The sequence below is a fragment of the Homarus americanus genome, unplaced genomic scaffold (genome assembly GCF_018991925.1).
Source record: "Homarus americanus isolate GMGI-L3 unplaced genomic scaffold, GMGI_Hamer_2.0 scaffold37032, whole genome shotgun sequence".
Taxonomy (NCBI): Eukaryota; Metazoa; Arthropoda; class Malacostraca; order Decapoda; family Nephropidae; genus Homarus; species Homarus americanus.
In genome coordinates this window covers 9176666-9320844 of record NW_024731852.1, presented here as the reverse complement: position 1 = coordinate 9320844, position 144179 = coordinate 9176666, and the positions used below count along the sequence as shown (strand labels likewise).

At 41.8% G+C, this 144179-nt stretch overlaps 1 protein-coding gene across 3 annotated transcripts; it reads left to right on the top strand.

The window, feature by feature from the left end:
* The first annotated feature begins 42373 nt into the window (after positions 1-42373).
* LOC121868039 (cAMP-dependent protein kinase type II regulatory subunit-like) lies at positions 42374-142413 on the top strand. Of its 3 annotated transcripts, none has more exons than XM_042368297.1 (9): positions 55377-55494; positions 78954-79333; positions 107661-107747; positions 117103-117186; positions 131995-132101; positions 132724-132985; positions 133652-133810; positions 134848-134950; positions 135878-142413. In XM_042368297.1, the coding sequence occupies exons 2-9, from the start codon at positions 79253-79255 to the stop codon at positions 136006-136008; spliced, it is 1014 nt and encodes a 337-aa protein (XP_042224231.1). In that variant the 5' UTR covers positions 55377-55494; positions 78954-79252; the 3' UTR covers positions 136009-142413. The 3 variants fall into 3 exon arrangements, with proteins under 3 accessions (XP_042224229.1, XP_042224231.1, XP_042224230.1); XM_042368296.1 differs by lacking the exon at positions 55377-55494 and adding an exon at positions 71276-71359; XM_042368295.1 differs by lacking the exons at positions 55377-55494; positions 78954-79333 and adding an exon at positions 42374-43173.
* The last annotated feature ends 1766 nt before the right edge of the window (positions 142414-144179 follow it).

Genomic DNA, 144179 nt, shown 5'->3' with positions numbered 1-144179 from the left:
GGGGCAGCCGTGTTGAAGTTTTCACGTGTTTTGAATTATGGGCTTTGGTGACCCTGTTGGTGTGACTTTTGAAGTTTCATAACTTAACCAAGGACCTGGGGTTGTGAGCCGACAGTTGATTAAGAAAAGTCAGGCAGGGGTTGTGAGCTGTCAGTTGATCAAGGAAAGTCAGGCAGGGGTTGTGAGCTGTCAGTTGATCAAGGAAAGTCAGGCAGGGGTTGTGAGCCGACAGTTGATTAAGAAAAGTCAGGCAGGGGTTGTGAGCTGTCAGTTGATCAAGGAAAGTCAGGCAGGGGTTGTGAGCAGTCAGTTGATCAAGGAAAGTCAGGCAGGGGTTGTGAGCTGTCAGTTGATCAAGGAAAGTCAGGCAGTGGTTGTGAGCTGTCAGTTGATCAAGGAAAGTCAGGCAGTGGTTGTGAGCTGTCAGTTGATCAAGTGTATTCATCTCATCACTAAAACTCACTGTTAGATAGATAGACAGATATATAGATAGATATTATAATTAGATTGATAGAGAAGTGAACATTACTGATTCCTTGGATGTACTGACCAGGATCCTCGACGAGACACAGAAACACACAGACAAAGTAAAATCAATAGTGGTCTTCCCTGGAGGGTCACGGTGCCTCGGCAGTATAGTTGTGGTCCCAAATGTCAGCGAGATGAAGAATACCTGTGGGAGTGAGGGAGTATAAGAGTGAGAGGCAATCATATGAGGGAGAACGTAAGGGAATTGATGTCTGGGTGTAAAGTTATGAGATGTTATTGATGAAATATAGGTAAATAGGGATCACCTGAAGATTAGACACTCTAGCTTATTTCACCTGATGATGAAACACCTAGCTCACCTAACCCACCCAGGTAGCGTTAGTGTGTTTAATATTGGTTGACAAAATCTGGGTGTCTAATCTTCAAGTGATTCAGTAAATATTGAATTTTGCTTATGAGTACGAACTTGTGGGACACCCTGTAGAGTACGTGTTGGCACTGAGTCCATGCACTCAAGACGAGGTGCTCTGGTGCGCCTGGTGGTCACTGCAGGCCTTGGACCATCATCAGGCGCCAGGTGGGTGCCACTTAGGTGCCATATGAGGGCCATAATTAAAATGACATGGTTCACTTAACTCCACCATGACATACAGCCAGAGCCCAGCCAAACTTCGGGGAAAATACCTTCATTTGGGAAGTAATTATCAGTAAGTCAATTGAGAAAGGCGGCCAACACAGAATTGTTTCTAACCTAACCTAACCTTGCCTAACTTAACCTAACCTAACCCTAACGCAAACCACACACATACACACACACCCTCGTTTAATTTAACCCAATTAGCGTTACGGTGTTTAATCATCAGGTGAAATAAGCTGTTGGTTGGGGGAGCTAATCTTCACATGATCCAAAACAACGTATTTTATTGTTTATTTGTTCCTCCTTTATTATGTACACAATAGTTACTGACATATTCCCAAACCATTTAAAACAATTTGTTATGCGTAAATTAAAATGAACGATAATTAAAACAATGATGACGTGAGCGAAAATTAATGATTCAATTCAGTCATTATATCGTTTATACAGTTTTATTTATTTATTTTATTTTTTTACATATGTTTAGTCAAATTTTTCGCTCTTCTTGACTTAACTGGTGGAAGATTTTTATTTAGGCGTGTGGGTTGTTATTTTGTCCGTTAATAAACTGATTATATTTTATCCGGTGAGAAACTGGTAGGATTTTAGTCCGTTAAGAAAGTAGTGGGATTTTTTCCGGTAAGAAAGTGGTGGGATTTTGTCCGGTAATTAAGTGGTGATATTTTGTTCGGTAAGAAACAGTTGGGATTTTGTCCGAGCACTGCCATTCTGAAGGTTCTTTACACCGGGAAATGATGAACACTTACGCCATAGTGACTTCTAAAGTAAACATTGTTCACGAATCAGCCGTCAGCGAAGAGGTGGATGAAATGGGTGGGGATGGGTGAAATGGGTGGGAATGGGGTGAGGTTAGGTGATGGAGAGGGTGGGGTTGAATGAAGTAGTTGGGGTGGATGGGGATGGGTGGAGGTGTGGGTGAGGGGATGTGGTGGGTGTATAGGTGAGGCGTGGTTGGGTGAAGGGGTGTGGCGAGGTGAGGGGATTCATTAGATATTCAAAAACATACTCCCTCCCCTTCCCTCCCACCTTGTAAACAATGGCCCAGATCTCCCTCCCTCCCTCCCGCCCCTTCCTTCCATCCCACCCTCCCCCCTTCCTTCCTTCACTTCTATCCCACCCTCACTCACCCCTTCCCTCACCCCCTACCAATTCCCTCACATCTCCTCCCCTATCTTTCCCTCCTACTCTATCCACACGCCTCCCAGTTCTTCGTGTTTCCCTCCTTCACCCCTTCTTACTCTCTGCTCGCCCACTCTCTCTTTCTCCTTCTTTATCTTCTTCCCTCACTCCCTCATTCGTACGGCTTCTCTTGGGTCAGTTGCTGAGTGGCCGCGAGAGATCAATCTTTACATAGTCAGTCAATTATGCGCGATACGTCACCACCTCCCCCTACACTACACCCTGCAGGCAACACCACACCGTCCAGGCAATAACCACACCTACACTACACTACATCCTGCAAGCAACACCACACCTTCCAGGCAATTACCACACCTACACTACACCCTGCAGGCAACACCACACCTTCCCGGCAATAACCACACCTACACTACACTACATCCTGCAGGCAACACCACACCTTTCCGGCAATAACCACACCTACACTACACTACATCCTGCAGGCAATAACCACACCTACACTACACCCTGCAGGCAACACCACACTTTCCAGGCAATAACCACACCTACACTACACTACATCCTGCAGGCAACACCACACCTTCCAGGCAATAACCACATCTACACTACACCCTGCAGGCAACATCACACCTACACAGAACACTACACTCTTGCAGGAAACGCTTGAGCCAGTTGCAGGCCAAACGGACCCCAGTCATAATAAATCCTGTCCTACCCTAACCTAACTTGACTTAGCGCTACTCGACCTAACCTAACCTTACTTGACCTAACCTAACCTTACTTAACCAAGCCAAACGAAGGCTGAATCTTTGACCTAATCATTCTAATGATATAACAGCTCCAGGGGCAATTACAGTAACAAGTATGAACACAGTAAGTCATATAGTTCTTGAATTATTAGTAAAGACAACTGACGGACCATTTCACGCGACTCTGCTGGCCCGAGAAACCAGAACACTAAATTCTCACAAACATCAAACTGTATAAAACAGCCATCAACAGCGAGTGGCGTCCTGCTGCCATTATTACGCTGCACTGTTTATAATTTTTACAAACATTTACAAAAAAAAAAAAAAACTCCGGTGCGAGGGAACAGGGTCCAGCCAGCCAGTACAGTTTACCTATTTTACTCAGTACTTTTCCTTACATTGGGAAGAAATGTTTGAAGAGAGTACAGTATTTCCAGAAACAAGACAGTATCTCCACTATTAATTTACCACTTTTCATTACAACAACGGTACAACACAAAGCCGACAAGGTATTATAGTATTTATTTTCCTCAAAGCTTATATGTCTACTGTTACCAATAATAACTTTCCTGGTAATGACTCCCACACGCATCATGTAGCCGATAAGTGATCGTGTATAGAAGGGTGGGCCACATTGACGTCACGGCTAGCAGCACGTGCGGTTTGTTTACAGGATAATTTTGGACGGCATCACCCCTCACACGCCCACACAGGTGAGAAATAAGTCAAACATCACGTCACGTACACCTGTGTGAGTATTGTAAACACAACACGTGGTTTAACATCTTTACTTAGAAGAGGTCAGTTTTTTAGGGAGCATAGATCAATGGTAAAGCATCCTTGTACCGACGAGTCATCTCCCAGGTAAAGCATCCTTGTACCGACGAGTAATCTCCCAGAACAGACAGTCTCGTATTTCCACGAACAAAATCCCACCAGACTGTTACCCGCTACACAAAATCCTTCTACCAGCATAATTTTCACTCCCCGTTGCTAGGAGCACTGTGTCACAATGTCTCTATAAGCTGTCAAAGCAAAACGGATGAAATTGTGGTTATAGCTGTACCTCTGTTGATACTTTGTTAGTTAGGAAATGTTAGATTACGTAGACTAGGTTTAGGTTAAGGTTAGGTTTAGAATACGTAGGCTAGGTTTAGGTTAGATTAGGTTTAGAATACGTAGGGTAGGTTTAGGTTAGGTTAGGTTCGTTGACATTAGACTAAGTTAGGTTATATTTTATTAGTTTAAGTTAGGTTAAGTTGGTGGGGCGTGATATGATCCTACAAACTTTCTCTGCCTTGAGTAATCTCTAAAGTTTGTACAGACCAAACACTGCCGCCACACCAGAGTTTAGAGGACTCCCAACACCGAAGTGATATATTATGTTAATTACGGCCTGGCCACACCTGTCCTGATGAGGGGAGGTCGGTAATTACAGTGAAGATGCTATTATTAGATTAACGTGACTGTGGTCTTGTGGAGAGTACATCACCTCGTGTTTGTCCGATAGTTCGTGCGAATGCCCCCCCCCCCTCCTCCTCAGCTCAGCATTATAGATTTCGCTGGGGTGGAGGTGTAGGCAGTCAATAATGAAGGGGTCGAGCCTGACGTGAACATTCCTCCTGGGTGCCGCTGTGTGGGGGGGAGGGGGGGTGGGATCTCGCAAACTTGGGCTATATTATGCAGGTGGAGGCGTGTGTGGTGTGTTGTCAACCTACACTAACACCAATAATGTGTGTGTGTGTGTGTGTGTGTGTGTAGTTAAAGGTGTGTTCTCGTTCACCTTTTGTTGTACACTGTAGAGCAGGGGTGAGGAAACTGTGGCCCCGGCCCATTTTTGTCCTGCCGAGGGTCTCAGGGTGGCCCGTGACCATACTAGAGTGTTCAGTAGGGTTTCTTTTCTCCTTAAAGGGGAGACTCAGGAGGGTATAGAATTTGTCGATAGATTTGGATGAAATTTAGATGATATAATATACACCAAAAAAGTTTCCCCACCCCAGCTGTAGAGGATAGATAGATCAACAACTGCTGGCACGTAAGTGGAATTAACAAAAGCCTCCCCTACCGCACACCCCCCATTTTTTTCTTTAAGGAGAAGGGTGGGGGCTAATGACCCCCCCACCCCAGCCCACACACCTATTTTTCCATCCATCCCACTCATCCTACCCCACTCCACCCCACTCCATCCCACCCCACTTCACCCCACTCCACCCCACCTGTTACACCCCACCGCTTCCATCCATCCACCCACCCGAATCACCTTACACGACACTGTGTGTGTGGTGTGTCGTCAGCTCACCCTACTTAGGAGCATAATGAGTGTGTTGTGTGGTATATTAGTTCACATTACCTGCCGCCACTGACTCATTCGCTCTCTCTTCTCGCTTTTCTTTCGCTCTCTTTCTTTCTCTTTCTCCGACTTTGAAATCGTCTCTCTCTTCGCTGTGTTTGTGTGAGGGGATCAGTCACACACACACACACACACACACAGAGGTGACCCCCGCTGACTCATCATCTTGGCCCTCCCCTTTGACCCTTAACCCATTTTCTTTACCTTAGAGCTTCATTGTCCTCTCTCCATCCTCTCGTTGTCTTCATTTCATCAACTTTTATCCTTTGCACTTATTGTTCTTATAAACTCTGCGCGCATATTCGTTCAAGTAGAGACACAGTTATAGACTGATAGAGACAGGTATAAGAATGACTGAAACATAAGGAGTGTTGTTGTTATCAGTACAAGTATAAATAAATCATATGCTGTTGTAGTTCATATTCTTCTTGTTCTTTTTGTTGTTGTTATCGTTGTTCTTTTTTGTTGTTTTTGTTATTATTATTATTCCTCAAAAGTTTGCCCACTGACTTGTGAAAGAGACCTAGGGGTACGTGTAAGCCCGGACCTACGGCCTAGAAAACAGTGCGTTAATGTTCGAAATAAGGCAAACAGAGTATTGGGTTTTATATCTAAAAGTGTAAGTAATAAGAGTGCAGAGGTCTTATTGCAACTATATCTTGCGCTAGTCAGGCCGCACCTCGATTATGCGGTTCAGTTATAGAATGGATATAAATTCACTAGAGTCGGTGCAGCGAAGAATGACAAAAATGATTCCGGGACTTAGAAACCTTCCATATCAGGATAGGTTAAAGAAACTTAACTTGCATTCCCTAGAAAGACGAAGAGTGCGGGGAGATATGATAGAAGTATTTAAGTGGGTGAAAGGAATCAATGAAGGGGATATAGATAAAGTTCTTATAATATCCGAGCAGGATAGGACTCGGAGCAACGGATTCAAGTTGGATAAGTTTAGGTTTAGGAGGGAGATAGGAAGAAACTGGTTCAAAAATAGGGTGGTGGACGAGTGGAACAAGCTTAGCAACTTTGTAGTAAGTGCTGGAACTCTGGAAAGTTTCAAAAGGAGGCTGGATACATTCATGGATGATAGAGAGTGATAGTAACTCTCGACAGGAGCTGCCATGCACAGGCCAACCGGCCTATTGCAGACTCGTTATTTTCTTATGTTCTTATGTTCTCTGTGTTACATAATTGAACAATAATATAATACAATATATGATAATTAAGACTATAACAGTATATATATACACACCTATAGCTATACAGATCTATACATATATAGAACTATAGGACCTCGATTAGTGGTGGATATAGAGGTTCCTGATTTAATTCTGTTCGTAAGTTAATTTCTTCTCGTTAGGGAAGATGTAAAAGTGTACTTATATGGTTGACTTAATGGTAAAATGTTAAAGGTGTTTTAAAATGGCGTTGATGTTACTTTGGAACTCTCAAAGACAAGGGGATGCTGATGGTCTGGGTGTATTTTGGGTGAGGCTGGTGACACGATATCCAGACATTAGCGGTTTGGAGGTGACCTGACCTGACCTGATTAACTTGATGTAACTGACCAATCCTAACTTACCTGACCTAATTGATAAAGTTAGTCTCATTTTAATAGCCTAAGATAATCTAACTAGTCAAAATTAAATTACTAACTGAATTCACTTAATCCAACCTAATTTAACCAAACCTAACTTTAACCCACAGGAGATAAGGTCTCATTATCGGAACAATAACTCCTTCATTTATTCTTGTTATCGTGTTATTATTTATCAGTTATTCCATCTCTCCTTTCATCATCGACCCTCGGCTTTCTCTCCCCGTTCTTTTCTCTTCCATGTCTTTCTTCTTCACCTTCTTACCTATTTTCTATAATTATCTTTCTTTCTTTCTGATTCTGTCTGTCTCATTTTCTCTTCTTTCTTACTCAATTTTATCTCTTTTCTTTCTTGTCTTTCACACGTCGTTTCTCTTATTGTCTCGCTTTTCTCTTTCTCTCTTGTTCTGTCTTTTTGTTCTGTTTTATTCATTCCGTCTTTCTGTCTTTCCATTATTCTCTTATTTATTCTCACTTTAACTTTATCTCTCTCTCTCTCTCTCTCTCTCTCTCTCTCTCTCTCTCTCTCTCTCTCTCTCTCTCTCTCTCTCTCTCTCTCTCTCTCTCTCTCTCTCTCTCTCACGTGAGGTACACCCGGTAGTGAGGGTGTTGATGTTGTTGTTACAGGTAGTCGTTTAAGTGGGGTTCAACTGGAAGCTCTTGGGAGTGCGGGTGAGAGAAGCGTCAATACTGTGCCCACGTTGTTGAGGGAGGCATTGCACAACCTGTCCCACTAAACCGAGGTGTTGCTGTTAACGGGGTGATGTGCGATGATGAGGGCGGGAGTGTGGAAGGGGAGGTAAGGAGGAAGAAGGAAAGGGGAGGGGGTGGAAGGAGAGGAGGTGAGGGACGAAGGGGAAAGGAAGGTGGGAAGGGCGGGAGGGAGGGGCTGGGGTTAGAGGGATGAGGGGAAAGAGAAGAGAGGGAGGGAGTGAGGAGAGGTATGAGGAAGGAGGAGGAGGGAGGGGAGGAAGAAGGATGAGGGAATAATGAGCAGAAAGAGAGGGAAAGGTGTAGGATGGTGAAGGAATGGAAGAATTAGAGGGAAGGGAGAGAGGGTGGTATGGATGAAGGGGTGAGGGTCAGAGGGGAGGGGGAGGGAAGGAGATAGAGAAAGGGGAAGGAGAAGGAGAGAATCAGGTGGGGACGGAGATGAGGGTAAGGAAAGGGGATGAGGATCAGAAGGAGGGAGGGGAAAAAGATCGAACCAACGAGAGGTGACGTCATATGGTTCACCTCCCCTTATGACCAGTGGCAGCGGGTCCTCTGTGAGAGAGAGCACTTACCTCTCCTTACCAGCAGCTGATGTAACAAACAGAGAACTGAGTCAGCTGGTCACGTATTGCTTGTTTGTGTCTCATCTTAGCCACTTATGTCTCATCCTAGCCACTTATATCTCATCCTAGCCACTTGTGCCTCATCCTTGCTACTTGTGTCTCATCCTAGCTACTTGTGTCTCATCCTAGCCACTTATATCTCATCCTAGCCACTTGTGCCTCATCCTTGCTACTTGTGTCTCATCCTAGCTACTTGTGTCCCATCCTACCCACTTGTGCCTCATCCTAGCTACTTTTGTCTCATCCTAGCCACTTGAGTCTCATCCTAGCTACTTGTGTCTCATCCTAGCCGCGTGTATCTCATCCTAGCTACTTTTGTCTCATCCCAGCTACTTGTGTCTCATCCTAGCTACTTGTGTCTCATCCTAGCCGCGTGTATCTCATCCTAGCTACTTTTGTCTCATCCCAGCTACTTGTGTCTCATCCTAGCTACTTGTGTCTCATCCTAGCCATCCTAGCTACTTGTGTCTCATCCTAGCCACTTGTGTCCTCATCCTAGCTATCTTGTGTCCATCTTGTGTCCCATCCTAGCCACTTGTGTCTCATCCTCGCTGCTTGTATCTCACCCTAGCTACTTGTGTCTCACATTAGCTACTTGTCTCTCCATCGCTTTGTGCTCTCTCGTGTCTCATCCTCGCTACTTGTGTCTCACCCTAGCTACTTGTGTCTCTCTCTTATCTTGTGTCTCACTCTCATCCCAGCTACTTGTGTCTCATCTTTGCTACTTGTGTCTCATCCTCGCTACTTGTGTCTCATCTTTGCCACTCGCGTCTCATCCTCGCTACTTGTGTCTCATCCTCGCTACTTGTGTCTCACCCTAGCTACTTGTGTCTCATCCTAGCCACTTGTGTCTCATCCTTGTCACTCGTGTCTCCTCCTCGCTACTTGTGTCTCATCCTCGCTACTCGTGTCTCACCCTAGCTACTTGTGTCTCATCCTTGCCATTCATGTCTTATCCTGGCCAGTTTTATCTTCATCGTAGCCAGTTGTATCCTTATGCTAACCGTTATCTCCGCAATAAATGTTAACAAAGTACAAATATATTTCTCCATAGGAATATCTTTTTGTCGTAGAAAATTTTCCCGCCATTTAGGGACAAAATTTACTATCTAATTTATATTTGTTTTTTTTTTAGTAAATTTACAGACTTGGAGTTTATGCAGCGTATTAATATTTATTCCGCTCTCCACAAGTGAAGGACGACATGCGCAGCCTCGCTAAGATTTTTATTACGTATTAAGTCTAGGGAAAAATTACTGCCGGGTCCATTAAAAGCATAAATAGACTCTACCTAAGTTGATAGGTTCACATCTTACCACCCAGGAGACAAATTTATGGCAGGGAAATTGGGAGAGATTCTGTGCTTTATTTTATTTTACGTTTATGTTGAGATTCAGGTTAAACTCGACCAGTAAGGTAAATTATCTCTTATTAATCGTATAAGCTTGTGAGACTCTGGACCTCTGGCTAGGTAACAGCATGAGTTAAAAAGAATGCTAAGTGCACTTTACATCTTGCACACTGACGAATATCTGACATACCAACCACAGGAAGTTTGAGTCGATCGTCATGTTATTGATGGGACCTGAACTATGACGTCACACGTAAACAAATGGGTCAGCCAATCAATAGATGGGAAGGATCAGCGCACATGCGTGACGTCACATGTAGTTGTTGGCCAGCCTGTCTCAGGACAATGGGTGTTGACGGTCACTGGGTACACCCAGCCCACAGTTGTTACCAGTATTACAGAACTTTGGAGAATTGTTGTAGCGTGTTAACATCTGACAACCTGGCCGTGACCACTGCCAAGATCATGGCGCTGAATCATGGGGAATATGAGGCCAAGTTGCTGATTAAGACTGTGTTGGAGAGACTACTGTAAGGGGAGCCAGGTGTTCTCTCTCTCTCTCTCTCTCTCTCTCTCTCTCTCTCTCTCTCTCTCTCTCTCTCTCTCAGATAATTAAGATTATGTAAGGGGCTACTGTTAGAGAACTAGGTGCTCGCTCTCTCTCTGGTACCAACATGTAACTATATTCCACGTCTTACGTTTCCTCAAGATTAAACACTGTAACCTTGACTGTGGTCACAGTCCACATCCTCAAAGGTTCGTACGGTAAATGTTCACATAACTAAAGACATAAGAACGCCTCTAATTGGCTCTCAGAGCTGATTCACATACAAAAGAAAAATAACGTCTATTTTAGCTGTACTGTATAATTAATCCGGGTCTACGTTCTCTTTGTCCTTAATTAAATCCCCAAAATGGACGTAAGGAGCCTTGGGACCTTGGAGTCTGGATTCACAAACATTTCCTAAGTTAATTTCGTCTTCCCTTACCTGGTGCTAAATGACATAATATCAAATTAAGCTAAAGTCTCATGTGTGAGAGGGGTGGGGGGAAGGTCGCTCTACACAATACTTACGTGAAGGAGAAGAATCACCGTCTGACTTGTCTCTCAGAATCTGGAGACCACAGACTCGGTAGCTCGACCACAGAAACAATAACAATGGAGCTGATATTATCCTACAGTGGCCTCCTGGGGGTATTAATGGGGGCTGTGGTGGGTCTTGGGTACACAAATCATCTTTCACTTCCCTTCCTTCGTCCAAACTTTGAGGAGCTGCTACAACTGCTGCTGCTGTTGGGAGCCTCTGTGAGAAGTTACCGAATGTTCTAAACACACACACACACACACACACACACACACACACACACACACACACACACAGCACAGGGTTTAAGTCAAAGGGTTGTAAGAATAAAGGAATGTAAATAAAGAGGTGTAAATAAGGGGTGTAAAAATAATGGAAAATAAGATACAAAGGGTGTAAGGGAGAATAAGATTCAAAGACTATAAGGGAGAATAAGATTAAGGGAGTGTAAGGATTATCACCCTCAGCCGATAATGTTACACTGGGTTTAGTCCAAATCAAAAACCACAGCGCCGTAAAATGAACCAAAGTCTGTGTGAGCTTGAGGCGAGGCAGCTGTTACTTGAGTGCAAACGTGTGGGTAGTGGTGGTGGGAGAACCGGACACCTGGGTCAGTTATACGGACACAGACCAGTTATTCGGACATTTAGGTCAGTTATTCGGACATCTAGGACAGTTATTTGGACACCTAGGCCAGTTAATTCGGAAAATTTAGGCCAGTTGTTCGGACATTTAGGCCAGTTATTCGGACACCTAGGCTAGTTAATTCGGACACCTAAGCCAGTTATCCATACACATAGGCCAGTCCGGATACAGAGGTCAATTATCCAGACACCTAGGCCAGTTATTCGGCCTAGGTTAAGAACGAATAAGTTATAGGCAGCTAGAATTGAGGCAGCTGGATTTAGGTACAGTACAGGTAGATTCAGGGCAGGTAAGCTTAATTTAGGTACAGCACAGGTAGATTCAGGGCAGGTAAGCTTAATTTAGGTACAGTACAGGTAGATTCAGGGCAGGTAAGTTTAATACAGCAATACTAAGAACAGCTGGCCAGTTCCACTCTTTCGCTTTCCGTATTGACCATAATACTCGATATATCAGGTCTGAGGCCCACTACTGGATTCACATACCCATAATCCCCCCTACATCTCGAACCCGCATCTGAACACCGAACCAATCGAATCCGAACCCCAAACCCCTATATCCGTACCCTGAACCCCCATCCCTAAATTCAATCCCAGAAACCCTGAGTTCAAACCCCGATCCCCTGAATTCAAACCCCGATCCCCTGAATTCAAACCCCGAACCACGGAATTCAAACCCCGAACCACGGAATTAAAACCCCAAACCTTTAAATTCAAACCCCGAATCCAGTCACCTTTAATCCCGAAGCTTCACGAGATAATTGGTATTAGGTAGTGGGATTTATACGTGACCTATTGGGGATGGCGTAGCGTGGGAGTGTCAGCCAGCCTCTATCAGCAGTAGCAGCCAGGAGTGAAATACGCAATGGTGAGATTAAAGTATGTCTTTTCAGAGTCATATTAGGGTGAATTAGGTTAAAACCACACACACACACACACACACACACACACACACACACACACACACACACACACACACACACACACACACACACACACACACACACACACACACACACACACACACACACACACACACACACACACACACACTAATGATACAGAGGAGATTATTGACGTGTTTTTGTTATGAACTGAGAGAGACATTGTCGAAAAATAATTGAGAAACTTTGTTTTTAATATGACAACAATGAGCCCAATAAGTCCTTTGTGTACATTGAAAAACAAAAACAAAAAACAAACCCCTGAAGGATGAGACTTTCTTCAATGAGGTGACAAAGGCTGGTGTTGATCTGGGTGTAGTGTGTAGCAAAGATGTTCGCCACAATACCCTGTAAGGAGCAGATAGATAGCGAGGTATATATGCAGTTTCTATATATATATATACACAGTACAGATATACAACTTATATATATAGACAGTGTGGGTATACAAACAATGTACCTAGACAAGTATACAATGTACCAAGACAGAGCTGGTACACAATACAAGCAATGGTAAACAGTAGGGGCCTTTCACCCTTCGTGGAATTTTGCAAGTTTAGCCCAACGGAGGATAAAGAATATGGTTTTATTTATGGCAGAGGTTCTGGGAAAATGATGGCCAGGTTCCAGACTCACAGAGACTTATCCTACGATGAATATTTCTCTCGTAACTGAAGATCCAAGAATAATACACCAAATTCCCCAAGTTCCATATATTCACTAGTACAGTTATAAATTTTTCGTAACTGTAGACGTAAGAATTATGCGTCTAACACGAGAATAAAAATCATCACCATAGCATCAAGATTGTACCGAGACTCTGCCTTAGACCCGCCCAGATAGCACCAGGTTAGGGATTTAATTAAGGTACCGTTTACAGGTTGCTTACTTCCGAAAGGTCGTGTGTCTTGATTAATGTACGGCAGGCACACCTCTCATGACCCCCTAGAACTACTTTACACCTTTCATTATGATTTGAAGACTTCCATTACTACCTCACTACTCCTGTGATGACACCCTCCAAAAACCGAGCCCACGACTCCCGAAACAACCTCTCCCAAAACCTTCCCTACGACTCCCTCCCCCCCTATGTGACGTCAAGAACCGGGAGTAAACAGAGGCGGCCGGACTGATCCCTAACCTAAATATTGAAACATGGTGCTGCTGCCTTCACTGTACCTGCTGCTGCTGCCTTCACTGTACCTGCTACTGCCTTCACTGTACTTTCTGCTGCCTTCACTGTACCTGCTGCTGCCTTCACTGTACCTGCTGCTGCCTTCACTGTACCTGCTGCTGCCTTCACTGTACCTGCTGCTGCCTCCACTTTACCTGCTGCTGTCCCCACTGTACCTGCTGCTGTCCACACTGTACCTGCTGTTGCCCCCACTGTACCTCCTGCAGTCTCCACTGTACCTGCTGTTAACATAAGAACATAAGAAATTAAGGAGTCTGCAATAGGCCGGTTGGCCTGTGCATGGCAGCTCCTGTCGAGAGTTACTATCACTCTCTATCATCCATGAATCTATCCAGCCTCCCTTTGAAACTTTCCAGAGTTCCCGCACTTACTACAAAGTTGCTAAGCTTGTTCCACTCGTCCACCACCCTATTTGTGAACCAGTTTCTTCCTATCTCCCTCCTAAACCTAAACTTATCCAACTTGAATCCGTTGCTCCGAGTCCTATCCTGCTCGGATATTATAAGAACTTTATATATATCCCCTTTATTGATTCCTTTCACCCACTTAAATACTTCTATCATATCTCCCCGCACTCTTCGTCTTTCTAGGGAATGTAAGTTAAGTTTCTTTAACCTATCCTGATATGGAAGGTTTCTAAGTCCCGGAATCATTTTCGTCATTCTTCACTGCACCGACTCTAGTGAATTTATATCCATTCTATAATAAGGGCACCAGAACTGAACTGCATAATCGAGGTGCGGCCTGACTAGCGCAAGATATAGTTGCAATAAGACCTCTGCACTCTTATTACTTAAACTTCTAGATATAAAACCCAAGTTCTAGATATAAAACCCCACTGCACCTGCTGTTGTCTCCACTGTACCTGCTGTTGCCCCCACTGTACCTGCTGTTGCCTCCACTGTACCTGATGTTGCCCCCACTGTACCTGCTGTTGCCCCCACTGTACCTGCTGTTGCCCCCACTGTACCTGCTGTTGCCCCCACTGTGCCGCCTGCTGTTGTCTCCACTGTACCTGCTGTTGCCCCCACTGTACCTGCTGTTGCCTCCACTGTACCTGATGTTGCCCCCACTGTACCTGCTGTTGCCCCCACTGTACCTGCTGTTGCCCCCACTGTACCTGCTGTTGCCCCCACTGTAAGTTGTCTCCACTGTACCTGCTGTTGCCTTCACTGTACCCTGTTGCCCCCACTGTACCTGTACCTGCTGTTGCTACCTGCCCCACCTGCTGTTGCCTCCACTGCACCTGCTGTTGCCCCTGTACCTGCTGTTGCTCCACTGTACCTGCTGTTGCCTCCACTGTACCTGATGTTGCCCCCACTGTACCTCCTGCAGTCCCCACTGTACCTGCCCACTGTACCTGCTGCTGCCCCCCACTGTACCTGCTGTTGCCTCCACTGCTGCTGCTGCCCCCACTGTACCTGCTGTTGCCTCCCACTGTACCTGATGTTGCCCACTGTACCTGCTGTTGCTGTTGCCCCCACTGTACCTGCTGTTGCCCCCACTGGTACCTGCTGTTGCCTCCACTGTACCTGCTGCTGCCCCCACTGCACCTGTCCCCACTGCACCTGCTGTTGCCTCCACTGTACCTGCTGTTGCCCCACTGTACCTGCTGTTGCTCCACTGTACCTGCCCACTGTACCTCCTGCAGTCCCCACTGTACCTGCTGCTGCCTCCACTGTACCTGCTGTTGCCCCCACTGTACCTGCTGTTGCCTCCACTGTACCTGCTGTTGCCCCCACTGTACCTCCTGTGTACCTGCTGTTGCCTCCACTGTACCTGCTGTTCCCCACTGTACCTGCTGCCTCCACTGTACCTGCTGTTGCCCCCACTGCTGCTCCCCACTGTACCTGCTGTTGCCTCCACTGTACCTGCTGTTGCCTCCACTGTACCTGCTGTTGCCTCCACTGTACCTGCTGCTGCTCCACTCCTGCCTCCACTTCCTGCACCTCATCTATCTATCTATCTATCTATCTATCTATCTGTGTCTCTCTCCTCGCCTTTCTCTCTCTCTTTCGACCCTTCACCTTCCTCTCCCCCTCCCACCCTGTCTCCCACACAGTCACCTTCCTGTCTCTGTGACCTCACCTGGTATTTGACCTTTGACCTGAGACTCAAGAGTGACATTAGCTACCAGATATTGATTGCAGTCCTGAGGCCTCTCTCTCTCTCTCTCTCTGTTCTCAGTATGTCTCCCTTTTCATATCTCTCGTTTAATCTTTCCCTTTATGTCTCTGTCGTTATCTCTTCTGGCTCGTTGTCTGTCTTGTATCTCTCTCTTTATCTTTCTCTAACAATCTAGTTGAGTAATAACAATGCTAATAGTCTAGCTAGAACTCCTGGGTGATAACAATGATAACACAACCATAATTAGAACCTTGAGTGATAACAACGATAACACACCATAATTAGAACCCTTGAGTGATAACAACGATAACACACCATATTAGAACCCTTGAGTGATAACAATGATAACACAGCCTCGTTAGAACCCTTGAGTGATAACAACGATAACACAACCATAATTAGAACCCTTGAGTGATAACAATGATACACAGCCTCGTTAGAACCTTGAGTGATAACAATAACACAGCCTCGTTAGAACCCTTGAGTGATAACAATGATAACACAGCCTCGTTAGAACCTTGAGTGATAACACACCATAATTAGAACCCTTGAGTGATAACAACGATAACACCATAATTAGAACCCTTGAGTGATAACAATGAGAACACAGCCTTGTTAGAACCCTTGAGTGATAACAATGATAACACAGCCTTGTTAGAACCCTTGAGTGATAACAACGATAACACACCATATTAGAACCTTGGGTGATAACAGCGATAACACACCATAGTTAGAACCTTGGGTGATAACAACGATAACACACCATAGTTAGAACCCTTGAGTGATAACAACGATAACACACCATAGTTAGAACCTTGGGTGATAACAATAACAGCATACAACCAAAGACTGAGACGTCATTGACAGTCGTGATTGTCCTCCCCCTCCCCCCTCTTGAGTAATAGTCGATGTCCCTGATATAGATAGATAGATAGATAGATAGATAGATACTTTTAATTTGTCCACTGATACACACACACACACACACACACACGCGCGCGCGCGCGCGCGCACTTTAATTGCTCTGTTTCTCCAATCTTTACTTCACCTTTTACTGTAACTTACCTTGTAATTTTCTCATCCACACTTGCTTATTACTATTGTCACACACACACACACACACACACACACACACACACACACACACACACACACACACACACATACATTTCCCCTCTCATATTTTCTCATCTTTATCCCCCCTTTACCTCGTCATTATATCATTCAATCTTTTATAATACTGTTGACATTCTCCCTCGAGACCTGGGGGAAAGGAGGGAAGAAGGTGGGAGAGGAGTAGGGGAAAGGGAGAGGCTAGAGAAGAGAGGGGAGTAGAAAAAGTGGAGGGAGTAGGGGGGGGAAACGAGTAGGAGAAAGGAAGGGAGGAGAGTAAAGGAAGTGGAGGGAAGAAGGGTACATTAACCTTTGACCCCTCACGAGGAGGCAATCAGGCGTAAGTAGGGCAGTTTGAGCACGAGCTGGTGATTAAGTGGAGTTTAACAAGTCTTGATCACCTGAAGAATCTCCATCCACGTTCATTTCACCCAAAGATTAATCCACCCAAACGCTAACCTAACATAATTTATCCGAACCTAACCTAACCTAACTTAACCTAATCCAATCTATCATAACCTAACCCTATCTATTCTAACCTAAGCTAAGCTAACCTAACTTAATCTAATATAAAGTGCGCATTCGATTTACTGCGAATTCGACTTAACGCGAACGTATATATTATGATGTGGGTAGGGTTAATTAACAGTTAATTATAATTCTTTAACTTAATAAATATTTATTCTAAAATTAAAACAAGGCTCGTGAATTAACAGACGTTTAATTATGGAAGGAAAAAATAATTAAAAGTCCAGTAGTTTTCAAAATATGGTGGCGGGTCACACGAAAGGGGACAAAGTTTTAGTGGACTTCAGACCTGCCGTGGTTTGGTTTGGTTTGGTTAGGTTAGAAAAAGTTAGGTTAACTGGGGTCTAAAGGGTCTATTAGAGCTAAGGGGCTTATTAGTAAAATGACTTATTAAGACTAGGACCTAAGTGGATTGGAACCTTTTAAAACTGGAGCCCATTTCAACAGCAGATTAACACATAATACTCCAGCGTCACGAGATCCCTACAGTACTTCCGGTGGCCTCATTAAGTCCTGGTAAAGGTTGTACTGCAGAAGGTCCAGCCACGCCATACCAGGTAGTGCAATTATTATCACCCGGGTGTGGGTAAATAACACTCACCTCACCTCACTGTTGGAACCCGATATTTTAATAATTTACACCGTCTGGCAACTGAGTATCGGGTTTGGGATAGGGGTAGGGGAGTGATGTCATGTTGGGGGTATTCATTGGTGAGGAAATTATTAAGTTAAAATCCCGCCTGGAAAATAATGATGATCATAACTTTTGTGTATTAATTATTATTATTATTATTATTATTATTATTATTATTATTATTATTGTTATTATTATTATTATTATTATGACGGTATTAGTATATTATTGTCATCGTTAATATTATTATTATTATTATTATCATCTACAGTTAATGGGAAAACATTAACATGAAGCTGTGTAAACGTGAATCGAGGTCAGGAAGTGAGTGACCTCAGCTGACCTAAACTAAATTCAGCGTGTTATCTCTCGGGAAATGGAAAATGTTAACCAACGAAATGTCTGGGAAATCGGGCCCTGACGTGGTGGATTTCATGGACCCAGGGTTCGAACCCCACTTGATTGACAGGGTGTTGATGTTGCTGTTTTGGTGTGAGGGGGTACTAGGTTATGTTGATTCACTTGTTTCGTTGGGAAGTAGAGGTGAAGGTGGAATTGGAGGAGGAGAGGGAGATTGTGGTGGTGGTGGGAGGAAGAGCAACAGGAGGAGGAAGAAGGAATAGCAACAACAGTAGGAGGTGGAGGAGGTGTTATGGTGATGTGAGAGAGTAAACATTAGAGCGTCTGGGTTTCAGTTTACCTCAACTTCCTCCTTCCCTCCTTGTCTTCCTGTCTTATTCCGTCTCCCTCCCTGTCTATATGCTTCCTCACCACGGCACCATTATCTCCCTCCCCCCGTCTCACTACTACATTCCTCCTTCCCTAACCACCTACACATCACTCCCTCTTTTATGGCCAAGCACTACTCTTCCTCTCTCCGTTACTACCTCTCCCTCTCTCTCACCTCTCTCCCTCACCGCCACACCTCTCCCTCCCTTCCCCGACACCTTACCTTCCCTCCCTCCTCCACCATCCCCCCCCCCCTGGCTGCCACGCCCACACGTCGCCAGAGAGGATGGTCAAAAAATTTGCCCTCGGGTAGGCAATCTTATTTCTGTGACGTCACCAGTGTTGGTATTGATCACATGTAAACACTGCGTGACGTCACCAGTCGCCATGGCCCCTCGGGGACTGCAGGACACTTACCCGAAAATAATGACCAGTTATGTAAATAATTAGTAGCTCAGTCGCATTATAGTATAATTAACTGATAATAGATGATATTAACACGAACGATTATTCTCCTATATTATTTTTTATTAATATTTGATGTTAAAAAGAAATAATGTTAATTTATATTCGACATTTTTTTTATTGATACGCTTGGTGTAAAAACGCAGAGCTACACCTGGTGTAATGTATGTAAACAGACTCATGACAGGTGTAATGTATGTAAACAGACTCATGACAGGTGTAATGTATGTAAACAGACTCCTGACAGGTGTAATGTATGTAAACAGACTCCTGACAGGTGTAATGTATGTAAACAGACTCATGCCAGGTGTAATGTATGTAAACACACTCATGACAGGTGTAATGTATGTAAACACACTAATGACAGGTGTAATGTATGTAAACAGATTCCTGACAGGTGTAATGTATGTAAACAGACTCCTGACAGGTGTAATGTATGTAAACAGACTAATGACAGGTGTAATGTATGTAAACAGACTCATGCCAGGTGTAATGTATGTAAACAGACTAATGACAGGTGTAATGTATATATAAAGTTTTAAAAGATGTCATCTATTGAGCACAGGACCATATAAATGCGCGATACTATTGAGCACAGAGCTTAAAAGAGTACCACTTGTTGACCAAAGACCATAGAAATATTTGTTACTGAGTACAGAGTTATGTTTATTGTGATCAAACAACAAAAAAGTACCCTTTATAGGGGGTCGGGCAGGTAATGTTTTTATTCTGCAGTCAGTTGTTGTCCGAGGGGGGTCGTAAGTCAATATTCCCGCCACCAGTGTCAATATTTGTTCCATGCTGAGCTGGTTCCCGCCAAATTATTACCGCCAACTGAGTCAATATTTAGTTACTACCGAGGTGATTCCCGCCAAAATATTCCCACCGAGTTTATTTTTAATGCTCTGCTGACCTGGTCCCCGCCAAAATATTCCCGATAGCTGACTCTACTTATTCCACACTGAGTTGGTTCCCGCCAAAATAGTTAAGTTGAATCATGATTTATTCCGTATTAAATTGGATGCCGTCAAACTACTCCCCTGAGTAGTGTCACTTTACACGGTGGCGGAGCTGGAAAACGTTGCCATTTAAGGAGAGAATATTATCCCATATCATCTCATCTTCATTGATAACTTCCCGTAATAATTTTGCTTTTAGATACAGTAGTCAAATGCCCATCTTTCGTTAATGATTTATTGACTGATGATATTTTTCCACTCGGGGGAGTTTTATCTTGCACAGGTCATGGTATTTATTGCCAGATGAACGACTTGCCTTTCACTACGGCAGATGTGACCCTTCTTTTTTTTTTAACTACGTCAGTTATTCTCTGAATACCAATCCTAACTGACAGACTGCCTGACTCACTGGAGGAACAGCATCTCAGGCACGCACCCACCACTCCTCGCTCACACAGCCTCTGGCAATAATAATAATAATAATAATAATAATAATAATAATAATAATAATAATAATAATAATAATAATAATCTTACATACATAAGACATCACAAACAAACAACAACAACCACAATAACAATTCTTTGAAGAAAATCCACACCTTGTGGCAGACATGGGAGGCAACAGCAGCAGTAAGAGAGGCGTATACAAAGTAAACATACCAACATCTTTAATACGAAAATATCTACACGTCATCAGGTGAGTTATGGTACCTGATGGAGTGAAGGTATTGGAGCGAAGTAATATTTTTAAGAGGGAATACTGACGTGCCATTGAACCTGTGTACAGTAACGTATGTTGACTTATATGTTTGTTTACTCTTGTTTACATACGATTTTATTTCATTAGGGATAATATTTCCAAGACCTTGATAGTATTTCTGATTTGTGTTTGTTTTGTACTTTGAATGTGTTGTTTTTTGTTTTATTTATAATGTTTATATTATTATTTCCTCGTGTTTAAAATGTCACTTGTTCGATTATACCCCGAGATGATCCTCAGGGCCTCATTCTACATGTTTTGAAGATATCAGTACAGTATTTAAGGCCAGCAGAGGTGCAGCACAGGCTCTTGAGGGTTCTAATATAAGCCCAGTAATGGCGATACTATTTTGGGCAGCAGAGTTTGGGTTCTAACCAACAACAGCTCTAAGTGTACTAACCCTCTCTATATTAGGGAGTAATTGCATTGCGGTACCTCAAAGTGGAGGTATTTGGCTCCCCTAATTTAATTGAAGGAGGTAACACTGCATGAACTGGACCTGTACCTGGGATGTTGTCTGCTGAAGTACCAAGTATTCTGACCCGAAATGACTGGACCAAGATCAGAACATATATTATTCTCTGGACGTGATCAAGAATAAACTAGATATTCATTAATCCTCGTGAATTGATCAAGATGTCATCTACATAGCTGACGGTCACAAGGCTCGGTTACTTTGGCTTAGCCTGCAGGAAGACATTAATCAGTGCATTAAACAGGGTGGGGCTCAGGACGCCTGCTTGTGGTGTGCCAGGAGTCATCATGATCCTAGTTTCAGTGTTGTACTTTTGAAACAACACAGATGACTTCCTCTCAGTTAGACATCCCAAATTACACCATAAAATACATCCCCCGCTTGCATTTTTGTCAGTTCATAAAGTCCTTGCATAATCTGTCTGTTGGCAACGTCAGAGACAGCTTTGAGGTCAAGGAATGTGCTGCACCTGCTCTCACTCTCCGTGGTGGTGCTATTGTTGTGTATCAGTTTAAGGTTGTGTGTTATACCGTCCCCACCAGCAGCAGTGAGAGCAGCATCAAGTGAAAAGTACATCACACCCTCATGTTTTTAACGTACATTAAATTTACAAACAATGTGATCTGTCTGGTGAGGTACCGTAGTGGTGAGCCACCTTCTGGACATGAGTGACAAGGTATCATAACACGACACTTTCGCCCATCTGGTAATGAACTCGTTTGCCTTGTGCTGCAGGGGAGGGGGTGGGGGGAGGGCTAGTTTTCTTCCTGTAATTTAGTTAATATCCCTCCAAGCTGTGTTGCGTTGTGTGTAGCAGTTTGACCCGTTCGTGATATGAACCCAGTCATTTTACCTGAGTTGTATCATCAATCAGGTCCGTGTACTGACGGGGTCAAGGTAGGTCAGTGACAGTCTAGGCTAGACTTGCTCATGGTAGAAAGTTTTTGTCTAGGAAACAACTTCAGTTACGTAGCTGTCATCAGATGGCTCTGTGATGGGTGGGCTGGGCTTATGCGTATTCCGACCGAATATTTTGTACTGGAATCATATTGGAAATTTCTTCTTCGAGTCGCTGGTGTAGTGGAAGGCCAGGATTCCTGAGTTACAGAAATGTCATCACGAATGGCTATGCATTCCTTCGCTGTCTAGTGGTTGACGGACGCTTGTTTACTGTGATCTGATAAACGGTGTCCTGTTTTTTGCTCTCTGATCCTCAATCCGGGTTCCCATGTTCTATAACCTTGAATCAGATTTCTGGTTCAGAGTACTAGCTTATTTAATCTGAAGATTAACCACCCTAACACTATCCTAACTTAGTAACCTAGCCTATCCCACTGGTAGCGTTAAGAGTGTTTAATCCTGAGGTGAAAGACGCTGGGGTGCCTTATCTTCACGTGATCGACTATTTCTATTACAAGCGTTTTAGCCCCACACTCGCAGAGGTTCCTGCGATATTTCCTCGTGGCTGAAGATGGTTATCAGGATGCATCTGACTGGTTGACTTACTCTAATGTACAAAAATAACTGAGGCGTTACTCAATGCTCACTTATTACCAGTTGGCTTACAGGATTAACAGTTAGATGAGGAGTGTATAATTATGAACATTAACAAATAAATGAATCACTGGGTGAATAGATAGACTAAAAGGGACCCGTAAATAACAAAAGGTTAACAAAATACAAAACTAAATTAACTCAATATGAATGAGAAGATAAACACGTGAATTATAATTTTAAATCCACAACTACACGAATAATTGAATAAATAAAGATACAAGAACAAGCATGACAAGTACTTCAAGTTTCAGTTCTTACCTGGGGACAAGATAGGTTAACTGAGTCGACACAACTTACTTTTTACCTGTGTGTGTGTGTGTGTGTGTGTGTGTGTGTGTGTATTTTTTGTACCCTCGGTAGGTATTAATCAAGCCGGCCGGGCCTTGTTAGACAGGTAATTCTCCTTCAATACCCGTGCGGAGAGGAATCAATTCTCGGAGTTATTTATATCTGGTCTGAATTCTAAAAGAGATCTTACGTTAATATTTTTCTCTTAACACACGAGACAGTAGACATCAGGTTGGTGTATGATAATGAACATGGCGGCGGATGGAATGTAGCTTTTCCGGTGATAATTACATTGACTAACGAGATATATTTTGCTCATTATTTTTGTAATATGACTGATAAAAGCTACATATACATAGAACTTTGAGCTATTTTATACATAAGAACCCGTGATATATTCGTGATATATTTAGATTTTTTTTAACTTATGTATAAATTATATTTGGGTATATTATTCAGTGTCCCTAAGTTGTGTATATAATTAACTTCTTGTGTGACGCGTGAGATAATTTTGTAACGTTTCGTCTCACTGAGGACACAAGTTAGGGTGATGAGGTCCATGCACACAGCCTGCATCTGACACATCTGTAGCTTACTGATAGACCAACATCACTGCCCCCCCCCCCCTCTCTGCTCATATAAGTTTTTTTAAATTAATACCAAAGTGAATACCTGAAGATTGATTCCTCAGCTTATATCATCTTAAGATTAACCATCCCAATGCAGATATAACACCAACCTAATCCCCCCAGATAGCATTAGGGTGGTCAATCTTCAAGTGAAATAAGCTGTAGGGGTGAATCTTCAGGTAATATAATAGCATTACGAGATTATCTGCAGCAACAATCAAAGCTTCAAAGTCATCTGGAATTATTTATTATACATTCTGCAGATAGTGAACATAGCTTGAGGACTGATGTATGTTCACGCGATCACCCTGGCCCTGATGATTAGTAGTTTTGTACAGGTAAGACCCCCCAGCACCGTACAGCAACACCTTGTTTATGAGTTGTGTCTGACACAATCCATGACACACACACCCAGCAACACGACACCACCTGCACCAAGTGACACAGTGGATGACACACCCAACAACACGACACAACCACCACCAGGTGACACAGTGGATGACACCCAGCAACACTACATCCACCAGGTGACACAGTGGATGACACCCAGCAACACAACATCCACCAGGTGACACAGTGGATGACACCCAGCAACACAACATCCACCAGGTGACACAGTGGATGACACCCAGCAACACAACATCCACCAGGTGACACAGTGGATGACACCCAGCAACACAACATCCACCAGGTGACACAGTGGATGACACTCCAGCAACACAACATCCACCAGGTGACACAGATGACACACCCAACAACACGACACCACCTGCACCAAGTGACACAGTGGATGACACACCCAGCAACACGACATCCACCAGATGACACAGTGGATGACACACCCAACAACCTGACACAACCACCACCAGGTGACACAGTGGATGACACCCAGCAACACAACATCCACCAGGTGACACAGTGGATGACACACCCAGCAACACAACATCCACCAGGTGACACAGTGGATTACACACCAGCAACACAACATCCACCAGGTGACACAGTGGATGACACACCCAACAACACGACACAACCACCACCAGGTGACACAGTGGATGACACCCAGCAACACAGCATCCACCAGGTGACAAAGTGGATGACACCCAGCAACACAACATCCACCAGGTGACACAGTGGATGACACACCCAGCAACACAACATCCACCAATGTGACACAGTGGATGACACCCAGCAACACGACACCACCTGCACCAAGTGACACAGTGGATGACACACCCAGCAACACAACATCCACCAGGTGACACAGTGGATGACACCCAGCAACACAACATCCACCAGGTGACACAGTGGATGACACCCAGCAACACAACATCCACCAGGTGACACAGTGGATGACACCCAGCAACACAACATCCACCAGGTGACACAGTGGATGACACACCCAGCAACACAACATCCACCAGGTGACACAGTGGATGACACACCCAGCAACACAACATCCACCAGGTGACACACTGGATGACACCCAGCAACACGACACTACCTCGAGGCTCACACTGGACAATCATCTTAACGTTATGTGTATATCTTTTACCTTTACACCCGTGGAGGTTATTAAAACTTATCTTATAAAATCTGAGACCTGAATTCACACTTACCTGAGGCGCTGAGCTTATAAGAACACAGGTGTTAGGTGTGATTTACAAGTTCAGAACACGCCAACACTTCAGTAATTGTTCGCCAAATATTATGAGACACCAATACAATAAGAGGGTGTTTTGTGCCTCTTAAATTGACTAACATCCTAAACCTGTGGCCACTTACTGCTTCAGGCTCTCTCTCTCTCTCTCTCTCTCTCTCTCTCTCTCTCTCTCTCTCTCTCTCTCTCTCTCTCTCTCTCTCAATAAGAAGAATAAAAAGACAAACATGGTTGATTTCCTCCAGTATTTGCGCAATAGAGTCTACAGCCTTCTTGGCCATCATGACGAGTTAGTAACAGACAGACAGACAGACAGACAGGCATATAGATAGATGGATAGATAGATAGACATACTGATAGATAGACAGATAGAATGTTACATATATAGATATTCACCAAAAAACGTCTTCCCGTGTGTACCGCTTATAAGGCGATCTCCCAAGATGGTTTTGCACTCCACCCATTGCTCTCTCTGCCGTGTGGAATATTATCATCTGTATGTTGTTGTTGTCGTTTTTCTTGGTCTTGTTGTTGTTGTTAGTAGTGTTCCTGCCTTCCTAGAGCTGACACACAGGGAGGTGCCGTGTATCCTGACGTATGTTTCTGTTCAAAAGTATGGTTGTGAGTATGGAAATCAGTGTGAATGAACAAGAATATGAAGGAGTAAGACTATGAGTGTGAACATGAGTGAAAGTAAATGAACAAGAGAATGAATAAGACTGTGAGGTGAATATGAGTGAAAGCTATTGAACAATAAAATGAATAAGTGAGACCGAGTGTGAATATGAGTGCAGGTAAATGAACAAGAATATGACGGAGTAAGACTATGAGTGTGAACATGAGTGATAGTAAACGAACAAGAAAATTAATAAGTGAGACTGAGTGCGAATATGAGTGAAGTTAATGTTCTTTTGGAAATGCGTATAAGAAAATGAGTATGAATGAATGAATATGGATTTAACTAGGACTATGAATACAGTATGAGTCAACAGTGAAAATTCCCCTTCCCACCCTCCGGCGCTATAAACAAACAAAAGAAAACAAAACAAAAAACAGGTGTGTATGTGTGTATGTTGTCAGCTGGTAGTGTTTACAAACAAGACAACAAACAGCGATGTAAACAACCGTGTCTCTACTACTGATAACATGACTGTAAACACTGTGTTGTAAACATTCTGCTCTAACAGTCCTGTAATTTGTACCTTTTGTATTATTATTATTAAAGATTATATCGTGAATATTAGTTAGTTTAGAGACAACAGTACAGGTGTAGGAACAGGTGTTGGCACAGGTGTAGGGGGTTCAAAAGAATAGCTATTTTTTCTTTCTTTCTTTTTCTTCTTAGGATATGTTGTTGTTGTTATTATTTTTATTATTATTACTGGTATTGATACTAGTACTAATATTATTCTCCAAGGTGAAGCTTAATAGAATTGCCTCAAGAGTTCACTTCCCGTCTGTCTCTCGATCAATAGCCTTTGTCGGTGGGGAAAGCCAATTTATAAGATTGTGGGCAAGATAAAGAGACTCTCTGAATCAATACCCTTGTCCCTGAGTGTATTCCACTTCCGGACGACAAGGAATACACGCTGTTGGAAAGTTACCGCGAACGGGGACCCCTCTGTTATTATGTTGGGGGGTGAAATACCAAGAACGGGGCGGGCGATAGCTACTGTAACTCTTTGCTATGTTGGGAAAGTTACCTCGAACGGAACCGCTAAGTCATTGTTATGTTTGTATTTTTTTAGGCAAACCGTTGCAAGCAAAGCATACGAAATCTATCTACCTTTTACTCTTAACACATTCCCTCTTCATTCCCCTTAATTATTCCCCTTCCTTCCCCCCTTCCTATCCCATTCTCTTCTTCCCCTCCTAACCGCTCCCCTCCCCTTTCTTCCCACCTCCCTCATACCCATCTCCCTTCCCCCTTCTCCCCACCTCCTCCCCAACCCCCTACCCTATACCTCCTCACACACACACACACACAAAGGTTATCAACGTGTGCCGTAAGTGTAGCGTATAAGAAGCTGGGCCGTGTAAGGCGAGCCGTCAGCTTCCGTCCCCGTATAAGGCTCACCCAACGTCGCCTCCCAATTGGAAAAAAAAAACTCGCCCTGGCCAATTTGGTCAAATCCACGTGTGTGAGGGCCAGGCGTTGCGGTGATTGGTGGTTGTCTCTCCCTCCCTTCGTCCACTCCTACATGTACAGTTCCGTTCTAATCTGGTTTGTGAGATAGATAGATAGATAGATAGATAGATAGATAGATAGATAGATAGGAAAAGTAAACAAAAGAAAAAATAGTTGAAATAAACTAATAAAAGGAGATTAACAGCAAAATAATAGTCCCCAAAATATGTTTAAATTAAAGTCAAAAGAGCGATACCGATAAAATAGCAAAAAATAGTAATAGAAAAAAAAAGAACTTAATTGGTGAGATAAATAAAAGAGAAATAAACATTTAAGACAAGATTTTTATATAAAATTACATAAAAGTGGGGAAAAATAATCGACAAAAAGTATTTATTGGGATATTTAATTACAAAAACAACGGAAAAAATGAAGACAAAAATTAACTAAGATGAGGGAAAGCTAATTGGTAAAATAATATGGTATTAAAGGTAGGAAAATTAATTGGAAAAAGTTACAAAAAAGCGAAGAAAAGTAATTATAGAAATAGAAAAATAATGATAATAGTAACAAAAGTATTTAGAGGAAAAGCTAAATAATAGTAATAGTAAACAAAAACTAAATTAAGAAAAAAAAATAGAAGGAAAACAAAATATATAAATAATAGTAAATGACTAATAAGCTAAAAAGAAAATAAATGTAATAGGGGAAAACAAAACTAATTAACTAAAAAACCTCCAAGAGAGAGAGAGAGAGAGAAGTAGTTTAGTGTTTAATTAAGCAACATAGGGTGTAGTTGTAGACACACTAGGTTAAACTGGTTTTTGCTGCAGTAGGTTTAAAATCTACGAATAAGGTGGGAGATAATTGTTGTGCTGTACATGAATGTCTGAGCGAGTCACCCCTTGTGTGTGGGGGGCGGAGGTGTGGGGAGCCGTATAAGGGAGGTGGAGCGACATGAGGAGGGGGTGTGGGGAATTGTATATGAGAGGTGGAGGGTGTTTGGAGTAGAAGGACGTGGGGTGATGGGGAGGTGTGGAGAGCTGTGAAGGGTGGGATGAAAGGAGGGAGAAAGACACACACACACATTGAGTGAGGCTTTGGAAAACATTGTTGCCATCATTCAGATTCTGGGAACCACAACAATACATGACTACCCTCCCTCCCTCTTCCTCTCTCTCTTACCTCATTGATTGAGCGCCAGCCGTACGCTCTAATTAAGCCCTTGGCATTTAAAGCACATTTTGTGGTCCATGGCCCAACAGCTGAAATAGAGGCCCCAAAAATTTACTTTTGAAATAACGAAAAACAAACAAAGGTGTGTTGTTGTTGGCCGCCATTTTTTTACCTAAACAAATGACTCCCTGAGAACTTTTTTTGTTTTTTAATTTCCCACCAAATTCTAAAACCATTTTTCGTTTGTTTTAGAGCGGCGTTCATTATTATCCACTGAAGTGGAAATAAAACAACGGTAAAAAAATAAAGAACACAAAAGCGCTCGTTTGTTGCCACTCGTCACCTTTACCAAATTTAATGATAACTGGAAAACTCTTTTAATTTCCCACGAATTTCTGGCGCCATTTTATCTTTTAAAGCTGCGTTCAATATTATCCGCTGAAGAAGTAAAAAAAAAAAAAACGAAAGAAATTATATAAAATAAAGATGTCTTCTATCCGCTGAATTAGGTGTTAAAAATCCTTTAAAAGGTACAGACGCCTTGTTGCTGTTTGCCCGTTGCCATTTTTGCCTTACAGTCTGGGAACTTTAATTTACCGCGCCATTTTTTATTTCTTTGTTTGTTTAAGCAGCCTTTGTAGTTATCCTCTCAAGTAGATAAGAAAACACAGTCCAGAAAATACGAGAAACAAAGGTGTGCCGTTCTGGTGCCGCACTTCACCCTTGCCGGAATAGCTGACATCCGGAGAACGCCACAATTTCCCTCCAATTTCTCGCTCTATTTTTCACTTTTAAAGCCGCCGGCGTTATTACCTTCCATATCTTGACGCTCTGTGGCGCCTTATTGCTTGGTGGTTGAGTTTAGGTTACATTTAATATTACTGAAGGTTAATTATAGCCGTATTTTGATATTCTTGTTGTATTCTGTCCCTTAAGACCAATCAACATGGATTATCAGTGTCTCGGAAGTTAGATTTTTCTCTTAACTGGAAATGTGAGGATGTATCTAGCTGGCTTCCTTATGTTGTCATCAAATTGGATTCTCTAAGATTCTCCAGTTAAGTTTTTTACCTACTGGAGATAAGAAAACGTATCTGTCTAACTGGCTATCTTAAGCTGCGACATATAGGTGGATTCTCAATTATTCGTAAGTTAAATTTTGTCCTTGACTTAAGATTACGAAAATGAATCATATTGACTTATACCACCCATGTAACCTGGTGTGTAATAACAATAATAATAATTAACGGTTTATTGAAAGAGCTTGGCAGCCAGAAGGCTGAAAATATACAGTTACATATTTGGGGAATGGGTTTCGAATTACAAATAATATACGAGTAACATAAGTGATACAAATAAGATATATAATAACTAGATGGGGAAAAGCTCAAACTACAGTGCATTTCAACATAGTGACAGTGCAAGAAGTAGTATTTGCTGGGAGTGAATACACTGGTTTATTACAAGTTATTGATAATTTTTACAATGGTTGGGACTGGGCTGTTCTTATAGCGATCAGTTCGTGCACGTATGGGCTGGATGCGGTTGTGGTGTCGAACAGCAATTCTCGGGCTAGGGATCCCAGGTGGTAGTAGGAGCCGGTGTCGAGGATGGTGTAGAAGCTTCTTACCAAATTTGCAGATGAGGTCGTGGTGATGGTCAGTGAGAGTCGAAAGGATCAGTGTGTTGAGCGCTTCTTGATATGTGGAGTAGGAAGGGGAGGTGTGTGTGTGTGTGTGTGCGTGTGCTAACTTACAACCTTAACAACACTGACTTGCTCAACGTTGATATAAGCCTTTAACCTGTTTTATATGTATACATTAAAGTTTATTAGGCTATGTTGTTCATCCCTATATCCGCCTTTCTTGATCTTACTAATAGATGTTACTCTCGCATAAGATATTTTGTATTCTGACGTGACTTTACGCAGCCAAACACCAACTCCCTTCCCTCCTTACTTTTTATTTTTATGTAATTTGTCGAAATGCAACCTTTGTAGTCTGGTAGGTAAGGCGTGTTTCCTCCGCGTGTTTGGGTCGGTTAGGTAAGGTAAGGTAAGGTAAGGTAAGGTAAGGTAAGGTAAGGTAAGGTAATTTAGGTGAAGGAAGGTTAGTTAAGATCGTTGAGGTAAGGATAGGTCAGGTATTTGAAGGCGTGTGTATCAAGCAGCCCGCACCTGCCTCTCCCACGATCCTGGTAAATGCCGAGAAGCCAGGTGTGGAGGCTGGCCCAAGCAGGTGTGTGGTGCAGTTATGTGGCTACAGACACACACACAAATGCATACCTTGAAAAATAAATATATGGACAGAGAGAGAGAGAGAGAGAATATAATCCCATACGAGTTACGGAAGTTGTAATTGATTAAGTTGACTGATGGAATAAGTTAATAAACGGGTTGATTGAGAGAACCAACCAGCTGGCTTCTGAGGGATCGTTGAGTCCATAGTGATGTTATTATTGTTGTTTTCATTTATTGTTTTATTATTATTGTTGGTATTATTATTATTATTTTTATTGCTGTGGCTATTGTTGTTTTTGTTGTTGTTATCTTTGATGTTGTCCTTACTATCACTACTATTAATGCTCGTCCTCGGAATGCAATAATGACCTCACCCTTCCTTACTCCCTCTCGTTCACATCCAAGAAAAACAAACCTTGGTGTTCCTGCTTACGTCTACAAGATGGCCAGTGTTTAAGAAATACCATGAATAAGACCTCTAAAGAAATATTTCCGTGGTCGAGTTTGTGGTAGTCTTTATCACAATGACCACTTTGTTTGCCTTGCACGTACTGCCGTCAAACTAAAGTCTTGCCACATGAGGGTTTTTTCATTATAATTCATAATTTCCCATTAAGACCTAAACAGCTCACCAATCTTCTTAGCTTAAATTTAGCTTTACTGTCGTTTATAAGGTTGTGATTACTCGCTTTTCATTGACTTTTACCCCTCAAGCGTGTGGTGCTGTAGGTAAGGAGGGTGTGTAGCAGTTATCACATCTACTGTACAACTTTAACCGCTAGTCTCGTCGTGCCAGACGCGCCCGACCCTACCTGAAGTGCTCCTTTTATGGCAGTTGATCCTCACGTGTCCTGTTTTTATCTTTGGAGGTGATTTATTTAAACTTTGCCAAGAGGGTTTTAAATCTGACATATTTGTACGTCATTTTTATTGTCATGCGCTTGGTTCATCATAATCATGTAGAATTTATCATAGGACAATTACCCCCTAAAAAAGCAAAAACTGGCCAGTATTCCCAATTTGGCGACGGTCAAACAAGGTTAATGTATATATTTTCGTTTGCTAATGTATATACATTTTGTACATCCCTTGTAAGCAGAAGAAATTTCCCGTGAATGAATCCGCTGGAAATCACAAGTTAGGTGAAAACCGGCAGCCGACGTCCCTTCAACCACCTGATGCTATTCGATCAATACTAAGGCTGCGAGTTGCCGGCTTTGAATTTTACTCACCCGATTTTTACATAAACTTCCCTGTCAGGTAAAGTCCATTTACTACAACATAAACATGGAAAATCCAATAATCCAATAACTAAATACGATAACTCGATAACAAATTAGCATATAGAGGTAAAATGAACCAATATATTGTAGCCAGTGTCTCAATGGACCTTGAGGTGCTGGCGCCTTATTTTACTAACCAAATATTTACAAACGCTTTCCAGTAAGGCAGATTCTTTCCCTACAGTAAAAAAAATACCCATACAGTATAACAATGATAAAACACAATAATACAGAAATAAATTTATGTATAAAGGTAAAATTGAGGAAAATATTGGGCGGCGTCTCAATGGAGTCCTCGGCAGGTGGTGAGTTGCTAGTTAGTCCCGTATTTAATCAACTTAAGGACAACTACCAACTTCCATTCACAGCACCGCCCGCCTCCTTCTACAACACACACATAAGAACATAAGAACATAAGAAAATTAGGAGTCTGCAATAGGCCGGTTGGCCTGTGCATGGCAGCTCCTGTCGAGAGTTACTACCACTCTCTATCATCCATGAATCTATCTAGCCTCCTTTTGAAACTTTCCAGAGTTCCCGCACTTATTACAAAGTTGCTAAGCTTGTTCCACTCGTCCACCACCCTATTTGTGAACCAGTTTCTTCCTATCTCCCTCCTAAACCTAAACTTATCCAACTTGAATCCGTTGCTCCGAGTCCTATCCTGCTCGGATATTATAAGAACTTTATCTATATCCCCTTTATTGATTCCTTTCACCCACTTAAATACTTATATCATATCTCCCCGCACTCTTCGTCTTTCTAGGGAATGCAAGTTAAGTTTCTTTAGCCTATCCTGATATGGAAGGTTTCTAAGTCCCGGAATTATTTTTGTCATTCTTCGCTGCACCAACTCTAGTGAATTTATATCCATTCTATAATAGGGGCACCAGAACTGAACCGCATAATCGAGGTGCGGCCTGACTAGCGCAAGATATAGTTGCAATAAGACCGCTGCACTCTTGTTACTTACACTTCTAGATATAAAACCCAATACTCTGTTTGCTTTATTTCGAACATTAACGCACTGTTTTCTAGGCCGTAGGTCCGGGCTTACAAGTACCCATAGGTCTCTTTCACAAGTCGACTTCTCTCGGTTGATGTTGTTAAGGCTATATACATTATAAGTATTTGTTCTTCCAATATTAAGTACGCTGCACTTGCTGGTGTTGAATTTCATTTGCCGTTTTTCAAACCACCCCTGCAATTTATTTAGATCCTCCTGTAATGCATTTGTATCCTGCCCTGAATTAATTTGCCTCCCTATTTTGGTGTCATCCGCAAACTTGCTTATGTCACTGCTGATCCCAGTATCTAGATCGTTTATGTAGATTATGAACAAGAGTGGGCCTAGTACTGACCCCTGGGGAACCCCACTGGTTACACGGCCCCACTCAGATTTAACACCATCTACGCTGACCCTCTGCGTTCTATCGGTGAGCCATGATTTTATCCAATTTATAACTTTCCCCTCGATACCATGAGCCTTAATTTTTCTCAGAAGCCTCTGATGCGGTACTTTGTACACACACACACAGATAAAGGCAGTAACAGGAGAAGAGGAAGGAAGAAGGGGAGACAAGGAAATACCAAGAAAGTAAAGGAGGCAAATAAGAGAATGAGATGAAGTGATAACGAGGGAGAAAGATAGTGAGATGAGGAGCTGAAAGAAGGAGGGAGAGGAGACATAGGAATGCCAAAGGAGGAGGGAAGCCAGGTAAGAAAATGGGAGAGATAGATTGATAAATGGAGAGAGAGAGAGAGAGAGAGAGAGAGAGAGAGAGAGAGAGAGAGATAATAATGAGGAAGCAGCGTATAACGTGACCCCTCCCACCTCTTCCTGCCTTCTACCTCACTTCCTCACCCTTCCATACTCTCACCCACTCTCCTGAACATTCACTTTCTCCCCCACTCTCTCACTGTCCCTCACTTTCACTGCTAACCTCTCTCACTAACGGTAAATAATTTATTAACTGAATTTTGAGGATATATTCTCCATGATATGTATATAAATATATTCATACACGCTTATACTAATATGTACACTACATAATGTTCTCAATATATACATTACATATGTGCTTTATACAGTACACATGTGGTTATTATGTACAGCACATGTCTTTTATACAGTACATAAGTGGTGAGGCGACGTGAGTGTACTTGCTCTGTGTAGTTGACTGTAGCGCCTATCTCATTAGCTAAGCACACACCTGATACACAAGGTCACCTTTGTCTCTGTCTGTCGGTCGGTATCTGTCTTTGTGAGCGTGTGTGTGTTTGCCTCACACACACACACACACACACATCAAGGTGTATGGGTCAGGGGAAATATGACTCACTGACACAGGTGGGGGTGTTGTGCAGGTGTATAAGAACACCTGTGTGAGTTGGTGCCTGGATACTAACACACATTGAGAGAGAGAGCGAGAAAGGTCGTTCGCAGCCCCTTCAGTTGAAGTAATTGAGAGACCCAGACTATAGTCACAAACTGAAAGAGTTAAAAACTCTTTTTATCAATTAAAGTGAACAAAAGATTCGGCTTTTATCTAACTTGCATTGAAAATTTAACTGAAAAACACCTTTTTAGGAGTTTCGTGACGTTTATTCAACCAACCATAGACTTTCTTGATGTTATTCAGCCAATCACAGCGTTTCTTCAGATTATTCAACCAATCAAAGCGTCTCTTGATATTTATCACCAATCATAGTAGCTCTCTCTCTCTCTCTCTCTGTCTCTCTCTCTCTCTCTCTCTCTCTCTCTCTCTCTCTCAGTACCGTCCATCACAACATCTTACTGAGAGGGGAACAAGACATTTAATTTACACTCTAATAGAAATGACATTCCACTTTTTCCATTCTTGGTGGTGGAGATGTCTGGAGGCTGTCAAAAGTACTTATCAACACCTCCTTGTGCATTCAGGTGAAGTAATTGACTGAGAGAGAGAGAGAGAGAGAGAGAGAGAGAGAGAGAGAGAGAGAGAGAGGAATATTAGAATTACTTATCAACACGTTTTTGTGTTTTCAGGTAAAGGGAAATAAGAGAGAGAAAGAAAGAAGGAAAGAGAGAGAGAGAGAGTCATAAAGTAAGAGGGAGAGAGAGAGAGAGAGAGCACTTTACTATCAAATATGAAGACTTTCGTATGTGTAAATCCCGTAGACTTTACATGCCAGTCTCCTCACTGTTGTCAGGCCAGGTGGATATGTGGATTGGATAGACGTTTCTTGTATTTCACGATGATTCAGATTGTACGTAAACAGTATAGGTATTGAATGTACAGTATATAGACCGTTCAGATGTACGATATACATAGTGCAGGTATACGATTTGCATAGACTGTAGGTATATAAACAGTTTACATAGATAGTGGAGATATACACACCAATGTTCATAGACAGTGCAGTATATAGTGTAAATACAATAATGTTAATAAAAGAAACTAAAATTGCAAATAAATAAAGCAATTGAATACAAAATAAGATTAATAGATGGATAATTGTAACTTAATGTTACTGTATTGTCACTTTAATTGTGTTCTTAAGTGAATTATTTAACACTATGGATGGATATATTATCGAGGCTTGTCATTACTTTTTTACTTACACACAGGTGTTGTACGTCAATTTTAATACCTGTTTATTAAGTGACTCAGCTGTGATGATGATGAGGGGAAAATGTTAAAAGGTAATTGGTTCTTTTTGTCAGTGTGTGTGTGTGTGTGTGTGTGTGTGTGTCTTGGGTATGTCAACATCCGGCCTGGCTATGCTAGGTGGGCCGCTGGCCGCCCCAGGCCACCACGCCCTAAATTCCTGGTGACCGGTCTCGGGGGCGGCAGGTGACCGCCTTCACATGCAGCTCTGCCACACCACTCGTTAGTGTTAATCTATGGACCCAGGATTGTTCTAGGATTACCTTTGAAGTATATTAACTGATCATTGGTACACATTATATATCTGTGGAGCTTTGGTTGGTTTTGGACCCGAATTTTTAGTGATTTTTAAGTAGATTAACTAATCATCGTGTAAATATTACACGGAACTTTGATTATCTTGGACTCAGACCTTTACAACTAGCAGATTGTGTTGCATGGAGATACATTGATAATTGCATCATATTACTCGACGGGTTTTAAAATGTAATCCTTGAAGGAGCTTTAATTAATTTACGGCTCAAGCTATTGCCCTACCTCATACACGGAATCGGACTATATACCCGTAGATATGTGTGTGTGTGTGTGTGTGTGTGTGTGTGTGTGTGTGTGTGTGTTCTTTGTGCATTTGAAGATGAGCTAATATTTGGTAGGAGGTGCGGGTGACCTGGTGGATGGTCGTACACTATTTCCTGTCCTTCCCGGAGGGTCGACCACGATCCTCCTTCTACGGGTCGATAGTATTGAAGCCCGGTAACTCATTAAACACCCTAACCTAACCTAACTAACCTAACCTCCTCTAACTTCCTCCACCATCCCAGGTTAGCGTTAGGGTGTTAAATTATCTGGTGAAATAAGGTGGGGCTAATCTGCGCGTGATCCTGGAGCAACGTCACAAGTGGAGTTCCCCAAGGCTCAGTACTTGGACCATTATTATTTATTATATACATAAACGACATAGATATCGGCATAGACAGCAACATAAGTAAATTTGCTGATGACACTAAAATAGGACGTGTTATCAAATCTGACGAGGACTCGGCAAAACTACAGGAAGATCTAAACAAATTTTTCGAATGGTCTGAAAAATGGCAGATGAAATTCAACGTAGACAAATGTAAAGTACTCAGTATAGGAGATGTAAACAGGGAAACCAGATACCAGATGAACAACGATGCCATAGAGAAATCCGACTGCGAGAGAGATTTAGGAGTAATGATAAGTAGGAACCTTAAGCCAAGTAAACAATGTGTTTTTGCTCGTAACAAGGCTAATAAAGTACTTGGGTTCATACAAAGGAGTGTTAGTTACAAGACTAGCGAGGTCATCCTAAAACTGTATCTTGCTCTTGTGAGACCACACCTGGATTACGCAGTTCAGTTCTGGTCACCGTATTACAGAATGGATATAGAATCCTTGGAAAGAATTCAGAGGAGAATGACAAGACTAATCCCGGGCATTAGGAACCTTGAGTATAGAGACAGGTTAAAGCATCTTAATTTGCACTCCCTTGAGAGACGTAGAGCGAGGGGCGACCTCATAGAGGTGTATAAGTGGAAGGCAGGGCTAAACAAAGGGGACATTACAAAGGTACTCAAATTATCCAACCAGGAGCGAACTCGTAACAATGGTTTTAAATTAGACAAATTTAGATTTAGGCGTGAAATAGGTAAACACTGGTTTGGGAACAGAGTAGTGGATGAATGGAACAAGTTACCAAATATCATCATTAACTCGAATACGCTGAATTGCTTCAAACATAGGTTGGATGCTCATATGAGCAATAGGGGTTGGGTGTAAACGGGACTGCCCAGTATGGGCCAATAGGCCCGCTGCAGTTTCCTCCATTCTTATGTTCTTATGTTCTTATGTTCTGTTCTCGGGTAGAGTGTATCTTGTTTTCGCCGTGTTAACAGGTATCAGAGGCGTGATAATAGACGTGCCACCTGATAGATAACGCTTGTCAAGTGTACTGTACAGCCGCGTCCGATTAATAGGTTTTCCCTGTTCGTATAACCGTTTGAGTATACTGTGTGACCTTTGTCTAATCATGTGCATTTCACGTTTCCTTTCTTTACCTGCACTTGAATAATATCTTAACCTGGGCATCACCACTACTTAACTTGCACTTGTGTATTTGACCAGTCATCGACTTGTACATGACTTGTAACTGACTTGTTTATACTCTATCAACCAGTATTTAATCTTTGACTTATGACTAAGCTGTCAGTGGTTATCCAACTTTGCAGTTGGGGAAGTAAAGTTGGTCCAGTGCAGTGCCTGTCATACTGTCTTCTTGTGTACAAAAACAAAACAAAACAAAAACGTACGATATACCGTAACCACGCTGTTCCTACGGCCATCCAGGTCTACGGGACCCACTTTCACGTTGTTGCGAATTGCTGGTTATATTCTTGTATGCGTGTGTGTGTGTGAAAGTCTCCAAGCGGGTAGCTAAGCCACTTCTCATTTATAATTGATCTCTGAATAACTCTGAATTCAACAAGCCCCTGAGCAACAAGGCCAGGGTTGTCGGCCACCCTGGCGTAGTGGTGACCCCTGGGGAGCCCTGAAACTCGAGTACCTGAGGTCGACCTCTCGAGTCGCCATGTTGACACGACTCTTCAAGAGTTTGTTTACTTCTCGAAATCCAAGATGGCTGCCAATGCCTGGGGGACTACTAGCATAAACAAATTAGCGCTTTTTCACTTACGACTGTAGTCCTGCTGAAGATAGATAGATAATCAGAAAGATGTACTGATTGGCAAAGAGATGGACAGGTAGCTGAACTAATTACAGTATACTTAGAGAGACCGTCACCGTATACACTTTACACCCCAACACACTCTCCCGGTAGTAGCCGGGTCATCAGCAATATTTCACCCACTTGAAGGACCGTCCAGACTTGTTAGAAACATATTATCTCTAAGATTTTGATAAATATTTTTTCTACTGGTCTCGGTTAGTAGAGGTAAAGACGCATTACTTAAGTCAATTGATAGAGAACTGGGTCGCACCTGTTGGTACTGAGTGAAGGGTCTACTTGAGGTGTACCAACATTATTGTATAAAGAACATGAGAATGTAATTTAGTGAGAGACCCTCATTTAATAATATTGACAATAATAATAATAATATCATCATCATCATCATCATCATCATCATCATCATCATCATCATCATATTTTTCTTAATACTCATTTGTTAATTTTATCGTAGGTATTTTTTTTATTGTTAATACATACGTGTTAATTTACGTCAAAGTTATAACCAGTGTCTCGTTTTTGCAGGTATGTGACAATTAAGGGTGGATTTGGCAGGTGTGTAGAGGTAAGTGTTCCCTTGTGTTGACAGGTGTGTGTGTGTGTGTGCGTACGTCTCAGAGCCACATAGGATCTATAATGGGAAGTCTATATAATTAGTTCAGCTTATTCCATTGAATCCTATAAACTTACACAAGAATTCACATACATATATAGGAGTGGTTTATATATGTTTATAGTATATATAATTTCATCTGTTTTTTTTTCCTGTACTAGACCTTCCGTATCCTATAATCGTTTTGGCCTATAATGTGAAATCTCTATCCAGTACTTTACCAATATCTTTTAATTATACCTCCGATGGTTCCTTTAAAACTGCCTAAAATCTGGACTGTCTATAATTAAGCTTCTTATAATAGAGCCCCTAGGTTCCTATAATTGGACGTGTATTAATAGATGGTCCTCGGCTTAACGATCGTGGTGCCGCTGGTCAGGTGTGCATTGATTGATTCACTCTACCTGTTGGGGCCCTCCTTCCCTTCCTCTTATCCCTTCCTTCCCTCCATCTAACCCTTCCTTCCCTCCATCAATCCCTTCCTTCCCTCCCTCTATATTTTTCTTCTCTCCATCTATCCCTTCCTTCCCTCCTTCCCTCCCTCTATCTTTTTTCTTCTCTCCATTTATTCATTCATTCCCTCCCTCCATCTATCTTTTCCTTCTCTCCATCTATCTCTTTCTTCCCTTCCTTTCCTCTATCCCTTCATTTTCTTCCTCTATCTCTTCCTTCCCTCCCTCCCTTTATTCCTGTCCATACCTTCTTTCCCGTCCTCCTTCCCTTCTCTGCTCTCTCTCTCTCTCTCTCTCTCTCTCTCTCCACAAGACGATGGTTATAACCGACGCAGTTCTTTTGAGAGGACACGAAAGAACGCATCACGAACATCTACTGTAGATTTAACTGCATGACCTACGGACATAGGGACGCACGAACACTGGGACACATACAAAGAGAGAGAGAGAGAGAGAGAGATTCTAATCGGCTTGACTTCCTTCAACATTATTATTATTGACGTTCCTGTCCTGTCCAATAATAAATCAGAAATACAATTAAATTCATAATAATAACCTAAACTAACCTCTTTTTATTTTTAAGATAAATGTTTGTTGTTTATACTATAATTATACATTACAATCTGTAAGAAAATAATGAATAGACTTGTCACACGTTCATCTTGTTTATTTGGGATTGAGATGATAATATTGTTTATTCTGTTTGTTTATACGGTTGAAGTGGTCAAAGTCATCGAGGCGAAGTCTTATAAAAAAAATAGGCACACTTGAAGAATATCCACCCCACAGCTTGTTTCATCTAAAGATTCACCTAACCTAACCTAACCTAACCTAACCTAACCTAACCTAACCTAACCTAACCTAACCTAACCCCCTCCTCAAAAGAAGAAACAAAAAACTAATCTCTCAGGACGGACGACTGAACAGTGTTGGAACCTTTGCTTTTATCACCTCATTATAACTCTCTTTAAAAGCATTTTCTCTGTCTGTTGGCCATCAAGCACTATCAAGATCATCATTAGACGTTGGACGAAGCCTTATAGACCCTCAGTACAGGTGATGTTATTGTTGAGTCTTGAATCTTTTTGGAACAACATTTATTTATTATTTATTTTTTCGTCTCATTATAAGTCTTTGTGAAAAAAAAAATATCACTTCATCTCTAAACACCAAGCATTTGAGACGTTTATTGTACTTAGTAAACTATTGTAAACTACTTCATGTAATACTATGTTTGTGGGGGGCTAATGGGCTGGTTGAGAAACATTGTTGGAACCTCTGTTATTACTCCCCTCGTAATATAGAAGATTTTTAAAAGACCTCTCATTTTTGCTCTCGGGGCGTCAAGTATATTATCAAATCATTCGGTAAGACAATTTTTTTAAGACTTCACTACCATTTAAGTCCGGGTGTTGGTCAAGTTTGTTGGTCTAATGCTTGATAATGTGTATTGTTGAGAGCCTGTCTGGTCTTATCTCATCTCTCTCTCTCTCTCTCTCTCTCTCTCTCTCTCTAAATGACACTAATCATGTTTTTGTGCGAGTGTGTTTGTTAGGTGTCCGACAACAACCTGTAGTATGATAATTACATTTAAATTGTCGATGTTAATGAGATCAATGGGGGAGATTGGACGCTTTGAAGCACCGCCAGAGAGAGAGAATTGACCATCCACTTCGTGTATTTTGTGCGGCTGGTTCCAGTAGCCCCCTTCAGTCCCAATTGGGTCTATAGTCCTAATAGACCGTACCCCTAATCGTAAGGAGGACCATTATGACTGGACCACAAATCCTAGTGTTTAGATTAGGTTGGGGTCTGTTAGGCTTAGTTTTTTAAGGATTGGACTTACTTGGACTGGAGATTTTTAGGACTGGTGCATGTTAGGATCAGCTAGTGTATGTGTTGGACTCTTAACTATACGGGCTTCTGCGCTGATTAAAATCGTCTGACGTTAGCCATATCAAATAATAACAATGGCGTCCAATAGTGAAGGGGTTAATAGTAAGGTGTGCATTATTACGCTTCAACATTCACACATCCTTGAGGCTTTTCGGAATTTCCTGTTATCGCTCTAGTTTTATCATTGGCAGTCTCGTGGGTACTTCTGCAATTCTTGTCATCGACGGTTATCATTATCGACATATAGTAGCTTCTCGGAACCAATAATGTGTCATAGGAACGGTCCTGAGGATGGGTCACGTGACGATTAGTTACTTCAACTTATTTTACCTGATGATTAATTTAAACGCGCTAATACTATCTTGATTGGTTATGATAGATTAGGTTAGGTTAGGTTTGCGTTAGGGTGCCTAATCATCAGGTGATCCGTGAGGTGAGTATCTTGAGTGTGTTGAGGTATGGGTGGAAAACAAGTTAGTGATAAGTTCAAGTTACAATCAGTAGAGCTGAAGTTTGACGCCAACTCTACCGTATCATGATTAAGATAAAAACTGTGTACGACTCTCACTAACCTGAGGGTATAAGGAGGCGTCTAGGGGGTGTATTATCCCCTCGCTCGGCCACAGTGTGGCCAGGAAGCTTGTTCAGTGTCGCCGTGGCGTTGGTAAGGACTGGCTGTTGCCACGGGAAGGGGTTAATAGAGAGCCAGACGGCTAAAATCGCCGCGTTCGGAAGTTGTTGACGATAAGGTGGGGGGGCATCGACGCTCCCCTGGTGGTGGCAGTGATGGTGTAGCTAGCTGGTGTCTGTGTCAGCCTGGTCCCTCACTGGCTTCAGTATCTCTCCTACCACCGTGGCGACTCGTATGTGGGATATATTTCACCAGTGTACCGAGGTGTCTGACTCTCAGTGGTGACCTGAAACCCTGCAGTGGAGGGTGTGAAGAGCTCAGGGCTGTGTGGTAGTGTTGTGTGGTGTGTGGAACTGTCTGGTGACGGTGATCCACGCGGTGACAGCGGAGAATGAGGTCACCAAAATACCATTGATTCTGGTATTACAGTGAAGTGTTGGCGAGGTAACCATAGGTGCTGGTGCCGTCACCCTCTGTATATAAATAGTAAAATAGTCGCGGGCATCGGAACTTGCCTCACCACCATGTTCGGATTCATGAAGAAGAAGCCTAAGGAGCGACCAGCTGTAGGGATTAAGTTTCAACAAACTCCAGAGTTCGCGCAGGACTTCCACCCTAACCCCTCCCCTACCTCACTCCCCACCACCACTCCAATCTTGCAAACTACTCCAGCCCCCATGCCTAGTCCTCGAACTCCCCAAACTCCCCCTCCTTCGTACAACAGCGACAGAAGCACCACCACCAGTAATGACAATGCGCCTCCAAACGAGGAGTCTGTCCACGACGGTAAACCGGCTATACAATTTACCCTCAACCCGGAATACTACGTAACCGAAAACGGGGATGGCGGTCACGAATCAGACGACGAAACGGAAGGTAATGGACGGTTCTGTTTGTCAATCTGTGCTCTCCTCCTCCTTCTGTCTGTGTCTGTCTGCTCACAAAGTCCAGGGTTAGGAACAGATATCGATGAATTTTGAACACCCGATTTCTCTAGACCTCAATTAATAGTTATAATCAAAATCTATTAATTGGTCAGGGTCAAAGGTCACTCTGACCTACACAAATATCAACACACCATCTTACTCCATAACAATGAAAATAATAACAATAATAACTACAACAGCAACAAAATCAACAACTACAACAACATCAACTACAACAACAGAACAAGAACAACAAAAAAGAGGCGCCATGTTCACCTCAGGAGCCACAACTAGTAGTAGTGAGGGGAAAATATTGATAGTTGTTTGGTGAAAAAACTGAAGGTAATGGCGACTAACGACCTGCTGCGGGTAGTTATGACAAACGACTTATTGGGGGGGAGCAACCTAACAAGGGGTCTTTGTTTATGAAGCAATCAAGACATAAACAAGGTGATTTGCGTGGGGTTAAAGACAGAATGACTCCTGACTATTAATCTTATCAAAGGCCAAAATAACCCAGAATAGACGCTCGGTGAAATGAAAAAAGCTATAGCTGTGACGTCAGAGGCTCCTAATTGCTTACCTGACGAGCCCGGCCAATGAGAAAGTTGCAGAGACGACGTCAGGGCCTGTAAATTGGTTTTAGACCAATCAGTAGACCAGGGAGACTGCTTGTATGACGTCAGAGTCTTCCTGTTGGTGTCCTCTAGAACTGTTGACCAATCAGAAGACAGAAAGAGCTGGAACTGTGACCTCAGAACGTGCTTATTGAATAAAGTCCAATCAGCAGGGGAGGAAATTTGTAATTATGACAAGTCATGCTAATAGCTTATATGCCAATCAGCAGGTGGAAAAAAAAACCCTCTGTAATATCCAAACATGTTAATTGGGCAAATCATTCGCGAAGAACCTGAGAACTATGACGTCAGAGCCTCATCATTGGTTAGTTAACTGATCGGTTCGCCTAATTAGTGTTGCGGAAGTTATAACCGTGGCGAAGTTTTACCACCTGGAATACGATGATACTGTACAATTTTTAAACTCTTTGATGAGAAATAAAACAAAATAAATCTGACCTATTTAGTTATACTTTTCGTTATTGATGTTTTTAATTGTATTTTTTATTTTTTTATTTTTTATTAATTCTTTTTTTTTCCTTGTGAGTTTCTTTATTTGTTTTTTAAGTTGCATAATGTTTGTTATTGTTTTGTTTTACATGTTTTTATGTTTTCTGATTTGTGTTACATTATTATTATTATTATTATTATTATTATTATTATTATTATTATTATTATTATTATTATTAGTGAGGTATGGCTGTCATTATGGACTGTCAGCTGTTTACTTGTGGCCCCTAGCATGTATTATATATGGCTGTCAATGTGGTCTGTCCGTAGTGAGGGTATGACTGTCATTATGGGCTGTCAGCTGTGTACTTCTGGTCCGTAGTGAGGAGATGGATGTCATTATGGACTGTCAGCTGTCTACTTATGGTCCATAATGAGGGAATGGCTGTCATTATGGACTGTCAGCTGTCAGTCATAAAAAAGGCGTCAGTGTACAACCCACGCTCTCCCGGGTCATGTGTCAGAAAGGTCATCTCTGTGATGTTTGACCCCTGACCTTGTGGAGGAGGAGGTGGTGGTGGTAATAATGGAAGAGGAGGAGGAAGGGGAAGAAGAGATAGTATTGGATTTTTGTGTGTATGTGTGTACATTCTTGTATATGTACGTTATGTATGTGTACATCCTTGGGTATGTGACTTTGTATGTATGTGTGTGTGTGTGTGCATGTATTTCCATGGGTTGCGTGTGTGTGTGTGTGTGTGTGTGTGTGTGTGTGTGTGTGTGTTTGTATATGCCCTTGGATATGTGTCTTTCTTGTGTGTGAATTTGTACGTGTACGTGTGGTTGTACGTGTACGTGTGCGTGTGTGTGTGTGTGTGCTGGTGTCATCAGCTGATCATGGCCTCAACATACCAACCAGGCAGTGTAACCTTGTCTCAGGTGTTTATTTATATGAAAGGTTTTGCTGAATAACATAACAAAATCATCGCTTGTGTTATTTTAACCCTTCAAGTTAATTATCTCTTACCTTCCATCACTTAGAGTATATGACCAACTTTATCTGTGTTTGTTAGGTAATGATGATAATAAAAACTTATCTACAACGAGGCATACCAAGCTGGTTATCAATTCAGGTACAAAAATAGCATAAAATAATTAACTGACCGGCACCTGGAGCCCTGCCAGCGTAATGTCCAGAATGTTGAATAGAAGTTTCTTAATTTAACATAACTCTTGTTTATTGTTTAAACATTGTAAGATAGAAGTAAGTGGAAATTATTTATAAGCATCAAGTTATTTTTAATTGTGATTATAAATCTTTTGATAGTAATATGTACAGTAAGTGTGGTGAGCGTGTGGTAGTGGTGTTGGTGGACAGTACACACAACACTCACCTCACACTCAGTCCCTGATGAAGTCACAACTACCTAACTAAAACCACCTTAGGATCGTTAGTTCGGTGCAAATAAGTGTTGGCCTGACAGTGCGGCTATAGATCAGCATGGACCTTAGTGTTTCGGTACACGAGGAGGCACTGTACTCGACCTCAGTAACTTTCCCCACCTGTGAATTAAAGTACCCAGTCATACCTGAGTGAACTGGGAGCAAACTACCGCTACACCCGTAGGTTACGTTAGGTTAGTGTGCTTAAATGAAAATGGCTTAGCACTCCTATTCGTGGTAGTTTGCTAACATTATCCATATAATTGTCAGGTCTAGGTATTAGAGGAAAGAATGTAACCTAGTTATCGATAATTCTCCAAACGTTGAAACACCTTATTATATTTTGTATATATAATTATTACTGTACCAAGAAATATGAGTCAGGTGTCGTTGTGTAATCTGAACACCTGGTCGTCATCACCCACCTGGTATTTGACCCCCGAGGCAAGATATTTGCAATTGTTGCAGGTTATAATTATCGAACAGTAAAAACACTGACAGAGAGTTCCACACGGCACTCTATGCTGTAACTGTTGTCATAGTGCTGAGTGTCGTGGACCACCTAAAGATTAGCCCTCCCAGATCATTTCACCTGTTGTTTGAACACCCTAGCGCACTCTGGAAGGGTTGGGTTAGGTTAGATTATGTTAGAGTTAGCTTAGATTAAGTTAACATTAGGGTGGTTAATCTTAAGGTGGTGATGTTGGGGGGTGATCAACACAGCCAGGTAGTCACAGTGGCAGGTAGAGTGTTATCAGCGTCATGATAACTGAGATAAGATCAAGATAAGAATGTTACCCAGGACGTCTCCTCAAGTTCCATCCTCGACCACACTTATGCTTTATAATGGCTGGTAAATTATTGTAAAATCTGTGTGTGTGTGTGTGTGTGTGTGTGTGTGTGTGTGTGTGTGTGTGTGTGTACGAGGTAATAGAGGCAAGATAATCATTAACTTCACCTCACTGGGTACACAAAGTTGACACAACTGTTAAAAGTTTTAATTACTTAATAAAACTGTAAATTTGCATAAGACATAAGACAGTTCTAGCTTCATGTGGTAACTTTTTAGCCCATGAAATTCCTTAAGTAAGGATGACTAGTTATTGGGTATGTTAAGTTTTAATTATCCCTGATGTGTAAACAACAATATCTGTTAGGTCAGTAAGTGCGTGAATTAGGTCAAGAAAACGGAGCCTTATGTAAAAATCTTGTTAGTCAGGAGAGTCAGGTATTGGGCTGACTAATGAGGCAAAGATTCGTGTCTACTGATTCGGTTTCACGATGCTCCGGGTTCGTTTAGCAGCAGGAGGAGCGACAGTACTTTAGACCGTGACTGTTCAATACAAAATATTTTTAATAAATTTACTTACAACTAACAAGGCGCTTCAACCACCAGACGGGTCGTTACCTGTTAAAAATGTGAACTGTGGTTGGTTGTGTGGTCGAGCCTGAGCGCCTCCTACACTCTCTCACGGTAAACACTGACCCGAGGCGAGAAGGTCGTGGATGGTAGTGGAGGTGGTCAGTACTCCCGTGTGTGTGTGTGTGTGTGGTCACGTATAACACAGAGGCCGACTGCTTCGTGAGGAACATGAAGCCAGGAGTCGATCAGTCTTGTGTGTTGTAAGTGGAAGCGTGAGTTACTGCCACATTTACTAACCATTACAACACTGAAATAATCTAGGACTAATCTTCAAGTGATCTTATCCTAACCTAGCCTGAGCTAACGTAATTCAACCTCTGACGAAACTTGGTTCATGTTATTGGTTGATTAGGATTCCCCCGTTGACTCACGTGATTGGCGGAGGAGGCCTTCTATAACTGTCCTGTATCTATAATTGGCAACAGATGGTATCGTCTGTAATTACATTGATGCGACGGAAGATTATGTTAAGTTACATCTCTCTCTCTCTCTCTCTCTCTCTCTCTCTCTCTCTCTCTCTCCCTCCCATACACTTTCCTGGACTCTCACTCACTCCCTCAAACTCTCCCAACCTCTCACTCCTTCCTCATTTTCATCAATTCTTACCTGTACAGAAGACGATTATCATTCTTTTATTATTATTATTATTATTATTATTATTATTATTATTATTATTATTAGTATTATTATTATTATTATTATTATTATTATTATTATTATTATTATTATTATTATTATGTATTGTAAAAAAAATATAATATTGCTACTTTGTGTTCCACTCAATGTTTTATTGTATATGCTCGCCACCACAACCAGTGCAACTTCCACTAATACTACCGTATTATTCACCATCCTACCTTTACCACCATCATTCATTTTCAACACCAACAGCACCATCACCCCCACAGCTACACTACCACTGTCATCATTCACCACCCTGCCACTTCCACCTCTACCAAAACCATTCACCATCTACCACCACCACCATCCTACCACCACCATTACCACCTCTACCACACAACCATTCACCATGTATTTTCTCTCTCACCGCAGGTATGTAAGAGGTCACCACTATACAGTTCACCAGGTCACCACCAGGGGTCACCAGATCGACGGGGGGTTCAGGTGAGTGACTGCTGTAAACCCTACGTAATCTTCCTCAATAAAAAAAAAAATTGTAACCCGGAAAACCTAAAGCAAACAACAATAACAAACAAACAAACACTTACCATTTTCTGAAGGTTAAATTATATTCCTCAAGGGGTTAAATCATCGTCCTCAAGGGGTTAAATATAATCTGCAAAATGTTAAACCATCGTCCTCAAGGGGTTAAGCCATCATCATCAAGGGGTTCAATATTCGTCTTCCTGGTGTAAATCATCGTCCTCAAGGGATTAAATCATCGTCCTCAAGGGATTAAATCATCGTCCTCAAGGGTTAAACCATCGACCTCAAGGGGCTTAAATCATCGTCCTCGAAGGGTTAAATTTTTAACCAATCATATTTAATTCTGTGGTATTATAACTAACCTCTTAAGTCCTCAAGTGGAACGATGGACGAAGATACTGATATATATATATATATATATATATATATATATATATATATATATATATATATATATATATATATATATATATATATATATATATATATATATATATAGTGAATTTATAGCAAATATAGCAAGGTATAGAATGTAGTATGATGCATATAGTGAAGGGTGGTGGGTATAGTGATTTTAAATACACTGGTTTAATATACGTAGTCGGATATAGTGACGCATTAAGGGTGATATTTGTGAGTATATAATGACTGTGATTGTGGTGAACGGGTAGCACTAACCTGACCCCGCAGCGTTCACCTTGTCACCTTGTGGTTGAACTCGAGGCGAAGTCCCACAAAGTATGTTGGAGAGGGTCGACCGCCACAACACGCATGTCCTCCACACTGTTTGTTGACATTGAGACAGTTTGAGAGAGAGAGAGGGGGGGGGTAGAAATGGCAGTTAGGAGAATAGATAGATAATATGATTAGAGAGAGATAGATTTATAAAGAATGAATGAAAAAAATGCATTCAAAACAAAAATAAAAACATATACCCCAACACCTATTTACTTTGATTTTACACACACACACACACACACACCACACACACACACACGTAGCCCCACTTGCATTTATAAGTAATGGGCCGGCCAGCGTTAACTTACAATAGTATATAACACGAGGTTTTAAGTGTATGAGCAGGGTGAGGTGGACAGCTGGTCTCGTATGTCTTAAGTAAGTGATGGTGAGACGTCGGGTGAGTAAAGTGACCTTCTTGTGTTGGTGTGAGAGAGAGAGAGAGAGAGAGAGAGAGAGAGAGAGAGAGAGAGAGAGAGAGAGAGAGAGAGAGAGAGAGAGAGAGAGAGAGAGTTAAAGGTATAAACTGACTTGTAGTGGCGTTATAAAAGAGTCCTATTTAGGCTAGCTCTCCGGTGTTACGGCGTCTCAGAGACTCCGTAACGTTATAAACATCACTGATAAGGGAAATTTAACATTTAATTTATTAGAATGCAGTCTACTGGGAAAATATTGTTACCTCTATCACACCACCAGAGTGTCACTGCCGATAGAAGGCGAGCGAATGTTCGTCTGGCGTAACTTCCACAAGTATCTCATCGTTAGGTAAAGGTTGTTGCGTTAATTAATTTATTGTGCTTGAAACGCCTGACAGATTTGATTGCCCATACTGGCGTTAGTAATTTTTTATGGCATTGACCCAAATTAAGAAGAGTTCATCTACCCCTCTATAAACGTGGCCTCTCTCAGCCTTGCCCTCATTATTCCATCATGAGGGGGACGCTGGCGGCCCTCACACCGCTAAAACATAAAAGGTCTGATGGTCTTGCCGATAGAGAATGATCAGAGATAAGGCCAGTTTTTACCTGACCAGTTGAGTCCTCAGAAACCTGATACGGTGAGGAGTTACGTTGAGTTTGTCCTCTTACTGTTGCTGAATGAATGTATCTGGTTAACCTCCTCGTGTGTTAGTCCACAACTGATGCCATTATGGGTCTTATTTTTACTTTATGTTAGGAACGTATTTACATCTTCATATAACCTGGAGACTTGGTGGAAATTTGATGTCATTGTGAGTTTATTTTTGCTGTTTTACTATTAAGTGATAAACGTCCTTACATCATGAATTTTAACCTCGAGTCTTTGTGTTTAATTTGAAGTCATTATGGATGTTGTTTTCATTGTTCTTATATAATCAGTTAAGCGAAATATCTCATCTTTATATCTCTGAGAATCACTTCACTGGTACCTGATCTCACTAAGACTCGTCCGTTAAGAGTTTGTCCCACAAGATTAATTTTTATTTGTTGATGGCTTTTAGGATTAGTTGTTGAAGCGGAATAATACATTCGGATCACCTGAAGATTAGCCCCTCCAGCTTATTTCACCTGATGATTAAATACCCTTACGCTATATACCTCGGGGTTTGCAGTAGGCTAGGTTAGGTTGGGTTTATGTTATGTTATGTTAGATCAGGTGAAGTAAGTTAGACGAGGCTAATCTTCAATATAACTTAACCATTATTGTGTCGTAACTTTAAGTGAACCGATTAGAGGTGTCCCCATTCCTTCGGTTAGGAGGAGGAGGAGGAGAAATAACTAAGCGTACTACCCTATAAATGTTAGTGATCACTCGAGCGGCAGGAGGTTGAAATAATTGGTAACACACGTACCAAAAAAGTCATCCCGAGTGAGGTGTGTCGCTAATATGGTAACAGTGGTGTCGTAAGGGGGGAGGGGCGAGGCTCGAATCTTTACGACATTAACACCAATGAGATAAAAAATTAAAGAAACTGGATCACCTGATAATTAACATCTTAGCATATTTCACTTGATGTTTCCCAGCAGCTGTGGTTAGGTTTGGTTAGGTTAGGTTAGATTTGCTTAATTTAAGGTTATATTAGCTTTGGTTTGGTTAGTTTAGGTTAATTTTGGGATCGTTAAGTCAGGATAGAATAAGTTAGGTTATATTAGTTTTGTTAGTTTAGGTTAAATTTGACTTGGTTAGGTTAGGTTAGGTTAGTTTATGTTACGTTAATTTAGCGTTAAGGTGGTTAAGCTTAAAAGTTAAATAAACTGAGGGGCTAATCTTAAGGTGATCCAAATAACCTACTAAACCTTGTAGAGAAAACAGAACCAATGTCATAGGGGAATAAGAGCGAAACTACCATGAAAAATAAGGACTCACTCATGCCGTTTCGCCATGATTAAATTTTTTCTAATCGACTCGACGCGGAAACTAAATAAGGGATGGATTTTATTACAGATGTTTATTTTTTAAGGAATCTCTGAACGAAAGTCAAAGAGAACTGACCTAAACTAATCGATGAGAAGGTATTAGATTACTGATACCGTTTCGTAATGGACGATTTTCTGATTGTATCGTAAAAAAAACGGAAAAGAGTTAATTTTTAATTGAGCTAATATTTGGTGTTCTTTAAGTATGATGATTTAATCCCTTGTGAACGATGATTTAACACTTTGAGTACGATGACTTAAGTCCCTGAGAACGATGGATGAATGGTAATCAGATGAAAAGAAGAGACTGATGAATGAAATGAAATAATAAATGGATGAATGGTAAACTAATACATAAAAAAAAAACAATTAAGTCCCTATCCTCCTTGTATGGATTTCTGATTGTTTCGATGTCACAGCCAATCAGATGTCAGTTTCTCATGTAAGAATACTTCAAGGAGGTGGTTATGTCCTCTCTTGGAAGACGCGATGGAGAGAGAGGGAGTAGGGTAGGTAGGTGTAAAATAGTGTAAACATAAATTGATTAATGAGAGAGAGAGAGAGATAATGCGTTTTTGTGTTAATAAATTTGGTTGATGACTAAGCAACAGGAAGAGGTTGAAGGGAGGGTGACTGGAGAGGGGAAGAGAGGAGTGTCAGGATGGGGTGATTAGGAGAGAGGGGTGTGTGTTAGGGAATATATGGGGTGGGGGTAATTGGGGGTTGAGAAGGGGTGGGGGAGTAAACTTACGTAGAGATGATCGGAGAGGAACTAGGGAGTGGGGAGGTTAAGGGGGTGGATGGATGGATGGGTAGAGGGGATTGGAGTGGGGGTGAGAGGGGTAGGGGTGGAGAGAAATGGAGGTGGGTGGGTAGTCATCAGGGCCATATTTGGGGAGGAGGAGGCGTACAGGAAGGGGGTGAGAAGGCCATGTGTCGTGGGGGGTTAGGGAGGGCACACACACACACACACACACACACACACACACACACACACACACACACACACACACACACACACACACACACACACACACACACACACACACACACACACACACACACACACACACACACCCACACACACACACCCACCCACACACACACCCACACACACAGTCATCCATCTTGTGTTGTGTTGTGCTGTCAATACACAAAAAAACTCCTCTATTATGCTGTGAACTTACAACACATTTCAGTCCTCAGTCCTCACAACACATTTCTGCTCAACTTTACACAACGCAACACAAAGAACAACGCAACACAAAGAACAACACAATACAGCACAACACAATGCACTACACTGCACAAAACCTGCACGGTGTATTAAAACTTGAAGTATCTTACACCCGCAACACGGTACGTAAAAAAAAAAAATAATCGCCCATAAAATTAACGGTATACTAAAACTCCGAATACGCCCCCGACATGCCATACGGATCTCATTGGAGGTATAATGGAGATATATGACCTGAAATATGCCCGAGTATGTCCAAAATGGCGCCTCCAACCCGCTCTGGGAGACCTGCATGCTCCACCACGCCCTCCTCTGACCTAAAAATGGCGTTGTGGCTGTCAGGTTTTCACTATGAGTCATACCTGAAGGTGAGTTATCGTACTGTAGGGGAAGTTATCGTACTGTATGGGAAGCTATCGTACAGTAGGTGAAGTTATCGTACTGCCGGGAGGTTATCGTATATTAAAATGTTACTATACAAATAAAGATGGAACTATCGTACATTAAAGAAAACTAACGTACTAATAGCGAAATGATCGTATTTAATTTGTAAGTTATCGTACGTGAAAGTCTCAAGTTATCATACTCGTCTACAAAAACTAATCGTACTCAAGGGCCCAAGTTGTCGTCCACAGATGGTCAAAATATATTGTATATAAAAACACATTGTACTACAGAAATACCAGAGGAGTCAATGACCAAATACCATAAGTAGATGTCACCTGTGAGCCTCGTGTTGGACGGTGGAGCTACTACGGTAGTCATCTCAGCACTTCTGGCATTCCTGTCACTGTTGTCGATTCAGATTCCCAAACTATCGTCCCTGTAATTTTTCTTTGTCGTATGGATGTTTTTTTTTATTAGTTGTGTTAGTCAAAAAGAAATTAACTTAGGAATCTTTTGGAACTCTAGTGAAGATTCTAAAAAAAAATCGGAAGCTAATTATTTTTTTCCAGTCTGTAATTTCGTCGCCATTTTTTGGAGGGGGGGAGGGGAGGGAGTACCATCTTTGAATAGCAGCTCTGAATGTCTCTTACTAAGTTATCTCTCTCTCTCTCTCTCTCTCTCTCTCTCTCTCTCTCTCTCTCTCTCTCTCTCTCTTTTACAAGCACACACACACACACACACACACCACGTGAGGCCCTCCTAACACCATCTGGGAGGGAGTTACTACACTACGTGTTTGCTGTTCAACACCTACATTAATCTGTATGTTCACTGTATGTTCCTTTACCTTTCTCTAATGAAGGCTTTTGTTAAACCACCAATGTATGTAATAAGTCATTTATGTCCAATGTATATTTTCAGCCTTCGGGTTGCAGAACTTTTTCAATAAACCGTCAATTATTATTATTATTATTATTACACACACACACACACACACACACACACACACACACACACACACACACACACACACACACACACACACACACACACACACACACACACACCATCCTTAAGGTGTCTAGATTATAGCATTGCTCTGGTGTATCCATCCATTATCACCTTCCCTCTTTCTCCACGGTATGGGGTGAGATAAGTGGTGCAGAGACGCCAAAGAAAGAATGGAAGGGAAAGATGGAATAATTAAGAGAGAGGAGGAGATGGAGAGAGGGAATCATTGAGTGGCTTAAGGAGAGGGATGATGAGAGGGAGAGAGAATGTAGTGATGTATAATGAGAAAGTGTAAGGAGAGGGATACAGAGAAGGAGAGGTGGACAGAGAAGGAATTAATAGAAAGACGGATGCAAGAGAGAGAGAGAGAGAGGGAGAGAGAGAGATTAATAGTAAGAGCGATGAAAGATAAGTGTAAACGGTAACAATTAAAAGTACACACGTCTACACTTGTTCACATCCTCACAGTATACAAAGTGTATTTTTAACCTCCAAACGGGCCTTCGTAAACGCTTCTTGGCGACTCGTTATGGATGCTTAATTGATTCTTCTGCCTCGTTCAGATTACGACTCTTACATACAAAACAATGCCCGCGTACTTGATTGACTGTTGTTTATCGTATATATTGATTTGAGTTATATTGTTTCTTTATCTTTTAATCTGTTTTTTCTTGTTTTTCGTTTTTTTCATTCGTGTTAGCATTGTTCTTTTTTCTAACTGGTTTTAAACTTTCTTTCTACTGCTACTTAAATTGTCTATCTACTTAAAGGGGAGAAAGTCTCCACCTAAAGAGACTTTCTTCTTCACTCTTGATATAACATTCTTATTTTCATTGTCATAAATTATTGTACTCAAGAGATTAAATTATCGTGCTCAAATTGTCATACCATAGATACAATTATCAGTCTCGTTGTCCTAAATTATCGTAATTATGGGATTAAATCATCATACTCGACATAAAATTATAATATTCAAGAGACCAAACTATCGTACTAAGGGCCCACAATTATCGTACTCAAGAGAATGGATTGTTGTACTCAAGATATGGATCAGAGTGTACTGTAGGTATATTATAAATTAGTATACATATGTGTGTGTGTGTGTGTGTGTGTGTGTGTGTGTGTGTGTGGAAGCCGTGGCCAGAGGCAGGGATTGGTACACTGTGGTGTAGTAAGGCGAGGGAGGTTCACTCGTTCAGTTTGGCTCCACCCAGTGAGGAGTTGACCGTGTTTCAACCCTCACACCCTCCCCCAGTCTAGCTGTGTCTCTGGTCCTCTCGCGCCGGGAAGTCTCTTACATCTCTCGTTGTATAAAGCCGGTGGAGCCACAGAGTCTCTCCGGCTGTCTCTCGTCGCGGTAGGAGCAAAGTTCTCTTTTTTATCTCCCTCTACGTCGCCACAGTAAGTCTCCTACGTCTCATCTCGTTGCATCGCGTCGGTAGAGCTACGAGTCTGCATCTTTACAGTATATTTAGTGACTGATTGTGTCAGAGCGCCTTCTAGGGAGTGTTCATGAAAAAAAAATGATGTTTGGAACGGTTTTCTATACAGTGTTCAAAACAATGACTGACATTGTTCAGAATAGTGCGAGACTTCAATACAGTGCTGGTGTACGGAAGTGTTCATGATAGTGACAAGTGTTCAGAGAAGTTCAGAACATTGACAAGTGTTTGTAAATGTTGAAACAGACAGTGTTCAAGGGTCTTCAAAAAGAGACAAGTGTTCACCGGTGTTCAAAGCAGTGGCAAGTGGCATTTAAAACAGTAACTGCCGTTCAGAGGCACTGAGGATAGTGACAGTCTTCAGAGGTGTTGAGAATAGTAACATAATTCCCAGTGATGTTCAAAACAGTGACTACACGTGTATGTTCAAAGATGATCAAGTTTCCAATAGCGACAAGTCTCCATAGTTGTTCAGCACAGCATCCAGTCATCATTTCAGTAATATATCTTAAAAACAGATTCGAAGGGATATTACAGTGTAGTCGCGTGCATCGTCGTATGTATCCGTTGCTTAACCTTCCTATGACCAGAGGACGGATATACTTCAAAAACATAATAGAGACTTAAACGTTAGGGATAACCGTAGTAAAATAAAAGGGTTTGGCGGGTGTCATGAGAGCTCCCTAACATCATCAGTGGGCGGTGTTGGGAGGAGAGGAGGGCGGGGGGTGATAGTTTAACAATAAGCCTCTTGGACTAATGTGTAACTTTGGTATTGATAGATAGATAGATAGATAGATAGGTAGGTAGACAATGTACAGTTTTACTTTTCACAAGCAGACCCTCCAAATAACGTATACCTCCCAGTAGCGAACACACTTCAAGCTGTTAAAGTAACTGTCCACTATTATGGGACCATTTAAAGGAAATACCGCTAATGAGAGATGTTTTAGCCCTGATATAATAAAGTAAACAAGAAGCTGCCAAGAACAATGGGAGTAAACCGCGTGGTGCGTCTGACTCCAGCATATAATACAGGTTTTGACTGAAGTATTTTAATTAGTGTGTGTGTGTGTGTGTGTGTATGTGTGTGTGTGTGTGTGTGTGTGTGTGTGTGTGTGTGTGTGTGTGTGTGTGTGTGTGTGTGTGTGTGTGTGTGTGTGTGTGGTCAGTATAGTATATTCATGTCTGTCTCAGTTGAGTGGGTAAACGGGAGTAATTATAATCGGAGTTGTTGATAGTTGTTGTGTAATGGGATCACCTGAAGATTAGACACCCTAACGCTATACTTGGGGATCATTTGATTAGGTTAGGTTTCCTTAAGTGGTATTACGTAAACATAGGTAGTTAAGGTAGAATGTCAGTGTTATTTTTTAATGAGGTTTAAGTGTACGTTATAACATCTTTACTTATGAGGAATATGGAGTACATCGTATGGGCGGACACACACACACACACACACACACACACACACACACACACACACACTGTGTTATAGACAGGTGCTCCAGTGACTCAAACGTAAAACACACACACACGGACGGACAGTACCAGGACTGTCCACCTCGTGAAGGGGGGGGGGATGAGAAGGGCCAATAAATCAAGGAAGAAGGTAAAGACTATTAACTACGGTGCATAACATTGAAACCACTTGCAACTACGTCAATATGTTGTTGTTGTTGTTATTCACTTTGTATCTGTGTTATTGTAGGTAAATAAACTTGTTAATTTTAGGATAACATGAAGATTAGTGTGTGTGTGTGTGTGTGTGTGTGTGTGTGTGTGTGTGTGTGTGTGTGTGTGTGTGTGTGTGTGTGTGTGTGTGTGTGTGGTGTTGGTGTGTGTGTGTGTGTTTGTTTGTGTGTGTGTGTGATGGTGTTAGGTAGTGTCAGCAAGGTGGACATGGTGGTAGATGGTGTCAGAAAGTTGGGAATGGTGTTATTTTAGGTCATCGGATTCTGAGAGGGTCACAAATCCGCCTAAAACTTTTTAAATCCAGAATATAAATGAAGGCTCAGGAGGCATCGGCTTTTATTTTAATGCTTATTTTTATACTTTTTCTTATTCTTTCTTTTCTATTTTTTTTGACATTTTCCCTTTTTCATATTTTATCTTTGTTAATTTTTTAATTTTCCTTTTAAATTTTTATATTTTTATTTGTTAATATTTATGTATATTTTTTGCCATTTGATTTGTAATTAATTATTGATTTTTTCAGGGTTCGTTTTGATGATAATAATGATAATAATAATAATTAATGTTAGCTATAATTATTGTTAAATATAGCAGTCATTATTATTATTATTATTATTATTACTATTATTACTATTATTATTATTATTATTATTATTATTATTATTATTATTATTATTATTATTATTATTATTATTATTACTATTATTATTATTATTATTATTATTATTATTATTATTATTATTATTACCACCCAGTAAATTTCAGAACCTTACCCACAAGTTAAATAATAAATAATTTTTCTCATGTTTGCCGAGGAGAAACCATGAGTGTTGCCTCAGGTATGATAATGTCACCTTCCTGCGAGTCACCATTATATTCATTAACAAACCACAAGTCACTCCTAAAGAAAGCATCTCACTCCAGACAAAACAGATGTGATGAAATAAACGGAATAACTGGAAGGCAAAAACGAACGTTATACGAAAGAGGAATGGGAGAGGAATTTAATAAAAACATATATTGGAGGGATATATATTTTTTATGATAATGGTAATTGGCAACTATGAGAAGCTTCAAGATATTATATACAGTTATCGATACAATATTTAGTTCAGTGGTTCAGTCTGTCTGTCAGTACACGCCCTGTTTATGTTAAGCAAGTGAACGGTTTGTCTGTTTGTTGTGTGTTTATGGTGGTGATTGTACTTGTTTTGTTTGTGTGTGTGTGTGTGTGTGTGTGTGTGTGTGTGTTGATTTAGGTGATCTTATTAATGCATATCGGTATTAATGTAGTTATGTTTACACGTAGAATTATTTTTGTTGTCTGTTTATTTAGTTTATTTATTTACGTATTTATTTATTTATTCATTAAATGATAATGTATAACAGTAAAGTGACAGTAGTAACGTGAGTAAAGGGCCATTTAGTTTTATTGACACTCGATCAGTTGGGTCACATCACGTGGTTTTGTTGATACTCAGTCAGCTGGTTCATATCATGTAGTTTGTTGACTATCCGATCAGCTATTACACGTCACATGGTTTTGTTGACATTCGATCAGCTGTTATGCTTCACGTGGCATTGTTGACATTCCACCAACTGGTTCACTTCACGTGGGGTTTGATGATATTCGACCAGGTGATTATCACAGCATACAGCTATATCGCAGTTAACACAAATTCACCGCATGGCAGTACTGTGAGTGGTCGTCAGTAAGTATAGAGGTCACTAACTGAGGTCGCTGTAGGTCAGGATGTAAGATATAATGAAATTTCCAGATAATGAGGACCAGATAATAGATCATGATGTTTACTTCAAATATTTTATAACTGCGATACAAGAATCTCACTGTCACCTCCTTAACTCTCTCTCTGCCACACCCCTCTTTACCCTCTACCATAAAAGGACTCGACACACCCTTACTTTAGCAGGGTTGTATTAGACTACCCGCAGGGCTAGTCACAAGTGGACTAGCCCAGTCTGGTGGAGAACAGGCTAGAAGGATCATGTGAAGATAAGACACCCCAACTTATTTCACCGGATGATTAAATACTAATGCTAACCTAACCTTACTCCCCAGCGTTAGGGTATTTAATCACCAGGTGAGATAAGCTAGGGGTGTTTAATCATCATGTGCTCCGGCGAGACGTTTAGAGGAGAGTGAAGGTGTATGTCATCCCGCCCACCTAGCCGAACAGGGGGTCGCTCCTCCACCTTGCGTCATAGCGCCAGCATGATAATGGCGTTGTTTATGTGAAGCTCTGACCAATCGTGGAGCAGCACCGCGGGGCGTGGGTGGAGTGTGGAGGGACGTGGTGGTAGAGGGTGATGGGTGGAGTGCGGGTAGCGGTTGTGGAGGGAGGGAGGGAAAGACAGAGAGGTGGGGGGTGATGGATGAGAGACAGTGTTAATAGGAATAGTGGAGGAGAGAGGATGTTTGAGTGGAGTGAGAGACGTGTGGGATTTGATTGATTAATAGAATGAGAGAGAGGTGGAGGATGGAGGTGAAGGGAATAGGGAAGGAGGGCGGGAGGGGGGTCTGGTGGATAGAATTGAAAGTAATGGTGGTAGAGGTGGCAGTAGCAAGAATATACTGGTGATGGTAATTTTGATATTAAGAATAGTAGCAGCACCATCTGGAGGAGTAGTAACAATAGTAATAAATATAGTGGTTAAAGTAGTAGTAGTAGTAACTGCACCACTTGAGGTCACCGCTACAGTTTCAACACAACATACAACAACAAACACGACACCACACCTTCTAAAGTCAACAAAAATCTCGTCGTGTTTACTGAAGCAACAACTGTCCTACGAATATATGAGAGAGAGAGAGAGAGAGAGAGAGAGAGAGAGAGCAGGGTTACTCGGTTACTATTTGTGGAGGTCAACTCACATAAATTTTCTTGGTGGCAAAGGTCCTGATGAAAGGCTTCATTTAGCTAGAAACGTTAAAAAAACAATTTATATCAAGTGGTATGGTTTTCTATACTTTGGAATTCGCAAAAAATATATACATATATATTTCAGGCAATTTGTGAGGTCTTTTTAGGTTGGGTTTAGGGGAGCTTAGTTTGTCTGATTAGGTTAAGTGAGATTTGCTTCCTAGGTTAGACTAGGTTAAGTTACGCTGTTGTAAGGCAATTTGTAAAAAAAAAGGGAGGCAATATGTCAAAGAAATTTTAGGCTATTTGTGATTTTTTTTAATCTAACCTAACCTCACCTCACCTCACCTCACCTAACCTAACCTCACCTCACCTAACCTCACCTAATCAAATGTAACCTTAGCAAACCTAAGTTATCCTTACAAGGAATGTAACGTCTTCAAGATACACTCAACTTGCAGTGTGTGTGTGTGGTCCTCCGCCTCTTATCATCATTAAGGCGACACCATGAATTAATTTGATCCTGAATTCTCAAACAAGATAACATGATTCTTACGATGGATTTTATCTCGTAACTGAAGACGTAATAATTCACCTCGCTCCACCTAACGCTTGAATGTTGTGAGTGATGGTGGTGGTGCAGCCTGGCGTCACATCATCAGTAAGTCAGCAGCTGGTTCCCTCGCTCATCTGACCAAAACAAATCTCGGAATTCCTGGGTTATGACGTCAAATGCATGTTTTAAAGTCTAATGGAGTGGTGTCGTGTATTACGGATGAGGTTCGTCTTGATTACTGAGTCGGTGCTGGTCGAGTGTACATGTGACCACCTCGCTTTACCGGCCATCTGTGTATAATGTGGGTCTTGGGTTGGATTTTGATGTGATCTAACCTAACCTAACGTAACCCATCTGAACCTATCCTATCCCTACACATTCTATAACCTAACGTATCCTTACTTGAATTAACTAAAACCTGACTTTAACCCAACCCAACCCAACTCAACCTAACCTAACCTAACCTAACCTAACCTAACCTAACCTGAGTAAGTGTATCATATATCTCAGCGGAGTTCAATAATCGCTATATTATATCATGGTTCAAAGTTATGGCGTCCTTGGTGTGTTGTGGTGCGGTGAGGGACTTGACCTGCGGTGAGGGACTTGACCGTCTTTTACTGTCAATGTTGGTGTTATAATGGTGTGGTTAAAACAATAAACAACTCCTGATTTATGTACTGTACAGCCCTGTAAATGTATTCAACGCATATCATTATGGCTAAATCAAATGTAAGTTTGTATATTTTCAGCCACCGGCTGCAACTCTATTAATAAACCGTTTATTATTATTATTATTATTATTACACACACACACACACACACACACACACGTCCAGATGCAGGTTATCGCTTCCTATCATCCACACATGTCTTCGGTGGTGACGTACACGACACATACACGCGTGCACAGATAAATACGTACACTCCTTTGTCCTTGAGGTTATCGCCACCAGTCGTGTAGACATGTACTCCCTATTGTGGTGATGCTCATATGTACATAGAGCATAGACGCGCACGTACACGTTGGGGTGGTAGAGAGAGAGGGTAGTTGAACGTGTGTTTGGAGTGCGGGAACGTCAGGCGATGTGTATTGCCCGTGGTGGTGGTGCTGGTGTGACGGTGCGGAGTGTTCACCTGTAAAAAAGATTAGCAGGAAAAGAGGCAAAATCTCCCATGTATTGTGTTACCACAGTTAGTTACGGCAGTGTGTGTGTGTGTATGCGTGGAGTGCTTTATGGGTGAGTGTGTTTGTGTTTGCGTAGGTGGGTGAATGCACGTGGCCCTGTGCGTGCCTGTGCATGCTTCATCGTCTGTACAGGACTCCAAGCAAACATCCGTGTGTGGTGGAGAGAAGGAGAGAGAGAGACCCAGACCGAATACACTTCATCACCCAGTCAATTCTCTTTCTGTCAAGATCACAAAAGGTCCTGTACAAGTCAGTCATGTGCAGACAGTTAGCAGTCGTTCCCACACGACTTGACGACGCGAGAGCAACCAGTCACACGTTAGCACGCCGGTTTCTTCACCAATCACTCGGGGAATCAGATCAGTTAAGGCGTGTGACTGGTGTCCGACACACAAGCAACACGCCGACTGATCCTAATAAGCTGAGGACAACACATTCCCGCGACAACTGTGACATCACGACATGATAGCCAATCACAGAGTTCATCTCCTCAAGACACTAGCGGCAAGACACCATAGCCAGTCACAAGGCTTCATGTATTAAAAACACTAGCAACGTCACGACACCCGAACTAATTGCAGGGCTTCATCTCATCAAGACATACTGGGCAGTTGGAGGGATTTGTCACGCGAGACAAGCGACATGGGGACAGGATCACCAATTAAAGGGGCTTATCTTGTCAAGGTTGATATGACGTTACATCACAGTAACTAACGAGAAGCCAAGATTTATGAATATAGTAATTACGTCACGTAATTAAACAACACAATAACCAATCAGGGACCAAACTCACCTTGGGTGTTACTGACGTCACAACACGGTTACCAGCCAGAATCAGTCAATACAGTATCGGAAATGCGTCATATTTGTAAAGAAATGATAACAATAAAGGATGAGAATCGCCCAAGTGGATTATGACACCACAAGACAGCCTCCAAACACAGCTGCCTCGGTGACCTAAGATGCCACAGGTAGAATGGCATCTAGATTTTACTGTACAGTACATTTACGAGTTAGATGTAAAACTTGACGTAGGAGTTTGTTGGATGATTAATGGTGGAAAGATTAACATATTTCTTGCTATGTATATAAAACAAATGCAACAAGGGAATGACATTAACTTATGCAAGTCTCATAGAAGAATAACAAAGGTGAAGGTGGGAGATTACATTATTGTGACCTTTTAATGTAGAACGAGTCAAAATAATCGGTATTTTAATTTATTGCATTATAATTCAACGGTGAAGGCATTCTTGCATTGAACAAAACCTTGCACCAATGTTTTGACAGTTAGGACTTTCTGTAAACCCCCCAAAAAGGAGATGAAGGTGAGGGTGAGACTAGTACTCTACCCTGTCCATTTGATATAATACCTGCCAATAGAATATTTCAATTTACGTTTCAGTTGATGATTTGGACATAGAAAAATAGTGGTGTAGAGAAAAAGATTAAGTTTAAGAATTACTACGGTTAATGAGGACAGGTGGTAGGTGGTGATGATGGGGCAGATGGTGGTGCAAGTGGTGAGAGAGAGAGAGAGAGAGAGAGAGAGAGAGAGAGAGTTATTCTCCTCTCATCCATCTAATTCTAATGTCATCCTTTGTGTGTGTGTGTGTGTGGCTGAGTCGCAGTGGGTGATGGATGAAGTTGAGGGGCACTACCTTGTTCACCTGTCAGCCACCTGGTGCACCTGACAGAGGACACAACGCCGTAGCAGGAGGTGTGGCTGGTTGAGGCACGTGTGTGTGGGGGTAATCTTTATTCTTCTTGGATTTCTCTTTCTTAACCATTTTCTTCATGTTTTCTTATCTTTTCCTCCTCCTCTTCTATTTCTTCTGCATTTTGTTTCTCTTTCATATTATTATTATTATTATTACACTAGAAATATATACCTGTAGATATAACAGACTTTATTAGAAACACACATACGTTACTCATAATTCGCGTTTCTTTTTGTAGGATGGGGTGAAATAAGTAAGGGATCTGGTTCTGGCTAGTTATTAGATGGGTGACCGTCCTAGGAAAAATAATACCACACCGTGTCTGGGGTACTCGGGAACTCGGCCTGGTCCACTGTCGTTGCTGAAGGTGGGGGGGGTTAGGTAAGTTGGATTGGTAATGGCTGGGAAAGTTATAATTTGTATGTGAGCTGCCAGGTAGAGATGTGGCACCACTGGAGAAGGCAAACACTCGGTAACGTTGTAACAATAGTGTGCGGGGGCAGTATTACCAATTTATCGTTCATTCATAGGTTTTATTACCTGGACAACACGTTCATTAGGTTTATGATTTTTTTTGTGTGTTTACGATATTGCCGTGTACATTAGTGTGAGGTACATAATTGGTTGTGCACAATGTGTGTGTTTGTACGTCTCTTCTCTCTTGTAAGTTAATGACTGTCGATACTGTTGGCTGTCTACAAGACCTCATGTGTGTATCGCCGCCTGTGTACACAATGCAAACATAAACATACAAACTTTCCCCTCTACCCCTCCCTCCTTCCTTACCTCTTCCTCCTTACCCTCCTCTCCTTCCTTACCCTCCCTCCCTTCCTCACCCTCCCTCTCCCTTCCTCCCCTCCCTCTCCTTCTTACCCTCCCTCCATTCCTTACCCTTACTCTCCCTCTTCCCCTCCCCTCCCCTTCCTTACCTCTTCCTCCACTTACCCTCCCTCTCCCTTCCTTACCCTCCCTCTCCCTTCCTTACCCTCCCTCTCCTTTTACCCTCTCTCTCCCTTCCTTACCCTCCCTCTCCTTCCTCACCCTCCCCTCTCCTCACCCCTCCCCACCTTTCCTCACCCCATAACAGTATCTCCCCCTGTCCACCACAAATTTTCTTTCTCCCTCTCTCCTCCCCACCCCAGTAATATCACTCCCCTTCCTTACCTTATGCATCACTCTCCCCACATTATATCATCCCTCTCATCCCTCTACCCTCATCTCCCCAGAACAATCTCCCCATCACCCCCCGTCTCCCCCAGCTCTAAACAGTGACGTATGCAAATAGTCACATTAACTCCCCGCCTGGCAACTCAACCACTGGGAGTTGCCATAAATCTCAGGATATATTTTTTTCCCAGTCGAATACATGAATGAAGGAATGGACGAAATGGAGGTGAAGGTGACACACAAGACGACACAGGTGAGCCAAAATGAAAACTTAGAGTGACACAGGTGGTCAGTATTAGAATTTAGATGAAAACATTTATATTGACTAGGCTGGACAAAATTCAAAATATATACACAACAATTTCCTGTAGATTTTCTTGTATGGGTGGAAGATGATGGGTGGCAGGTGTACAGTAGATGACAAGTTAGGGGTGGCAGGGTTTGGGCGGCAGGGCGTGCATGGAGAATGTTGGTGGTAGGGTATGGACGGCAAGATAGGGGCGGCAGAACGTGGGTGGTGGAACGTGGGCGGCGGGGCGTGGGCGGCGGGGCAGGTAAAAGACAAGGTAACGCCCCGAGCATGAAGAATGGTCGGCTGGTGGGAGGGTAGGGGAGGAGGAGGGGTGATATAAGGGAGGAGGGAGGAGGATATGGGGAGGAGGGAGGGGAGATGAGGGGAGGGAGGAGGGAGGAGGGGTGATATAAGGGGAGGGAGGAGGAGGGTGATATAAGGGGAGGAGGAGGAGGAGGGTGATATAAGGGGAGGGGGGAGGAGGAGGGGTGATGAGGAGGGAGGAGGGTGATATAAGGAGGAGGGAGGAGGAGGGTGAGAGGAGGGAGGAGGGGGTGATATAGGGGAGGAGGGGTGATATAAGGGGAGGGGAGGAGGAGGGGTGATATTAGGGGAGGAGGGAGGGTTGTACAAGGAGAGAGAGAGAGTTTTGAGATAATTAGACCAACAATTATGAAGATAAAGAGATAGATATTTAGGAAAACCTCAACATAAACAGACAGACAGATAGGCACTTCGATATATTTTTTTAAAGTGCTGATTTTTTTTTCTTTTTTAAATGAACGGATGAATATCAGCAGTGGACATCAAGGACATAAACATTACATGAGGTCACTATAAACGGGCCAGGGATAAAACACTTCATGTGGTAAAGGTCATCATTTATTAATCATCTCTATGTGTTTACGATATTCAATACAGTAGGAAAAATTACTCCGTTTATTCATCTAGAAAAAAATATTCGTATCAGTAGAGCTTCTCAAAACAACACCAATTAATATGTTTTAAATGTTCACTAAAGTAGGAGAACATTTACCCGCGTTTATTTACTCATAAAAATGTCGTCTCAGCATTAGAGGAATGATTTCCAATATTTTTCGTCATAACATTTCGGCAGTCGATATGTTTACCTTTTCTCGTATCAGAGAACCAATAGCAAGTCTGGAAACTTTTACCGCTAAGGTCTGACTGGTAGGTAGGTTTGAAGAGGTTGACTCTCCTGTGAACTTTCGAGGTAAAAGTAATATTAGAGGAAGAAAGTTTGAGAGAAGAAGAAGGATGGAATATAGAAATGAGAGAGCGCGCACGGTCAACATCTGACCCGTTGTCAGGTATGTGATAGTGACCCCCACACTTGGTCATACATACCTGGTCAGTTTTAGGTGTCTGATAACAGCGTACACATCTGCAACCCTCGCTCCAACTTGGTACTATAAGGTCAGGTATATTGTCAGGAATAAGGTCAGGTATAATAAAGCCAGGTGTAAGGCCAGGTGTTAGGAGAAGTCTTCGGCTGAATTAAAACACAAACCTGAGTTTTATCGTCGTAATTATTGGACCATTAATGGCCTTCCCCATGCCCTGAGACACTGGGTGGGTGTTGAATGATTCTGAGTGGGGTGAGTAGCGGTTGAGTAAGATGGGGAGATAATGGGTGGTAATGGGTAGGGGATGGGGGGTAATGAGCTTTGGATGGTGATAGATAGTGATGATGGGTGGTAATGAGTTGTTGATGGGGCGGTGATGGGTGGTGGTTTGGGCGGTGATGGGTGACTGATGAGTGACGGTGATGGGTGGCGGTGAAAGTTTATAAAGAACCTAACCCACAGCTGGTAGAGAAGAGGGAGTGGGGAGGGGAGGGAGTGGGGCGGGGTCATAAAACCAGGGATTCAAGTTTCAACCCTCCACTTATATGGTATACATAGTAATTAAACTTCGAATCAAACACCCATTATCGAACCCACGAATGACGACCCCTGAACCTGGGATCCGAATCAGATCCTCCCAAACCTTTACATCCACGAACCCCGTACCCATCTACCCCAAAAGTATGCTAATTAACCTAATATGTGTGATAATTTAACCTAATACGTATGATAATTACCCAAACATGTATGATAATCGCTTAGAATGAATAATAATCATCATAAATTGGCAATTGGTCAAATATATGTATGTGATTATGAACCCTTAAAGGTGATAATCACCTAAAATGTGATAATCGCTCAGATTCGTGTGATAATAAGGTAGCTGTGTTATAATCTGGTGGGCTGGGCCTCCTCGTCTATCTCTGTTCTATAATCGGACAGAATTAACTACCAGACATATTTGGGAGGCGGAGCGGCCATACGGAGAGACTTTTTTTTTTTTTTTCTTAAACCGGGTTGTAATCTGATGGTTTGTTGCTGGGGTGTGGCTCATTTAGAGAGTGTGTTGCGGGAGTTTATCTAACTTGAGATAGAGAGAAAGGCTGAGTGTTCTTGTGATTTATCTTAGTGTTCCGGTGGTTTTTCTGTGTTGATTGATGGCTTTTCTGAGTTGATGGATCGCTTTTCTGAGTGTTTGGATTTGGGTGGCTTCTCTTAGTAGTGGGTGGATTTTCTGTAAGTAGACCGTCGCTTGAATACTGCTTGGCTTTCTGAGTGAATTGGGGGTGATGAGTAGAGAGTGTTGGTGGTAAGTGGAGGGAGGGAGGAAGGGGTGGACGAAGCAAAGAGGGAGGGAAGGAAGGAGGGAGAAACAAAGGGAGAGTGATGAAGGAAAGAAAGGCAGGAGGGTGGAAGAATAAAAAAGGGAGGGAGTGAGGGAGAACCAGGGAGAGACTGAGGTAGGGAGGGAGGAAGAGTCAGGGAGTGAGGGAGGAGGTGCAGAAAGGAAGGGAGGGGGGGGAGAACTAGAAAGGGAGTGAGGGAGGAAGAACCAGAAAGGGAGGGAGTGAGGGAGAACTAGGGAGAGACTGAGGTAGGGAGGGAGGAAGAGCCAGGGAGTGAGGGAGGAGATGCAGAAAGGAAGGGAGGGGGGGGAGAACCAGAAAGGGAGTGAGGGAGGAAGAACCAGAAAGGGAGGGAGTGAGGGAGGAAGAACCAGAGAGAGAGAGAGATATATTTTTTTTTCCAGGAACAATTTAGTCAACATATTACCGAGTTTTTCTCATGAAATAATTTTGGAACCTAAATTATGGTGGGCAGTGTCGTGTAGTTCCTTTGATCCGTCTCTAATTCATTACGCAATTTAGTCAGACTCCACAAATTTTGAGCTGAATAAAACGTACTCTATTTTTAACACACAGGTATATAACATATTCAAACGATTACTTTACAAATAAAGCCTTTACCAACATGTATATTGAGTGTATTAAATTGAATCGTTTTTTCGGGTACTTTTACAGGTATATTTAAATTTTGAGCCTCTATGTAAATTTTGTGTATGATAAACATTTTCATACACAGTGTTGGTAAGTTTGTGTATATTTACATATTAGCGAGGCGGACGACCAGCCAATGAAAATGAAGCAATAAGTGCCGGAAAACTCCTCCGCGCGGACCAATGAGCGTGCTGGAATAAACACCGACAGGACGTGACCTGCCACCAATGGCTCCTGGCGCCCCAATAAATACTCCCGCGTAGCCCATGACGTCATCACTTCCGTCTCCCCTGTCACGGGGAAAGGAAGGGAGCCGAGGGATGAGGGTAGAGGGGCCGTGAAGATGAAAGTATGTAGAGAGAGAGAACAAGTGTGGAAAGTTAGTGAGGCATTAAGTAGTTATATAGGTTGTGGGTGTGGGCGTGGGCGGCGTGGGTGATGTGGGTGGCGTGGGCGGTAGAGTGCCTGCAGCCGGGCAGTGGCACGATGCAATGCCAGTTAACAGCCATCCGCTTGTTGAGGCCACTTCCCTCTTAAACCATCAGTGATGCCCTTCTCTCCCTCTCTTTCCTCCCCATTCCGTATTTCTCCCTGCTGCCCCTCCCCGTGCTTCCCTTCCCTTCACGTTCTTTCCCCTTTCTCCCCTCCTTCCCTTCACTTCTTTCCTCTCATTACCTTCACTTCCTCTCCCCTCACACCTAACCCTCCTCTTCACTTCCTCTCCCCTCACACCTAACCTCCTCTTCACTGCCCCTCTCCTCTACCCCTCATCCTCTCTGCAGTCCCCGCCCTCTCTTCCTCCACCTCCCTTCCCACTTCCCCCTCAGTTGACTTTCCCCTCCCCCCTCATGGTCTCTCCTCTCTCCATCCCCTCTTCCACTTTTCCCCACCCACCCACTCTTTATCTTCCCTCATTTCTATATATTTCTTCTCCTCCCACCTCCCCCTTTTTCTCCTCTTCCCTATCTCCCTCTCCCTCTTATCCCTCCTCCTACTCCATCTCACCACCTCCCCTTTCCTCTCACGATTATAATATGGCAGTTTTGTCAGTTTCCACTTCCCCCGCCTCTCTTCCTTCGCTCCCCTCTCTCACCTCCCCTCCCTCTCTTCCCTCCCCATCCTTCCATGTCTTACCCCTCTCTCTACTCTCTCCTTACTCCCTCACCCCCTAATCATCAGCACCAAGCCAGGGTCGTTCCTCGTTTTCTGATGACGTACAGAAAACGGAATGTGGCGTTACTGAAGGGTTAGCACATAGAAAATGGAAGGGATTGTGGGGTAATGTCGTAGAATAATGATAACGGTACTGTAATAGCATGGTGGTGATAATTATAATAATACCAACAACAACAACTCGTGTGTGTGTGTGTGTGTGTGTGTGTGTGTAGATAATAAGAAACACTTGGTAGCTATACAAAAGAACACACTAAAATAAATGTCAGAGATGTAAAAACTCTTGGTTGAAATTAGTTAAAAATATAAATAAAATTAGAGTGAAAATACATGCGCGAATTATTGACGATTTTTCACTGATTTACCGATGGTTGTGTGTGCTTGATGCTGGTTTGGGCGAGGAACCTCAGGTGGTAGAAGGTGGTGGTGCCGAGGGTGAGGCAGTAGTTTTAATCTAGTCTGACGGGTGGTGAGGGGGGGTCACCGTGAATAATCATGAAATAACGTGAAGATTAGTACATCATTTTTTTCCATCGCAGGCTTAACCAACCCAACCCAACCATGACCCGACCCAACCCAATCCAACCACAACCCAACCCAACCCAACCCAACCCATCCCATCCCAACCACAACCCATCCCAACCACAACCCAACCCAAACCCCCTAGCCCCTACGTATACCGTTGGATGAGGCTCAAATCTTCAGGTGATCCTTATAAGACTGACCTTATCTAACCACTGTCTCGTGTAGTGGGTGAGGACAAAGATCAGACAGGAGGGTAGTGGAGGTGTAGGTGAGTCACAGAATTATTAAGGTAATTTGGGGTAAAGTGTGTTGTCATGTTTAAACGGAGGGTGTTAGGGTGTGTGTGTGTGTGTGTGTGTGTGTGTGTGTGTGTGTGTGTGTGTGTGTGTGTGTGTGTCTGTGTGTTTGCAGGGAAACTTGTGCGTATGTTAAGAAATGCAGTTCCCTTAAGGCATAGACATACAGTAGAAAGGACGTACATATTTAGACAAATATACGGACACAGGAAACCAGATACACACAAACAGACAGACTTATATATTCAAGGTGACATACATACATACATACATACATACATACATACATACATACATACATACATACATACACGTAAAGCCAACAATAAAACGCATACATATACTGGATGCAGTTGTACACACTCCCTCAGGCGACGTATTATATTGATACACACAGACATGTAGACACAAGTAAATAGACAGAGACAGACAGATAAAGGTAGCTTGAATGTTTATTTTCATTCTTGGGAAAATATATGTCTGAAATTGAGAGAGAGAGAGAGAGAGAGAGAGAGAGAGAGAGAGAGCTGCCTGTGTATGTGTGTGAGTCCGGTAGTCAACCATTCTCTAACCCTTTGGGAGCCCACGGGGTCTCCTCCCACTCACAGTACCACACACCGCCACACCACTCAACCACCGACTCTCACAAACCACACTCCTTCCCCAGCCCCTCCACACATCCTCACACACCACCACCACACCACATACACCCTCCCGGCAAACGTTCGGTCACCGTGACAAACGTTTCTGGGTCAAAAAAAGTTCACTGATGTTGACTCATTTGGAAACGTGTGGCAGTGAATTTCTTCCTCAATCGCCCGGAGAGTGTGTGTGTGTGTGTATGTGTGCGTGTGTATATGTGAGTGTGTGTGTATCGAGTCAGTCCATGTGGAAGTTTGTTCAGTGTCTGTTTGTCTGTGAGGGCGAGCGTGTGTCTGTGGCCCGTGGCTGTTCGCTAAGCGTGGTCTGTGGTGTTATGAAATTAGTGATTGTTCTGCACAAGTGTCTCTAAGAGGGAAAGTTCAGACTTCTGATATTTTGAACTCTGTCTGTTAAAGATTTCACCGCCTCGTGTGTTCTGTGCGAGCTGTCTGTACGGAAAGTGAGGTGCATTTCTTCATTGTCTTCGTACTTTTACAGACAAAATGTACTGCTTTAATTTCTGCGTATTTATTAATAGTATTAGTATATATTAAGGATCTTTACCTGTCTCTGTATGCCGGGACAGTCTTGAGATGTATTTCGACAGATGATTATATTTACAGACAAGACTGCTGGCTACCTTATGTATTTATCTGTTAAAACAACTTTCACTTACATCTGTGTGAATCTGTACGGCCTATATTGTTTTGTCTGTTAACCTCTAGGGTAACTTTCAGTATTTGACTGTCTGTTAATATATCTATGGTCGCCCTACGTATGTCTGTACACAAACTCTGATAGATTTCAACAAGTCTTTTATCATAACAGACAAGAAACTCGGTGATACATGAAGTGTCTGTGTGTCTGTTATAAGAACATAAGAACATAAGAAAATAAGGAGTCTGCAATAGGCCGGTTGGCCTGTGCATGGCAGCTCCTGTCGAGAGTTACTACCACTCTCTATCATCCATGAATCTATCTAGCCTCCTTTTGAAACTTTCCAGAGTTCCCGCACTTACTACAAAGTTGCTAAGCTTGTTCCACTCGTCCACCACCCTATTTGTGAACCAGTTTCTTCCTATCTCCCTCCTAAACCTAAACTTATCCAACTTGAATCCGTTGCTCCGAGTCCTATCCTGCTCAGATATTATAAGAACTTTATCTATATCCCCTTTATTGATTCCTTTCACCCACTTAAATACTTCTATCATATCTCCCCGCACTCTTCGTCTTTCTAGGGAATGTAAGTTAAGTCTCTTTAACCTATCCTGATATGGAAGGTTTCTAAGTCCCGGAATCATTTTTGTCATTCTTCACTGCACCGACTCTAGTGAATTTATATCCATTCTATAATAGGGGCACCAGAACTGAACCGCATAATCTAGGTGCGGCCTGACTAGCGCAAGATATAGGTGCAATAAGACCTCTGCACTCTTGTTACTTACACTTCTAGATATAAAACCCAATACTCTGTTTGCCTTATTTCGAACATTAACGCACTGTTTTCTAGGCCGTAGGTCGGGCTTACAAGTACCCCTAGGTCTCTTTCACAAGTCGACTTCTCTAGGTTGATGTTGTTAAGGCTGTATACATTATCAGTATTTGTTCTTCCAATATTAAGTACGCTGCACTTGCTGGTGTTGAATTTCATTTGCCATTTTTCAGACCACCCCTGCAGTTTATTTAGATCCTCCTGTAATGCATTTGCATCCTGCCCTGAATTAATTTGCCGCCCTATTTTGGTGTCATCCGCAAACTTGCTTATGTCACTGCTGATCCCAGTATCTAGATCGTTTATGTAGATTATGAACAAGAGTGGGCCTAGTACTGACCCCTGGGGAACCCCACTGGTTACACGGCCCCACTCAGATTTAACACCATCTACGCTGACCCTCTGCGTTCTATCGGTGAGCCATGATTTTATCCAATTTTAAACTTTCCCCTCGATACCATGAGCCTTAATTTTTCTCAGAAGCCTGTTTGTTTGTTAACTTTACGAGCATATTTTTATGTCTGTCTGTCTTTTGTTACAAGCCTTAGTTACATATCGTGGTTACATAGCGTGGTTACACAGCAGGGTTACATAGCGTGGTCACATAGCGCCGTTGAGATAGCGGGTTAGGTAGTTGTGTTTGATGGAGTAGGTAAGATTATATAGTGGAAGAGAGAGAGAGAGAGAGAGAGAGAGAGAGAGAGAGAGAGAGAGAGAGAGAGATATAAGTACAAGTCATCGTAACCTCCTGACTTTTACACCATTCCTCTTAATAGAACCTTTAATACTTACGGTAATATTTTCTCTTTACTTGGAGGATGGGGGAAAAAAAACGTAAATAACTTCCTTGTTTTGCGATACGGTAGAGAGGAGACAGACAAAATGGCTCCCCAAATTGCACTGAGACTCGACCGTGACGAGAAAACGCCTGTGTAATCTTCAGTTTAGGGAGGCAATAATTCACTGAGGTTCCTGTGTGCTCTTGGGTGTAAACTTTATATACTAAGTTTAATAAGTGTACTCTGATCTATGTACCTTTGGGTGTACTCTAAATGTGCTAGTATAATACGTGGACTCGGACCTGTGTATACGTACCTGGGAAACATTACAGAGGTTAATTAAAAATGATATCTCATTATAAAGATTTTATTAAGGTTTGGCTCCAAAGCGTCCGAAATTAACACCAGAGTCTCAAGCTGTTGGGAGATGATGATGTTTACATTCTCGCTGTATTAAGATAGGTACCTGTTGTGTTTAGCGCTGTTAGTGCCGTATTAGCGTTGTTTTAGCGTTGTAAGTGCTATAGTATTGCTGTTTTAACACCATTAGTGCTGTACTGCTGCTGTTTTTTTGTGCTGTCAGTGCTGTTTTGACGCTTCTAGACTTGTTGTAGTGCCTCCTTCTTATCGCTGTTAGAACCTTTTTGCTGCCGTGTTAGCTGTTAGGAGTGTTATCAGTATTCGCGGACAAGTGTCTTAAAATATACGTATAAATAAAAAAACTGTGGCTGATGGTGTTTACTCTGAGTCCAGCGGAGGATGAGGATCTTATGATTACCTGCTGTTTTGATGCTGTGAGGAGCTTGTTAATGCTGTTTTGATGCCGCGAGAAGCTTGTTAATGCTGTGTTGATGCTATGAGGAGCTTGTTAATGCTGTTTTGATGCTGTGAGGAGCTTGTTAATGCTGTTTTGATGCTGTGAGGAGCTTGTTAATGCTGTGTTGATGCTATGAGGAGCTTGTTAATGCTGTTTTGATGCCGCGAGAAGCTTGTTAATGCTGTGTTGATGCTATGAGGAGCATCGGTGCTGAGGATTTATTTATTTATTATTAGTATTTTTTTGGGGGGAGGGGCTGCATGGAGCTGTTCTGATGGCGTAAAGAATTTAATAATGCTGTTTTAATGTTATTGCTGCTATCTTATATACGAGAGAGAGAGAGAGAGAGAGAGAGAGAGAGAGAGAGAGAGAGAGAGACAGAGAATCGCTATAGCATGCTACATTTAGGACCTGTGCGGATACGGATATGGATACATAGCCGGAAGACACATAAAGGATGATGTAGACAACCGGACATGAACTGAATGATTAGATAACTAGATAAAACAAACACAAATAAAGCGCGCCAACAGCAAATAACTGAAACAACCGTATACATAGGAGAGCGGACACAGCCAGATACATAGGAGACCGGATATAGGAGACCGGACACACAGCCGGATACATAGAGACCGACACACAGCCAGATACATAGGAGACCGGACACACAGCCAGATACATAGGAGACCGGACACACAGCCAGATACATAGGAGACCGGACACACAGCCAGATACATAGGAGACCGGACACACAGCCGGATACATCGTGATGGAGGGACTTCATCACGCACACACACACACACATGCTAAGTGAAGAGAATATACATAATGATAAACATCTAGTGGTGAGGAGTCTCTCTCTCTCTCTCTCTCTCTCTCTGTTTGTTTGTCTGTGTCTGTGTGTCTGTCTGTATGTCTTTCTGTCTGTCTGTCTACTGTGTTATAACCACGTATCAGTCATCAAATAGTCCCTCCGTCTTTCCCTTCCTCCTCCTCCTCCTCCTCCTCCTCCCCCTCCTCCTCCTCCTTCTTCTCCTCCTCCTCCTCCCTCCTCCTCCTCCTCCTTATGATAGATGATCTGCCTCTTCACCCTCTCATTTCTCTTATTTCTACAGCCACTCGTTCTCTCTCTCTCACACCACACTCCATTCATCAGTATTCTACCTCTACACTGGTCCATGGTACCTGTAGTCAGAGCTCATTATCATTCATCACCCTCATTCTCCCTCGCATCATATACCTCTGGCAAGGTTGGTCTAGTTGGGTTGGGTTGGGTTTGGTTAGGCTAGGTTAGTTTAGTCACTATCACACAAGTAAATTATTGGATACGTTCAGGTGTGCGTGCGTGTGTCCATCACAGAGTGGAAGAAGAAATATGAATGTGAATTAACAAATATATATATATTTACACGAGGAGGTGTGAGAAGTAATCAGAGAGAGTGAGAGAGAATGGGGTGAGAGAGATGAAGTTGGTCATTAATCTCTCTCAAGTGTTAGTATTGACAAGGTATAATAACCTCTCTCTCTCTCTCTCTCTCTCTCTCTCTCTCTCTCTCTCTCTCTCTCTCTCTCTCTCTCTCTCTCCTCACGTTCTGTATATAACAACACTGAAAAAAATAAATCCCCCGCACACCCCTCCTACCTCCCCCCTCCTCTGCACAGTGCCTCCGGGATGCACCTGTAATAACTTGTGGCACTTGACCCCTAAACGGTAGTGCCACGAGTGCCTGCTTGTTCCTCCCCCATCACCCGCTCTTCCTGGTGTGCTCTGACCTGCTGCTAGCCTGTTCTGACATATTGCTAGTCTCTTCTGACCTTATTGCTAGTCTTTTCTGACCTACTACTGCTAGTCTGCTCTGACCTACTACTAGCCTGTTCTGACCTGCTGCTAGTCTGTTCTGACTTATTGCTAGTTTGTATCTTATCTACTGCTAGTCTGTTCTGGCCTACTGCTAGCCGGTTCTGGCCTACTGCTAGCCGGTTGTGACCTACTGCTAGCCGGTTGTGACCTACTGCTAACCTGTCTCCTAGCCTCTCTTGGCCTTCCCAGTACGTTCGTGGTCTTCACCCACCTGCAATAACCCGTGGCACTTGACCCTTCACCGGTAGTGCCACGAGTGCCAGCTTGTTGTCTTACCACCCGTGATGCTTGCCACTCCTATCCTGCCCCTGGTATGCCTCCTACTTTGCTTCCTAGCTTCTACCCTGCCTCCTAACCTCTCCTAGCTTGCCTCTTAGTGTGTTTTCCGGCTTGCCTATAGCTTGCCTTCTAGCCTCCCTCTTAGTTTGCCTCCTAGCCTGTCCTAGCTTCTCCTAGCCTTCCCCATAGCCCCCCCCCCCCTAGTGTGGGTGTAACTCTTCCCCATCCTTCTCGTTCCTTGACTTCTCAAACAGGAGTATGTGGAATAAATGGATAGATGGAGAGACGCATCCATCCCTCGAGTCATATGATGTGGATAGGTTGTTCCTCTCACATCCACATCTCAGGGATAGATGGTCTTGGTGGTTTTGGAGATTTATACACATCCACATTGACATACCAAGATCTTCTCGTGTGGGTAGGTGGATAAGTAGGCAAATCTCAACTGTCTTCTAGCCCCTATCTTCAGCAGCTGGGCATCGTGGCCATGTGGGTGTGTGGGCAGGAACAGGAATGGACAGACAGACTCAGTTGGGGGGGGGTGATGATGGCTTGTGTGGAGTGTGGTGAGGGAGGGGGGAAATGGAGAGGGGGCAATGGAGAAGGAAATGGAGAGAGAGGGGCAATGGAGAGAGAGCCTTGTGGAGGGGGCAATGAGAGGAGGGGCAATGGAGGAGGGGCCTTGTGGGAGGAGGAGGGGAACGTGGAGGGGGGCAATGGAGGAGGGCAATGGAGAGGAGGGTCAGTGGAGGAGGGGGCAATGGAGGAGAGGGGCAATGGAGGAGGGCAATGGAGAGGGAGAGGGGGGTAATGGAGGAGGGTGTAATGGAGAGGAGGGGGCAGTGGGCATCGGAGGGGGTGTAATGGAGAGGGGGCAGTGGAGATGTCTGGGGCAATGGAGGAGAGGGGCAATGGAGGAGAGGAAATGGAGAGAGACATGAGGGGGGGGCAATGGAGGGGGAGAGGGAGCAATGGAGAGGGAGATGGGGGCAATGGATATACAGTGTGAGAGACTAAACTTTGGAGAGAGGGGGAGGGAGAGAGATAGAGAGAGAGTTAACATTCAGAGGAGGTCATTCTCAGTGGGGCATTACAATGAGTCTTAGCCTGACTTATACCTCACCTGTCACTATACAGTAGGCTCCTTACCTTGGCCGCCCGGGTTTCTCCAGGTTTACCGGAGGCTCCCTTGGGTGGTGTGTATACAGTAGGCTCCTTGAGTGGGTAGTATTGTAGTCTCTAGGTTACTTCAAGTAATAGTGTAGGCTCCGTCCAATGTACAAGGCTTCTACATTTGTTTTGGCCTTATCTTACAGGGAGAAAGTGGGTGAGGATGGGGAGATTATGAGGGGGCGGTGGTGGGGGGTGGAGGGTGGTGATGGTGGGGGTGGAGGAGGCTGGGGGTGGAGGAGCAGGGAAGGGGAGATCATGACGACGTATGATAATGACTAAAAAAATAAATATGGAAATGAGAGATGACTTGAATAAAAAATTAATGATAGGGACAAAATTTACAAGAATAGAGAGATTACTTGACGAAAATGCTAATAGGTGTGGTCGAGAAAATAGAAAGAGAGAGAGTGAGAGGAGGAGGGGTGGGGGACTCAGACAATAGAATACATTGCCACATGCACGTGACCTAGGATAGCTCAAACACACGTCTCTATCCACTCAAACGAGGCCGGTGGAGGTGAGTCCTGCACCACGCCCTCGAGGACACACTCACTACCTGCACCACGCCCTCGAGGACACACTCACTACCTGCACCACGCCCTCGAGGACACACTCACTACCTGCACCACGCCCTCGAGGACACACTCACTACCTGCACCACGCCCTCGAGGACACTCACCTGCACCACGCCTCGATGACACCTCACACTACCTGCACCACGCCCTCATTGACACCTCACTACCTGCACCACGCCCTCGAAGAACACTCACTACCTGCCCTCAGGTGCTCACCTGCACCACACCCTCGATGACACACTCACACTACCTGCACCACGCCCTCGATGACACACTCACTACCTGCACCGCCTTCGAAGTTACCTCACTACCTGCACCACGCCCTCGGGACACACTCACTACCTGCAACGTCCTCGAGGACACCTCCTACCTGCAACACGCCTCGAGGACACACTCACTACCTGCAACACTTACGCCCTCTGAGGACACACTCACTACCTGCACCACCCTCGATGACACTCTACCTGCACCACGCCCTCGAGGACACACTCACTACCTGCACCACGCCCTCGAGGACACAATCACTACCTGCACCACGCCCTCGAGGACACACTCACTACCTGCACCACGCCCTCGAGGACACAATCACTTCCTGCACCACGCCCTCGAGGACACACTCACTACCAGGAAAAAAAAGATAGGCCAAAATTATCAGAGTGACGGAGGAAAGGAAACGAGTTCGAAGGAGAATAATATAAAATATGAAAAATGGTCTTGGTGAGAAGAATAAGGAAATACAAGGACATTGACAGCTTCGACGAGAAAGAAAACAAGCAAAGAAAATATGTGCACAGAAAAGTAAGCGATCGATAAGAAAGAAAACACGAGGACTTAGATATTGATATATTACATTAATTTGATGATAACGACAATAACACAAACACCAAAATTCAACAGTACGAGAAGTGAACAGTTTTACTTATAAATATTTTTTTTTAAGGGGAACGTTTTTTTTTTTTACTTGAGGAGGTCAAACTTGGACGTTGTACTTGAAACATTGCCTCTTCAAAGACTTTTGGAGGTGAACCTTGGAGGAAATTACCACTGAAGCCCTTTCCCATCCCTTTCCCTTTAATCCCCCCCCCCATCTCTAGTGGCACCCTGCCTGTGGTCCTCCTTCCCCTTCCCTTGTGGCAGTCCTCCCCCTCCCATTTAAGGCACTCCTCTCCTTCCCATTTGTGGCACTCCTTCCCATTTCCTTGTGGCACCCCATCCACTTACCTCACTCCTAGAGGCACCATGAGTACTGAGGTGGCAATATCGGCACCACCCGCCCCTCCGGTCAGACCTGACACCCTGGACCTGGAAATAGAAATGGAAGGTGAGTCAGCTGTGTTTTGCTTACGTGTGTATAATCAGCTGTTTTTATTTACAGGTGCCTGACCAGTTGTTTTTTGTTTGCATGCACCTGGTGAACTGTGTATTGTTTATAATTACTAGGTCAGCTGGTTCCTTTTTTACCTGGTGGTGGTGGTGGGTGAAACGAAGGTGGTGGCTAGAATTGGTTTATAAATAATGAAATGAAAAATTTGCTACTACCACTACGACTACACATAGAGAACACGGAATAATAGCCTTAATACAACAGGAAGATATTACACTACATAGAAGTACACCCAGTCCTGTGTACCTGGATAGTGTATTTTCACACACACACACACACACACACACACACACACACACACACACACACACACACACACACACACCCTACACAGCTAGACCTGTGTGTGTACCTGAGGTGTGTACCTGGCAACCTGCTGCCGCCACTAAGTGTAGGCGTGGGGGCTTTGGCTTGGTTGGGTGTATCTCGTGACGCATGCCACCCACACCTAAAAGCACCCAGCCCTGTGTTACGCCCACATCCATGTCCGGTTGACCCCACACTACCTCCTCCACCCTTTTCTCTCCACCCAGATTCAGAAAGATTCTCTACGTGATTTTTGTCACCTAATTGATGTTGATTGATCGTATCTCGACAAGGTAGAGTCTCAGTATAATTCTGTTGTCATTTTGATTGACAGTTTGGTCCTTTTATGAGATTTTACGACACCCTTATCCATCCCTGTCTTTGCGATTTGGATTCACAAAAACTCGTACGGTAATTCTTTCTGTCATTCTCCTAGACTCGAACGCTGAATTTTTCCTCTGAGGGACGACATTTGGAATCTTTCTTACGTTAAATTTCGTTTTTAAAGGACTTGGAGTCTTTAAAGGATCGCACGTTAAATATCTCTCTTATAGGACTGACATTCGTACACGTCAAATCCTCTCCCTGTAAGAACAATACTCTCAAAGGATCGTAATATAACACGTTAAATTTTCTGCTCTAAACGAGAATTACGAGAACGATCTTTATGCCGATGTGTATAGTCTCAGAACACAACTCAACGTCATTTGGAGTACTATGTTTGTGACGCGAGTGTGTTAGGTGAGGATATGAGCAGTACAGGAGAGTTTCGTGGATGTAAACAATGACTTCATCAGGTGAGGAAGTGTGGCCAAGAAGCATGACCAAAACAAATGGCGTGAAGCCTGAGGAAGGCCAGTGGGTATATAATTTGGCCTTGTTACACCGGCCATTACCTGCCAATACCGACCAGTATTTGCATTTACAAACAGTTCTTTGCATTTACAATTAAAATATTTACATTTATTTTGTTTTATATGCAAGCGAACTTCATCTATGACCTTACCTACCATTACCTAAGCTACTGTAACTGTAAGCTTAACCGTAAACTAAACATACCCCTTATCTGGAAATAAACGAGATTAATATTAGATTATGATTAGTTTACGGTAGATTTGGTTAGGTTAGGTTCTTACCACCCTGGCCCAAACGTCCTATATATTCGTGTCTTCGTACCCTCAGTCTGAAAGTAAACAAACAGTGACGTCACGTGAAACTCGTCTACACTTGTCTTGGATCACTTTTCCTTATTTGTTGTTGTTTGTTTTTGTGATATTACTTGTTCTTATAGTTTTTCTTTTTTTCTTTTCTTTTATCTTCCTCTTCTTATTTTCTTCCTCTTCTTTTAATTCTTCTTCCTCTTTTATTTTTCTTCATCTTCTTTTAATTCTCTTTCTTTTAAGGTTTCTGTATCCTTTGGTCCAACCCACACGTAGAGAGATAAAACAATGAATATATGAATAATAAAACAAGTAAACAAATGAATAAGAATTAATAAACTACCCGATATGTCAAAAAATATAAATAATAATAAATAAAACAAGGGTCACAATGTATAAATTATTAAACTATGAATAAATAAATAAATGGATAACCAAAAGGCGGTCAAAATTATCCTAACTTGGGCAGTAACTGAAGAAGATGCCAACTCATGTTTCTTTGTGTCTGAAATTCAACACAAAGAACGAAAATAAAAATCCTCGTAAGTAAATATACAGCTGAGAAAAGAAAACAATATTGAGAGTATTTTCAGTTAATTACGTTCAATGGAGTCTTTTTTTTTACTTATTTATTTATTTTTATTATTTTTTTTTTTTACCTCAAGCAGATAGGAAGTAATCTTTAGTTTTCATCGACGTTAAAAAGAATTTGATTTCGAAGTGAGACGCATTAACACGATTTATTTAGTGATAACAGTGGCATATCAGCATGACGTCATCCGGTCAGCTGATAATATCGATATCAACAAACTGACGACATTGGTTTCATTGTTCATATTTTTGCCCCCCATTATGTTTTGAGTCATAAATTAGCTGTTTATTGTTTCCTAGTGTGGCCGATTTGTAAATAATAAGTTGTCTGTTATTGTCTAAATATGTCCGGTTTTTTTATTTAAGTACACTATAAATCGGCTGATAAATGTATATTATTATGTCCAATTTTTCCAGTAACTTTACATTTATCTTGTAGTTTATGGTATCCGATTTTTAATATCTAGATTATATGTTGAATTTATTTTGTACGTCAGATTTTGAAATGTTCTTTTGTTGTTGATTGTGTCGTAACATGTATATACTGTACGATATTTCTAGTGTTAATAGTCAGATGATCATATAAAACTAAACTTTATACTATATGCATTAAGCTCATTGCACTTTTGGATTAGAAGGATTTTTCAAACATTAATGTGAAGGTTAATGGTTTATGTTTTAGAGTGTGTTGCAGCAGGGGGATGGTCCCTTCACTTAACACCTTCCTTGGTGGCGTGTTGAGTGGTGACTCATGTTCTTCATATCTTTACAAGGTGGTCACTGTCGTTAAGATATCACGAGGGAGGTCTGCGGGGCCCTTATTGTCGCAGGTTCCTCTGTTTATAGTCTTTCGAAATAATGGTACGGGAAATATGTTTCACTTCAGTTACGTCACAAAGATGGATGCTGTGAGGTTCCTACACTGATATTTCCTTGTGACTTGTGATAATTAGGATGACTGTAACTGGTCAGTTAAGCTACGACATAGTGAAGTAGGAAATGCACTAAAACTGCTGTAGCTACATGTGTTGTTATGTTAATAGTGTTACGTCTACCAGGATCATGTGTCTGTCGTATGATACCGATACTTGTGATATTGAAACCTGTGTCGATATCACATGTGTCAGAGTCACTTGGTCCAGGGGCCAGGTGTACCAGTCAACAGGTGTGAGGTAATAAGTATGCTTGGTCGACTCATAAGATGTGTCATGCGTGTTGAAATAGTTTTGTGGATCAGGTGACACCTCCCCCCTCCCATCTTGCCTCTCCCTCTTTCCCCCTCCCCCCTTCGTACGTGGGGTTTAGATATTCCAAGCAGACACCTACTTGTTTGTGATATATATATATATATATATATATATATATATATATATATATATGTATGTATGTATGTATGTATGTATGTATGTATGTATGTATGTATGTATGTATGTATGTATGTGTGTGTGTGTGTAAATCATCAGAACAACTTGCCCTTGCCTGCCCGCCTGGTCCACTAAACTAAGGCTTCCTCACCCAACACACTGGGAAGCATGCAGGATCACCACCACCACCAGGACCTTCTACCTGTAACCCTGAACTATATCTTTCACGCTTCTTTAGAAATAACACTGAATATGGATATCCAAAAGGTTGTACGATAAAATTATCACTTAAAACTAAAATAAGATATTAAATTAATTCACGTAAGGTATTTCTCAAAGATAGATTCTTAAATGTTCTTAAGATAAATTATTTTTCAAATATATGAGATGTAAAAGCCGTTGTAATTGGCAAACTTTACCTAAAACTCAAAGGTTTGTTATTTTAATTTGTTCACCTTTATGATGATGAAAGAAACGGGGTTGGATGAAATCAGTTGGTAATTACTGTTTGTTGACTGTTAACTGGTGACTACTAACTGTTGAGTGATTAGTACTGTGTGTAATAAAGATAATGACTGTTAAGTAGTTACTGTTAACTGTTATTTAGTAATTGCTGACTGTTAAGTAGTAACTGTTGATTGGTGACGTCATTGCTTCACCACCACCATCACTCTGCGGTAATTTCTCGCCCTGACCCACTGTATCTTGAAGAAAAAACTCATCATTATTATTATAATGAAGAGAATGCTCATTTCACTGTCATAGTTATATATAAACACTTTCTCTATATAGTTAATCATGAATTTGGTAAGACAGAATGTATTATATTCTCTTATTATTTTTTTCTTCGCTTAATGTATTTTTTCTTGAGGACAACCTTATTAATTACACTTGTTTTGTCCTTACAGGTGAGTGTGTGTGTGTGACCAGGTGACAGGTGAGGCTGGAACATCAGGTGAGTCCCCGTCATCGTCACAGGTAATAGCTACTGCAACGTGGACTGGCTTGTGTGTTTTAGGTTAGTGTTAAATATCAAACTCTGTATGTCTGTCTGTCACTAGATGTGTTTTTAACCCCCCCCCCTTCCCCGCCCTCATCCTCCTTTCCCCTCGACTGTCGCCCTGCCGCACCCTTCCCCCTCTATTCTCCCTTTCCCTCCCCCTCCTTAATCCTAATCCCTTCCCTTCCCCCATCCTCTTACGCTCTTACCCTCACCCCTCTCCTCGCCCCCGCATCCCTCTCCCTCTCCCCCTCCCATTATCCCCTCTCTCTATTCTCAACCACTCCCCCAATCCTTCTTCCCCCTCCCCTTCCACCCCCGCCACTCAGCCTGAAATCTTTTTAAACATTTTCTCCTTTTAAAAATATATATCTGATGCTTCAATATTTACTGATGAAAAATAAGTCGTGTCGTGCCTTGTCGTGTCGTGCCATGCCGTGTCGCCCCGTGTCGTACTCATAAAATATCCAGTAAAAAAAAAAATGAACTTTGACTTCGATGGATTTATTTATTTATTTACTCATATATTATTTCTTTATTTATATTTTTATTTATTTATTTTCATTTTTTTGAAGTGGAGGAAAACAAGTTGGATATATTTTAGAGGATAGTTAACAGTGATGGTTGAGAATGGGTCACACTAGGACCTTCATTGATGACTTGTGGGTTGGGTTAGGTTAGGTTAGGTGGAGTGAAATTATTATTGTTATATGGGTACACATCTTCATACAGACACCGAGTGAATTATTTAAGCTCATATAAAACAGACAGACAAATACATACGAATTTTTATTACTATACTTTGTACACGTTCAAATAAAGATAGACACACACACACACACACACACACACACACATCATCAACAATAACACAACACACACACACACACACACACACACACATATGGTCTTAATGATATACTGTATAGATACTCAGTCAGTTTACAGTCAAACAAAATCTGATAACACACACAGGAGTATGTATGTATGTATGTATGTATGTATGTATGGCAGTATGTATGTATGTATGTATGTATGTGGTGAATTGTGCTCCAGAGTGACTGTGCATGTCCTGGTCATGATACATGTAACTAGAGGGACGTAAGTAAGCTTGGGAAGGAGAGGAGGGAAGAGAGGTAGGGAGATAGGGATGAGAGGAGGAGGGAAAGAAAGGGGGGGGTGAGGTGAAACGGGAGAATAGATGCAGAACAGAAGGCGAGTATGGAGAGGAGAAAGAGAAGAGAGGGGTGAGGAGAGAGGGGGTGAGAGGGGTAGGGAGTGGAGAGAGAGAGGGGGGGGGGAAGAGGTTATTACATCATGAGAATAAACACCAATAACAATATATATTTGAAAGTCTCTCTCTCTGTGTATAAATAAATAAATAAATAAATAAATAAATAAAAAATCATAATATACATAACATACACCATAAACATTCAATACTTCAATAATAATTAAATCCATTTTATAACCCAACTCTCTCTTGTCGCGTCTTGGGCCACCGCGGGGCTAAACTGGTCCTCTTGTTGTCATACACAGAGATACACAAGTTAGTGGATCAACCAATCACAAGCCGCCGTTACTCTTGTGTTTATCTTTTGCTTCTCTGTCTGTACGATAGCAGGGAACCAGTTTTACAAGGGGGTTACTAATCTGCTCTTTCCTTCACACCTGGACGTAAAATCTCTTATATTGAGGATTTTCTGGTCATTATCAACGGTAGTATGATAAGATATATTAGTGTATGTGTATAGATTTTATTGCTATTTATGGTAATCGGGTGTTAAGTTTCCATTTTGTGTTTTTAATTCATAAAATGTGGCAAGCTTGCAACACACTCTATGACGGTAGTAAATAATATCTAGTCAGGTAATTGTTGCAAACTATGTATATATGTAGCGGTGATGTGGCCAACAGTATGCATGCAACGAGGATGTGGCCAACAGTATGCATGCAACGAGGATGTAATAACTGTGTGGCTATGAAGGGGATGTAATAACTGTGTGTACATGTAGCGGGGATATGACCAACAGTATACTTGTAGCGGGGATGTGACCAACTGTGTACATGTAGCGGGGATGTGGCCAACTGTGTACATGTAGCGGGGATGTGGCCAACTGTGTACATGTAGCGGGGATGTGGCCAACTGTGTGTGTTATCCAGCAGGGTGATGCCTGCTTTGTGTATCCCTTGTTTGGCGGGAGTTGAGTAATTTTTGTGGTTTTATTTCCGTTTATTTTTAGGTCTATTTAGAGTTCCGGATGTTGAAGCAGTAAAAATCACTGTCACCCAAATTGACAAATACCCAGTCAATAAAAATAATAATAGAGTTGAGATCTTCATTTGACTTTTTTTGCTGCAGAACTTTTATTGAACTTTACCGAAGTAATTCCGAGGCAAAAAGGAGACTTACAAAGTGAAATTGACATTGCCTAACATTCACACACACATGTAGATAAATGTAACATTCAACCACTAGCCACTTATGATGTAACGTTCATTAATTTATTTATCTTCTGTTACATTCTGGAAGTTTGTTTCCGTTCTCTACATTACAGGAATTCTCACCATTTTCTATCATACTTTAGGGGTGACTAGTACCTGAGAGACGGCCCTTGTTGGCACAGTACCAGGAACAACGCCATCGATTCTCTTAGTTATTGGTTTATTTTGAAACTGAGGCTGCACGTATCTAATCTAATATAGCATTAACCTAACCTAACATTACTTTAACCTAACTTCACCTAACTAAAACTAACCAGGGATCGCTAGATTAGGCGTGCTTAGATTAGGGTAGGTTTGGTTTGGTCAGGGTAGGTTAAGTTAGGTTAGTTTTTTGTAAAGATGGGTTAAGTTAGGTTAAATTAGATATCGGGTGACCTTGGCGTACTCTTATTGACCTATAGTATGACCCTGATTCACTCCAGGTGACCTGACCCACGGATAAGCTATGACTAGGATGACCTTAGTTCACCCTCTGTGACCTAGTATGACCCCGGTTGTCTATAGTAGCTGGGGGTCAAATAACTCACTGTGGAAGCGGGTCATCAGCCCTAGCCAAGCTGGGTCACGAGGGGAACTAGGTCACCCTGCAACGGCTCGCTGCCTTCCCCTCGTCCACCCCCTTCGTCCTTACCCCCTTCGCCCTCCCTCCTCGTCCTTCCCTAGTCATTCCCCCTCGTGCTTCCCTTGTCCTTCCCCTTGTCCTCCCCAGCGTCTTTCCCCTTGTCATTCCCTACATCCTCCTCCCCTCTTCCTCCCATTCCCAACACCACCTTACGTCACCACCACCTTACGTCACCACCACCTAAACTCACTTCCGAATTCTCAGAGACACTTCAAGTTAAATCCACCCACCCACCTCTCTCACATACATACACCGGAGAGGCAACAACCGCGTCCAAATGCCCCACTTAAGCTGCGACACAAAGATGGATTTTCAGGATTTCCCTTCATCATTGTTCCCCTGTGACTGGAGGCTACAAAGAGCGTATTTAACATCATTCCACTCAAAGTTTCCTATACGGTAAACATCTCCAGTACAGTGAAACCTCCATTTAACGGACCTCAATCTAACGGACCTCCTTGCCTCATATAGTCCGTTAGACGGAGGTTTTACATATAATGGACCAACCTACCACTTAAAGTCCGTTAAATAGTGAACGCCTCTTATAATAGTTTACTTTAATGGTATAATGTGAGGATGTGTACTTATAAATGACGCAAGAACCTTTTGAGAATCGGTCTTTGTGTAGTGAGAAGAGTGAGGTAGAGTTGTGTGTTGTCACGTCTGCAGTTACGGAGGAGACAGAGAGAGAGAGAGAGAGAGAGAGAGAGAGAGAGAGAGAGAGAGAGAGAGAGAGAGGACCTTTACAACTTCTGGCTGAGTCTTCGACATCTTGGTGGCGGTCCAAAAATGTTTTGATGATTTTACTCAGCTGGAATTCTCTCTCTCTCTCTCTCTCTCTCTCTCTCTCTCTCTCTCTCTCTCTCTCTCTCTCTCTCTCTCTCTCTCTCTATACTAAGGTCTTCTGTCCTCTCTAGACTTGGCTCCCTCCGTCCCTCCCTTTCTCCCTCCCTACTCTCCCTGCGCCTCCCTGGTGTTATGGCCACACTGTCAGTGCGACTCATCCCTAACGTGATTGATTCACACACGTATATGCCTTTCTAAACATAATGTCTTTTCCTGGTTGGGCGAACGTGTGTCTGATTTTGTTTTCCTGGTCGGGCGAGCGTTCGTTTGGTGTGTCTGATGATTGGGATAAAACAACAAGTTAGAGTTAACCGGATGTACGTTAAGCGAATGTACTTTATCCGAATGTACGTTAAGCGGACATTGACTATGGTTTGCACAAAGGTTAATGTAAACGAACAAAGTTACTGTTGATTTTTTGACCAGATCAATGAATGACGTCACAGAGGTTGTGTTTAATGGCCTGATGTCGCGCTCTCTTTGTCTTTTCTCTATCTCACCAGTGGTTGTTTTAATGACCTTGTGAAGTTCTCTCTCTCTCTTCTTTTCTCTCTCTCTCTCTCTCTCTCTCTCTCTCTCTCTCTCTCTCTCTCTCTCCAGGTAGTTAGTCTCCACTGTCCATAATTATCAGGTTTACTCAGCCAGTCTTGTACGTGCTGCCCACTTCAAGATACTCGGCCAGGCTGATGGAAGGAGAGAGAAGGAAGGAGGAGGAAAAGAGAGAGGCATTAAAGGAGGAGGAAAAAAGAGTGATGGAGAGGGAGGAAGGAAGAGGGGGGCATTAGGGAGGAAGGGTAGAAAGAGGAGAGAGAGAGAGAGAGGAGGGGATGAGGAGGGGGGGGAGAGGTAAAAAGGGTGGAAAAGGATGGAGAGGGGGTAAGATTAATGATTAGGAGTAAGTAGAGAGCGAGAGGAGGAAGAGAGGGGAAATATAACAGTAATGATCTTGGGAGGCAGAAAGGTTAAGGGGGAGGCAGAGGGAGAGAGAGAGAGAGACAGAGTGGAGAGAGGCAGGGGAGAAGGGGATAGAGAGGCAGAGTGAAGAGGGGGAGGGGAGAGGGAGAGGAGGAGGAGGGAAGCAGAGGAGAGAGTGGGAGGGAAGGAGGTAGGGGGAGTAGTAAAGGTGGCATTTATGGCTTGAAGGAGGGAGAGTAATGGTCAGGGTGAGGGGGAAGGAGAGAAGAGGTTGGGGAAAGGAAAGGGAGGGAAGGAGGTGGGAGTAATGACTGGTGTAAAATCTCTCCCTCTCCTCTCACTCATTCTCCATTTTTATCTCAAGTTGTCTTCACTTTCTCGCTCTCTTATCTCCAACAAACTTTTCTGATCACCAACAAACTCTTCTCTGATCACCAACAAACTCTTGATCGCCAACAAACTCTTGATCACCACCAAACTCTACTTTGATTACCAGCAAACTCTTGATCACCACCAAACTCTACTTTGATCACCAACAAACTCTTGATCACCACCAAACTCTACTTTGATCACCAACAAACTCTACTTTGATCACCAACACACTTTTCTGATCACCAGGTGTTGCCGTGTCAGTCATAACCATCTGTCACAAGCTGTCTGTTTCGCTCATCCTCCGTCTCTCCCACCTGTCACCAGCTGTCTAGTTAGTCCCCTCCCCCGTCTCTCAACCATCTGTCACTGTCACCACCTGCCTGGATGCGATTTTGTCAGAATCCACGCCTTTGCGGGTATGATGCGCGTTTATTGGTTTAGTCTTGTCACTTCATTAGGGTGGTCTCTCTCTCTCTCTCTCTCTCTCTCTCTCTCTCTCTCTCTCTCTCTCTCTCTCTCTCTCTCTCTCTCTCTCTCTCTCTCTCTCTCTCTCTCTCTCTCTCTCTCAAAAGGTGATTTCAAGTTAGTATGACAATCGAGTTTTGAATTTGATGAACGAAAATTTAAATTGATCATAAAAAACTTAACCAATAAAAAAAAACATTATCAGCAGGAAAAAATGAACACGTCTCCGCACTGTACTGCAACAAGTTTCATCATGGCGCGAATAAAATACCAGCTGAGTTGACCTTACGCAATATGGTGTGTGGGGTTCGACCACCTGTCACCAGCTGTCCATTTCTCTCATCCCTATCTCGACCATCTGTCAATATCGCAACCACCTGCCTGCCCTCCTCCCCTCTCCCCTCTCCCTCCCTACCTGTCCCCTCACCTGTCACAAACTCCCCTTCCTCTTCCCTTTCCTATTACTCCTCCTCAAACACAGCAATTCAGAGGAAGGTGTGGTGAGGGGGAGGGGAGGTAGTAAGGAATGGTGGTAGGTCGTGAGTGGTGGTAGGTTAGGGATGGTAGGTGATGTTGATAGGTTGGGGTAGTGTGAGAGAAGGAATTGTGGGTGGTGGGGATAGTGGTAGGCAGGGATAGTAGTTCCTGGAACTCATTTTAAAGACCGAAATCCGAGACAATTATTTCCGTTCTCTCCACTTCACCCTACATCTCTCTCTCTCTCTTCTGTGTATCATCATTATTCTTTTCTTTTTCTTCTCTACGTCTTCTTCTCCCCTTTCTCTCTCTCACCAGGGCTCCGGTATACCCTATACATATGAGAGGCTCCAGTGCTTCACGTGTCGAGGTCGGGCCCTCATGGTTTAAAGAAACACCCCACCAACCTGTCAGCTGACGGCGTGTGTGTGTGTGTGTGTGTGTGTGTGTGTGTGTGTGTGTGTGTGTGTGTGTGTGTGTGTGTGTGTGTGTGTGTGTGTGTGTGTGTGTGTGTGTGTGTGTGTTTGTGTGTGTGTGTAATAATAATAATAATAATAATAATAATAATAATAATAATAATAATAATAATAATAATAATTGACGGTTTATTGAAAAAGTTCTGCGGCTCGAAGGCTGAAAATATACATTAGACAAAATGACTTGTTACATACAAAGACATGGGGTGGGTGGGTCGTTTAACGAAAGTTTTCATTATTAAAAGGGGAAGGAACATGAATTGAATTGTGTGAGGTCACGTAGGCCTCGTGGTGCAGTAACTCGTCCTCAGGAGTTGATATGAAGGATCTCTCGTGGTCATGGAGACACCGGGTGGTGTGGGGTGGTGTAACAGTACCTCACTCTTTGCTAGGTGGTGTTGTGATATCTCCTAGCCAGGTGTGAAGCCGACCCTCTGTTGTTCCCAGGGTGGACTGATTAACACCGCCTGGTCAGAACATGGTGGACGGTTCCCAGGGGTGCTTATCTCCCTGGTGGGTCACTGCTCTCGCTGATACAGTCTAGTGCTGAATTCACTGGCTTAAACACTGTTCGTCACTGTTCAACACTGATCCCAATTCTTTCCGAAACAAAATTCTCACTTTTTATTGTGTTGATATCCCGGTGGTGAGGATGGGTCGGGGAGAGGGACTTGGGGAATGGGCAGAACATTGGTCAAGGGGAGCAGCTGCACAGCAGGAGCGGCGCCTGATAGGTCTTGACCCTCCAGCGGTTAAGGATGTAGTAATAATAATAATAATAATAATAATCATAATTAACGGTTTATTGAAAAAGTCGGCAGCCCGAAGGCTGAAAATATACATTGGACATGACTTATTACATACAAAGACATGGGGAAGGTGGGTCGTTTAACAAAAGCTTTCATTACTGAAAAAAGAAGGAACATGAATTGAACATACAAATTATTATAGTTTACAGTTGATGGCCCGGGCCTGGGCTGGTCATGGAGACACCAGGTGGTGAGGTGTTCACGTGGTGTAGTAACTCGTCTTCTGGTGTTGATATGAAGGACTTCACGTGGTGATGGAGACATCGGGTGGTGTGATGTTCACGTGGTGTGGTAACTCGTCCTCGTGTGTTGATATGAGGGACCTCAAGTGGTCACGGAGACATCGGGTGGTGTGATGTTCACGTGGTGTGGTAACTCGTCCTCGGGTGTTGATATGAGGGACCTCACGTGGTCATGGAGACATCGGGTGGTGTAGTGTTCACGTGGTGTGGTAACTCGTCCTCGGGTGTTGATATGAGGGACCTCACGTGGTCATGGAGACATCGGGTGGTGTAGTGTTCACGTGGTGTGGTAACTCGTCCTCGGGTTTGATATGAAGGACCTCACGTGGTCATGGAGACATCGGGTGGTGTAGTGCTCACGTGGTGTGGTAACTCGTCCTCGGGTTTGATATGAAGGACCTCACGTGGTCATGGAGACATCGGGTGGTGTGGTGTTCACGTGGTGTGGTAACTCGTCCTCGGGTTTGATATGAAGGACCTCATGTGGTCATGGAGACATCAGGTGGTGTGGTGTTCACGTGGTGTGGTAACTCAAAATTGCCGTCACGTGGTAAATTTTGCGGATAATTATACCGTTTTGCCTATAATTATGGAAAGGAAATAAATACGAAAGTGCCGCCTATACTTTGAATTATAGAAGCAAGGAGGAATTATACACATAATATAGAGTAATCATATATTTCAATAATACAAAATTATAGACACAAAGGAAATTATTTTAAAATTTTCAGAAAAATAAAATAATAGACACTATCTTTATTGAAAAGTGCAAATATATTTTTAATTATAGTAGATGTGAAAAGACTTGGAATGTTGTATTTTTAACAAGAGACTCAAGTTATAGGCACCAGCTGACGTCACTCAGGCTCGACACGGTACCAGGATTATACCACAACAAGCAATTATAGATAAGACCTTGGACTTGTTACAACGCTACAGCCTGTTAGAGATAGTTGTTACTGCCTTGTTGGGAGGGGGGGGGGAGGGCCTGTAGTGTGTGTAATAATAATAATAATAATAATAATTAACGGTTTATTGAAAGAGCATGGCAGCCGGAAGGCTGAAAATATACAATTACATAATTGGGGAATGGGTCTCTTGATTTGCAAATGATGTACAAGTAACATAAGTGATACAAATATGACATATAATAATGTTGTGTGTGTGTGCGTGTGCGTGTGTGTAGATATTCACTGATGGGGGAACAGATACAAATGTGTTCACACACACACACACACACACACACACACAACAGAACCTCGACAACCCGTCAACAAACCCACGACAAAAGACAGACAAACACTCACACTCCCTCACTCAGCCTCCTCCACCTCCTCGTCTTTGTGGCTCTCAGCGCACCACAGGCCCTGAGCAGTCATCCTAGTGGGGGGAGGGAGGGAAAAAAGTAGAGAGGAAGGGAAAACGTTTTACTGAGAAGAAATTCGTCCAGAGAGATTTTCATCTTTCTGGGAAGAAACATGGTGAGGTGGGGGAGAATTTTTTTTATAAGGAAAATAATTTTTAGGTTACACGTTAAACGTTTGTTAAGGAAAAAACAGTTTTTAGGGAAAAAAGCCTGGCGAAGGCTTACATTCAAAAACATCTATTGGCAATTACTTGACAAAGATATATTTGAAGAAATTGTTCGAAGAAAAAATGCTTTGATACATATTTCCGAGTAAAAAGTAAAAAAAAAAAAAATAGTCTGTGAGGATAAAACGAGTCCGAGGAAAAAACAAAAAATACTTTAAGGGCAAAATGTTGCTAGGGAAAAACTACCGGGTATCCCTGTGTGAGGGAAACAGTTTATCAGAGGATGGACTTTAAGGATTAAATAATAGGTTGAGGGAAACAAAAATGAAAATGTATCTGAAGAGAAAATGATCCTGAAGAAAAGATGTTAATAAGGACAAATGTTTGAGGGATAAAAGCTTAACAAAATATTTGAGGAAATACACAAGGAAAAAACGTTTCTGAGGATAAAATATAAAAAATTGTGGGTGTAGAATTTGGAAAAAACTCTGAGGAAAACGTTTATGGGTTAGAATTAAGGAAAACCTCTAAAGGAAAAATTAAGCAAAAAAGTGTCTGATAAAATATTTAGGAAAGAACGTTTATGACAACAAATTAAGGGAAGAAACGTCAATGGGGTAGAAATAGGAAAATAAAAGCGCTTCTAAGGAAAAAAAAGGAAAGAACGTTTCTTAGGTAAAAAAATGGACAGGAGAGACGTTTATGAGGAAGGGCAATAGATAAGAGGTTGTTAACTCACGGGGTCATCATCCTTGTGGGCGATGGTAACAAGGCGGTGTGTGTGTGTGTGTGTGTGTGTGTGTGTGTGTGTGTGTGTGTGTGTGTGTGTCTGTGTCTACCTTAACGAAGAAGAAAAACAAACATAATCGTATGACTCTTTGAATCTAGGTTTAGGCGTAAGTATTTGACTTCGAGTAAATAAATCTACGTCAATCCGGTACACCATGATGTCATACATACACTCGTGACGTCACAGCATCGCCAATGTCTCACCAGTCACTGCATAACTACATGTTTTAATTTGCTGTATATATGGAAATTTATTGCGTTTCATAAAACAAATCAGTATGGCGGAGGGGAATAGTACGATTTGGGGAAAGTTGAACCAGAGACAATATTGCTAATTCCAGGAAACTCGATGTGTTGTGCAGAATTCAGTGGAACCAGGACCCTGGCCGTGGGTTTTCGAGAACATGGATTTAAAAACTGATGGATTGTGAGGAACTCGGTGTCCACAAAAAATGAAAAAGGTGTAGAATTTCGTAAAAGAAACAAAAAATCTTGGAGTGAGTTGTGGAAATTGTAACAGAACATAGCAACAAAAAAGAAGGCTATTTCTTTTTATTATTTTTTTTCGTTTGTTTCCATAGGCAATTTGTTACAAAGAAATATACGGTAATTGAGCAATCTACCTTCATCTGGTTGTGTCGTTTGTGTAATACTTTTAAAGACTTGAGTACAATGAATCAACCTCTTCACAATGGGCATACCACTTATTTTATGTGGATAACGCCAGACGATTTTATTCAGCACAGGAGGGGATTCCGTACACATGTGGTTGATAGACTATCTCTTCACTTTACCTAACCTAACCCTTTGAATATGATAACTTATCCCTTGTGGTACGATGATTTAACCCTCTTGAGTACGACGACTTAACCCTCTTGAGTACGATGACTTAACCCTCTTGAGTACGATAACTTAACCCTCTTGAGTACGATAACTTAACCCTCTTGAGTACGATAACTTAACCCTCTTGAGTACGACGACTTAACCCTTTTGAGTACGATGACTTAGCCCTCTTGAGTACGATGACAACCTTCTTGAGTACGACGACTTAACCCTCTTGAGTACGATGACTTAACCCTCTTGAGTACGATAACTTAACCCTCTTGAGTACGATAACTTAACCCTCTTGAGTACGATAACTTAACCCTCGATAACTTAACCCTCAGTACGATAACCTCTCTTGAGTACGACGACTTAACCCTTTTGAGTACGATGACTTAACCCTCTTGAGTACGATGACTTAACCCTCTTGAGTACGATGACTTAACCCTCTTGAGTACGATGACTTAACCCTCTTGAGTACGATGACTTAACCCTCTTGAGTACGATGACTTAACCCTCTTGAGTACGATGACTTAACCCTCTTGAATACGATGACTTAACCCTCTTGAGTACGATGACTTAACCCTCTTGAGTACGATAACTTAACCCTCTTGAGTACGATAACTTAACCCTCTTGAGTACGATGACTTAACCCTCTTGAGTACGATAACTTAACCCTCTTGAGTACGATAACTTAACCCTCTTGAGTACGATAACTTAACCCTCTTGAGTACGATAACTTAACCCTCTTGAGTACGATAACTTAACCCCCTATGTTTACAATAACTTAATTTACGTTTACTTCCTGTGTACGATAACTTAACGTGTTGTGTACGTGGTGCACCCCGGGCGTATAGGGTCATTTGTCAGCGTACGGGGAGGGGTAAATGAGATGGTTCCTGTTGACCTTTGACCTTACTCTGCTAGAAAGGTCACAGAGGCTCACGGGCTCGTCAAAGTTCACCATTTACATCAGAGAGAGAGAGAGAGAGAGAGAGAGACACTAAACTTTATTATTTTTATTATTATTATTTCACATTAGAAGAAGTACTATGATTGTGTTTTTTATTTATTTAAGTTTTATTAACAACAGAACTGATTGTTAATAGATTTATATTGACGAAAGTTGAGTGGGGTAGACGGGAGGTGCAACACTAGACGGGGGTTGTAGAGAGTAGATGTGTTTTTTGGCAACGTGGGATTGTTTCAGGTTCATTGGGTGATAGATACATCGATAGATTTTCAGGTAGATAGATTGATGGTTTTATATATAGACCGATAAACAAATAGAGAATTGGGTAGAAAGATAAACAGACCAACTGCCATATAGACAAACAGAAACTAGACAGATAGATCGCCCTGGCCATTCAGACAGGAAATGAGACCTTAAGACAGACAGACACCGCATTACTTGTTCCAACATGTACCTGGGAGGTGATAAAGGCGTCACATATGAGAGGCGGCAGCAGCAGCAGGTACAATGTTCTTACGTTAAGCCGATCTCTGACATTTTGAACTATAAGGAACTATCCATTACCACACGTTGCCATTTTGGAAACATTTTATCCTTATTTTCTACCAATATAACTTCCAGTTTATATATTCCCCATTAGATATATACCTTTTCGTCATATGTAGAAGATGGTGGTATTTATAGTGAAATTTATCTAGTATAACCGTAACATTTACACGATGTATTGTTAGATTTTATCAGACAGGTTAGATGTTATCTTACACCTGGCAGGTGTTCCCCCTACCTGATGACGTGGGAGTGACGTCACGCAGATCAATAGTTTGTTAGGGTGGGACCTTCTCCGCTGTGCTTACCTCTCCTCCACCAATTATCGCACTCTTCCCCTCGTCCTCTTCGTTGTATATGGTAGTTTCTTAGTTTCACGTACGTTTCCCTGGCAAGATAACTCATAAAAAGCGTATTAGTGTACAGATAGGAAAACGATAACTATTGACATCCGACGATTCATAGTAAATAAAATATAATTTCCCAGTGACGTCAGAGAGAAAGGTTGACGTGAGTGTGTTCTTTACGGCGAGTGATGGTTCTGAGTTTAGGTCCGGCATGTCTCAGCTCCCAGTAGGTCCTGGTCTGGTGTAGGTCTCATCAATGTATGTTGTCCTTGGAGTAATGAATATGAAACCAATTTTTCAAAGATTCGTGCATTAGAATTATTAAACACACACACACACACACACACACACACACACACACACACACCACACACCACTACTACTGCTACTACTTATTATTTTTTATTATGGCGTCCAGCCTCCCCCAATAGCCACACCTTCGCTGCCATTTTATTACCTTAATATTAAATATCCTAATACAAAAGTAGCTATGCTATCTGTGTTGAATTAGTTGAATTGCAGATCTATGCGGCATTCAGTGACTGTAGCCTCATAGTCAATATCTGCAGCTGTTGTCGGCAGTGGGGCCGAAGTACTCGTTCCCCTGAGGCAGAGCTAAGCCGACCGAAGGAGAGAGAAGGACAGTCGACATCTCTTTCCAGGCTGTAACATAACTTCTGGGCTGCTGCTTCTGTTCGGAGATCACCTCCGCGAGTCTGGCGTAGAAACATCTTGCACTTGGTCCCATCCCACCAGAGGTTGTGAATACTAGAGGAGTGAAGCTGCCTTGATCAACGTATTGAATTCTCTCCACATATGCCCTTATCTTGTCGTTCTCGTTCCTCCTGTGTGCAGCATCGAGAGCTAGGTTTCGGTAACATCCGGCCATGGGATCAAAAATCCTGATGTCGAAGAAAGCTCGCTGTCCCTGCGTCCAGACTCCTCGGAATCGAGTATGACGATCATCCAGCTATGATACAATGATATGAGGTATTAGGGATGTCACCTAGGTTGGTGAGTTTTGAGGTGACTAAAGAGATCGATACGGGACCCGCAGCATCGTTCACATTCGTTGCACATGTGGAGGGCTGCATCTACTGTGGGAGGGGCGGTGGCAGCGTCTTTCCGGCGTTGGCGCTTGTCTGCCTCGGTTTGCAGTCGGGCTAACTCGAAAGTATTGACACCTTCTCGTGTGGTGCTCCTCTAAGCGTTACGATGTGGAGTAATCGACTCCCAGGTGAGGGGGTCGATTTGGCACTTTTTCAGGTTTGTCTTAAGACTATCCTTATACCTTTTCAATTGCCCGCCGGTGTTACGTTTACTATTCGTTAGGTGACTGTAAAGTAGCTGGTTTGGCAGTCTACTGTCGTCTATGCGGGTAACATGGCCAGTCCAAAGTAGTTGTTCATGGATAATGGTAGCCTCGATGCTCCTACAGTTGGTGTCAGCAAGAATACTGGTATTTGTTCTCTTGTCTTCCCAGCGAAATCGGAGGATGGAACGTAGACTACGTTGGTGAAAGTTTTCAAGTGCCTTGAGGTGTCTCCTGTATGTGACCCATGTCTCACTGCCATATAGCAGGGTAGGGGGGGGGGGACCACTTCTCGATATACGTGCAGCTTTGTAGATAATTTCAGCGCCCTACAGCTGAAGACACGATTTCACACACACACACACACACACACCTACCTGTAAAAAGGTTGAACTCTTACCGTAAAGAATCATTGAGAATCTTGTATTGCCATTTAGGGGGATTGAAATATAACCTAAGAATTGTCCAGAATAAGGATACACGAACCGTTCAGAACTAGGGTGAGGCCGTGTAGAGGCCACACCCGCCCTCCTAAATTCGGGGCTGATCCCTTAAACACGGCCTCTGGGGGACAATTTTCCCTTCTTTAAAGAATTTAGAGACGCTGCCGTAATCAGGTAGAAAGGTTGATCAGCTTCGGTGATATGTGTGTTATAGGTACTGTCAAGGCAAACTACTGGTAAATTATAGGTGAGATGAAGGTAAACTGCCGGTTAATTATAGGTGAGGTGAGGGTAAACTACGGGTAAATTATAGGTGAGGTGAAGGTAAACTACAGCTTAATTATAGAACATAAGAAAATAAGGAGTCTGCAATAGGCCGGTTGGCCTGTGCATGGCAGCTCCTGTGGAAACTATAGGTAAAATATAGCTGAGGTGAGAGTAAGCTACAGGTAAAATATAGGTGAGGTGAAGGTAAACTACGGTTTAGTTATAGGGAAACTACAGGCAACTTATAGAAGTGGTGAGGGTAAACTACTGGTAAATTATAGGTGAGGTGAAGGTAAACTACAGGTAAAGTATAGTTGTAAAATATAGCTGAAGTGAAGGTAAATTACAGGAAAATTATAGATAGTTACAGGTACATTATAGAGAGTTACAGGTAAATTATAGATAGTTACGGGTAAATTACAGGTAGTTACAGGTAAATTACAGGTAGTTACAGGTAAATTATAACTAGTTACAGGTAAATTATAGATAGTTACAGGTAAATTACAATTAGTTACAGGTACATTTCATACAGTTACATGTGAATTACAAGTTGTTACAAGTACATTTCACGTAGTTACAGGTAAATTAAAGGTGAACATGCAAGAGCAGTTGTTGTAATAATTGCAGCAACCACAAAATCAACCGGATTAAAAACAACAACAGAATAGCATCGGTACCAAGCAGCAAAATAACAACAACAACAACAACAGTGCCAAATAACCCAAAAGCAACAACAGTAACAAAAACAACAACCGAAATAACAGCAGCAACAACAGTATCGACAAAACAACAGTAATAACAACAACAGTGCCGACAAATCAACAGTAATAACAACAGTATCGACAAAACAACAGTAATAACCACAACAGCATCAACAAGAACAACAACAACAACAACAGTATCAACAGAAACAGTGACCACAACAATAACAACACGACAGCAACTCCAGCATCCCGGAACTTACTGTAATATCAGCTGAGTGAGAAGAAGACCTTTGACCCGACACTGGCAGGAATACCCGTTGACCTCACCATCTTGACCACTCCCTACAGCTGGTCACTAAACAGCTGGCCAATGAACAGCTGGCCACTTAGAGTTAGACAGCTGGTCACTAGATAGTCGGTCAGACAATAGCTGATCACTTTGGCATTTGGTCACAAGAGAGCTGGTCATTAAATAATAGATGCTTAGTTAAAAGCTGATCATTAGACAGCATCTGGATCACACACACACACACACACACACACACACACACACACACACACACACACACACACACGCCTGATCACTAAATAGCTGCTCATTAAACGGTTGGTCACTTAACAGCTAATCTTTAGACAGCAGGCCAGCGACCACAAAGCTGATCATTAAACAGCTGGTCAGAAGACAGCTGATCACTATAAAGCTATGACCACCACCAAACAGCTGATCACAATCGGCCCTGATTAAGGAAACTTGACGACTCTATTTCCGACGATTTTTCCTTGGAGAGAGAGAGAGAGAGAGTATCCTGGCACACAATCGTATTATTTTATCCAACCTTCTGTTAATCTGTATGTCTGTCTGTATTTATCTCTCTCTCTCTCTCTCTCTCTCTCTCTCTCTCTCTCTCTCTCTCTCTCTCTCTCTCTCTTACTACAATTTATCCTTTATATTCCTGTGTCTCGAACTGAAGCTAAAACACAAGAATATCATAGAAAAAATAGCGTCAAAATTATACCAAGACTCTCTACCTTAGCTTAACAAAATCTGCAAAAAATCGCGTTATTCATTTTAAGTTTGAATCGGATTATGAAACGTGTAATTAAATCATGTTATTATTACCCTTTAACTCACTCAGTCTCTACCGAAATCAAAATTAAATCTGATATTACGAATCTTACTAATTTTCTTCCATCCTGTGAGAGTTGAAATTGTTCGTGTAAAGTGGGCGGGGTAGTTCGGCCTTAAGCCACGCCCCCCTGATGCTGACGTCACGATTCAGACGACAAATGAGGGCTCGGCACGCCAGGTTGTGACGTCATTAGGGTGTGTTGCTGGCATGGTGGGGGGTGAAGGGGGTGGGGGTCTACTCTATTGTGCTTGCATCCTATGTTTCTCTAGGCTATATTTCGTTTTTCCATTTCATTTCAGCACCAAAACTATATCTGTTTATCGCCCCTCAAGATATGATATTATTAAATTGCAAATAGTCTTCTCTTGTACAAAGCTCGATTTTTAACCTCAAGTCTTCCCTCCCTCCCCTTGTAAAATTTATAAAATAATTATTACTTGGGTATTATGACGCTTGTCTGCCTTCTGGTAATTATCGTACGCCGAGGAATAATCACCTTACGCTAGATCAGTTATCGAATACGCGGGAAAAAGTATCGTAAGTTTTATGTGGAGATAATTATCTTAAAGAGAGGGTAGGTATTGCACATAAGAGAGAAGTTATCGTAAGGGAGTATGGAGATAACGAGAAAAATTATTATTTAGTAAAGAAGGTATCGTACGTTAGAAGTATATATTGAACGTAACTTACCCAAAACAAACATATTTGACACCAGAGAGAACTTATACGATATGAACAATATGAAACAGTGAACATTTTCCGTACGCTAAAATACTATTGAACACTAAAGGAAAGTTATTGTACATTAGGAAAGTACAAGATGATTCTGTACAATAAAGCAAATTCATCGTACATTAGAAAGTTGCAATCATCCACCAAAACTGCCATCGCACGCCGTAAGCTAGAAAAGTTGTCGTGGTTAGAAAAGAGTTTTTGTACTCGCGATTAAAGGTATCGTTCTTCAGAGGAAAGTTATCGTACGTTAGAGGAAAGTTATCGTGCGCCAGGGGAAAGTTATCGAACACCAGGGGAAAGTTATCGTACGCCAGGGGAAAATTGTCGTACGTTAGAGGAAAGTTATCGTACGCCAGGGGAAAGTTGTCGTACGTACATCAGAGGAAAATTATCGCACGACAGGGGAAACTTGTTATGCACTAGAAAAACAATTGTCGTAGAGGAAAGAGAAGTTAACAGATATTGGGGGTGGGATCAGGCAAACAGTTCTGGGCATACCAGGGTGTTGTGAGGCTCCCTGACACACACACACACGCACACACGAGTTCGATTTTCAATAGTGTCACACCGAGGAGACACTGAAGCACAGGCATTTACACTTAGCATGCACAAGCCCACATACAGTATACTTAAATACAGTACATTAGATACAGGCATAACATGTTTACCTAGCGTAGGTGTGTGTAAATAATAATAATAATAATAATTAACGGTTTATTGAAAGAGCATGGCAGCCGGAAGGCTGAAAATATACAATTACATAATTGGGGAATGGGTCTCTTGATTTACAAATGATGTACAAGTAACATAAGTGATACAAATATGACATATAATAATTAGGTGTTGCTAATTTTTACAATGGTTGGGACTGGGCTGTTCTTGTAGCAATCAGTTCGTGCTCGTATGGGCTGGTGTGTGGCCAGGACAGTAGCTTGGGGCAATGCAGGTGTGCTCCATCCTTCAGGTTAGGTCAGGTGAAGCTGTGAGGTCAGGTTAGGTCAGATCCAGTCACAATCAGTATTGCTGAGTTTTTGAGCTTTTCCTTCGAGTTGAAATTGCCACTTTTCTATATCACTTGTGGGTTAATCGTCAATCTTTGCACTGTACTGTTGGTGTGAGGTTGTTGATATATCCAGATGGGAAGGAGGAGATGGGGAAGGGGAGAGCCCGACAGACCGGGCTGGCAGCTGTCTCCATGGTCAAGAGACCACGGCCGCGTTAGCGGGCAGCGCCGACTGCACACGTCCTTACCCGAAGAAGGCTGAGGTGTGTGTGTGTGTGTGTGTGTATGCTATAGTTTGTAAAGTCAACTCATCTGCCAGTTTTCAATGAAACTTCACACAGTTCTGGTAAAGATGGTAGATGCATATGGGTGATGCGCCTATTCATACGTGCGTGTGTCCATCAAACGTACAGGATTGGATGGATATGTGACGTTGAGAAGCCATGGTCAAAGTCATTAGTTGTCTTCCTGTTTTTCCTTCAGTATCCCTGGTAATCACACGTTTTCTGTAAAGGACGGATGGAAAAGGGGGGGAAGGGGGTGGGTGAACACAAGCCGTCCAACAAACACGATTTATCCATCTGTTTACTGACTTGGTTGTGCGTCTGTTACTCCTCTCTACTGTCATGCGTCATTACATTTCCAAAAAAAAAACTGTGATTGTGATAATTATCTTTCACAATCTAGTATTACTTTTAATAGCTTCCGGGTGACGTCAAACTCTTAAAAGTTCTCGTAAGTTAACACACACACACACACACACTCACACACACACACACACTTGAGACATTGAACCTCTGCATGCTACAGTACAATTAATTCTGAATACATATTTACTTCAGAGATGACAACTGAGTCAATTAACCAAATTAATCATATGGAGAATTACTTAAAGTTATTACACAGTACGTATTAATGTTTTGTTTCTAATTATATCTTTCTAACACGACAGTAGTCACTTAAAATGTGTTGGACGATAATTGATATTTGAATACTGCGGTATACGGTATTGTGCTGGGTAGTGTTGGTCACTGTGAGGGTGGCAAGGTAGGGTAGGGTTGGGTGGCAGGGATGGAGGAAGTGTGGTTTGTGGCAGGGTAGGGTGATAGGGATGGATAGTAGGGTTAGTGGTAGGGTGGGCGGCAAGGGTGGGTGGCAGGGTAGGAGGCAAGGGTGGGTGGCAGGGTGAGTGACTGGATTGGTAGTAGGGTAGGAGACAGTATTGATGGCAAGATTGGTTGCAGGGATGGTGGTTGGGTAGGAGACAGTATTGATGGCAGTGTTTGGTGGTTGAGATGGAGATAGTATTGATGATGGTGTTGGTGGCAGGGATTATTGATGTAATGAATTCCTTAACATAAAAGTTTTTATATAATTATTGTCAAATATTTACACGCAAAGGATAAACTACGTGACGCAAAACTAAAAAAAAAACAACACCCTCCCCCCCCTCCCACACACACACATCCTATGGAACACAGATAAATACAGGCTACTTCACACCCACACACTCCTTTTATGTAAACAAAAGTAAAACGATAACATTTACTGCCGAGGACATTTGGATGCCATCAACAGGGCATCTAGACCGAGTACAGTAACACGAAAAGCTTACATTATTATTTTTGGCGAACAGTTTCAAGGTTCATGGCATAATTTTTTTTCGTCTGTGTTTTGTTATGAAGTCTTAGACGTTCATGGCAGATAAAAAACTTTGAATTAAAATCCTTATGGCCTCTACTACCGCACCTGTCGAGCACCACAACCCGTTTTAGGGTGAGGTCGTGCGATAACTCGACGGATCACACGGAAAAAACCCCCCGCATTACGTCACCCCTCAACACGGATTTTTGTCTTACGTGCATCTTATCGTTTTGTTGATATTTTAGGGGAACGGCGGGACGTAAGAGCGGGTTTCTATGGCTCAGTTTAGCAATTCGCGCCCTATTTAGTGTATGAATAGGAGGCTGGAGTTTGTTTACACGGGGAATGATGTCTTAAGGGGACATCCTCAGGGCGGTCAGGGCAGGACCAGGGGTTTAGGGTATGGGAACAGTAACTAGCCAGGGTCCAGAGTCTCAATGGTTCGTACGATGTATACTGTTCATAACTGAATGCGTAAGAATGCACATTACTGGTGGACTTAAGATAAAACACAGAAATAACGTCTAAGAAAAGGAAGAAAATAAATAAAAATTGCACACTAACACTCTACCTGAAATAGTTGCGTTTATTAAAGAAAAATAACACATGTTTTCTGATTCTTTACGTCACTTTTCAAACTGTGTAGATGAGTTTTGTGTTTTAGCTTAAGTCTCCCAGGTACGGTCTTCCGTCATCGGATAGGAGCAGTATTCATCGTAAAAATCTTTTTAAGAATGTGGAGTTGAAGCTCGGCCACTCCTTCCCTTCCCCCAGTAAGCGGCGGAAGGAATTATCGTGACTCAGGCAACCTGGACACCCAGCTGATTCGTCTTGCAATGAAAGGCGGCGCTGAGCACATAGCGGCTTAGTCCACCACACACCATAGAGGTGAAGGTACACCGTCTCTCTCTACACCCAAGCCACACTTGCTAAACACCTATGTTATTTTTGTAATACGTCATTCATGTAATTAACGGTGCCTAAGCGGAACATAAATCACGGAAATAACAGTATTAATGGAGGTCATTTGTGGTACGGAGGTGATTTTCAGAACCTCAAAGTGTTAAGTGATTGCTTTTATCAGCGAATAGTGATAAGTGAGTGACTACTGTGTAAAAAAAGTACTGCAACACTTATATATATATTTTTTCAAGACGACTGAATTATTTTTTGGTAATATTTAAGAGAAGTGCCAAACAGAAGACAACATTTAGATATTGTCTACGTTAATTAACAAATATTAATAAGCTTTTAACTGAAATTACATGTATTATGAAATAGAAAAGTATATATATTTTTGGCATTATAAAATAATTTGTGACACTAATTAAAAAAACAATAATTGAGTGAAAAAAATACTAAATATATTATAAAGGAATTGAGATAAAAATATAGCAAAATACCGAAAATTAATAGTGTGACGCTGAACTGTGACGGCATGACCGATCGTGATAGGAAGATCCCGTCCCGTCACATATCCTCCTAAGTGGCTGTCACTGTTAAATAGCGGCCGTCACACACCCAAGAAAACTGCCGTCACACACCCAACAGCGGCCGTTAACATCTTTAGCTGGGCGTCACACAACCTCAAGCATCACCGTCACACCCCTGCTATCGACCGTCACAGGACCATATATCAAAACCCATCTGATTTCCTTAAGCGGTCGTTACATAACCCAGACCATCCGTCACACCTGTCTCACCTCTCGTCACAGGATCCCTCTATACCGCCACACCTGTCTACTATCCGTCACAGTACCCCCCAAAACGTAACACATGTACCCAATCGCCTTGTGTTACATGGACATCGTCACAGCCATGCCTGTCACCTGTTATCCAATTAGGGATTTTACAGGTAAGATAAAACATTACAGGGAGAATTTTATGAATGATTTCGGCTCTGTAAAGGATTTTATTTTCATATTTGTAGGATTTGGGATTTTTTTGACAATTCTTATAGGATTTTAGGGTGAAATAAAGATTGGTGTCATGGGATTTACTTCTCGTTCTTGTAGGGTTTCAACTCTTCTGTAGGTTTTTTCTCGCATTTTTGTAGGATTTGCTGTACTGTTTTGTGGATTTTATCGCTCTAGGTAGGATTTCCTCTCTCTCAGGATTTTCTAGTACTTGTAGGATTTTTATTCATTTTTTATTCTGGGTACGATTTCCTGTCATTCTGTAGGATTTCTTTACACTAGGAAGGATTTTCTGTCGTTCTTGTGGGATTTCAAAGTAAGATAGTTATTTTTGGATTTTGCATATCGTGTAGGATTTTTCTCTTGTTTGAAATTTCAACTTTAAAGGATTGTCAAATTAGAAGTTTTCAGTTTTAGTTACGACTTGATAAAATATAACTTACAATTAGTATTTATTTACAGGGTATTTATTTATGTATTATTATTATTATTATTATTATTATTATTATTATTATTATTATTATTATTATTATTTGCACCGGTATTGTTATTACTCATCTTCGACTATTTCTTGCCATATGATTATTGGAGAGATTTCTATGTCTGGAAATTGCGAGTTTAATCAAGCGCCTCATTTTTGCTCAATAAATGAAGTCAATTAATTTTTTTCCTGCTATCTCATTAGAAATTCGAGATTGTGTGCTGGATCTTCGATAATTAACCTAATTTAATAATCACGGATAAAGGTACCAAAAAATTATCTAAGCTAATTCAATAATCTTAATTGGTTACCTGGTTAACCTCTCGTTTTTAAGATCTTCCCACTTATGGCCTCCTTAGCAACCATTACAAATCTCAGAAGCTGATTGACTGTTGGTTGCTAGGAGAGTTGAGATGCCACGCAACTTAACTCTCGGTGATAATTGTTTCTCTTCAGTGTTATCCTCTGAGAAATAAAAGAAGAAAAACATTACATCAACAATGAAAAGAAAAAAGAAATAATAGAATTTGTTTGTGGCATCTTAAACTATAGCAACCAACAACCAATCGGGTTCCGAGATTCATGAAAAGTGGGCGGAGCTTACACGAGAAGTCAAGCAGGTAACCAATTCCAGGTAATTAATTAATTTCTGAACGAAATATGTTATGAAAAAACCTGTTATGGTCAACTAATATAAGACAATATTGATTTTTTTATATTTAACTTGATTTTGATTGCAATTAATTATTACTGGTGTACAGGTATATGTTTTTTGTGGATAATTAATTTTAAATTCCTCTCGTGGATTAGAATATTGAAATATTTTGTTGCTGTGTTTTAAAATTTTTAATTGATAGGTCTAATTTATCCATGATTTGTTAATGAATTATTTTCCGGAATTAATTTTGTCTAGTAATTTTGATTTTTTTAATTAGCAAAATTTATATATGGTTGAAAAAAAAGTATGTAACAGATAGATGTAGATAATCAGACAAACCGACAGACAGAATGATAAATAGAGAGGTAGATTGATTGATTGTCTTATTAACAGACAGAAAAATGTACTGATAGCTATATACACCTTTACGCACCTGTCCACAATAACAAAGTTAACACCTTCAATATCCCGGTGTTAATGATGAGTTAATTCTCTAGTTAACCTTCTAACTGAATAATAACCGTCAACCTCTTCATAACAACGTACCTGTCAGGTTAAACTGTCGCAATGTTCACATCATTACCTGACTGAGTTGAAATGTTAACTAAGTATTTTTAGCATTATTTCTCTATGTACATTTTAACATTTTATATAATTATGTCATTATTACCAAATTTTACCAGACGTTTTATTGTATATTTTAACATTTTATTTAATTATGTCATTATTACCAATTTTACAAGACATTTTCCTGAACATTTCAAGATCCTGTAGCATTGTCTTCACCACTAACACTCTGCCTTGGTGTCCGAGCCTCCACTTAACCGGTTCACGCGGCGGAAGTCAGTGTTCGCGGAGGCTTACGACCCTGAGGAGGACGACGACGATGGAGAGCGGGTGAGTGTAGTCGTACTGGACGTTCTTTACGGTTGAAGAGAGAGAGAGAGAGAGAGTTTGATCAGCTGTAAGGATGTAAAAGGGTTGTTTTGATCAGCTGTGAGGATGTAAACATAAGAGGGTTGTTTTGATCAGCTATAAATTTGTAAACATTAGGTGTTGTGATCAGCTGTGAATTTGTAAACTTTAGGTGTCGTTATGATCAGCTGTGAGGTTGTAAACATTAGGTGTTGTTATGATCAGCTGTGAGGTTGTAAACATTAGGTGTTATGATCAGCTGTGAATTTGTAAACATTTGGTGTTGTTATGATCAGCTGTGAGGTTGTAAACATTAGGTGTTGTTATGATCAGCTGTGAGGTTGTAAACATTATGTTGTTATGATCAGCTGTGAGGTTGTAAACATTAGGTGTTGTTATGATCAGCTGTGAGGTTGTAAACATTGTGTTTTGTTATGATCAGCTGTGAGGTTGTAAACATTAGGTGTTATGATCAGCTGTGAGGTAAACATTGGTGTTATGATCAGCTGTGAGGTTAACATTAGGTGTTATGATCAGCTGTGAGGTTGTAAACATTAGGTGTTGTTAGGAGGCGAATGTGTTATGGTAGTACCAGCTGACCCGTGACTGTACCAACGGTCCAATACCTACTTCTCCCAGGTGGACGAGAGACGCTAGAGAGGGAGGGAGGAGTCTCATTATACGGTTACCTGTTATTTTCGTGTTTACTGATGCTCATTAAAATCACCTGTTTGTATACTCTCTCTCTCTCTCTCTCTCTCTCTCTCTCTCTCTCTCTCTCTCTCTCTCTCTCTCTCTCTCTCTCTCTCTCTCTCTCTCTCTCTCTTCTCTCTCTCTCTCTCTCTCTCTCTCTCTCTCTCTCTCTCCGGACCTTACTTCACGCGATCTATTTCTATTCTAATTTCGGCATAGGAATAACAATAAACAATGACCTCACGTGTGAATGAATGACGTCACAAAAGCAGGCATTGACGTCAGAGGTTCGTAGTGAAATGAGGCGTTTGTTGTCCCTAGACTTACTTTATGTGTTAGTTTCGTATCTCTTAAGGATGATACATAATGAATAGGGAGAAAAAAGGGGAGGCGGGTAAAGGGAAGAAGGTAGGGAAGGGCGAGGTATATTGAAATTTGGGGAGACTAAGGAAAAGAAGGGTTCGGGGAAGGGTTTAAAGAGGGGGAGGAAGGGTTCGGGGTGGGGAAGTTGGGGGAGGAAGGGGTTAAGGAGGGGGAGGAAGGGGTTCAGAGGGGGAGAAGGGTTCTGGCTCCACGTCTGACTGCTGGTATCGATCCCGTGTAACCCAGAGTTGGTTCCCAGCCCAGACATACTGGTGCCACGCCCACACACACACACACATATACATACACACACACACATACATACATACACACACACACACACACACACACATACACACACACACATACACACACACACACACACACACACACACACACACACACACACATACACACTTCAAAAATTAAGTGTGTCAGCTGATTCCCATGACGTCAGGTACAAAGTCAACTAACTCCCATGACGTCAGGTACAAAGTCAGCTGACTCCAAGACGTCAGGTACAAAGTCAGCTGACTCCCATGACGTCAGGTACAAAGTCAACTAACTCCCATGACGTCAGGTACAAAGTCAACTAACTCCCATGACGTCAGGTACAAAGTCAGCTGACTCCCATGACGTCAGGTACAAAGTCAGCTACACCCGACGTCAGGTACAAAGTCAGCTAACACCCATGACGTCAGGTACAAAGTCAGCTAACACCCATGACGTCAGGTACAAAGTCAGCTAACACACATGACGTCAGGCACAAAGTCAGCTAACACTCATGACGTCAGGCACAAAGTCAGCTAACACCCATGTCGTCATGTTTAAGGTCTGATGATTTTCATAAGGTCACGCACGAAGTCAGTGATAAGCCTATGCACCAGACAAACGTAGTCACCAAGTATGAATTTATAAAACACACACACACACACACACACACACACACACACACACACACACACACACACACACATTAAAACATTGAATACGTCAGTTCGATGCCAAGTTTAAAGGGAACTTTTAACTGTCTCAGGAAACAGTAATTTGATGTTTTTTTTTCCTTTATCTATTAACTATATTTAATATTACCGATAGTGAGTTTCTTCATAGTTTGTATTTAATAATGGACTAATTCTATCCATTCTTATGCTGATGATTCTACTCTTCACTCTTCTTCACATTTTCTCCTTCCCCCTAACTCTCAAACTAGATCTGTTTCTAGAGCTGATATCATCACATCTATCAATTCGGACCTGTGCAACATCTCCGAATGGGAAGGTTGAAACTTGGTTAAATTCAATAGTAATAAAACTCAGTATTTACCAATTATACTTTCCACATTAGATGATCTCCCACCAATCACATTGCTAAAGCTGCATTGCTAATGTTGCCTCCCGAAAGCTGGGAATGCTGTACAGATACCGTAGTTACTTCACTCCTAATATGAGCAATTGCTTCAAGTTTATAAGGGATTCATTCGTCCTAACTTGGAGTACTGCTCTCATATCTGGGGTGGCTCTTCTGTCCAACTGTTAGATTGGGTGGAATCAAAGGCATTTCGTCTTATTGACTCTCCTCCTTTAGTTGATAATCTTTCTTCGCTGCAATGTTGCTTCACTCTCTCTTATACAGGTACTTTAACGGGCAACGTTTGGTGGATTTGGTATCCTGTGTACCGCCGGCAAGGCCGTGGGCTCGTAACACTCGTCTTGCCCACGGTGCCCACAGTTTCTCTGTGGCTGTCGGTCACACTAGAATAACCCGTTATCGTACTTCCTTCTTTCCTCACAAAGCCATACTGTGGAATGCTCTGCCTTCTTCTGTGTTTCCATACTCACACAAAGCTGATTTTCCTGTAGGTAACACCTTTACTTATACCTGAATAAGTACTGGTGCTGATATATCTGAATAAACTTTGCGAATCTGGATTGTTTTTCACGTGATAAAGTGAATCATCTGCAGGTGATTCAGAGGTCAAATGGTCTCAGGGAACATAAAGACCAGTGAACAAACAAAATCATTATTGGAGAAGGAAGGTGAAGAAGCGAATGTATGTGAATGAACTAAATTAAAGGAAGAGGAGGGAGAAGATAAAAAACGAGGAAGTGAAGAAAGAAGGAGAAACAAGAGGTGCAGGAGGAAGAGATGAAGAGAAGTACAGTAGATTAAGTAGTAAGAGGAGGATGAGAAGGAGGAGGCAGAAAATAAAGAGGAAGGATTGAGTAACTGAAAAAATATTACCACTGGGAGTGTTTGGGAGGATGGGGAGGAGGAGAACTCTTACAGGAGAATCGGCACCTCCTGGATAATGACAGAAGCTAATTAAATATGAATATGTAAAGATTTTACAGAATATCTTGTCTCCTTCCCAGGATATATTCGCACCCTACTCTCATCATAGGATACAGGGAGATACATTATCCCAACCATAGCCAAGGGTATATTCCCATCCTTCATCCTAAATAGTATTCCAGGGGAAGTTTATAAGATTATCGTCTCACTGGCCTGGAAGATTACTCCAGAAGATCGTTACTCGCACAAAAGAATTATTGTTTTATTATGCCCCGTAACCTTCTGCACAGTCCCAGCGTAATTTTTACGCCATTTTAAGCAAATTTGTGACGTAGGCGTCACCAGATAGAGGCGTCCTGACATCAGTACTTAAGAGGGAAAATTTAGCCTTGGGAATCCACTTGTTTGCCGTAACATAAGTGAGCATATTGACACCTTCTAACATCTCCGGTTAGAGGGAAATTTGACGTGTGACCTTTTGATAACCAACCATTGCGTCTTAGCCTAAGTCAGCCAGATAGACGCTGTCTGACATTAAGTGTGAGAGGAAAACTTAAATGTCAGAACCTTTGAGAATTAGCTCTGATATACTTGACAGCTCGAAGTGTTAGTTTGCACTTGTGTTCATCCACTGTGAGGGGCAACTGTAAGTCGCTACCTTCCTCCTTCCCTCCCACCGATAACTCACAAACCCAAATATTTCTCCAACATCTTTATTGCTGATACAGACGTACAGATGTCAAAACAACATTAGTTAACATTGGCGAACATCCTGATAACATCTAGTAACTGAGGAGATGATGTCTTCTATTCTAGGAAGGGAAACATGGGTCATCCAGCCATTACTTCCTGCATAACACGTCAACAAAATGACACCAGCGCTAATGTGTTGTGTGGCAGTACTAGGGAGTGTTGTTGTTGTTGTTCGTTTGCGTTGACGAAGCATTGTTTTGTGTGTATGTATGTGTGAATGTGCGTGTGTATGTGTTAATGTGCGTGTGTATGCGTTGTGAAAGAGTTTGTTCAGCTGTATATAACACGTGGTAATAATCAGTCGACACAGGAAGCGGCAGAGACAGTAGTATCAGCTCGTCTCTCTCTCTGGATTTTCTCTCAATTTTTTTCTTTATTTTCTCTTTCTCTCTTTAGCTGTCTATTTGTTTATCTCGTTTTTGTCCAGATTTTCTTGTCGATTTCTCTGCATTTTCCTCCTTTTATTCCCCCTCCCTTCTTCACACACACACACACACACACACTCCTGGTGTAGTCATCTGGTAAAGACCTGATCATCAACACAACAAGACACAATCAGATGTTTGTCAGGAGGCTGGAACCACAAACAAGAGAGAGAGAGAGAGAGAGAGAGAGAGAGAGAGAGAGAGAGAGAGAGAGAGAGAGAGCAGTATTCGAGAAAGATATGTCACAGTGGTCCAGAAATCTTCAAGTCAGAGAGGTCATATCAGGTCACGAGTATTGCGTCAGCAAGATAGGGAGGTCATGTGATGGGTGCAGCTGGTGAAGGAGGTCAGGTCAAGTCTGGTCAACTAGATTAGTCTTGCACGTGGTCTAAACTACTGACGTCAGCTGGTATGATGACGTCAGTGTTGGTACAGATGGTGATTCAGCTGGTGTGTGTGTGTGTGTGTGTGTGTGTGTGTGTGTGTGTGTGTGTGTGTGTGTGTGGGAGTGAGTGAGGTGTGTGTGTGTGTGTGTGTGTGTGTGTGTGAGAGAGTGTGTGTGTGTGCTCAGATGGTGCAGGGATGAGGTGTATTTGACTTGTTTTATCGAGATAACTTGCTTATCTGTGGTTCATTATTTATGGCAGAGGGGGTAGTGGGGCGAGGAGGGTTGGTCATGGGAGGCTGGTCGGTCGGGGGAGGGCTGGTCGGTCGGGAGGGCTGGTCGGTCGAGGAGGGCGGCTGGTCGGTCGAGGAGGGCTGGTCGGTCGAGAGGTTTGTCGAGGAGTGGCTGTCGGGTCGAGGAGGCTGGTCGTGATTGAGGAGGTTGTATTGGTCGAGGAGGAGGGTTGGCTTGTCGAGGAGGGCTGGTCGGGTCGAGGGCTGGTCTTGATCGAGGAGGGCTGGTCGTGATCGAGGAGGGCTGGTCGTGGTCGAGGAGGGCTGGTCGTGGTCGGCGATGGCTGGTTGGGGAGGGCTAGTTAGCAATAAAAGCCAGAGTAATAATTTTTTATCAGAGAAACGTTTGTATTAAATGAGTTGTCGAGGAGTAGGAAGACCTCTTACCACTAGCGCCAGGTAAACGCCAGGCGAACGTAAAGGCAAGGTGGATGATAAGAACATAAGAGCATAAGAATGGAGGAAACTGCAGCGGGCCCATTGACCCATGCTGGGCAGTCCCGTTTATACCCAACCCCTATTGCTCATATAAGCATCCAACCTATGTTTGAAGCTATCCAGCGTATTCGAGTTAATGATGATATTTGGTAACTTGTTCCATTCATCCACTACTCTGTTTCCAAACCAGTGTTTACCTATTTCACGCCGAAATCTAAATTTGTCTAATTTAAAACCATTGTTACGAGTTCGCTCCTGGTTGGATAGTTTGAGTACCTTTGTAATGTCCCCTTTGTTTAACCCTGACTTCCATTTATACACCTCTATCAGGTCGCCCCTCACTCTACGTCTCTTGAGGGAGTGCAAATTAAGATGCTTTAACCTGTCTCTGTCTTCAAGGTTCCTAATGCCCGGGATTAGTCTTGTCATTCTCCTCTGAATTCTTTCCAAGGATTCTATATCCATTCTGTAATACGGTGACCAGAACTGAACTGCGTAATCCAGGTGTGGTCTCACAAGAGCAAGATACAGTTTTAGGATGACCTCGCAGCTCTTGTAACTAACACTCCTTTGTATGAACCCAAGTACTATATTAGCCTTGTTACGAGCAAAAACACATTGTTTACTTGGCTTAAGATTCCTACTTATCATTACCCCTAAATCTCTCTCGCAGTCGGATTCCACAATGGCATCGTTGTTCATCTGGTAACTGGTTTCCCTGTTTACATCTCCTATACTGAGTAATTTACATTTGTCCACATTAAATTTCATCTGCCATTTTCCGACCATTCGAAAAATTTGTTTAGATCTTCCTGTAGTTTTGCAGAGTCCTCGTCAGATTTAATTACACGTTCTATTTTAGTGTCATCAGCAAATTTACTTATGTTGCTGTCTATGCCGATATCTATATCGTTTATGTATATAATAAATAATAATGGTCCAAGTACTGAGCCTCGGGGAACTCCACTAGTGACGTTGCTCCAATGCGATTTAGTGCCGTTTATGCTCACTCGCATGATCATCTTTAAAAGCAGACAAAATTTTATATATAATTCTTGGCTGTATTTACTGATCCTAATTATTTTTTTACTCGACTGATGGATGTTTTTCGTGAGTTAAGAGAGTAATAGAAACTTACTGATTCTTAGGTCTCAATGGTGTGGTGTTAAGATGCTCTATTTCTTACAGGTGAATAGGTAAACAGTGCGTCTACCTGGTTGATTTAAACTATAGAATCACGAAAGTAAACTCTCAAGATGGCGTCACAATTACACTGAGACTATGTTAAGGTGAAATTAGCGTTGACAGTTACTCTAATTTTGTCGTATCATTTGAAAATTAGGTACTGCAGTATATTTCACCTGATGATAAAACACCCACACTCTAACCTAGCGTTGTAGAGTGTTTAATCATCAAAGTGCATTAAATTATGCTACATAATCTTCATCTGATCCGTGTTCGTCTAGGGCTCAGCGAACACATGCAAATTAGCTCCTCATTTGAATCTTGATGTCATTTCTCAACATTAATATCGTGTGTTTTTAGCTTAAGTTATTCAGTTAGGTACATCGTTAAGAACTTAGGAGGTGTGAGAGAGGAATATTCATGGTGTCGTACCTGAAGTTGGGTAATGCAGGGTCCTGAGGGAGGGGACGATGGCTTAGAGGGTTCTGAGTTTAATGTTTCCTCTTGAACGGTTCTGTCCGTCTGTCGTCCTTGTCAACCCTGGTCAACAGCTAGCCAGATTGACCTCGTGATATTCTCTCTCTCTCTCTCTCTCTCCTATGAGTCGATGGCAACACCACACTCGTCCTTATAATGCCAGTGCATGTATAATGATGAATGACCTGTCAGCCTGTATGATGAATGAACTGTCAGTCTGAATGATGAATAAACCGTTAAACTGTTAGCCTGAATGCTGAATAACCCATTTGTAACTTCATTCAACACTGGGAGAATAATATAAAACTTATTCTACACTCGAATTAAGTGTCAATTCACCTGTACTCGGGACCTTTGACCTTGACGCTGACCTCTGTGACCCTACCAGCATAGTAGTTCCAGCAGTGTTATGCCAACTATGTACACTGTATCTCCTCCTGTTCACTAGTTATACTGAGGAGATATATAGGTTCTTATGTATATAATGTATAGATTACACTGACTATCCTACACATGCGTGGCCCTGGGATTGGTCGTGGGCGTTGGGCGTTGGCTTGGTCGTGGGTATGGGCGTGGGCATTTAAACCCGGAAGCCACCATAAAACTGTCTGAATCCACTTGTAAACCAGGAGAGCAGTATAAAATTGAGCTTGTTTTGGTCTTCTTATGTTGTCTTATAAATCCAGAACCTTCCAGAATTTACTGTACGGGTTCTAATACCGGGAAACTTAATGACAACTAAGGTAATCTGACCTATCTAAGCCAAACCCGTAAGCCTGCCTAAAACTAATTTAACAAGGCCTTTAAAAAAATGTGAAGCCTGTAATAAACAATCGTAAACCCCCAGAGAGTGGAGGAGATAAGCATGATAACTCAATGTTTGGAGAGAGAGAGAGAGAGAGAGAGAGAGAGAGAGAGATCGTGGGCCTCAGCGGGACAGGAGACAGAGACAAGCAAAATCCATTATGTTTATGGCTATGACATCTTGCCGCTGCCTCCTCCTCCTCCTCCTCCTCCTCCTCCTCCTCCTCCTCCTCCTCCTTCCTCCTCCTCCTCCTCCTCCTCCTCCACGGAGCCATATTCCAGAGTCCCTAGGAGTTCTCTGCTCTGAATCCTTTGTCAATCACAAACTACAAGGTCAAGCATTTTGCTTTCAGACACCCCATGGATATCCTGTAAAAGCAGAAGAGCTGTGTGTTATTTTAGGTGTGTGTGTGTGTGTGTGTGTGTGTGTGTGTGGGTGTGTGTGTGTGTGTGTATGTGTGTGTGTGTGTGTGTGTGTGGTGTGTGTGTGTGTGTGTGTGTGTGTGTGTGTGTGTGTGTGTGTGTGTGTGTGTGTGTGTGTGTGTGTGTGTGTGTGTGTGTGTGTGTGTGTGTGTGTGTGTGTGTGTGTGTGTGTGTGTGTGTGTGTGTGTGTGTGTGTGTGTGTGTGTGTGTCCTTCAGTCCTATGAATTGTTTTATTAGGTGTAAGATTTTTTCTGAGTCTTCTTTTTTTCTTTGTGTTTAAATCCTGAATTATCTTAAAGGAAAAAAAAATTGTAGTCGATATTTGTGTTTTCATCAAATAGTATACTTTGTTTATGAAATTATTCCAGCTATCCTCTGTGTTTTGGCTGTGGACCCGGTAATATGTGATGGTATCAATAATGTACTTGTGTTTACCTCTTAAGCTGTAGTTCTCAGCAGGTTCATTGTACTGATTATATAGACAATTTATTTCTTGAATTTTCTGGGTAAATAAATTGTTTGTGTTATTTTCAGTCTTAAGTGGGTGAGGGTAAGAGGTTGTTTTAGGTATTGTCCTCCCGTGGGCAGTGCTGTGTCTCCACTTATCTCAACAACATCAGTGTCGGGGACCATGACAAGCAGTGGGTTACATACATGGTCGTGTTGTGTCCTGGGTCGAGCGTGTGAAGGTGACACACGAGGTGATGTTCTTCATAAAATTGATTTTTAGGTGATTAGACAACTTCCTCCGTCGTGTAGTTTGTGTATGACCAAACTAAATGTGTGTTTTTTCCTCCCACAGATCATCCACGCCAAGTCGGATGAACAGCGGCAGAGGTTGTCAGAAGCTGTCAAAAACATTTTCCTCTTCAGATCTCTCGATCATGTAAGTATTGTACTGTAATTATGTGCTGTAATGCTTCTCCAGATCCCACTCAATTTTTATTTATTTATTTTTGCATGTTTACAACTCACTGTTCTATGCTCCTTCAGGACCTGATCAACATTATATTTTATTTAATTCACATCATTTTCCTCCATTTATATCTAGTGCTTGTATGCTTCTTCAGGGCCCCGGCCAGCTCGTTTTAATACAATAACAAACATTACCTTGTTGTTATGCTTCTTCAGGGCCCCGGCCACCATCATACACATCTTTTATTCTTTATTGCCTCTCAAATCGGTGTTGTTATTCTTATTCAGGGGCGCAGGCAAGCGATTTATTGCTTGCCTATCACACAACATTTATGTTTCTGGAGGGCCTCTCAACAGTGGCCTTGTCATGCCGCTGTGCAGTAGTGCTTACTCAAGGACGATTGGGTTTTCACAGTTCAGTAATCATGCTCCCTTCAGGGGGCCTCCGCTATCAATACACTGTATACTTCGTCAGGGGTTCCTTCGTTAGGGGCTACTTCAATAATCTCCTTCAGGGGTTCCTTCGTTAGGGGCTACTTCAATAATCTCCTTCAGGGGTTCCTTCGTTAGGGGCTACTTCAATAATCTCCTTCAGGGGTTCCTTCGTTAGGGGCTACTTCAATAATCTCCTTCAGGGGTTCCTTCGTTAGGGGCTACTTCAATAATCTCCGTCAGGGGTTCCTTCACTATGCTCCGTCAGGGGCTCCTTCAACATCATAAAACGGTATGATTAAGCTCCTCGGGGGTGCTCTTCTGTACATTGGTGAAGTTCTTTATGTAATGATAAATAATTAACGATAAAGCAAACGAAGAGTTAGATTATTAGATATAGAGTAAAGTAACGATCGAGGAAGGAAGCCGCGATGAATTAAAACAACAGGCGCTTTAGAACGATAATTGAAAAAAGTCAACAACTTCACAAATTAATTTGAATAAATAATTAAAACATCCAGCTCTTGATATTATTAATTAGAACATGAATCCTAACCATAAGTCTGTAACATAGATATACAGTAATTAATCTGAGTAAGAAATGGAATAATTCTTTAAGGTAATTAATTTGAATAAGAATTAAAAGAAAAATTTCGCCAAGATAAAGCTACTTAATTAGAAGAAAAAAACACAAAGTAATTAGAAGAAAAATTAACAGGAAGAGTCCAAAATCCCGGTTATTTATTGAAGCACGAGGAGGGTAACACTGGGCAGTGGAGCTCTAGGCTGGGAAAGTGCCTGTGAGGGTGCCGGCACTCACACTGAATGACTCGGTCGCCCAACGAAAGGAAGTCGAATGATTGCAATGAAATTAATTTAATAATACCAACAACAATAATAATAATAATTAAATAGTATTTGGTAGTATATTTTACGTACAAATATCGTGACATTATTATTATTATTATTATTAAGTATATAAATGCGATAGTTTATTATTATTATTAATACATAAATGCGAGTCTCATGAAAATGGTTTCTGTTCGTGTGAGGATTTAGCGATACCATGACTATGTGACGTGGCGCATTCTTATTGGTTAAGTGACGTGTGGCCGAGATGATGAGCTTTTTGGCCGAGATCCTGCTGACGTAAATATGACGTCATGTCTGTTATGATAGGGAGGGTAAATCGTGATATGTTTATGTGTTTGGGTGGGAGAGGAGAGGGAAAGTGGGGGTGGAGGAAGGCCATGGGGGGGAGGGAGGAAAGGAGAGAGAGAGGAGAGGAAGAGATACGTAGAAGACTGTGAGTATGTGGCACATGTTCTCACAGCCTGTATGTATCACCAGCTACTTAGACTTTGTTTATGTATCGTCAGCTGTTTAGGGGAGGGTCGTGAAGTACCGTCTTATTTGTCTGTATGTGTCTTGTTCTGTCTGTGTATATGTCTGTCTCTGTCTTTCTTTCTCTTTGTGTCTGCATTTTTCTTTCTGTCTATGTGTTTGTGTATTTTTCTCTGTGTGTGTCTTTATTTTCCCCCGTATGTGTCTCTCAGTCAGTATTTTTCTGTCTGTCTGTCTGTCTGTATTTTGTTTCTGTCTGTGTATTTGTCCCCCTCTTAATTTTACTGTCTCTGTCTTCTCACTTTTTCTAATTATCTCTTATTCTATTCACTTCTTTCTATTTTTTTTTATTTATTATTTTTTGGGGGGTCATTTTTTCCTCTATCCGTCTGTCCGTCTATCTCCCGTCCTCTCCGTCTTCCTTCCTCCCCCACTCTCCGTCTTCCTACCTCTGTCCCCCCCCCCTGTCTCCCTACCCCTTCCTCCCTCTCTCTTTCCCTCCCCCTTCCCTTACTGTCCCTCTCCCCATTCCCTCCTTCTCCTTGTCACTGCCTCCTCTCCACCTTTCTTATCTCTTCCTCCCCATCCTTCCCTGTCTTTTCTTTCTTTCCTTCCTCCCTTCCCTCCCCCTTTGTTCCCCCTCCTCTATTCTTCCTTTCCCTCCTTTCCCCTTTCCTCCCTCTGTTCTCCCCTCCTCCTCCCCTCTTTCCTGTTCTCCCCTACCTTCCCTCCCTTGTTCCTCCTGTTCTCCCCCTACTCCCCTCCACCTCTCCATCTCTGTTCCCTCCCCCCCCCCCTCTGTTCTCCCCTACCTCCCCTCCTCTTTCTGTTCCCTCCTCCCCCCTCCCCCTCTATTACCTCCGTCCCCTCCTCCCCTCCCCCTCCTGTTCCTCCCCCACCTCCCCCTCCCCTCCCCTCTGTTGTTCCCTACCTCCCTCCCCTCTGTTCTCCCCTACCTCCCCCTCCCTCTTTCTGTTCCTCTCCCTCCCCCCTCCCTCCCCTCCTGTGTTCTCCCCTACCCCATCTTTCTGTTCCCTCCCCCCCTCCCCTCTGTTCTCCCCTACCTCCCCTCCCTCTCTGTCCCCCTCCCCCCTCCTGTTCCTCCCCCTGTCTCCCCTCCCTACCCCCCTACCTTGTTCCTCCTCCCCTCCCCCTCTGTTCTCTACCTCCCCTCCCCCTCTTTCATCTTTCTGTTCCCTCCTCCCTCCCCCTCTGTTCTCCCCTACCTCCCCTCCATCTTTCTGTTCCCTCCTCCCCTCCTCCCCCTCCCCTGTTCCCTCCTCCCTCTCCCCCTCCCCTCTTTCTGTCCCCTCCTCCCTCACTCTTCTGTTCTCCCCTACCTCTTCTTTCTGTTCCCCTCCTCCCCTCCCCCCCTCTGTTCTCCCCCCTCCCCTCCATCTTTCTGTTCCCTCTCCCCTCTGTTCTCCCCACCTCCCCTCCCCTTTCTGTTCCCCTCCCCTCTGTTCTCCCCTCTTCTCCCCTCCATCTTTCTGTTTCCCTCTCCCCCCTCTGTTCTCCCCCTACCTCCCCTCCATCTTTCTTTCCCCTCCCCTCTGTTCTCCCCTACCTCCCCTCCCTCTGTTCCCTCCCCTCTGTTCTTCCCCTACCCCCCTCCCCCTTTCTGTTCCTCCCCCTCTGTTCTTCCCTACCTCCCCTCCATCTTTCTGTTCCCTCCCCTCTGTTCTCCCCTACCTCCCCTCCATCTTTCTGTTCCCTCTCCCCTCTGTTCTTCCCTACCTCCCCCTCCATCTTTCTGTTCCCTCCCCCCCTCTCTTTCTCCCTACCCCTCCCCTCCATCTTTCTGTTCCCTCCCCCTGTCTCCCCCCTCCTCCATCTTTCTGTTCCCTCCCCCCTCCCCTCTGTTCTTCCCTACCTCCCCTCCCTCTTTCTGTCCCCTCCTCCCCTCCCCCCCTCTGTTCTTCCCTCCCCCCTCCCCTCTGTTCTTCCCTACCTCCCTCCATCTTCTGTTCCCTCCTCCCCTCCCCTCCCTCTGTTCTCCCCTACCTCCCCTCCATCTTTCTGTTCCCTCTCCCCCTCTGTTCTCCCCTACCTCCCCTCCATCTTTCTGTTCCCTCCCCTCTGTTTCTCCCCTACCTCCCCTCCATCTTTCTGTTCCCTCCCCCTCTGTTCTTCCCTACCTCCCCTCCATCTTTCTCTTCCCTCCCCCCTGTTTCTCCCCTACCTCCCCCTCCATCTTTCTGTTCCCCTCCCCCTCTGTTCTCCCCCTACCTCCCTCCATCTTTCTGTTTCCCTCCCCTCTGTTCTTCCCTACCTCCCTCCATCTTTCTGTTCCCTCTCCCCCCCTCTGTTCTCCCCTACCTCCTCCATCTTTCTGTTCCTCCCCTCTGTTCTCCCCTACCTCCCCTCCATCTTTCTGTTCCCTCCCCTCTGTTCTCCCCTACCTCCCTCCATCTTTCTGTTCCCCTCCCCTCTGTTCTTCCCTACCTCCCTCCATCTTTCTGTTCCCTCCCCTCTGTTCTCCCCTACCTCCCCTCCATCTTTTCTGTTCCCTCCCCTCTGTTCTCCCCCTACCTCCCCTCCCTTTTCTGTTCTCCCCTCTGTTCTTCCCTACCTCCCCTCCATCTTTCTGTTCCCCTCTCCCCTCTGTTCTCCCCCTACCTCCCCTCCATCTTTCTGTTCCCTCCCCCTCTGTTCTCCCCTACCTCCCCTCCTCTTTCTTTCCTCCCCCTAGTTCTCCCCACCTCCCCTCCATCTTTCTGTTCCTCCCCTCTGTTCTCCCTACCTCCCCTCCATCTTTCTCTTCCCCTCCCCTCTGTTCTTCCCTACCTCCCTCCATCTTTCTGTTCCCTCCTCTGTTCTTCCCTACCTCCCCTCCATCTTTCTGTTCCTCCCCCCTCTGTTCTTCCTCCTCCCCCCTTCCCTCCCCTCTGTTCTTCCCCCCTCCCTCCCCCTCTGTTCTTCCCTCCCTCCCCTCCTTCCCTCTCCCTCCTTCCCTCCCTATTTTGGGGCAGGGTATGTTGTAAATTACCCATTGACATGGCTTAGTGTGGTGGAACTTTACCTGACGTCATAGCATTGGGGGTCAGTGTGGAAAGATGAGAGGGAGGAAAGAAAGAGACAGGGAAGGAAGAGAGGAGGAAGAGAAAGGAGGGGGAAAAGGGGGAGGGAGAAGGGAAGAGAAGGAAGGAAGAACCAGAAAAAGGAGGGAAAGATGGATGAAGGAAGGGAGTGAAAGCGGGAAAGGGAAGGAAAATGGATGGAGAGAAAGATGGAAGGAGGAAGGGAGAGAGGGAAAGTTGGGATGTAGACGGCGGGAAAGAGGAAAGGAGGGAGAGAAATAAGAAAAAAAGTAGATAGATAGATAAATAGATTATCAACAAATATAAACATTGCACATAAATTCAGGTGGGCTGGAGAGATAGAGTGTAGTACAGTACTTACATCTCTTCAACCACCCTGAAGTATTATACAGAATGATAGTCTTAACTAAAGTAAACACCATAAAACATCAGACATCTAGCACTTAATTGCTTCGTTATTTCCTGCGTCAGGGATCCTAGGCACTGGGGTTTGGATTCCTGGGTTCGGGACTTGGAAGTTTCTGGGGTTGTGGTGTTCGTAAATGGGTTTTGAAGAGTGTGTGAGGTGGCGAGTGGGGCGTGTTGTCACTGTGACGTCATCAGCAGTAGACTGCGGGGAGCGTCTCGTTGCTAAGGCGGTTGCTAGGGCCTTGTCAAGGATTGGAAAAGATGGATTTCACTTTATAATTGACCTGTTTTTCTTTAATGACGGAGATTTACACACACACACACACACACACACACACACACACACACACATATATATATATATATATATATATATATATATATATATATATATATATATATATATATATATATATATATATATTCGTATGCAAGTAAATCACTGTAGGTGCGCGTGATCCAGGTATATGCTGATAACCACAAGGAAAAAGAAAACACGAAGTTCCCAAGCGCTTTCCTGTAATTCACATCTTCAGGGGTAAGTACAGACTGTACTCACCTCTGAAGATGTGAATCACAGGAAAGCGCGAACTTCTTTCTTTCCTTGTATATATATATATATATATATATATATATATATATATATATATATATATATATATATATATATATATACACGTGATTTTAGAAGCATATATGTGTCTAAGATACACAAATACAGGTGTCGTGACACCTTAGTAACGTCTCGGCGTTGTTATGTGTGTGTGTGTGTGTACAGGAAACGCTGGATAAGGTTAATCACAAATTGAAAGTGTCGAACCCCGCCATGTCGATAAGCAGCTGTGTTAGGTATTTATCTCTTTATCTCCTCAACCCTTTTCCTGTCGTACTGCAGGGTGGAAGGGAGAGACTTGAGTGCTCTATCTATCTATCTATCTATCTATGAATCTATCTCTATATATCTATCTATTAATCTATCTATATATCTATCTATCTATATATCTATCTATTAATCTATCTATCTATCTTCCAATAGTATTTGTGAGAACTAGCCAGCAAGGAGGGCGTGGCCTGTTAGCTAATGTAAATAACCAGCAACACCAGACGAACACTTTACTTCTGAAGGTGGTGAGGTGTGGTGTGGTGTAGTGAGGGTGTGGTGTACTGAGTGGTAAGGGTGTAGTGTGGTGTAGTGGTGACCTTGACAGTGACCTTCCTATGACCCTGATCTCTGATATATTTGGGTCATGTCATCTTCGTTGTTTTAGACATGACTGAACATCATCTCTCTATATATACAAGCATTTGGGGGTTGTTTGACCCTTTAGCTCCGTTAAATCTTCAAAAATGTCAAAAATAGACAGTAGTTTTACTGGTGTGTGGTTGTGGGCGTGTTGAGCCATGGTACAAGTCAGAACTGATGAAGTAGAGTAGAGTAATCGGTTACAAAGAATATTCATCCTAGTAACTTTTAAAGAGTCTGGACACGACTTTTGTATTCCGAGTACTATAACATCAAGTACTGTATTATTTAGTGTACGATAAATACTGTACTATATACTAAAACATGACAGTTTCATCTCTCAACGTGACTGGTTATCAAGTAATTCATAAGTCTTATAAATAATCACAGGCAGCGGTGTGTACACGCTTACATGATGGAATAATGCAATGTTCTCAAAGAGTAACTCGGTAATCGATATTTTTTTGTCATGGCGGACTGTGACGCACATCGTACGTCACCGTGTTTAATAATTTTGACTGGAATGGCGCCTCCTCTTGTCACATTAGATGACTCCTTGTCCGCATCCGTGACTGCAGAACATTTTAAAAAAGACACTTTAAAGGTTTTTTATTGCTCCGTGCTTCTGGTAACTGTACTGACGTTGAGAATAAATGACTGGAAAATACCTGAATTATTATCTGTCATTGACATCAGTGGCGGGATGTTCCGCGCGTTGACTCTGGCATCGGCTTCATTTACTGTATACAATTATATATTTTATAAATTAAAGTGTTTCGTTTTTCATGTTGATGTCATTTTGTGAAACATGAATTTATTTTGATACTTATGTGAACATTTATTGTTTACTGTCATATGATTGTAAATAATTGTTACATATCACCTCAGACAGAGCATCGGAGAAGTGTTTATATATCTAATGATGGCGGATTATTATAAGCGTTCAAAGTAAACATTTGCGAGGGGACATTATTTAAATGTTCATTGTTATAAGATTTCAGCGTGTATACACTTCGTGCAGACGAATACAATAGCTACATGGAATTTACTTATTTGTATTTAACTCAGATTAATAACAATAAATGATATTCGAAAAGCTTGACGTCATGAGAGCGAGAGAATGCGTTGGACGTCATGTCATATACTAAGATGTTAACACTAAAGAAAGGGAGAGAGTCTAACATCAAATATTTATATGGCGATGTTAACACTACTGAGAGAGAGAGAGAGAGTAGCAACAAGGAACCCAAGGAGGCAGTTCATTGTGTCACCAACTTCAGTCGTCAGCTGTATATTCATCGTGGCAAGATTTCGATCAGCCTCTGAAAATAATGAAAGTTTATGAAATCTCCCAAGTTCAAAATACACCGTCGAATTGAAAAAAAACATTTCAGCGATAACAGAAGAGTCGGAGCTTTGAATTAATGGAGATGAGAAAACTTTGAAATGGTTTGTTTTAGACAATTAATTGGGATTATTTTTAAACATCCCAATTCAAAATCTCTGGTGAAGGGAGATAAGATGAGGGAAGAACTGGTGGAGGGGAGGAGAGATGATGAGTGAGTCATTGTGGTGAGCCACCTGTGTTATGAGTTATGACCCAGGGGCAGTGGGCACCCTCCCCTCCCTCCACATACACACACACACACGTCCTTCTCAGTACAGACACGCCATTTCTTCCTTCAACCTCTTCATCTCTTCACCCCTCTTCCCTTCTCCCTTCTCTCTTCCCTCCCTCTTATCCTGCTCCGCCGTTTTTCTTATGTCTCCCCCCCCTCTGCCACTTATTATCTCTACTGAGAAAACTAAGGTGTTCATCAAACAAGCTGGTAACCGCAAACGCGGCCCCGCCAATTTCAAGATAGGTAACAACACTATTGACTATGTTTCTTCTTTTAAATATCTTGGTGTCTCCGTCCCTTGTACCCTACCTGCCATACAACAGCTAACCCGCCAATTTACTGACAGACTGAGACCCCTCAGAAGTGTAGCGGGGTACAGCCCACATTATGGTGCTAATATTGGAATTGGTAAAACAATGTACCTAGGCTATATAAGATCTCTGATAGATTACCACGCACCAGCCCTGGTCCTTCGTGACAGGAAAGGCGTTGACAAGCTCGAGAAAATGCAAAATAAAGCCCTCAGAATTATCCTAGGATGTCCCATGAGCACTAAAGTACTTAATATGAGGAAAGAACTAGGTATACCCAGTGTTAAAGATAGAATAATTGAAGTCAACCTCATGATAGCCCTGAGGCTTCTGCGTGGTGATCCTGATAACATTGTTTCCTTAAAATTGCTAGACTGTATGAACCATAGGACTGGTGAGTCTAAATGGATCCAAACTACAGTTACACATATGAAGATGTTTGGACTAGACCACCTGTACAAAGTTGAGACACAACAGCTCTTCCTGCCACCCTGGCGGACAGTTCCCTTCGATATCACAATACCGACATATCCGCCTAAAAAATTAATTATACAAAGTATTTATCTCCAACACACTGCCAAAGTGAGAGCTCTTGAACACGTACACACACTACAGACTGATGATAATATCACACAGACCATCTACACTGATGGATCTCTTAACACCGCCTGTGGGAGGGCTGGAAGTGCTATTGTTGTGACTCAACCTGACGGTAATATAATTGAGAAAGGAGTTAGAATTAACAACTGGGCATCCTCTCTACAAACTGAATTAGTTGCCATACTCACAGCTATTAAATTCATTGAAACCACTGTCACTGACAGTCTCATCATCACTGACTCTCTATCCTCACTACTTGCCCTTGACACCCTCAACTCAAGTTGTCACGCTCTTGTCTCTGAAGCCAGACACAAATATGCGTGCCTTGTTGACCGGGGTGCCAAGGTCAAACTGTTGTGGATCCCCTCTCACATAGGCCTCATAAAACATGACAGAGTTGATGCCCTCGCCAAACTCGCGTCTAACACAGACACCGTTGAATACAATTTGGGTCTGTCAAAAAAGAACCCTTAAAACTGTAATTAGGAAAGAATTTATTGATGAATTTGATGCAAGTAGGCAATTGCAAACAGGCACTAGTCGATCCATAGTTTACCATGATGAGATGTATCAAGTGAAACATGTATGGCGCAAGTAACAATATCACTAGATTACAAGATGTTGTAACCGCTAGATTAAGGTTAGGATATAAGTACCTTTGGCAGTATGTTCCTCAAGCAGATGTAAACAAGACTAAATGTAAAGTGTGTGGCCAGACATCTGGCCACACACTTGAACACTACGTCCTCGACTGTGTGAAGATAGAACCTTTTAGGGACAGGTCCAAGCACACTGTGTGTGAAATGGCACAACACTTCATCTCTAATGGCAAGATAGCCGACATATTAAGATTGTATCCACTTTTTTGCTCTTAGTAACTATGTCAGTTCTCATGTACAGAACCAAATACACAATGTGCTTGAATACTTCTTACGCATATGTGAATAACAAAGTGTGAGGCCAGACATACTGCCTCACACGCCTGTACTCACGCATTACTGCCTCACACGTCTGTACTCACGCATTTGTGAATAAGTTACCCTTTATGTATAGAACTAAACAAATAATGTAATTGAAATACTGTGTAACATTCAGTGCCATAATACCCTGACAATGGGGGTTAATTATTATGACCCGTTGTGAACTCTACTCTGTAATCCTTTTGCGCTACCGCTCATAAGATGAGTGTGGGGTGCACAATAAAGTAGCCGCTGTTAGCGGCAAAATCAAAATCAATCGCTTCCAGTTAGTACGTGACACGTGTCATGGGGTGTATGTTTGTTCGTTCGTCTGGTTTTCCGTCTAAGGAGTCGGAGAAGTTCGCACACGTATATACTGCGCACACACACACACACACACACACACACACACACACACACACATACACACTTGTCACTTAGGGTAGGTGATTTCAAGCTGGGTCAAGGTACTTAAGGTAATTTCAGTTAGTTAAAGTTAGATTAGATTGGGTTAAGTTGGATCAAGATAGATTAAGTTTGGTTAAGTTAGTCTAAGTTAAATTAGGTTAAGGTACCAATATTTTAAGTTAGATTAATCACTTAAGTTAAGGCACCTTTAGGTAAGTTAGGTTAGATTTGGTGAGTTAGATAATGTTAGGTAGGCTAAGTTAGAAATCATCACCAAGTAAGTTCATGTTAGTTTAGGGCAGGTAGGGTCAGGTTATAGGCTGCAGTAGGTCATGTCAGGTTAGGTTAGGTGAACGCCCAATAAATAAATTAATAATTACACTGAGTCACAGCCTTTATTAACTACATACACTTAATACTGAATCTTTGAACGTAAGAAAAAGGACGAGAGAATGATAAAGAAAGAAAGAAAAAATGTAGTATGATAGAGAAACGAAGGGAAAAAAGAGAAAAGTTGAGGGAAATAAGAGTACAAGGAGAAACAATACGTAGTTAACAGAAAAATTAAGGAACGTTTATAGGGTAACGCAGAGAGAGAGGGAGAGTGACGGAGAAGGCCAATGGAAGCGTCAACACACGGAATACAAACAAGGGTTTCCCCGGGGTGAGTGTCCTGGCTTGGTTCGAACCCTAGATTGGTGTGTGTGTGTGGATTCATGAAGGTCCATACAGGTTAACACCCATTAGTACATCCATCCATCAGTCCGTCTCATTAGGTAGGTCGAGGATATATAAGCCATATCGAGGCAAAACGAGTGCCACTTGATAACTGGCACCGTAACATTTTAGCTTCTGGTGTCGTTTAGACTTGATAATAACCACTCACTTCAGAAAATGTTTTGCTGAGCTTCGGGTGACGTGTGTGAGTTGTCAGCTGGTGTGGTGATCCCGAGCCACCAGTAGCCCGTGAGGAGGAAGGATTACTCAACACACTGCCAATATTTACACACAGACAGACGAGGGCAAGACATAACATGGCGGCAGTGCAGCTGTGTTGTGCTGGGGTTACTGGGGTACCTCTGACTCACTCAAAACAAAGATCCTCCTTGAAAGCGCTCCACTCATTGGCGGAAAGACGGCCAATCGAAAGAGTTTTTCGAATAAGTGGAAACCAATCACGAAAGAGAAACCACTTTGATGGAGTTTGATAGGCTAACAACTCCCTCGTTGATGTCTTTGACAAGCTCACCACACTGACGGCCAAACACTCTTGATGGATGTTTAGGCTGCAGTGATGGGGAATGTATACGGGAAACGAACATCTGTATCTCACCATAGTCCAAGTCTTCAGTTGCCTTGTAAGTTGACAAGTGCGAAAACGACAAAGTACAGTAGAGGAAGTTCTGATACGAGCCGCTCTTTTTATCCTTATGTTAAAATGTACACACTAACGCATATTAATATTGTTAAAATGTATACAGTAACGCCTATTAATAAGTACAGTACCTACAGACTGGATCAATGTCTTCATATAATGGTTACTGGTGTTAAGTACCAACCTTTGTATAACCCTTGTAGTGGTCTCATCCATCATGGTTTCGCAAATTAATTACCTTTACTTTTATCCTCTTCACCACTGATCGGCTCGTTAGCCGCTTGGGCGATCGGTCAAATCTCTGTTACGCACTTTTGGCATGTACTGGGCACGCACTGGCTCCTGAATGTATCTGAACCTGCTCCAGTGTTTATCAAGTCTGGTCTTGAAAGAGCTCACACTCGGTTCCGTCACAACACTTTCTGGCAGATTGTTCCAAGAGTTCACAACTCTTACTCCGAAAAAGTTACCCCTCACAGTTTTCTAAACTTGCGGCTTCTTTAAGCTTGAGCTGTAACCCCTTGTGGGGCGAGCGTCCGCCAGCTCCAGGTAAGGGCACTCGACTGAGTAGTGCCCTTTGAGATGCTTATACACCTCATTAGGTCTCCCCTTGCCCGTCTGTAGTATAATCTAGGCAATTTCAAGCGCTCTAATCTCTCATAGTAGCTGAGGTGCCGTAGTGCAGGCACCAGTCTGGTAGCCCTCCTTTAGACATTTTCAATCAACTGACAGTCCCTAGCGTATATCTCTGGAACCAGACGGGTGACACTACTCCAGACGGGGAAGAACTTCACTCTTGAAGATCGTTATGAGGGACGGACCGTCTAGATATCTGAACGACTTTCTTATAAGACCTAATAATTTAGTTGCCTGATTCACCTTCTCGCAATGGCCCGAGAACTTCAGCTTATTGTCAACGTACACACCTAGGTCCTTTTCACATTCAGTCTCAATTAATGCAGTTTCTTTGTCCCGTTGCGACATGTGATACGCCTCCTTACCGTTGGTATGTCCCAGGTGCAGCTTCTTGCACTTCGCAACATTGAATCTCAGCAGCCATTTTCTGCGACCATTCTTGAAGCTCACAGAGATCCTTCTGCAGCTCTTCACAGTCTGCTTGGTTCTTAATTTCCCGAAATAACATGGCGTCATCCGCAAACATTTGTATGGAGGAGTGTACAGCATCAGGCATGTCATTTATGAAGCAAACAAACAACAACAGGCCTAATGCACTGCCCTGTGGTAACCCGCTCTACACATGATGATTTCGTGCCATTAATCACCACACACTGCATGCGGTCATGTAGAAAATCTCCGATCCACGCTAGGACATTTCCCCGAATCCTGCACCCTTCCAGTTTAATTTTCAGCCTTTCATGGGGTACACTGTCGAAAGCATTGGCAAAATCTAGGTAAATATTGTCGATATTACCACCCCGTTCCAGAATTTGGGTCCAAATATCCAGTACCTTGAGTAATTGTGTTAAGCAGGAGCACCCCGGCATAAAACCGTGTTGGCAATCCTTTACAAGGTTGTTTCGTAGCAGATGTTCCATCATGGCATCTTTTATAATGTTCTCAAGTACATTGAACCCGTTACTTTTCCATTTGAAGAGAAAAACTATAAATTTCGAAAAAAAAAAAACATCCAAATTATATACCTGTACTGTGGTGATATTTGGTCTCAAGGATAAATGTTAACTTCTCTCGTACACACAAAGGCTCCAAAAACAATTCGATGATATATTGAAATTTTACCAATTAACAGTTCTCGAATATTTCACGATTTCATCCAGAGATACAGGCACAAATGTTGTTCCAGTTCCAGGAATTGGCACGGTTCCAGTCACTGCCAAAACTCCTGGAATCGACTGCCTATTCCATGTATATAATGTATTACAGATGGTTAGCACATCATTTCCGCACTTATACCTGGCACATGACACACTATATCTGACACTTGACACTTATATCTGTTACTTGGCACTTATAATTTATATCTGGTACTTTACACTTATATCTGGCACTTGATGCTTACATGTGGCGCTTGGCACTTATATCTGGCACTTGGTACTTATATCTGGCACTTGGCACTTATATCTGGCACTTGGCACTTATATCTGGAACTTGACACTTATATCTAACACTTGGCACTTAACGCTTGACTTGTATCCGGCACTTGGCACTTTTATCTCGTAGTTGATTTATATCTGACACTTGACACTAATTACAGCCATTTAACAATTATTCCAGACACTTGAAACTTATTCCAGAGAGTTGATACTTATTCCAGGCACTTAGCACTTACAACAGGTACTTCAAGGCACAGTCTATATATCGTTCCACGTGTAGTTAGATATTGACTTACTTAGTGATACCGAGAGCCCCAACCATTGGCACTGTTCCAGACAGAGATACACTTCTAGGAACTGACACAATTCCAAGCATTGGTGGGGTCCAGGAATTAGCTCAGATCAAGACAGGGAGAGACTGAGTACATTATGAACTGGTGAAGTTTGCCTTACAGGTATTGGTATATCCTGATTGTGTAATGTGCATATTCAGGCACACTTACACTGTATTAGTCCTGTCAGAAGCTCAGTGACAGGCGTGAACACATGCTATTGCTACAGTATAGGAATCACCTTGGTTCTGATTGTGAGCCAACCCAGTAACAAATACAGGCCTAGCACAAGCACAGTACAGGTATTACCTTACAGTAGGTAGAGGACTTAAAAGACTGTCCAAGTTCTCTCACAGCACACACAATGGTATAGTTCAAGACTAAAGTACAATTCCAGGGATTATATCCCTTTCAAGATATAATATAGTTCTAGACATATGACCTTTTCCAAACATAAGGACAGCTTCAGACCATCGAATACTTTCGGTTTTATTGTCCTGGGGAGTAGTTAGTCTATACGTGTTAGATTCGCCTTTTATCACGGATTGTATCACATTTCCTGGCAAGAGAACCCTTTCAGATCTCAGAGGAGGACAATTTAATCCATCTCTGTATTTTATCTATATTTTCAGGACCAGATTGGGGAGGTTTTGGACGCCATGTTTGAGCGGCGAGTAACGGAAGGAGAGAACGTCATCAAGCAGGGCGATGATGGTGACAACTTCTATGTTATAGAGTCGTAAGTACCTCTCTATCCTTTGGTGGGATTGTTATACAATATTGTACTTTATATTTTAACATCATGAGGAGTTGTAGGGGTTAGTGTTTAGCTCTGAATATCAGAAATTCACAGTTCACACGTTTTTCTTCTCCTTTATCTGGGTATAAGAATATGCAACTAGTTAAGATAGAATCTTTGTTGTATGATTTTGACATCATAGATTCTCAGGATTCCTAAAGATTTGTTCTAGGCAAAATTTTAGACGTGCATAGAACCTTTCTGTATTCTCAACTTTTGTTGTTTAGCTTAATTCAACCAGTCCGGCACATTCTTGCATCTTCACATAACTAATGCCAGACGATTTATTCAGCTGAGGGAAACCCTTAGTAATTAGAGATAAGTGAAAGGATTAAGAGAAAAAATTGATGATATAAAACTTGTCCCAGTAAGATGTCTCTCCACTATGAGAAAAAAATATATAAAAAGAAGTTGTAGCAATGACACAGTTCTATCTCTCATAATTTTAATTGTTGTTGGACTTGTGTATTACTAACCTTGTTCCTTGCTGAAAGACTGTCATTGTTGATGCACAGTATTAACAATATAACAACAACAAACAGTAATGACTGTTATCCACCAGGGGGGTGTACAACATTTTCGTCAAGTCAGACAGTGATGCTGAGCCTCGTCTAGTGGGCAAATATGACAACTCCGGTAGCTTTGGGGAGTTGGCCCTTATGTACAACCTGCCCAGGGCTGCCACCATCCAGGCCGTGACATCAGGGGCTCTCTGGGCCATGGAGCGACAGACCTTCCGCAGGATATTACTAAAATCTGCCTGCAGGAAGAGGAAGATGTATGAGGCGCTGCTAGAGAATGTGCCCATGTTGAAAACTTTGGAGGTAAGTCTCACCTAAATTTGGATGTCATGAGTTGTTAGAGAAATTTTTCTAGGTAGAACAGTGAGTTTATGATGCACTTGTAAGTAAGGAATTTTACCACATTAGTATATAGTGGTTTTATGAAGTACAGTACGAGTCCTTAACCCTTTGTGAGTACGAGTACAGGTAATGGGCTTTATCCCCAGAATGTGTCGTCCTCATAAAGGGACTTTACCTACTGAGTGTGTAAATTTGTGGGTAACAGATGCTTTTTCCCTGGGTATGTGGTGCTGTTTTGAGTACAGTTAGGGATTTTAATTTCAAAATTTTTAGTGGTCATATGCATAAACTAAAAGACTTTAGTCAACAGCCTTTCTCACACATTTTGTTTTGATTAAATTAAGCAGTGTAATAATACCCTTAATCATTATTTGCATTAGTATTTGTTGAAGGAAATCATAATACGTACTGTAACTTGCCTTATATTTAATTAAGACATTACTGTATAACTTTCCTCGTAATTTATATGTTACTGTGTAAGAGAGTCACTGGATAAACCTCTTTCAAGAGGACTTTTTTAATAATTTGTACTGTATATCTTGTACAGTATAGGCAAATTAATACTCTATTATACTGTACTCTGCTCATGATTTACATGTTTCATTGAAAATTAATTGCCATTAACAGAAATATGAGAGGATGAACCTGGCAGATGCCCTGGTGCCAAAAGTGTATGCTCCTGGTGAGCAGATCATCATGCAGGGCGATTCTGCTGATGGCATGTACTTCCTGGAGGATGGCACCGTCAGGATCATGATGGCCAAAGAAAATAATGAGGAGAAGGAGGTAGGTTACAGGGTAAAGAAGCTATTTTGTTTATCACAACCAATACTGTACTGACACAGGAATATTTGTGGTTGCATATTACAGGCATGGGTAAAAATTAGGTTTGATTTGACTCTAGTATTACAGGTTGACAACCCTTTATCCGAAATTCCGAAAACCGAAAAGCTCTGAAAACCCAAAAAAAAATTTTTGTAGCAATTTTTTGGTATTAGCCCACCCGGGCACAGGTCACTGATCCATATCGGGGCCGGGGGGGTGAAAATGTAAGAGTAATAATAATTATAATAATACAGGTAATAATAATAATAATAATGATAATACAGTAATAATAATATTTATTTATAGTAAATAAAATTTTTAATAAAAAATACACAAAAATAAAATAAGAATGATAACAATAATAATAAAAATAAAAATAATAATAATAATAATAATAATAATAACAATAATACTGTAATAATGAAATAATAATAATAATAAAGAAATACAAGAATGAAAAAATGATCAAAAGTGAGAAACATGACCTTGACCTATGAATTATTATTATTATTATAATAATAATAATAATTATTATTATTATTATTATTATTATTATAATTATAATTATAATTATTATTATTTTATTATTATTATTTAATTATTATTATTATTATTATTATTATTATTATTATTATTATTATTATTATTATTATTATTATTATTATTATTATTATTATTATTATTATTATTATTATATTTTAGCCTCCAGGCTCCAATGTGGGTCAGTGACCTGTGCCCGGGTGGGCTGATCCCTGTAAAAAAAAAAAACCTCCGAAATCCGAAAAATTCCAAAAACCGAAATGCATCTGGTCCCAAAGATTTCGGATAAGGGATTGTCAACCTGTATATTTCAAATAATACTTTTTTTTGTACTTTTCCCTAAACAGTACAGTACATTACTGTATATCAATTTGAATATAAGATATATTAATTGTTATACTTGTTATGTATTCATGACATTTGAATAAAGTAATCCCATGATTATTGATACTATGTAGATCAGCCGGGTGTCCGTTGGTGGTTACTTTGGAGAACTGGCCCTCGTCACCAAGAAAGCACGAGCGGCTTCAGTTTATGCTGTTGGGAAAGCTAAATTGGCATGTAAGTACAGACTGGTATTTGATCTTCATTTAGGACATATGTACTCTGGAAAGACTATTGAAATAACTTGCCAACAGTGCATAACAGACGTAACTGACCCCTCAAGTGGCTAGCGAGCCAATCAGTGGCCAAGAGGATAAAATAAAAGTAAAGAGACCTGCTTTTGTAAAGCAAATGGACATCTTCCCTCCCAGCTTTCTTGTCTCACAGATCTGATGAGTTGTGTCTTGTGTTCTAAAATTTGCCATAAAAATCATCATTCAGTTTTCATTCTCCATCACTACTATTCACAGAACCATCAACATTAGCAATCTTATCTAACTTCACCTTGCCACTGTATTAGTAGATATCATCAGCAAACAGCATTCTTACTTGCAAGTGGGAGTACAGTACAGTACTGTACTGTAGTACCATAGTCAAGTAACTTCACCAGAAGATGCTCATTATTGTCACATTCTGACTTTACACTCCTTTATTTACATTAACTACATTAACTTAAGTCTATGATGTTAATAATTAAGTTGTGCTGCTGATACCTGAGGTGAATTTTTTTCTTTGCTCTCAAATACCCTGTAGTACAACATAAAACAAAGATGATTGTGTATAGAAATATGGTCTTGTTTTTTATTAAAACCACAAAAAATAAAAGTTTTTGTTTGATTTGTTTCTTAATTACTCATGTTCTGAATATTGTACTGTACTGTACTGTATATGCTTGGAAATGTCTAGATTCAACAGATAAAGTCATCTTGTAAAACAATAGTGTTGTGTATGAATAGAGACACATTTCTGTTTAAGAACAACAAAGCTGAATGCAAAAATTTAACTCAGAATGAACAGCAGTGACATTAGGTGTCTGTAGTTGAAGAGATAATTAAAAAAAAAGATTTTATTTCATTGTATAGTAATGTGCTCTTTGAATTTCAGTCCTGGACGTGGAGGCCTTTGAGCGTCTTCTTGGGCCGTGTATGGATCTTATGAAGCGGAACATTGAAGACTATGAGAATGAGCTTCTTAGGATCTTCGGCTCGAAGGCTAACATCTCTGACATCCGATGAAGTAGTATCCAACATTTTTAGTACGTCAGTCACCAAATCAATGCGTCTGAGAGTCATGGGTGTTGGAGGAACTGGTGTTTGTGCTTCAGTCATCATGCAGGAGGCAAAAGTTGATCAATTGATGTTGGAGATGATCATACTGATTAAGATGAAAAAAAGATGATTGTTGTAACTGCGTAGCTCTTGTTAGCTTTGGGTTTCCTTAGTGTCCATGCCTTTGGCCGAGCTGGCATGACGACTGGGGTTGTTGATGTCTTATCCATGTTTGCCAAGGGCTGCTTAATAGGAATTAAACAAAATACAAATATTATACTTATTTAGCAACATTGGGTAGTTTCTCAGTTGATTGATGATTGTGATGATTAAATCTTGTCTATGGTTCTTATCAACTTCAGTGAGTCATTAAAACAAGTACAGTATTGATTCTAATATTATTTTGTTGCAGGAGCTGTAGTTTGTTATTCAGGATATAACTATCATATTCAAATGCCCAAGAGAAAAGAGAAATAATTTTTACAGTGAAACACCTCAGTAATACAGTGGAACAGTCCTATTAAAAGATACAAATTAAAACTGCACCACAGAAACCTATGTGTATGGCGTTGAGCTTCCTTTGGTGTCAGTTTCATCCACTCAGTGAGGATGTTGCCACCCACACAGAGTTGCTTCACTTGTTAAATTCATCTTCTTTGCTTAGACACTTTGGTCTTTATTCTGAACAGAAAATGTCATTATTATTCTTCTTTGTACAGATTATTGTCTTTTTGTCTAGTGTATAAATCTTATTCATACATTTATTTAATTAATGTCAGTAACTTGATAGTTTAGGACAATTCCCAGGTACTGTACTACTATTTTGCCCTTTGCAAGGTGCTACACTTATGAATATACTACATTACAGTACTGTATATCAAAACTCTGCTCGATGGCCTGTCACTGACTTTTTAATGATAATAACTTACCTCCCACTTTCGTATTTTTCATGGGGCCAAGAAACAAAAGTATTGTAAAGATACTCTCCTCTGACTACCCTGTATAGTTCATGGTGGTTTCTCCTCCTCAGTTGTCGTATATGAACGAAAGAAGCCTTCTACTACTTTTTATAGTTGGAGTGTGTTAATTGTTGGGAAAAAATCTTCGTTATTGTTTCTCAGTATTAATAATTATTTTCTGAGCAATTTTAGTGCCCTGCATCATAGTCTGTAGGCTGTTAAATGTACCCTGGTAAAGTGGTAGACTTGTCAGTGTAAAAGGTCCCATAATTCCAGAACTCGATCTTGCATTCGTCTTCGTTAGTTAAACAACCAAAATGCTCACATAAATGGTTCAGGCAATCATATGGTGCAAGTTCACCAGACTGGAGCATTTTTTTGTTTTCTAAAGAACTGCTAAGTTTGTTTCTGGAATCTAGCAGGGCTAAGTCACAACTAGCGTATTACCCCAGCATCTAAACCTATGTTTTCCAAAAACCTTGTTTAGGAAAAACATTATTACATATTAATTGTTCATTGCTTTCATTAATATTTTCCATCACCAGCTGCATATATATATATATACATACTGTATATATATATACAGTATATATATATATATATATATATATATATATATATATATATATATATATATATATATATATATATATATATATATATATATATATATATATATATATATATATATATATATATATATATATATATATATATATATATATATATATATATATATACTGTATATGGGAAAGAACAAAAGAGCCAGAGGATATATGATTATATTATTCACACAAATATAGAATTAATTTTAAAAAGCAGTTATAATGTAGACCAGTATTCACTTGCTCAAAATATTTGCCTAAGCGGTTTTTTGCACCATCATTTCAGAAGCACAGGTCATAAATGCGTTACAGATCACCCAGAGACTAGACTGATTGAGGTCAACTGGATGGGTCAAGCAAGGTCAACGAAGCAGGTCAGTATCAGTTAGAAGACCTGTAGATCACCAGGAAGACATAGGTCAGTTAGACCAAAGGGTCAGTAGGTGGGCCAATACACACAGGCACCATGAAGTTTAGAGACAGGCTATGGTCATCTCAGTGACCTAATATATAGTATGATACAGTATACTGTATAATAAAAGTCAAAGAGTGAACTGGCAACATTCACTGCACTTGAAGACTAGGGATATTAAAATCACTTTTGAAAATCTACCCATCTTTCTGTACCATACATGATTTTAATTGTTGTAGGAAAGCATACTGCAGATATTGGACACAATGAATATAAGTATCTTAAGTTATATGGGGCTAAGATTTACAACAGACTATAATTAATAAATATGATCTAGTTTTGATGGGTGACAACCAAATCAAAATCTTTTGAATAATCTGGCTATTATTGCATAATGTACGTTACTTAGTAGACCAAATTTAATGACAAAGAATAACTAAGATGCTTCACAATTCAAACATTCTTGTTGTTAGACCAGAACTGCATTTATAAACATTTCAGTGTCTGTCATTGTAGATATTATGTGACAAACATTTTCACTATGAGAATTAAAATTTTCGTAAGTTTAAAAACAAGTGGTGAAATTTATAACACAAGAATTATTCATTATAAAAATTTCACCCATGAGGATGCATATACTGTGTACAGTATCTGAGTTTCTAATTGAGGGCTTTGAGAATGGCCAGTTTTATATAGTACAGGTATGTGTAAGTAAAGGCACAGAAATTATATGCCTCATGATCAACAGAAATTTTTAAATGATTTTCATAAACGTACTGTATTAAGCACGTCAGTTACTCATAATTAAGGATATCAGCTTTTGTTCAAGATGTCCTGGTAATTTTATGTATAATTAGCACTTAATTATTATAATTTTGAATTTCAGCATGATACACTACCCTTGGTTAATAAAGACTTTGCAAAATGTGATCCTGATCTAATGTAATAAAAGTATCCAATGGATATAAAGTGATATTTTAATACAGATTTGTGTATCAGTCTTGCTTATATGTTAGCTAACTTGTCACTTCATTCAATGAGAGTAAAAACATTTGATGGTAATGAATTTAATATATTTCTTTTGGCACTGATAAAGGAAAAATCTTGTTTAGAAATATACTGTAATTAGTACATGATAAGCCCCATAGTAATTCACACAGAAGATTATATAATCTATGCTGTTGTAAGCATTATAGTTAATATCCACTTGTGAAATCTTGGCAAATTAAGAGTTGGCCATGGTATTCCTGCAAAGGTTAGGGATCTATTTTTCAGCAAAAAAGTATATATATAAATTTATTGATACTGTGAAGCATAGATGTTGTCAAAATGTTTTTCAAAGAAGTCTATATGTCACCAAACACCTCTATAGTTTGAAACATAAGCTGTATTTGTTAATATAAGGAAGAGTCAGTAGTAATATAGATGCCATTGTCAGCCAAGATGTATGCAAAACCTACTCAAGTTTGCAAAACCTACTCAAGTTGCTTTCCAGCAAGTGAATAGCACCTCTTCATATTCATGAAGCAGGTATTATTCACTGGTGTTGTTCACAGCTGTTATTTGCAGGTGTTGCTGGATAACGTATGATAAAATCTCTTGATTTATGTGGGATGAGCAATCAGTGTGTGTCCAGATTCATCTGTAGATGGTACCTCCTAGATGACTTCACCTTCTCATCATCAAAAAATTCCTAACCTTGCCCATAAAAAGTCAGAGAGAATCATCTGTTTCTTAAATTATGTAAAATAAAAAAAGGCTCTCTGACTTTGTGTTGGGTGAGAAGAAATATAAGAGCCTATTATATTTTTTCACTATTCCTTCTATAGACCTATCATCATGAAATGCTATTGTGAGAGTAGTCTCAATGGCTTCTTTCACTGCCCCTTCAAATACTATATTTACCTACACACACACACACACATATATATATATATATATATATATATATATATATATATATATATATATATATATATATATATATATATATATATATATATATATATATATATATATATATATATATATATATATATATTTATAAGACTATAGGCATTTTTTTCATCTGTTCTGCATGTTCTATATTCTGAAAGTTTCTTTCATATCAGAAAATAATAATAGAGTGGCATGGAAGATGTGAATCCCTCGACTGGTTACATGGTGGTGTTCTACATCACAGTGTAAAAGTGAATGTTAAAAAATTACATAAAAATTGTAAATTCATATCTGAAATACTTCCTTCACAGTTGTCTAATTATGAAATTGAGTGTGTACTTTTTCCTGTTTATGGCTGTAAATGAGCACTCAGTCAAAAGTGATAGTACTGTACTTGGCTTGTATACTGTACATGAAATGTGGAACATTTGGGATGTAGTGATAAAAGTTACCGAGGGATATGAACAGCTTATTTAATTATGTGTTGTGGTAAGGTCTGTTTCAGGTCAAATGTCTGACTCTACCAATGCAATACTAATTGAAATTTTCTAGAAGATAATAATGATGATGATAAGAAGTTATAATTTTCAAAACATGATCTGAATGAAATAGTTTCTACTTGAATTGAATGAGATATGGTAGAGTCTTCACAAGTCCATTGAAGGAGATTCAAGTCAAATGATATGATGGAGGTATAGTGTGTTCTGATTCCCCTGTCTGCCTGTGTATCTTTAGCCCACTTTCATGTTTCATGATAACATGAATATAGGCACTTCATACACCTTAACATTATTTCAAATTGTTTTTAGCCAGTAGTATTTTTTTTTTATCAATGCCTTAAATGGTTTTGTTGTCATGACATTGGTTCACTCATACAGGTGGCTTACAGTTATAGACAGTGATGAACCACATGTTACTATGGTGATAGCTTGTAATGTGATAATCCATCATGTGATAATGAGGCTTGCAGGATTTATCATGTTCATTTGCCATAGTTTTCACTCTGGTTAGTACAGTATAACTTGCTTCTAAACTATTTCTATGGGTGTATTTAACTTCTCATAGCCTGATGTAATTCTCACATTACATCTTTACTTTTATAACATCTTCATATTTAAGGTTTTTGAATTTCCTCTGACTAGATACTGGCTGTAATGCAACTTACTGCTAATGCTTGTTGTGATTGTATAATTTATGAAAGTATCCAGTGATATGATGCTGTGGCTTATGCACAAGCCTGAGAAATATGGGGTAATAATGGACTGGAGATGGTCACCATTTTCATATAAGTAGTAACCCTTCATTTGACATTTCTTGTTTTCATGAGTAAAATCTTCATTCTCTTTGTTCCCGTATTTTATATTAAGTATAACTGGGGGCAATATATCTTCCACACACACTGCATAAAAGAGCAGAAAACTGAAGTAATGGTTCCATCACTTACATCACTGGTTTCAAATGACTCAATCAATTTAAACAAATTACAAGACGTAGCATGAGTAACATTACAAGTATCCACGCGGGTTACTCCTTATAGTAATGCCACATAGTAAGAGGGATGAGGAGGGCAGTCAAAGATGCAGTTTGATATAGATTAAAATTTCCTCCTAAAAATAAACTTGTTAAGATATATAAATATATATAATATATTCTTTTCCAATACCTGACTTTGTGTGTAAAATATACTTGTATAAATAAACATCAAGTGAAAACGTAAAATTGTTTCAACCCAATAGTGTAAATGAGAAACTTCTGTGCAATTTTATATTGTGCTATTTATGTTCTTAATGTAATATATAACAGGAATAATAGATATCCTTCATGCCCATTGACTTGGTTTTATGATGAGGTGAAATAAATGTGCAAGACATTTATTTCTCTTCTGTATCATATCAAAAGATTACGAGCAGCTGATGGGTGAATGTCACACTTGCCACATCCACTCCATGATTTATTGGTTTACATATATATTTTTTTCATATCTGTCATTCTTTACATAAGTGTTTTGGATAAAAAAAATTATTCACTGTTTCATCTGCGAAAATTTGTGATATTATGATTAGCCATTGTTTTAATTTGGGTTAGATAAATTTATAGGGTAACTTCCTCTATGTTGCAATAATACTGAGTTACTTATAGAAATTTATTGCAGTTATACATTGTGGTAAACAAATTTATACACTACTCAGTACGGTATTGCAGTGATACCAAATGGATCTTCATATGAACATAAGCCATAAAAAGGAGCACAATACTCATTACAGAAATAAAGTAACACAAGTTCATGTATTTTGCTCATAAAGAGAGTTAGTTTCCCTTCTTCATTTTCCTTGGTTTTCTTTGTACCCTGTTAGAGAAAATGAGTGTGAAAGTCCAGGTGTAGGATTTTGTAAACATTAGATGAAACTAGTGTATACCCAATGACCATTGTGACATACAATAAATGCTACAATAACAATTGATTGCTTTCATTATTTTCCTTTGGGCACATATATTGGTAATTATTCGTTTTTTGCCCATTCCTCTCATTTGATATGAGAAATTATTTTTCTGGTGTATTTTGGTGCTTAGTTTTAAATATACTTACCCTCAAACATAACAGGTTAGGGTCATCTTGTACCCAAGATAAATCGTACGCAACTCACGAGATAAGTCATACCCAAGATTACTTACACCCAATTCAAGTGATAATCCATACCTATTAGTATATATACCATGCATTTTAGCTTTCCCTATGATTACAAAAAAAGATTATGTAAATCTTGTAGATAAGTGCAGTGAAATTGGGAAATGTAATGCAGGTTTTAAAATGTTTGCATCTCTTTACTAAGCACAGTGCATCCTATTATAACGTCGTCCCGCTTAACGTTGTTTCGGTACTACGTCGCTAAACTTTAGAGACCAAAAATTCGTTTAATGTCCCAGGGAACCGATACTACTTTGTTTTGCGTCGTCACAGACTACTTTCTATGGCGCATAATCCGCTCTTGTCTGGCCGCGCTACGCTCTCTCGGCTCGGCGCACTGCCCTCACTCGCAGAACGTTACAGCGTCCCTAAGCGATGCCAAGCCAGTCTCTGCTACGACTTCACATCATTCGTGTGTGCTTAAGTGCTTTTGCTCTAAAATTTACTTTAACCATTCAAAATGGCTTTCCAAGTGCCCATCAAGTGCTACTGATGCTAGTGCAAGTGAGGAGGCAACATAAGACCATTACCCTTGCTATGAAAATGGATGTATTAAGCCAATTTGGTAAATGGGAATGCATTGTGAACGTAGCTGCTGTGCTTGGTCTAACCCCCACAATGGTGCGTACTATTCGGACCAACGTTGACAAGATTAAGGTTAGTGCTGGAAGTGGTTCTTCTCTGAGTGCTACTAAGACAACTCGTGCTAGAAGCACTGTGATAGAGAAGGTGGAAAAGATGCTGGAAATGTGGATGGAGGACCAGAATCAACGCAATGCACCTGTGAGCCTTATGGTTATCCAGCATAAGGCCAGATCCTTGTTTGACTACGTAAAGGAAGAAGAGGGTGAAGGATTGAAGGAAGAGACCCTTACGGTCAGCTGAGGCTGGTTTCAACGACTTAAGCATTGTTATAATTTTCCACAATATTAAGATGGTGAAGCTGCCAGTTCAGACATGGTTGCTGTCGATACATTCCCGCCAGAATTCAAACGGATTAACCAGGAAGGAGGATACTCATCGAAGCAAGTCTTCAATGTGGTCTCTTTTGGAAGAGGGTGCCTGAGAGGACCTATATCTTCAAGGAGGAGAAAAGAGCCCCAGGTTTTTAAAGCGGCAAAAGACCGTTTGACGCTGCTGTAGCATGGTTACAAGCGTGATGTAGAGAGAGAGAGCTGGTTGGTGAGGATGCTCAGAGGAGGACCAGCCTGTGGGTCACCATGCTCTCCGGCGGGAGCGAGGGCCGCCAGGCAGCGGCGGAGGAGGAAGTGTTGCTGGCTGATTGGTGTAGGTAGAAAGAGACAGGTCACCACGAGGTCAGGTCTTAAATAGCAGGGGGTAGGCGTGGCTTAGTAGTTGACCCCCGCTCCGTGATGTATGGCGGCGCTGGTTGACCTAGACCACGAGGCATACACTGGGGAATTGGTGGGGTCGGCTACTCAGCGACAAACAGTGTTTGTAGGGGAGAAATCCACTTCACTGCTGCTTGGCGCGAACGCTGCTGGTGACTTCATGCTGAAGCCGATGTTGATTTCTTG

Excerpts from the sequence above, each read along its gene's own strand:
- LOC121868039 (XM_042368295.1), top strand. The coding sequence starts at position 42,823 with ATGTTCGGATTCATGAAGAAGAAGCCTAAGGAGCGACCAGCTGTAGGG. Across the intron at positions 117,187-131,994 it reads TCTTCAGATCTCTCGATCAT|GACCAGATTGGGGAGGTTTT; the intron begins GTAAGTATTGTA and ends CTATATTTTCAG. Across the intron at positions 132,986-133,651 it reads CCATGTTGAAAACTTTGGAG|AAATATGAGAGGATGAACCT; the intron begins GTAAGTCTCACC and ends TGCCATTAACAG.